Raw genomic sequence first — 122,301 nt, 5'->3', positions numbered from 1 at the left:
GTACTACTTAAGCACCTTAGGGATAAGCCTGTCTTTTCCCCCAAAGGTAGTTACAATTTCCCTCATGGAACCAAGCATAATATGATAAGGACTAATTATTTGTAGAGTCAATAATTACATTATAATTTACATGCATGATCTAATTTAATCTTTATAGAAACGTGATATAGGTAAGGAATTTTACAGTTGAGGAAACAGTCTCAGGAAAGTTAAGTGACTTCCCCAAAGTTATAGAGCTAGTAAGTGAAGACATCTACTTTTGGACCACATACTTTATCTGCTCTGGGTCTGAGCACTTAACCAAAGCCATAGTGCCTCCAAGAAAGACGATGTCATGGGGTAAACCTTGAACATGAATAGAATTGGGATAATCAGAGATGAAGGAGGACAACGTATGGATGGAGGCAGGAGTGTCAAGGAGAAATAGAAAGCTAAAAGTGTGTCATATCAGGAGTTGAAATGCATTAAAAATATGTGAAGTTTAGACCCTTTTATCGTAGTATAATGACCTTCTTTGTCTTGTTAAAATCGATTTGTCTGATATTAATACAGCCATTCAAACTCTCTTTTGTTATTTGTATGGAAGATCTTTCCCACCTTTTAATTTTCAACCTATTTGTGTCTTTGAATCTAAATTGAAACTGTTGTAGACATCATAATAGTTGTATCATGATTTTAAAATCTATTTGGCGAATCTCTGCCTTTTAATTGAAGAGTTACATTTAATATAATTACTGAAAAGGGCTTACTCCTGCCATTTTGCTATTTGTTTTCTATGTCTTTTATCTTTTTTGCTCCTCAATTCCTTCATTACTGCTTTCTTTTGTGTTAAATCCATATTTTCTAGGATAATTCTAAATCTGTATCTTTTTAAAGTATATATTATTTATTTATTTTCTTAATAATTGCCCTAGAGATTACAGTTCATATATTAATTTGTAACAACCTAGTTTAGATTAATACCAAGTTAATTTCAATAATATACAAACACTTTGTTCTTATTCAGCTCTACTCCCTTTATATTGTATTTCCACAAATTACATCTTTATACATTGTATGCCCATCAACCTAAATTTTTAAGTATTGGTTTATGCAGTTGTCTTTTAAAATTATATAGGAAAAAAGAGAGGTTAGAAAAAAATTAATACCGCCCTTTATATTTACTTAGGTAGCTACCTCTCCCCATGTTCATTATTCCTTCATGCAGATTCAAGTATTCAAGTTACTGGCTAGTGTCCTTTCATTTTAGCCTGAAAGACTCCCTTTAGCATTTTTTTTTTTTTTTTTTTTTTTTTTGAGATGGAGTCTCCTTGTTCTGTTGTCCAGGCTGGAGTGCAGTGGCACAATCTCAGCTCACTGCAACCTCTGCCTCCCAAGTTCCAGCGATTCTCGTGCCTCAGCCTCCCAAGTAGCTGGGATTACAGACATGTGCCACCAGCCTGACTAATTTTTGTATTTTTGGTAGAGGCAGAGTTTCACCATATTGACCAGGCTGGTCTCGAACTCCTAACCTCAGATGATCTGCCTGCCTTGGCCTCCCAAAGTGCTGGGATTACGGGCGTGAGCCACTGCACCCAGCCCTTTAGCATTTTTTTAAAATACTTTAAGTTCTAGGGTACATGTATACATTCTGCAGGTTTGTTACATAGGTATACATGTGCCATGTTGGTTTGCTGCACCCATCAACTTGTCGTTTACATTAGGTATTTCTCCAAATGCTACCCCTCCCTCAGCCCCCCGCTCCCTGACAGGCCCTGGTGGGGTAATGTTCCCTGCCGTGTATCCATGTGTTCTCATTGTTCAATTCCCACCTACGAGTGAGACCATGTGGTGTTTGGTTTTCTGTCCTTGTGATAGTTTGCTGAGAATGATGGTTTCCAGCTTCATCCATGTCCCTGCAAAGGACATGAACTCATCCTTTTTTATGGCTGCATAGTATTCCATGGTGTATATGTGCCACATTTTCTTAATCCAGTCTATCATTGATGAACAACTGGGTTGGTTCCAAGTCTTTGCTATTGTGAATAGTGCCACAATAAACATACGTGTGCATGTGTCTTTATAGTAGCATGATTTATAATCCTTTGGGTATATACCCAGTAATAGGATCGCTGGGTCAAATGGTATTTCTAGTTCTAGATCCTTGAGGAATTGCCACACTGTCTTCCACAATGGTTGAACTAATTTATACTCCCACCAACAGTGTAAAAGCATTCCTATTTCTCCACATCCTCTGCAGCATCTGTTGTTGCCTGACTTTTTAATAATCGCCATTCTAACTGGCATGAGATGATATCTCATTGTAATTTTGATTTGCATTTCTCTGATGACCAGTGATGATGAGCATTTTTTCATGTGTCTGTTGGTTGCATAAATGTCTTCTTTTGAGAAGTGTCTGTTCATATACTTTGCCCCTGTTTGTTTTTTTCTTGTAAATTTGTTTAAGTTCTTCATAGATTTTAGATATTAGCCCTTTTTCAGATGGGTAGATTGCAAAAATTTCCTCCCGTTCTGTAGGTTGCCTGTTCACTCTGATGGTGGTTTCTTTTGCTGTGCAGAAGCTCTTTAGTTTAATTAGATCCCATTTGTTATTTTTGGCTTTTGTTGCCATTGCTTTTGGTGTTTTATTCATGAAGTCCTTGCCCATGCCTATGTCCTGAATGGTATTGCCTAGGTTTTCTTCTAGGGTTTTTATGTTTTTTTTTTTGAGACAGTCTCACTCTGTCGCCCAGGCTAGAGTGCAGTGGTGCGATCTCAGCTCACTGCAACCTCCAACTTCTGGGTTCACACCACTCACCTGCCTCAGCCTCCCGAGTAGCTGGGACTACAGGCACCCACCACCACGCCCGGCTAATTTTTTATATTTTTAGTAGAGACAGGGTTTCACTGTATTAGCCAGGATGGTCTCGATCTCCTGACCTCGTGATCCACCTGCCTCAGCCTCCCAACGTGCTGGGGATTACAGGCGTGAGCCACTGCACCTGGTGGGTTTTCATGGTTTTAGGTCTCAACGTCTAAGTCTTTAATCCATCTTGAATTAATTTTTGTATAAGGTGTAAGGAAGGAATCCAGTTTCAGCTTTCTACATATGGCTAGCCAGTTTTCCCAGCACCATTTATTAAATAGGGATTCCTTTCCCCATTTCTTGTTATTTCTTGTTTTTGTCAGGTCTGTCAAAGATCAAATGGTTGTAGATGTGTGGTGTTATTTCTGAGGCCTCTGTTATGTTCCATTGGTCTATATATCCGTTTTGGTACCAGTACCATGCTGTTTTGGTTACTGTAGCCTTGTAGTATAGCTTGAAGTCAGACAGCGTGATGCCTCCAGCTTTGTTCTTTTGGCTTAGGATTGTCTTGGCTATGCGGGCTCTTTTTTGGTTCCATATGAACTTTAAAGTAGTTTTTTCCAATTCTGTGAAGAAAGTCATTGGTAGCTTGATGGGGTTGGCATTGAATCTGTACATTACCTTGGGCAGTATGGCCATTTTCACGATATTGAGTCTTCCTATCCATGAGCACGGAATGTTCTTCCATTTGTTTGTGTCCTCTTTTATTTCACTGAGCTGGTTTGTAGTTCTCCTTGAAGAGGTCCTTCACATCCATTGTAAGTTGGATCCCTAGATATTTTGTTCTCTTTGTAGCAATTGTGAATGGGAGTTCACTCATGATTTGGCTCTCTGTTTATCTGTTATTGGTGTATAGGAATGCTTGTGAATTTTGCACATTGATTTTCTATCCTGAGACTTTGCTGAAGTTGTTTATCAACTTAAGGAGGTTTTGGGCTGAGATGATGGGGTTTTCTAAATATACAGTCATGTCATCTGCAGACAGGGACAATTTGACTTCCTCTTTTCCTAATTGAATACGCTTTATTTCTTCCCCTTGCCTGATTGCTCTGCCCAGAACTTCCAACACTATGTTGAATAGGAGTGGTGAGAGAGGGCTTCCCTGTCTTGTGCTGGTTTTCAAAGGGAATGCTTCCAGTTTTTGCCCATTCATTATGATATTGGCTGCGGATTTGTCATAAATAGCTCTTATTATTTTGAGATACATTCGATCAATACCTAGTTTATTGAGAGTTTTTAGCATGAAGTGTTGTTGAATTTTGTCGAAGGCCTTTTCTGCATCTATTGAGATAATCATGTGTTTTTTGTCGTTGGTTCTGTTTATATGATGGATTACGTTTATCGATTTGTGTATGTTGAATCAGCCTTGCATCCCAGGGATGAAGCCAACTTGATCATGGTGGATAAGCTTTTTGATGTGCTGCTGGATTCAGTTTGCCAGTATTTTATTGAGGATTTTTGCATTGATGGTCATCAGGGATATTGGTCTAAAATTCTCTTTTTTTGTTGTGTCTCCACCAGGCTTTGGTATCAGGATGATGCTGGCCTCATAAAATGAGTTAGGGAGGATTCCCTCTTTTTCTATTGATTGGAATAGTTTCAGAAGAAATGGTACCAGCTCCTCTTTGTACCTCTGGTAGAATTTTGCTGTGAATCTGTCTGGTCCTGGCCTTTTTTTCATTGATAGGCTATTAATTATTGCCTCAATTTCAGCTCCTGTTATTAGTCTATTCAGAGATTCAGCTTTTTCCTGGTTTAGTCTAGGGAAGGTGTATGTGTCCAGGAATTTATCCATTTCTTCTAAATTTTCTAGTTTATTTCCGTAGAGGTGTTTAAAGTATTCTCTGATGGTAGTTTGTATTTCTGTGGGATTGGTGCTGATATCCCCTTTATCATTTTTTATTGTGTCTATTTGATTCTTCTCTCTTTTCTTCTTTATTAGTCTTGCTGGCGGTCTATCAATTTTGTTGATCTTTTCAAAAAACCAGCTCCTGGATTCATTGATTTTTTTTGAAGGGTTTTTTATGTCTGTATCTCCTTCAGTTCTGCTCTGATCTTAGTTATTTCTTGCCTTCTGCTAGCTTTTGAATTTGTTTGCTCTTGCTTCTCTAGTTCTTTTAATTGTGATGTTAGGGTGTTGATTTTAGATCTTTCCTGCTTTCTCTTGTGGGCATTTAGTGCTGTAAATTTCCGTCTACACACTGTTTTAAATGTGTCCCAGAGATGCTGGTGCGTTGTATCTTTGTTCTCATTGTTTTCAAAGAACATCTTTATTTCTGCCTTCATTTCGTTATGTACCCAGTAGTCATTCAGGAGCAGGTTGTTCAGTTTCCATGTAGTTGTTCGGTTTTGAGTGAGTTCCTTAATCCTGAGTTCTAATTTGATTGTACTGTGGTCTGAGAGACAGTTTGTTGTGATTTCTGTTCTTTTACATTTGCTGAGGAGTGCTTTACTTCCAATTATGTGTTCAATTTTAGAATAAGTGTGATGTGGTGCTGAGCAGAATGTATATTCTGTTGATTTGGGGTGGAGAGTTCTGTAGGTGTCTATTAGGTCCACTTGGTGCAGAGCTGAGTTCTAGTCCTGGATGTCCTTATGAACTTTCTGTCTCATTGATCTGTCTAATATTGACAGTGGGGTATTAAAGTCTGCCATTATTATTGTGTAGGAGTCTAAGTCTCTTTGTAGGTCTCTAAGGACTTGTTTTATGAATCTGGGTGCTCCTGTATTGGGTGCATATATATTTAGGATAGTTAGCATTTCTTGTTGAATTGATCCCTTTACCATTATGTAATGGCCTTCTTTGTGTCTTTTGATCTTTGTTGGTTTAAAGTCTGTTTTTATCAGAAACTAGGATTGCAACCCCTGCTTTTTTTTGTTTTCCATTTGCTTGGTAGATCTTCCTCCATCCCTTTATTTTGAGCCTATGTGTGTCTCTGCACATGAGATGGGTCTCCTGAATACAGCACACTGATGGGTCTTGACTCTTTATCCTATTTGCCAGTCTGTGTTTTTTAATTGGGGCATTTAGTCCATTTACATTTAAGGTTAATATTGTTATGTGTGAATTTGATCCTGTCATTATGATGTTAGCTGGTTGTTTTGCTCATTAGTTGATGCAGTTTCTTCCTAGCATTGATGGTCTTTACAATTTGGTGTATTTTTGCAGTGGTTGGTACCAGTCGTTCCTTTCCACGTTTAGTGCTTCCTTCAGGAGCTCTTGTAAGGCAGGCCTGGTGGTGACAAAATCTCTCAGCATTTGCTTGTCTGGAAAGGATTTTATTTCTCCTTCACTTATGAAGCTTAGTTTGGCTTGATATGAAATTCTGCGTTGAAAATTCTTTTCTTTAAGAATATTGAATATTGGCCCCCACTCTCTTCTGGCTTGTAGGGTTTCTGCAGAGAGATCCACTTAACAGTCTGATGGGCTTCCCTTTGTGGGTAACCCAACCTTTCTCTCTGGCTGCCTTTAACATTTTTTCCTTCATTTCAACCTTGGTGAATCTGACAATTATGTGTCTTGGGATTGCTCTTCTCGAAGAGTATCTTTGTGGTGTTCTCTGTATTTCCTGAATTTGAATGTTGGCCTGCCTTGCTAGGTTGGGGAAGTTCTCCTGGATAATATCTTGAAGAGTGTTTTCCAACTTGGTTCCATTCTCCCCGTCACTTTCGGGTATACCAATCAAACGTAGGTCTGGTCTTTTAACATAGTCCCATATTTCTTGGAGGCTTTGTTCGTTCCTTTTCATTCTTTTTTCTCTAATCTTGTCTTCATGCTTTATTTCATTAAGTTGATCGTCAATCTCTGATATCCTTTCTCCCGCTAGATTGATTCAGCTATTGATACTTGTGTATGCTTCACAAAGTTCTTGTGTGTGTTTTTCAGCTCCATCAGGTCGTTTATGTTCTTCTCTAAACTGGTTATTCTAGTTAGTAATTCCTCTAACCTTTTTTCAAGGGTCTTAGCTTCCTTGCACTGGGTTAGAACATGCTCCTTTAGCTCAGGGGAGTTTGTTATTACCCACCTTCTGAAGCCTACTTCTGTCATTTCGTCAAACTCATTCTCCGTCTAGTTTTGTTCCCTTGCTGACGAGGAGTTGTGGTCCTTTGGAGGAGAAGAGGCGTTCTGGTTTTTGGAATTTTCAGCCGTTTTGCACTGGTTTTTCCTCATCTTAGTGCATTTATCTATCTTTGGTCTTTGATGTTGGTGATCTTCGGATGGAGTTTTTGTGTGGACGTCCTTTTTCTTGATGTTGATGTTGATGCTGTTCCTTTCTGTTTGCTAGTTTTCCTTCTAACTGTCAGACCCCTCTGCTGCAGGACTGCTAGAATTTGCTGGAGGTCCACTCCAGACCCTGTTTGCCTGGGTGTCACCAGCAGAGGCTGCAGAACAGCAAAAATTGCTGCCTGTTCCTACCTCTGGAAGCTTCATCCCAGAGGGGCACCTGCCAGATGCCAGCCAGAGCTCTCCTGTATGAGGTGTCTATCGACCCCTGTTGGGAGGTGTTTCCCAGTTAGGAGGCTCGGGGGTCAAGGACCCACTTGAGGAGGCAGTCTGTTCCTTAGCAGAGCTCAAGTGCTGTGCTGGGAGATCTGCTGCTCTCTTCAGCGCCGGCAGGCACAACATTTAAGTCTGCTGAAGCTGCACCCACTGCTGCCCCTTCCCCCAGGTGCTCTGTCCCAAGGAGATGGGAATTTTATGTATAAGCCCCTAACTGGGGCTGCTGCCTTTCTTTCAGAGATGCCCTGCCCAGAAAGGAGGAATCTAGAGAGGCAGTCTGGCTACAGCGGCTTTGCCAGACTGCAGTCCCTGGGGGCTTTGTTTACACTGTGAGAGGAAAACTGCCTACTCAAGCCTCAGTAATGGCGGACGCCCCTCCCCCCACCAAGCTCGAGAGTCCCAGGTCGACTTCAGACAGCTGTGCTGGCAGCAAGACTTTCAAGCCAGTGGATCTTAGCTTGCTGGGCTCCGTGGGGGTGGGATCCGCTGAGCAAGACCACCTGGCTCCCTGGCTTCAGCCCCCTTTCCGGGGGAGTGAATGGTTCTGTCTCACTGGTGTTCCAGGCACCACTGGGGTGTGAAAAAAAACTCCTGCAGCTAGCTCGGTGTCTACCCGAATGGCCGCCCTGTTTTGTGTTTGAAACCCAGGGTCTGGAGGTGTAGGCACCCAAGGGAATCTCCTGGTCTGCGGGTTGCAAAGACTGTGGCAAAAGCGTAGTATCTGGGCGGGAGTGCACTGTTTCTCATGGCATAGTCCCTCATGGCTTCCCTTGGCTAGGGGAGGGAGTTCCCCGACCCCTTGCACTTCCTGGGTGAGGCGACGCCCCACCCTGCTTCGGCTTGCCCTCCGTGGGCTGCACCCACTGTCTACCTAGTCCCAACGAGATGAGCCGGGTACCTCAGTTGGATATGCAGAAATCACCCACCTTCTGCGTTGATCTCGCTGGGAGCTCCAGACCAGAGCTGTTCCTGGGGCTTTTACGTTTTTAGTGCTCGTTTGTTTGGCATGGGGTGGCGGGGGGGCGATTCTATGAGGACATTTAGAATTTTCAGAACGATTTTGCTCGTAATCAAGGGTTGCATGAGCATTAGGTTTCAAATCTCTTCAGTAGACGAACCATGCGAAATACCAATATCACTGTGTATTAGTATTTGGCAGTCTTATCCTTGATGTGGAGTGTATCCTCACACTTCCTCTATGAGAAGTCTTTTGTGAGACTTATTCCCAGGTAAAGAGCCAGTCAGGGGCCTGGCTGCTGCCCTCTGGCTGACGCAACAGAGAGATGATATCCCAGTGTCTCTGGTGGCTTCTTACAGAACCCTGTCCCTGAGGTTATGTCCCTTCTTCATGAGGTGACACCTTCAGGGGTAGGTCTGCCTGAGAGCTCCAAAACATGATTTCTGCTGAGAAACCTGTGTCTGTCATTGGTGCATCCTCTGTTAATCTCATGAGATTTTATTTTCCAAAGTGCTTTTAAAGCAATGGCATAGAACATAAGGTGTTGCCAGTGCATTGCATCAAGCCTCTATCAGCCTAAAAGCCCTTTAGGAAAAGAATTAAAAGACAAACACCCAGAAGAAAGTTCTATTGTGCTATTTACTACCTGGCAGGGAATAGGGTCTTGTGCCCACCTCATTGACCATCACTTAGACCAGGTATTAAGTAGAATAATTCTCTTTGACAAACAACAGCCTTATGGAATCCATGAGAATGTTCAGGGAACCCTGACAGAGATAAGAACTAGTTTCCAAGAATAGGAAAAGATGATATGGCAAATCTTTGCCTTTACTTTGATCTGTGGCAGGAAACTGGTTTTTAAGAAAATCTGGGTTGTCCCTCCACCTCCTTTTCTTTGTCTTTCATATTTCTGTGGGTATGCTGGTTTCTAGTTGTTATACACATTAACTGAACACCTCATCACTCACCAACTCTGCCCCTTGGCTACAGTTTGTGTATGCCTCTCTCCTGGAGCGGAGGAGATCTTTGGTCTGATAACACACTCAGTCTTCCCAAAGTCATGGCTCTAAAGGAAACAAGCCACACACGAATCCAACAGGCTTAGACAGAGGACTTGGATTTCCACATGCTTGGCTCAACCCTGGAAGTGACTTGGGCTATTGCCCCACCACATGAAGAGCTCTAAGCATTCAGGTAATTATGGTTTTTGCCCTCAGAAGGCCACAAATGACTGGAATCAGTGGCATGGAGAATACGAGAGAAAATGCAGGAACTATTCGCTCATGCTACAGGATAATGGGTAGACAGAACTGCAATTCAGATTCTAGAGCCCCTGGGAAGACAGTTAATCAGTAATCCAGCACGAACCATGTTTGAGGACAGTGGAGAAGCCAACAGTGTTCCAGAAGACGTGCTGCCTTCCTTCTCCCCCAAGTTTGATGCTGCTTGTTTTGTTATGCAACATGCCCTTGAGTTTCTATCCAACACTGGGGCTTTTTACCCAGGTCCATCCACACCTTCTAGCCCAAAGTGCCCTGTGCAAATTGTATATAGATTAAGACACCTCTTGTGCACCACACTCAACCCCTAATCCTCTCAGCCCACCACTTACTCCAGCCACTGTTGCAGTGACCAGTTTTCATGGGCTCTGGCAACCCCTACTTCAGCCCTGCAATGTATTCTCTCTTGCTTTCTACCCACAGGACAGAACTTATTTGGGACTCATTCATGTGCAGCCTGGAAATGTGCGGAGCTGACACCTGTGGGCTGCCTTTACAAATGGATGCCAACAGAGAAATGCTTCCCCCTTGGTACAGATGGTGTTGAGATGCATTTCATAAGCTTCTTCTGAAGTCCTTGCTGGATGGAGCATCCCTGCCTTTGGTGCTAGTCAACCTGAAAATGCATCCTTGTATTCAGCCTCCCTCCTTCCCTGTTCTCCTCTTCTTGTCCTTTATTCCTGCTCCCTGGAATCTTGTCCCCAAAGCATAAACTGCTTAACTGCACAGAAGCACTTGTCTCAGGCTCTACTTTCAAGGGAACCCAAGATACAACATTTGTGCAAGAAGGCTGGCTCAGCTCATAGTCAATAAAGTGAAGAATTCTAGTGCACAAGAATCAAATTTTAGTCTTAGAGATTAATCCCAGCCATTGCTAGAATTAGCCCAAGCTGATACAGAGAAAAGGCAGGTGACAGTGTGGCACAGGCTCACTAAACTCTAGAAATAAAGATTCTAGGCAGTTGCTGTTATTTAAAAAATCATTTTACTTATTAAAACTTTCTCACTTCCCAAGGCACTTCAGTAGCTTTCACAAAAACATGTTTGTTCTTTTTTAACCAGGTGAAGCATATGCTTTAGGAGTACCATGGTAACATAATCAGCAAAGAGAAGACAATTGCACTGAACACAAAATATCTCCCAATAAAGTTACAGGACTAAAGTGAGCTACTCTGAAAGACTATGAACACAATTTAAATTTCTTTTTTGTAATATCCTCCCATGACTAAGTATCAAAAAAGGAACACACACAATGACACTGTTTTTGGCACTTAGAGAAGTGCTAGAGGCTAGGGCTGGTAAGGCCTTGCACCAGTGGCAGCTGCAGACAATTGCCAGAGTGAGTCCGTGTTTAAAAAAAAAAAAAGACACAAATCAGGAGGCTAAGGAACCAGCCTTTCCCAAGTGTATTCTGAAGGGCAAATAACTTAAGGAGAAAAGGATACAACAACAAACAAATAAACAATAAAACAAAACCCACGTTACAGCTTTGAGAGAAAAGACAAGGTTACTCATCTCTCTCACCTGATAAATTTTCTTTAAACCATACGTAAGACGCTATAGTAGCAAGGAGGTTTCCACAGCAGTGGAAAACAAGAATAGTAGATTCAATGGTGCATTTATTATGAGCCTGGACAAGCCCAGTGCTTTGAACAGATGTAAACAAGTCTACTCAGTTGTCATGCTGAGTGGTCTTAAGAGCTCACACATCAATGCACTTGCTGGTGATCTGCATCTGCTCATTCTGCTCCATCTTCATTACCTTTCGCTTTCCCTAGCTCTGCGCTCTCCTGCCCTGGGGAAGCAATGATCCAGTTAATGTCCTCTGTAACTGAGAAAAGCTAAGAATCAAACTCCTTGTGCAATTACTTCCTTTTCCTCTACAGTTCACCACTAGAAGGGAGTGGGGAAAGGGGTGGGGGACTTAGACCTCTAGCCTTATTAGGGGCCTTTTCAAGTAGTCTAAAATTAAAATGTAAATTTAGCATATGCTTCTCACATTCCTCCAGATCTCACTGGTTGTAGTGAAAAATTAACTTCTTTGGAGGTGCTGAGTCCATCATTGTAATAGTTAGGACTTAGATGAAGTTGTCTGTAGGTAGCCACAGTGTCCCTAGAGGAAGGTGGTGCTCTAGGGCCATATGTAGCCTCTGAGTGTGGGTGCCCATCCAGGAGCAAGTCAGACACAGGTCAAGAGGATAAACAGCAAAGGCCTTTGTCACTGAAGGACTTGGAGTCTGCACAAGCTGGCCATTTCTGGCAAGACGGTCTTTCCTCTTCAGTTTCTCCCTTACTGGAAGCGATGTTAGAAGGCTGTGCTTTTAAGGATTGTGGGCCTTTCTTGACCATCTTTTAACATCCTTGTGCGGCTTGGAGTTTTTCTGTGTTTCATTCTATAAAAACAAGCAAAAATATGTCAGTAACACATTTTAAAAAGATGCCTCCCAGTCTCCAAAAAAACAAGAACTGAGGATATCTTCCCTGGGAAGAGAATCCTGCAGCAGATTCTGAAAGGTTTCTTCTAGCCTCTGCGCTATCCAGTGCGGCTACTGCCATGGAGATGTGTATAGTGACATGTCCACACAGTAACAGACCAGAGAGGATGGGCTATAAGTAAGCACCTTGCCATTTACAACCCTTTAATGGCTAAACTAGTTCATGGTGTCTGTGAGAGGGAGTTTGCGAGTAGCTCTATTGTGAGGGGCTCCTGAGACCTTGGCCAGACCCAGACCCAGTATGTCAACACTGATGGAGGAGGTCTTCTTACCCTTTGACTCTTAGCATCTGGTCAATGGTGTCCGGGAGTGGGGTACCGAAGCTCTCTGGGAGAAACAAGGTGAGGATGGCTGTCAGGATGGTCAGACTTCCCATGAGAATGTAGGGCAGGAAGCGGTCGTAGGCACCTATGGCAAAGCAGACAGAGCCTCAGGCCCAGGGCTGCAGTTAGACTTGGTCTCTCATCTACCCCTTTATGCTCCCAGGACTCTGGAAGGGGATCACTTTCCTTCTTGGTCTCACATCTCCCACAGTCTGAGCAGTCAGATTAGAATCTGGCACCTAGACAGGTTTCAGAACCCAGAGCTGGCACAGGCACGCCCAGATCCCAGCGGTGTTCCACCATGCAGGGGAGGAGTACAAAGGGGCGGTTGCAGGAGAAGAGCTGGGCCATGCTGATTATTCCTATTTCTGGGCCATGCTAATTATTCTTATTTCCCAAGGTTGGGTTTCCAAGGAACCCGAGGTACTTGTCCAGGGATAGAAATAACTTCCCCCTCTGCAGATGTGTCCCAGCCCATGTGATCTGCCTTCAGATTAGGCAGGGTGCTTTTGCTTGCTTTGAGATCTACATAGCATGTTCACAAAGCACTCTGAGTACTCTCAGGTGGGTGCCACCCTCCCTGAAGAGGTACTGGCTAGGGATGTGCAGGGAAACTGCAGGTGCTATGAAGACATAATTCTGAGAAGAGAAAACTGGAGACCTGCTACATAAAATGGCATAGGGTGGATCTTCACACAAGATAAAATCACTCTATAGTGCTCCAGGTTATGATAATTTTCAGTTCATCAGACCTCTTGCATGGACATCTTTCCCCTCATGTTCCTTTTAAACTCTGATTCCAAGAAATTTCTCCAACTAAGCACACTGGCTCCCTAAACCACTCTGTAGGTTCTTAGGATAAAGGAATTGTAGTCTCTGATGGAAGGCCTGGGATGGCTAAAACAGAAACAAACCCTCTAATATTCTCATCAATTTCTAGGTAATCTATAGGTTGTTTTCCATTTGAAAGTGAGGGCCAGTGCACTGGGACAAGAACCCTCCCCGGCCAAAGATCCAGTACTGGATGGAGCCCATGTGCTGTATGAACTTGTTTTCCTGTTAACACGCAACCTTCTGCTCACATTCAAGCCAGTTAGTACTTCCATCCCGTTGCTCTAGTGTGCCCTTGGCTCATGGGACTTACCGAGGTAAACGAAGTAGGGAGACAGGATGCTGCCCAGGCGGGATGCTGTGGAGCTGACTCCCACACCCATGTTTCTCACCACTGTGGGATACAGCTCGGCTGTGTACACGTAGACCATGGAAAAGGCAGCTGTGACTCCAAACTTGCCCACCATCACCAGGACTGTAGCCAAATAATACAAGTCTGGAGAAGCAAAGGAAAGAGGGTAGGAGTAGGTACCAACCCATGGCATGCAGCTATTGAGAGCAAAACAAACACTTTCTTCCCAAATTTTTTGGGGAGTCAGTTTCTATCACTTCCTATTGTGGGGGAAGGGGATATAGCCACGACTTCCCTCCAAATTGATTGCTGAAAGGAGGCTGGGGACCTGCAGCTATAAGGACATGCACTTTCCTCAGCCTGGAGACCACCAGAGTAAGCTCCTCAATAGTACAATCAACCTGCTTCCCAGTCCATAAGTCATTAAAGACATGTCTGTCAGGGATTAGCTGTCACCCCAGAACCTCACACTGCAGGCACTATGGAATTAACTCATGATGTTTAGATGAATGGAGAATTCAGTTCTAACTCATTTCATGCTTTCCTCCCACTCAGACCTCAAAAAAATCATAGGCCATCAGAATCTCGAATTGATCTTCTAATCTCTCTGTGCTGTGCTGATGGGAGAGCTATGTGTGACCTGAAGATCACTCTGAGCTCAGCTGTGAGCCTCTACATAGGTTCTGGGCTCCTCCTGCCACATCCCATGGGGAGCTGTTCCCATGGAGTGTTCCCAGCCTGATGGGCCCAAAAGTGACCATCAGAGGCTCCCAAATCTACAGGTACACTGAAGACTCTGGGCACAGTGATGGAGAGGGAGAGATGAGGGCCCATGAGCTGTTCTATAAATTATTGGAAATGGCTACCTCCCACCCATCTGTGGGATACCAAGATAGTTTCAGAAATAAAATCCTGCTAAGGGTCTGTGAGGCCCTCTCAGTGGTCTGGCCCCTCCCCTTCTCCCTCCTCCTCAAACATGCCAGGCTCATCCCCTCCTCAGGGTCACTGCCTTTGCCATTTCTTCTTCCTAAAATGTTCTCCTAGACTTCTTCAGGGCTTTCTGTCACTTTATGTACATTTCTGCTGAACTGCAGGAACACTATCCGTGACTATGTAAACTAACTCGGCATTGTCCTTCATTTGTATTCCTAGAAGGTAACACAGTCTGAACTATATTAAGCATTTTATTTACTTGTTTGTTGTCTGTCTTCTCAACTAGGATGTACGTTTCATGAGGGCCTGGGGTTCTGCTTGGCTTGTTTTCTTGTGTATCGTTATCACCGAGCACAGTGCCCAGCCCATGGTAGGCATGCCATAGCTATTTGTTGAATAAATAAAGAAGACAGGGCCAGGAAAAAAGGGGATGGGATAGCAATTTCTTCCCTCTTCTTCTGCAGTGGAAAACAGTATGAGAACATTAACTTGGGTACAGAGTAAAATTAACCAACAGCCCCAATGGCTGCTTTTTCTCACTCCCTCAACACCCAGGCCATAAGTGTTCTAGTCTCAGAAGACACTTTCTATTGATTTTTAGGCCAAGAATGTATATATGCAAAGGAGCTGTGATGGGCTTGATTTTATTCTCTTTATTAATTGAGACAGCCTGGTAGAGAGTAAGAGACTCAGTGAAGACCCCAAACCATAGATGCACATGGTCCCTACCTGGGGGTACCAGCTGCACGAAGAGAAGGACACTGCCACCCAGGAAGAGGGCAGTGGCCATGGAATAGCGCCGGGGCAAATATTGCAGCAGCAGCCAGGCCAACACATATGCTGGGACTTCAACCATCGCTGAAAGGAAGCAGTTCACATAGATGTCCCCATGCAAGTTAGGAGTATCAAGCGAAAGCCCGAAATAGCCCACTGATATGGTCATCCTGAAACAGAGTGCAGAAGAAAGCTGGAAAAGCAGTATCCACATCTTTCTCAATCTGTACAACTTTTACAACGCAATTATTTCAGTACATTCCAAACCATCTTTAAGCAGAGACTAGTAAGGCAGCAGTAACTGTAACCCTGCGTCTTACTTCATAGATCAAAAGATAATTTTCCCCAGCCCAAGTGGTACAGCGTAAACCCTACACCAGTGCACTCTCAGAGCCTTCCATATAGACAGTGTCCCAGCAAAAAAGCTTGTATAATTCAGATAGATTTACTTCATTGAAAAGAAAAATTCCAACCTGCCTTTCAGCTTTAAAAATCCTAAGCTGAACTTCCTCAAATCCAGCAACTGCAGAAGGAGCTAGAGAATGAGTCAGGAGGCAGACATCAAGTGAGGTGTGATAGGATTGGGGGGATAAGATAACAAAAGGAACAACATTAGGTCAAACACTTGGAGAGAGACCCTCACACACTACCTGTGGTGACCAGTCAGGAAGGGGCTGGTCAGAGACAGCTGACACCAGGCCCGCGGTACTTGTGGAGCAGAGAGGTGGTTCCCAATGGAGGGGCCACACTGCCTCTCATCAGGATGCCCTGCAGTGCCCCTGACCTGGGCATCCCCAGTAGGCATTCTCTCTGTTGATGACCCACACTCTTTGACAAACCAGACCTTTATGGATTAGACTGTTTTGACTCATCTGCAGGTGGAACCACAGCTGGTACAATAAAAAGAGTATGTGCATGAGTCCCCAGGAAATCCAGAGCAGGGAGGATAGCCTGGGTGAACACAAAAGTGGGTGACTCATCACAGGCTGGCATGTCTGTGGTGCAGGCTACAAGCTGCTCCTGTCTTGAGGCCAACTCAGGGAATGGTGAACTGCCTGGAGGGATCCTGGGCCATTCCTTGGAAGCGGGTGACTCATAGCACCCCCTCAGTAGGCACAGTGGCTGACTGCCTCAAAGCTGGATGAGACTAGTAATAAGGATTCTGAAATGAAGTCCGCCCTCCTCGCCCATCTTCTCACCGCTCACCCACCAGGCTCCAGAAGTCGCCTAGAATCCCAGGGTTCGGCCGCTGAGCAAAAGCTAGCGAGGTGCACTTGGACATGTTTCCTCTCCCTGGTAATTCACAAGTCCCTTTCTGACACACTTTGTGAAATGCCTCATTAGTGGCATGGTGAGGACATCTAGGCTATAGCGCTGACTCCAGGACCGTTTATGGACATCCCAGGAGGAGCACATCCCACTTCGACATTTCCAGAAAGTAACTGGCAGCCTCTGCAGCCTACAGGACATGGTGTCTTCACTCAGATTCTTCTTAAAAGCCCTACCTGGCCTCCTCAGCCACTGTCGGTGACTGGGTAGGAGACAGGAACTAAATGACCCAAATTGGGCAAGGATTCATCTTAAGATCTGGAGAGATTCCCCGCAAGAGTCCATATTTCCCAAAACAGCCTCCACAATTGTTTTCATTCCCTTTTCTGAGGTTCCATCCCATTAAGAATTGTGACACGCCCATTTTTTCCATCTAACACAAGACATATCCTTTTCACTCTCTGATGACATAGGCTTTGAATTTTGGTCCGAGGCATGTCTGTAAACAAGAGGCCCAATGGCCACTTCAAGAAGCTTTGTCTGGAAGCCTCAGGCAGGTCTCTTTTACATACCACAGCATTATGGACATGATGGTGACCATCCGGATATTCCAGGTTCGAAGCAGATCCAGAATGTTGTGGGACTGCTGCTTCTTGGAACTTAGGTCTTGTAACTGCAGGAACAACATGATAAGTGTATGGGAAGAAGAGGTGGTCAGAGACTCAGAGCACACAATAACATACTTGAATCCCTGGCATCTTAGCTGTCTGCATCTCAGAGTCGGGGTGTGTTATGTTTCTAAGAACAGTAAGTATACTGACTGTGTTTTAGGCTGTGAAAACTTCCCTAGGCCTTGTCAGTAACAAATCGGAGTGAATGAAAATGAGGAAAAGTAAGTGACCAGTCCCTCAAGCGTACAGGAAGACAGAGGCCCAGGCTGACAGCTTCCTCACTGCACCCCCACATCTTCCTGTCGGTGGCCACATTCCAAGGAGGCCTCTAAGTATTCCTCCCCAAGGCTGGCTCCCTGCCCTCTGGGTCAGAGAGAGAACCTGGTTGTGTGGTTTTTTGGTCTGATATTTTTTAAAAGTTAATGTTTTGAGTCCTTATACTATGTAGTTACTGGTGTGCTTCCAGGGAAAAAGAATTCAAATAGAAAAACAGGAAAATTGACCTGAGCTTCACCCAGAGTGACTTCCTACAAAATTCAGCACAGCCAAGGCCATTAATAAACCACACGTCTAAACACACTGATGTTGCTTTCTTAAGCAAACCCAGGTTTGGAGCTTGTTTTTCCAGAGTTAGAAGTTCAACAAAAGGTCAACTTTGGACTGAAAGGATCCCCTGAAATAGCCTCATTTCCTCAAAGATGCCAGTGGGGCTTATGCATTCACCCAGATTGACCCCTCACTTAAAAGCCCCCAAAACCACCTAACTTAAAAGCCCTCTGCCACACTCCTGCCTGACCTTTGCGCACAGGACCCCTTTCTGGTGCATGCTGACAGTGGCTGCTGGGCCACCACTCACTGGGAAGTCTGCAGGGCTGGCAGTGGCCATTGGCCTCCGTGTCTACAATAACTGTTCCCTCTTTTCCAAGCCCAACCATGCCTGCCTCTCACACTTCAGCATGGCTGCTTGTGGCTGTTCCCACAGCCAACCCCTCATCTTCCAGTCAGACCACAGACACATTCCAGAACCACACCAGGCAGCATTTACAGCTTCTAACCTCTCATAGTCACGAGACCAAGGAAAACTGCCTGCTACAGAGATGGTAGGAGAGGGAACGGGAAGGAAAAGCAAGAACCAGGAACTAGGTAGAGCCAAGAAATGAGTCATGGTGTGTGAGAACAGGGTTGATGGGAGGGGTGGGGTAGGGGGAAGAGGTGGACATCAAAAAGGACCTGACTCCAAGATGATATGCAATAATTAACCATTGGAAGGCAGAAAGAGACTAAACACTTTTTTTTTCTTTTTAATGAATAATTGCTAATACTCAAGAGATGAAATACTTCTAACTCCAAATCTATTTGTGCTTTACATTTTACGTTCGGGGTTAGCTTTGTAAGATGACAAGCCACCTTAGGTATAAGAAACAATGATTTCCCCAAATGCTGACTTTATGAAAGGCTTATTACTCAAAAAGAGTATTTATTGTTAGAAGTAATGGTTAAAATATATGATTGCCTAGAAAGGAAGTAAAAAAATGAAAATCTGAAACCCGTGGTGAAAAGAGTGAGGCAGCTGTAACCTGTTCCTCAACTTCTGAGTGTTAACAGGGCCCGTGTGGGGGTGGGGAGTGGGGGGATGGGGGGTTGGGGGGAGTGGGCAGTTGGCGCTTGGGCAGAGAGAGGGCTGGGCTGCTGTGAGCAGGGAGGACTTCAGGGCTGGGTGCTGCTGCTCTCAAATCACGGTCAGTCTGTCCCTCTCACCCGCACCCACATGGTGCTTACCTCACTTGGGTCAAAGATAGTGGAAGGCACAACAATCCCATTGGCTTTGGCAGCCTTGCGGATGATCACCTCTGCCTCTTCAAATCGTCCCTGAGAGATGAGCCATCGGGGGGACTCAGGGATGAACCTGGCAGTACAAGGTCCGATCTCAGTGAGGCCTCCCTGCCAACAGCGGACCCACAGACCAGGCAGAGCACAGCCATAGGTGGGAATGAGGTTGCAGAACCAGAGCTTGTGGAATGTTTGGTGATCACAAGCCAGAAGCAAAGAGCTGATCCACACACAGCAATAACCTGGGGTGGATGAGCTTTTGTGTACAACACACCGCACAAAAATGGGAGAGCCCTGCACCCCCTGACGGCATCCCCATGCTGGCTGGCCACCTCCATTTCCGAAGAGCAGTGGTGCCATCTGCTGGACTGAGGAGATGGGTGCAAGATGAGCTCCGGAAGCCTGGCTTCTGTGCATGTGTATGTCAGCCCAGGCCCTGCTTCACTCTCCTCCCTGTCCCCGACACCAACAGAAGCTTCTGCACTGGCCTCTTAGCTTCTCTTCTCTCCTCACCCTACCCCTGATTTATCCAACAGATTAGTCAGATACTCTACCTAAAATAGCATGTTTGGCCAGGTGCGGTGGTTCACTCCTATAATCCCAGCACTTTAGGAGGCCGAGGCAGGTGGATCATTTGAGGCTAGGAGTTCGAGACCAGCCTGGCCAACATAGTGAAACCCGTCTCTACAAAAAAATACAAAAAAATTCGCCAGGTGTGGTGGCAGGCACCTGTAGTCCCAGCTACTTGGGAGACTGAGACATGAGAATTGCTTGAACTGGGGAGGCGGAGGTTGCAGTAAGTGGAAATCACGCCACTGCACTACAGCCTGGGCAACAGAGACTTTGTCCGGCGGGGGGCGGGGGGGAAGAAAAAAAGAAAGAGAAAAGAAAAAAAGGAAAAAAATTAGCATGTTTATCAAGGCACTTGAGTGCTCTATGGATATTATTTTCCACCTTGCTGGGACCAGGTAGCCGCCCCCCACCCTCGGCCATGACTGGGCCCCATGATGTGCAGCTTACTCTCCCACTATGCCCTGAAATGCTCTCTGCTCCACTTGGGCTGGTGATCTCACCTTCTCCACCTGCAAGGGGTGATTCCCACCTTAGCTCCTCTGCTGTGTTCCCCTCTTGGTCTGGAATGGCCTCTTCTCTGCCTGTTCAACTCCTCTACCTTGGTGGTGCAGAAGGAGCCTGGCTTCCTCCATGCGGCAACCCTGAGGACTCTTGCTTTTGTTGCCAGTGCCTGTGGCATGAGGCTTCAGCAGCACACAGCCAGAACTAGGGCTTACACTGTCCTGCCCTGAGGCTTGGGAACTTCCTACAGGGCATGCTGGACCCCATCTTCTCACAGCTACTGCTACTTTTCCCCGCACTTGGGGCAACCCAGCACAGGGCTGAGAGCAAATCTGTTGCTGTCATGGGATTCTGTTTTGTTTTGGCTCTTTTGAGCGTGGAGAAAACATTCTGAAATAATTTATAAATAATCTATGCTTCCTGTCTCTGGGAGACAAAATAGGGATTCATGGGTTGTTGCTGCCCTCTAGTGAAGGCCAGACAGAAATCATCCTGCCAGTGGGCACACGGGGCACAGAGTCACACTCACCACCAGAGTGCCACGCACAGCACCCCCGGCATCGTCAGCGCCACCAGCAGCATCCGCCAGTCTCGGATGAAGTAAGCAAACAGTGGCAGCACCATGTAGCCAAATGCATAAAATATGCACACTCCTAACGTAGAGAATATTATACGAACTGACTTGCCAAGAATTTCTGTCCCTGTTCAAAACAAGGGAGGTCGAGTTAGCAGTTTCATTTGGGTCCCTTCCTTATTAATTTTTTATGGTATCTTTGTGAATACACAGACAAGAAAACAGCAAGAACTCTCTCTAAGTTCCTGGCGCTAGGGAGCGGATGGCGTTCTGAACCCCTCCTGTCTGACCGTCTCCGGGGGGTGCATCCCTGTGGCCTCTCAGGCCCCCAGGCAACAGTTCTCTCTTGAAAATTTCACCATGTTCTGAAGCCACGTGCTAAAGATGCCACACTAGGCCCCCTTTAATCCTCACATGAGAAAGAATTTATTAAAAGTGAAGTCATTACTAAGTCAGCACATGCTGACTTAAGCCTCAAGGAAAGAATATTAAATATGAAAAGAAAAAACAACCCTTTCAACAATACAACCCAAGGAACTCAAAGGCCTTATCAGTTAGAGTCAGGTTCCTCCAAACACAGGCCGGCCTGGCAGCTTCTCAGTGACAACAGGCTGGCACATTTGAGACAAAGCCCTGCAGTGTGCACTCTGAATTAAAACCCTGAAGGTGACGAAAGCCCCTTCCTATCAATTTATTCTTGTCCGTAGATATCACCAGCCACAGTGCTCTGCAGACAAGGGGTTCTCTACCTTAGCAAGCTTGCCAGTCACAGCCCCTCCTCCTCCAACCATGCCGCCCTCTTTCTGGGGCTGGCTCAGCCCTGTGCAGTAGCAGGCCCTTTTTGTAAATGGAGAATCTCTGGCGAGTCCTAGTAAATTGACCATCAAGTACTAAGATCAAGGAGCCACAGCCCAGAGGCCAGAAAAGAACTGGAAATCAGAAGTCAGGCCATTGTGCTGCTGGTCTCATGTCTGGCTCAGTTTCCCTGCCTGTAAGTAAGGTTCACCAGGAAGCTCTGGCTGGTTTTGTTAGAAACCCTGTCCCCCTTGAGGGACATCACAGCTGTCTCCAGAAAGGTAGGTGATGGGATGATGGTGAAATACAGGATCAAGTACTCAACTCCAACCTGATGGCCATACCCAGGACAAATGCTGCCACATAGTTGGAGATCTGGCCCATGCCTACAAGGACAAACAGCACGACAAACATCTCAAAATTCTTCGAGAAGATCTGCAGGAAGCTGAAGCCTGTCTGCATGCCCATGGTCACGAACAGCACATTCTTCCGGCCAAACCTGGGAAGAAAAGGAGAGTGACAGATAACCAGCTGGAAAAGGGCAGCAAGAATGGGCTCCACCAAGTGGGGCTTTCCCAAGATCCATCCAGTAAGCGGGTGTGAACAGTGTTGCCAGAATACTGGCTGCCAGGGACAGTCTCGGTCTCACAGTGCCCATGCTATTTCTCCCCCTCCCCACTCCCCATGACAAATGTACAGCCTGGGTACCAGGGTTGCCTAAAAAGCAATGCTACAATTATGATAATGATTGCAAGAGACTGAAATACATCAATTATTTAATCCATACATTCATAATGATTTTTTTTTTAAAAAAAGAATCTGCCAAATTTGGAGAATAACAGAGAAACAATTCATTATAAATGAAAACTGGCAAATAAAGAGAAAGAAGCATTTGTCCTGATTTTCCTTTGTAAACTATGTGAACAGCAACCAATAATAGATAAGAGGTAGTATCATGTATAAAAGTATTCTAACTTTTAAATGAAAAGGTAATAAAATTAGAATAATACCATTTATAGTCCCCAATGGATTAATAGATATATGCATTATATACTAATTACTGTTAACATCATAAAGAGACAGTCAGGCATTGCATGCTTCCTATGGTCTTGCCAAAAGGACTGAACCTGAATCAGAACCTGAATCTCAAGTCTCTGGATCCAACTGCCAATTTTGAGGAAATGCAGAGCATAGAGGAATGTGCTCAACTGCATCATCAGTGTGCAATCAACAAATCCAGACTGGGAAATTCTATAGATGGAACAGCTCAGGTTCTTCATAGATAATCAGTAAGGCATAGAAGGGGATAGAAGGAGAATCCATAGATTAAGTAGACTAAAAGACATCAAATATGTTAAGTGGGCAACACTAAACTTGTGTCAAGGATGCATATTTCGATAATAAAACTAAAAAAACTCACAAGGAAGTGATTATTACAGGAGTCAGGCTAGCGGTTACTTAATGGGGAGAGAGAGAGAGGATGCTGTAATTGGGATGGGGCACATGGACAGGGCTTCTCAGTGGACAGCAAAGTTCTACTGCTTGACTTGGTGGTGGTCATAAGGTTATTTCTCTGAAAAAAATTCATTAAGCTACACATTTGTTCTGTGTGGTTTTCTGTATCCGTGCTCATTTTAAAAAGTTTTTAAAGTTGGGTTTATTTTGGTTTGTTTTAAAGAGAGTGCCACAAACAGGAGGAAAAAGTCAAGCTAGTGGGAAGCAGTGGGTTCAGTTTGAGTCTGGCCAGTACTGGCTGACACCCACTTTCATTCAATGTTTATTGAGCATCTATTAGAGAGGGCACTTGGATATCAATGAATTTTAAAAGATGCTGTTTCTGCCCTTAAGGAGTGTCACAGTATAACTGGTGAAACACATATTAACCACATTTTAATCTAACAACACCCTACTGAATATACAATTACACACTGAGTCAAGTGCACTGAAGGATCGGCATGCAGGTTCATGAGAGGCACAAGGAAGGAAGCTACCCTGGACTAGGGGTAAGGGTTGGGGAACTGGACATTCAGGGAGGGTCTCCTTAATCATGGGACACTGAGATGGGAAAAAATAGTTGACAATGGGGTATTTAAGGTGTAGGGACCAAGCTCTCAATGATATTCACAGTATAGTGGGGAAGACCAACATTAATCCTATAATAACACTTTTTTCCCCCAATTTCTGGTAGACGTTATAAAGGAAAGTCATAAGGAACTAGGGATCCTGAATTAGCCAGCATGGTTAAAGGCCACAGGGGGTGGGTTGCGGTGGGTGGGGAATGCTTCAGACTCTGAGAAGACCACACATCCCCGTGGCTGGAGGGGGCATGGTGAACAGAGGAACCAGTGTGGTTGGCATCAGGCGTGCAATCCAAGAGTACAGTGGTGGCTAGGAGGCAAATTGCATAAGGTCTTGCAACTACGTGGAAAAATTTGGTGTTTTTCCTCAATATAAGAGGTTTTCTTCTGTTGTTGTTGTTGTTGTTTTTTTCCATCACTTGGGGTACACTGGCATCTAATGAGTAGAGGCCAGATATGTTGTTAAATATTCTAAAATGCCAAGGAAAATGCCCTAGAACAAAATTATTTGGCTCAAAATGTTAATAGGGTCGAGGTTGAGAAACTCTCGCCTGGTAGTAGACTCTACTTTCCCCTGCATTGTTTTTTTAACAAGCGTGTTCTATATGCCAACCAAGGGGTGGTTCCTAACCACAAGGCAGGCTGGTATAATCTCTATGCGCTTTCCCTTCCTAAGAGCTCCCTGGGATGGTAGGGAAGAGACAGATCCAGAGAACCCTTTACATAGCATCAGTCCTTGGCAGTTCAGGGTTGGGGCCAGAAATGTTTGCTTTTAAAGTCCGTCAACAAAATGGCAAACACACACATACCTGGAAACAGGACACAGCAGTCTACTTCTTCCTAGAGTTGTGCATCTCTTACAAGTCAGACGCATAAAGATAACTCAATAGTGTCACATAAAGGGCTTTGACAACCCAGGAGTACTTTAATTGCTCTTGAATTTCAGACATATTCATATGCCAGAAAGAAGGTGAAACCTTTATACTGTATAAAAAGTTACATTGATGTCCTAGACAAGTTTGGACATGAATTGATTGCTTTCAGGTAATCTATTTAGCTTAGGTTTTAGAACTGGTTTACTCAGAAGGAATGCACTCAGAAGCTGTCCATCCCACAGGGCCCTGGGCCTTCCAAGGGGGCACAGACAGGCTTGAAGCAGGGCATTGGGAATTGAAGGCAGGGGCTGCAGGCAGAACAGCCATACTTTTAGCCACTTAGGGTGTATTTCATTTACTAGACTTAAATGATCCTCCTTTAATGAAAGTTCTGCAGCCAAAATGTTTAGAAAGGTTTGAAAAACACTATATTAGCCCTTCTGTAGACTAAAGTGGTCCTAAACACACTCACAAATTTTGTTTCCAGTTTTCCTGGGAATAGACCTTTTGGAACTTAAATGCTTTCCTCAGGTAATCATTGTGTCACATGGTAAGAAGGTTCCTCTAGAAGAAAACCTAGGCATTACCATTCAGGACATAGGCATGGGCAAGGACTTCATGTCTAAAACACCAAAAGCAATGGCAACAAAAGCCAAAATTGACAAATGGGATCTAATTAAACTAAAGAGCTTCTGCACAGCAAAAGAACCTACCATCAGAGTGAACAGGCAACCTACAAAATGGGAGAAAATTTTCGCAACCTACTCATCTGACAAAGGGCTAATATCCAGAATCTACAATGAACTCAAACAAATTTACAAGAAAAAAACAAACAATCCCATCAAAAAGTGGGCAAAGGATGTGAACAGACACTTCTCAAAAGAAGACATTTATGCAGCCAAAAGACACATGAAAAAATGCTCATCATCACTGGCCATCAGAGAAATGCAAATCAAAACACAATGAGATACCATCTCACACCAGTTAGAATGGCAATCATTAAAAAGTCAGGAAACAACAGGTACTGGAGAGGATGTGGAGAAATAGGAACACTTTTACACTGTTGGTGGGACTGTAAACTAGTTCAACCATTGTGGAAGTCAGTGTGACGATTCCTCAGGGATCTAGAACTAGAAATACCATTTGACCCAGCCATCCCATTACTGGGTATATACCCGAAGGACTATAAATCATGCTGCTATAAAGACACATGAACACGTATGTTTATTGTGGCACTATTCACAATAGCAAAGACTTGGAACCAACCCAAATGTCCAACAATGATAGACTGGATTAAGAAAATGTGGCACATATATACCATGGAATACTATGCAGCCATAAAAAAGGATGAGTTCACGTCCTTTGTAGGGACATGGATGAAATTGGAAATCATCATTCTCAGTAAACTATTGCAAGGACAAAAAACCAAACACTGCATGTTCTCACTCATAGATGGGAATTGAACAATGAGAACACATGGACACAGGAAGGGGAACATCACACTCTGGGGACTGTTGTGGGGTGGGGGGAGGGGGGAGGGATAGCATTAGGAGATATACCTAATGCTAAATAACGAGTTAATGGGTGCAGCACACCAGCATGGCACATGTATACATATGTAACTAACCTGCACATTGTGTGCATGTACCCTAAAACTTAAAGTATAATAATAATTTTAAAAAAAGAAAAAAAAAAAAGAAGGATCTTAAGCTGACCCATGACACAGCTGACCCAGAAAAATACACTGCATTTCTACTCTGAACTTGGGGTATCTCCTTTTCACATCAAGGGCATTCCTCTGAGCCGCAGCTGTCACTTAAACTTAGCTCCGTGAGAAGGAATCTCCCATGTCCACTCGGGAGGCCTCTAAGCATAGCACAATCCTCCCCCAGTTCCCCACTATCCTCCCCACTCCCCTCTCCCCAGGCAACCTCATCCCCATCTGGGGCTCTGCTGAGGGTTCTATATGCTGACAAATCCTACATGTCTTTCTCCAGCCAAAACCTCTCATGCAGTACCATATCCATAGAGCCAGCTTCACACTCTACTTCTCCACTTAGGGGTCTCACAGTCATCCCAAATTTAGTACACACAAATTGAACTCAACATCCATGAACGTGGTTCTTTTCCAGCATTCTCTGTCTTAGAGAAGTGTACCTTCATTCACCCAGTTACCCAGGCCAGAAAGCTTTCTTCCCTCAATTCTGACATCCAGCCCGTCGGCAAGTCCTATTGATTTTACCTCTTACCACTTCCCTCCATTTCTACCACCGTCATGCTAGGCCATGCCACCATCATCTCTGGCATGAACTACTGTGACAACCTTTTAATTGGTCTCTCTACAACACCTTTTGCTTCCCTTCAATTCTTTCTTCACAAGGTTGTCAAAGCATCTTTAAAAAAAAAAAAAGGACAAATCTGATTGTCACACTACTGCTTTAAAAAATCTCAGTAGCCCACCGCTGCTCTGTGGCTGAAGCCCAAAGTCATAACTGTGATCCACTAAGCCCTGGTTGCTCGTCTGCCCAGGGCTCTGCCTGCCTCTCCCCTTCATCTTAACACCACTCTCCGCACCTCTACCGCACAGACTTTGAACTGCTCCAATGCCTCTTCATGAGCCCCGGCTTTAGCACTTGCTGTTCTCCTTGCCTGGATGTTCTTTCTCCTCTCTACCCCTCAGCTGGCTACTTTCGACTCATCTTCCCACTCTCAGCTCATGCTTTATCTTCTCAGGGATGCCGCCCCTGACCTCCTCTGTTAGACACTCCTGTGGCACCCTGCACTTCTCTGTATCTCTTACCATGGCCAAGGACAACAACGACTTCCTCACTTGGTTGTTTAATACATTCCACCTTGCTAGAAAGCAAGTTCCAGGACAGCAGGGACCTAGAACAGTAGTCCATACACAATAGAGGAGCAGGGCTACCTGGGTCCAAATCCTAACTCTGCCACTTGCCAGCTGTGAAACCTTGGGCAAGTTATTTAATCCCTCTGTTTCACTTTCTCCATCTGTAAACTAGGAATAATAAACAGGTTAACCTGTTTTTTTAAAAAAAATCTGGCTGGGCAGGTGCAGTGGCTCATGCCTGTAATCCCAGCACTTTGGGAGGCCAAGGTGGGTGGATCACCTGATGTCAGGAGTTCGAGACCAGCCTGACCAACATGGAGAAACCCCGTCTCTATGAAAAATACAAAATTAGCTGGGCATGGTGGTGCATGCCTGTAATCCCAGCAACTCGGGAGGCTGAGACAGGAGAATCTCTTGAACCTGGGAGGCAGAGGTTGTGGTGAGCCGAGATCGTGCCACTGCACTCCAGCCTGGGTAACAAGAGTGAAACTTCTTTTCAAAAAACAACAACAATAAAAAATATCTGGCCAGGCATGGTGTCTCATGCCTGTAATCCCAGCACTTTGGGAAGTTATGGAGGGAGGATTGCTTGAGGCCAGGAATTAAAAACCAGGGAAGATGCTGGGACTCCTTTCCACCAGGTAACCCACCGATTTGTGCGGTGTTCTCACATGTGCCATGTGGCCAAGGACTTGCTGAAGGCTGCTACTCTCTTCACAGTCTTCTTTGACAGACCCTGAAGCTCCAGGGAAAGAAGACACAACATAATGGACCCCTCTAAGAACTTCATGAAAGCTACGGACCTCTCTCCAAAAAAATGCTCACATGTAGTCTCTAACATTGTGCATATAATTTCGAGGGGTTTGGGATTCTCTAAGCCGTTAATGTTTCCTTGAGTTAAAAGCTTTAGAATTACACGAATAACCTGCTTATGAGAAATGGATCAAAACAGTATTCTCCCTCCTGTCATAAAGTAAACGCCAAAACCACAGGCCACTTAGCTAACGGGCATCAGCCTTGTGGACAAAAGAGTTCTGCTTGTCATACCATTAGTGGCTGGTGAGAGCTCCTCTCACTTTGCAGAGAGAACGCTGGTCTTCTTGGGACTACAGAGGCAGACACCGTGGCACCACTACAGATCTACAATCCAGCACATGTGCACGTGTGCATGAAGTCAACCTCTCCCATGCTCAGGGGCATGACAGAGTCACAATGACCCAGGAGAGGCAAGCCAGGCTACTGCAGAAGTGAATCATGGCATATTACCTAGTCAACCGGATCACAGATACATTCGGCTTAGATAGCTCAGGTTTCTTTACTTAGCAAGAATTACGGAGTCAGATTTGTTGGCTCTTCTTACTAGGCATGGAGTCTATATCACAGACATAGCTTCCTCTTCTTTAAAATACAGGGCCCTGGGCTGAAAGAATACTACCAACTGAAATCAATGGCCAGGCACACGCTTCTTGCTCAGTGCTGAGGTCCCCTGCTGCTGCAGGAGACAGACACCTTACCTGTCTGACAGCTGCCCTGAAATGAAGGAGCCCAACAGCACACCCACGAAGAACAAGGAGATCGTGAGTGGGGCCTTCCAGTCGTCCTCACACACCAGGTTCCACTGCAAGATGAGCAAAGGGGTGTATCATTCACTTATTTTTAAAAGGTTTTAAAGCAAAGGCATCCTGGAAAATGAAGTCAGAACATCCTGCCATCCCCGCACACTCTGAGTTGTGAACTCACTTAGTCAGGTGATGGCTCATCTGGGCAGGAAGGCAGAGAGCAGGCTTCCTTCCCATCCTGTTTTTCATAGCATTGTGGGCCCCATTGTCTTCCTTCCATTTTGAGGAGAGACAGGCAGAGAGTAAGTGTTCTGTCCACATGCTGACCCTGGAGAAAGCAAGGCCTCTTATGCTTGCTCCTAAAAATCTGAGCAGAGCCCAGGGCTGTGGAAGAGGCAGGGCACCCTTGCTCAGTGGGGTTCAGGCCATTGGCATGAACGTCACTGGAGTGGTTCTGGAAGCAGGGCTCTGGGGCTCTACAGGCCAAAGCATCCAGCAAGAAACTAAGGCCAGGGCACAGAGTGCACCATCTGGACGTGTTCTGCTCAGGTTCCCACCCTGGGCCAATGACCCCTGGGTCCTTCTTGTGACCTTTAGAGCTGGAATCCCTGATGCTGCACACCAACTATACTAGGCTCAATTACAGCTGAAAGCTCTGAGCTTGGAGGTAAGAAACTGGGTTTTAGCTCCCACTCTACTATTAACTCTTCCAACCTCAGATAAGCAACACCCCATGCTGTGCCTTGATTTCCCCATTTGTAAAACAGGGACTGGGGTAAGGAACAGGTTGCACCGCTTGAGTCTCCAGCTTCCAATGTGTGGTTCCATCTATAGTTACCATGAACAGAAAAAGAGGTCAGAAGACATGGGGAAGCAGCCAGACGCTTAGATCAGGCTGCGCCTGCCTAACCAGGAGCCAAAAGCAGGAAGAAAGCCCAAATGGGAAACTTGGTGGTTCACAGAAAAATGAAAAATGTTTTTCAGACAGAGAGATGGTGCTCAGTAGTAACCTTTGCAGACTTCTCACATGAGCAGCCACCCTCCTAGGAACTCAGAACCTTGCCTCCCTGGCGCCAGGCTGCTGGCCTGCCCTCCATGGAGCCTGCTGGCTCCTCACCAACAACGCAGGGAAGGGGACATGCGGCTCCCTAGAACAAAGCATCTCTTCCAGGCCAGTAACAGGCAAAAACAAGCCTGCTTCTCCGCACTGCTGGGCAGCGTGGGCGCACAGCCTCTGGGCACCTCTCAGAGGGGTTGGCAGGCAACCCTCAGGCTGGACACAGAGAACCCCCACAGCAGGCATACCCCTGGCCCTCCGCTTTGGAATAAGCATGGACCTGGATGGGCTGGGAGTAGGGGGCAATCCCCAACCCAGGGAAGAACTGGAGCATCCAACCCCTAATCAGGAGGCAGCCCAGACTAGCAGGAGTCAAGAACATGGGAGGACCATAGCCTGAGTGCCCAGGCTGCCACAGCTTCCAACCTCCACAGCCTCAGAAGGGCCAGCACCCACAGGCCATCTCTCTGGTAGGTAGGTGAGTATCCCTGCAGTGGCCCCCACCCACACATGGCTGCTAAATCTAGGACTGGGAGTGGAGGGGGAGAAAAAGCTGAGGGAATTGATGACAGGGTGCCAGCCTCTGTGTGTGAGGCCAAGCTTAGGGGCCAGGACCTGGCTCCTGCCACTCTTGAGTATGATGGGCTCTATTTCCCAGCTAGCATGTCTTTTATAGTAGAAAAGCTGAAAACATGAACAAAGGGTCAGCAGCAGTTTCTCACAGGACTATCATGAGGTGAGGGTTGGGGACCCATATGGCTGAGCTAGACTAGCAATCCACGTGGGCTTCTGCAGTGAGTTCTGGGGTTGTAGATCTCAGGACAGGTCTCCCAATATCAGGCTTCTAAGGACTCCTTGGCTGGCAAGGTTGGGTGTGACCTAAAACCAGGTCAGACAATCTCTGCAGGAGACAGGGTGACTGTAGTGCTTATTTTGAGATAGGCCCCAGAGCATCTCTCAGGCTCCCTTAGCCCCACCCTCTCTACTTGGTCGAGCCTGTCCTTAGTCTAGGCAGGTGTGTAACTCCTTGGTTAACTCTGCCATCCACCCACCACTGACCGCCCTTGACAACTCTCTGGGCCTGGCTTTGGGCCCTCCAAAAGCAAATATGCATTAACACTTCTTTCCTACTGGCCACAGGGGGTCTGTGAGCAGGATCAGGAAAGGTGCTAGGTCTCAAAACTGAACACAAGGGCAAACATAGATTGGGTCCCAGCCTGCCAATCCGTCCACATATCTGTCAACCACCAGATGGACTGCAGTAGGCTCCAGGACTTGGCCAGAATCCCCCTGAGAAGAGGTGGATGAGAAGCACATAGAGTCCAGGCTAAGTACCCCCTACTTAAAGTGTTTACAAAGGAGTCTAGCATTCCTTAGCTCCTGGCTCCCCAGCTATGATTAAAGCTGCTATAGACCAGCTTATTGATGCCTCCGCCTGGCACATGGGATGGGCTGTACTGGCTGATGATCACAGGTATCAATGTTAAAATGGAATGTGTGGGTTTAAGATTTGGGTCATGAGTCTAATGCTGTCACCCTTCAGCTGGCTGAGCTGTGAAAGCAGACCCAACCTGAAAACAATCTGGGAGCAACTCTGGCAAAGGGCCTAGACTTGCCCCTCTTCCTGAGGAGAAATGCACCTTTCTGGTGGTGATAGTTTCAAGGGTGTAGAGATACATGTGTGCCAAATTGCATGCTTTAGCTACATGCAGTTTTTATGTCATTTACACCTTAATAAAGCTGTTAAACATTTTTAAAAAGAGGGAGAATTGTGTCTCCTATACCTCATACATAATTGGCACTGCTTTTTCAGTTATGAGAAGTAGAGAGATGACATAGTTCCCTGGGACTAAATGTTCTTACCTGTGAATTGGCAGGAAGGGGAAAAAGATAGGGTGTGTGCCTCTAAGGCAGAAGTTCTTCCCTGAGGGGATGTACCTAGCCTGACCGTATCAACAGTCAGACATGCTGCTAGGTACCACATGTTACTGATTGCCATGTATTCCTATATTCCTACACACATTTTGTCCTGCCTCCTGCTGCAATTAATGATGAATCCTTGCCCCAGCATTGTCAGAGCAAAGAGAAAAGATATTTGCTATCTTTGCTATCACATCCTCTACAACTCCTGGCAGTGCCCCCTGTATAGAAGAGAGGCTCAGGAGCTCTTTGGTACACAGGTGAGTGAATGAATGGATAAATAAAAAGGTATCAACCTTCAACATCTTGGTATACTTTAGTTCTTGCTTGACTGCCCAAAGTTGAGATGAACCCTGAACTCCTGAAATTCAATCTCCAGAATACTCTTTTTTTTCTTTTGAAACAGAGTCTTGCTCTGTCGCCCAGGCTGGAGTGCAGTGGCACAATCTCGGCTCACTGCAACCTCCACCTCCCGGGTTCAAGTGATTCTCATGCCTCAGCCTCCTGAATGGCTGGGACTACAGGGATGCACCACCAGCCTGGCGAATTTTTGTATTTTTAGTAGAGACAGGGTTTTGCCATGTTGACCAGGCTGGTCTTGAACTCTGACCTCAGGTTATCTGCCCACCTCGGCCTCCCAAAGCCCTGGGATTACAGGCAAGAGCCACCACACCTGGCACTTTTTTTTTTTTTTTTTTTTTTTTTTGGCTCCCTGACCCCCTGCTTTGTGTCAACTGTCAGAACTTTGACCCAGGATGACAGGTCTCAGCTAGCTAGAGAGTGGCTCAATCTGACCACTCATGGCCAGATGTGTCTACTATGTACGTGCATAGTGGGCCACGGGACCCCGCAAGTGGCTTCTCTGCCTTGCCATATCCTGCAAAAGCCTGGATGAGGGTCTGTGTGTCCCCTGAGTGAGAGAAGTCAGCAAAGGCGTAACAGTGAGGTTCAAGCTCCAGGTCTCTCGGGTCTCTGCTGCCCAGAGTCAGCCCCGGCCCCAGCTCCCAGGTTGCTCTGGCTTTTCCTCCAGGCAGCTTTGGGGATAACAGTGAGGGCTCTCCCATCTTCTAAGACTATCTGTCTCTACACAAGATAAGGCTGATAGAAAAGCTAGTCCAGGACAATGGGGAGGGAGTGGGAGTCCCACCCAGGACTGGGCCAAGGGCTTCTCAGAAGCAGACAGGTGGAGAGCAAGGCGATGCAGAGCAGCTTGGAAGTTTCTTTTCTTTTTCTTTCTTTTTTTTTTTTTTTTGAGATGGAGTCTTGCTCTTGTCGCCCAGGCTGGCATGCAATGGTGCGATCTTGGCTACTGCAACCCCCGCTTCCCGGGTTCAAGCAATTCTCCTGCCTCAGCCTCCCTCCCGAGTAGCTGGGATTACGGGCACCCGCCACCACGCAGGGCTAATTTTTGTATTTTTAGTAGAGACGAGGTTTCACCATGTTGGCCAGGCTGGTCTCGAACTCCTGACCTTGTGATCCACCTGCCTCAGCCTCCCAAAGTGCTGGGTTTACAGGCATGAGCCATCACACCCAGCCGGAAGTTTCTCAAGGAACCTATCTGTCCATAGGCTGGACAGAGCTATGATGAAACCAAAGAGCGGGCAGCCCAGGCAACCTCAGAAACCACCCAGGTTTCCCGCAGGTGGGGCAGTCCATGGCCAAGAAGCACTGCATGACAGGTTGGCTAATTCCCCACTACCCCAGGGATGACTGAGGGGCCAGAGGAGAGGCCAGCCGAGAACCATGTGGACCACCAAACTATTCCTGAAACATGGGGGCATAAAACTGTTTCACCTCATAAATCATTTTTATTTATTAATATTATTATTATTCTTTTGAGATGGAGTCTCGCTTTGTCGCCCAGGCTAGAGTGCAGTGGCCCAATCTCGGTTCACTGCAAAGTCTGCCTCCCGGGTTCAAGCGATTCTCCTGCTTCAGTCTCCCAAGTAGCTGGGAATACAGGCGCGTGCCACCACACCCAGCTAATTTGTGTATTTTTAGTAGAGATGGAGTTTCACCATGTTGGCCAGACTGGTCTTGAACTCCTGACCTCAAATGACCTGCTGCCTTGGCTTCCCAAAGTGCTGGGATTACAGGCGTGAGCCACCACGCCCTGCCAATATTTATTTATTTATTAATTGCTAGCAGATTCCCTCTGCCAATCCCAACACCTCATTCCACATCCATGTGGTGTCAAAGCCCCAGTCAGTGGGCAGGGGGAGTAACATTTCCTTTAAAAAATTCCAGTCAATCCTTTTCAGCCACCCTCAAGTTTCCCTTCTAAGAACTGAACTATTTTTCTTTAGTTCTCAAACTTTAGAGATGATTTCTTAAATTATTCATTAACTCATTCAATAAAAATTTTCCTGAGAACCTCCCTCTGCATCCAGAATTGTGTCAGAAATTGAGGAAGATGCAAAGATCTAAATCCACCACAAAGTTTGGTACTACATGTATGTACTTTAACTTGAACAAATTAAAAAAAATCCAAACAGGACACCTGAGGTTTCAGTCTTCAGTGGAAAAAATATGACTAGTAATTCAATACCAGTGTACTTACAAACACCTTTATGTATGATTTGGGGCAGAGGGCAAGCTTAGAGACATTTAGCAGGCACGGGACTAGATGCAGTGGTCAGCAGGCCAGGTTTGGGTTGAAAGACAACAGGCCATAGAAAAAGCCATTAGAATGTTGATGCAGCAACTTCCAGCAGTAGCTGTTCACCTGGGAACAAGCAGCTCTGAACTTCAAGTCAAGCATTCCAGTAGCCCAAAACAAAGATCTAAGCATTAATCTGGCCTCCCTGCAAAGACTAACAACATGTAAGTAGGTGAAAGGGCACATAACTCCTTTGAAACTGCTAAGACAGCTAAATAAATAGTCTAAATATTAAAAAACAAAAGGCTGACATTGGCAGCAAGATAAGGTCAGACCCCCTGGCACAGCTGGCCTTTGGGAGCTCATCAATGCCACCACCACTCAGCCCAATGTGGGATGGAGGCAGCAAAGCAGGAACAAGTGACTAGAGTAAGCCGGGGAACCCTCAGGGGTCAATGTAAAACCCCAAGAGATGCCATGAGCTTCTTCTTGCTTCACTACTTCCCTCTTCTTTAGGCAGCCCCAAGTAGAATTTGTAGGGATTCCTGTGTCATGTTCCCCTCTGTGGCCTCTGCCTCCAACCTCAGGGACAGCCTCTGCTTTCATAGTACTCACTGGCTTCCAGGAAGGTAACACCCACCTGTGAGGCTAGGACCCAGGATTTGTGGCAACTGAAGGTTCCAATTTCCTGTGGATTCATGGGCCAGAAAGCACAGTTAGCTACCTCCAGGGAGTGCTTCTTTTGTCAAGTCATGATGCCTCTGGACATTGAAGCTACGTCACTAGCTAAGAAATCCCAGTGGGGCTCCGGTCACACTCCCACTACATATATGTGGAGAAAGCAGGTCCAGATGCTGGGGACATCAAATTTCCAAACAGAAAAAACACACACGTGCACACACACTTGAATCTCCCAGGGTACCTCTCAGACTCCCTTGAGGGGTGATGATGCCAAGAAGCAACACAGTTGGGATCTCCAGAGCCCCTGTAAGCCCCTCTGAGGCTCCAGGAGGGGAGGCTCAGCACTAACATCCAGCAGGGCTTGAAGCTGTGCCAGGGCTTGTGGCACTCTCCCTCTCTATGAACTCTCCCCTCTCTGTGAACTCCACCCTCCTGCTGGGTGGTTTCTTGCTGCTGCATTGGGGCCTTCAGCTCACTATTATGCTGAGCTGAACACCCTAGGCTCACTGAGAGGCCTCCTCCTCTGGGAAGCCTTCTCTAACCTGCGAATTCATCATCTGCACATTTAGTGAGCCTGTCTATCAATGAGGGCTATTCACTGGCTACTTACTCAATGCTGCTGAAACTTCAGGGAGCTAGAGTGCCAGTGTCTAAAAAAGACACAAAACACATATATCATTAACATCATGTTCCTACATCCAGCTCCAACAACTGCTCCAAGAGGTTCGGAGGGGACAGACAAAACCACCCAGAGGGAAAATCCAAGGGGATGAGAAATGAGAAAGGCTCCCCTACACCCTATGACCTAAGGTTGTATGTTTTAACTAAATCTGGCCAACAGCCTTGCCTCATAATACCTTAGAAAACATTCCAGGTCAACAAGTCACCCTGAACAGATCTTCAGATGAATGGATCTTAAAGAGTGACAACTGACCGCCTGGTGCAGTGCCTCACGGTTGTAATCCCAGCACTTTGGGAGGCAAAAGCAGGCAGATCACGAGGTCAAGAGATCGAGACCATCCCGGCCAACATGGTGAAACCCTGTCTCTACTAAAAACACAAAAATTAGCTGGGCATCGTGGCTCACAGCTACTCGGAGGCTGAGGCAGGAGAATCACTTAAGCCCGGAAGGCGAAGGTTGCGCACGACTGCGAAGGTTGCAGTGAGCCGAGAACACACGACTGTGCTCCAGCCTGGTGACAGAGGGAGACTCTGTCTCAAAAAAAAAAAAAAAAAAAAAAAAAAAGACTGACAACTGACCACGGGAAAAGGCAAACAATTACTTACAGGGCATGACCAGATTGTCATTTTGGGTTGTGGATGGTAGGGGAAGGAGTAACTAGAGGAAAAAGGGAAGAGGCAGTTGTATACACATGCTTTATTTAACTTTTAAAAGTTCAGGAAAGAGAAGTATTTCTTCTCTTCTAAAAAGAAACCAAGAGACTAGAGGAAAAACGGGATGGCCCCTGGCCCAAGCCCTGGCTCTGCTACTCACCACCCCCAACCCCAACTAGAGTAAGTCCTGGACACACAGGGCCATAGAGCATCGCCCAGGGACCGCCAGGACCTTCCTGGTACCCTCTTCAAAGTGGCCATCAGGATGGGAGGCCAGACTGACCACCTGTGCAGGGAGGAGCACACTGTGGATGGAGGTCACCTCGCGAAGCGTTCCCAAGCCACCTGGCTGGAGGGTCTCCATCGCTAGGGTGTTGACTGTTGGGGAAGGGGGAGTGACAGCGTTCAGCACGCATCTGGGAGAGAGGAGCTCGGGTTCAAGGACCGCGACAGGTCCTCCGCGCCCTGGTCTCAGCCCCAGCAGGGGCCGGCACCCACCTCGGTCACAATGGTGGACAGGTAGATGTCCTGACTGAACTCCCAGCCATCCAGGCAGCTCTCCTGCTCCAGCTGCCCCAGGTCCACGTCGCGCCCCGGCTCCAGCCCGAGCGCCGAGAAGTTGGCGATGGTGGCGAGCCGGTAGCGGCGGCAGCTGTGGGGCACCTCGCGGCCGTCCCGCAGCCGCAGTGGGACACTGTGGTTGAGCCAGGCGCTGCTCAGGTTCGCGGCGTCCGGCACCCGGCAGCGGTGCTCCGGGGTCGCTATCAGGAACACTGAGGACAGGCCGGTGAAGCCATTGGGGATGATGCTGGCGCTGAGCAGGAAGAAGATGAGGCGCTGGAAGGGCCCCCACTCGCCCAGGAAGGCGGTCACCTCGTCGTAGTCTCGCATGCCGCCCTCAGAGGCCCACAGAGCGCGGCCTGGGGTCGGGGAACGCGGCGGGCTTTGCGCGTGCGCGCGGGGCACCCGCCGCCGACCAGGCAAGCCAGGCAGTAGGCGACCCAAGACCGTCCGCGGAGGGTAGGATCGCGAGCTGACACCGCCGCCTTGGTCCCGCCGCGGCCGGCCTTACATAGGGCGCACGGCCGGGGAGGGTTCCGGGCCTGGGCCGCAAGGCGCGCCCCGCCGACAGGCAGAGCGGCGCCGGCGAAGGCGGAGCTGGGGCGGGACGCGAGGGCGCGGGGCGGGCCGGGAGTGCACCTGAGGCCCGGGCGGGGCTTGTCCTGGGGGCCTGGCCGGGGCCCGGCCTCCGCCAGCCAAGCCTGCTGGGGACGACCGAGGTAGCCCGGGCTCGGCTTAGGAAGGCAGCGGGACTGGCGGCCTTGGGGTCCGAGTCCGAACTCGCTCCTCTAGCGCGGGGCCGGGAGCGAGTGGGAGAGCGGCCGCGAAGCTCCAGTGTTGAAAACGCACCCCTCCCAGCTTTTTGCAAGGCCTGCTTGGGGGCGGGGGTAAGGAGAAAGTCACTGGCCCAGGGTCTCACAGATAGTTGCTCTTGACACCGCCTATCCTTATAAGAGGGACAGGGATTATTTTGAACCTGGGACTGTTAACTACCCTAGTAGAGAGGCTGGGAGCTATGACTTTTCATTCTAGTCCAGATGCCCTTTCCACGTTTTCGTCTGTAACAAGCCATTTTGTTCATGCAGATGTAAAAATTTCACTTCACGATTAACCATCCTAGCCTAGGATTAAATATTCCCCACAGATTAGTTATTTCCGTGCAGAGTTTATTCGGAAGCTAACTGGAAAAAAAAAAACAACAGCGAGGTGATTCTAAAGCAGCAATGTTCCATAGGATAAGGAGCTACATTTGTTATGTTAACTTTTCTAGTAGCCATATTAATAAAATTGCCAGATTAAGCAAATAAAAATATAGGACTCCTAGTTAAATTTGAATTTCAGATACAGAATGAATAATTTTTAAATATTATGTCCCAAGCAGGAATATATAAAATAAAAATGTAACTGGTTGTCCTGTATTTTATCTGGCAATGCTGCATATTTAAAAAGTAAAAATAAAAGATGAGATTAACTTTAATAGTATATTTAATCAAGTATATCCAGAACATGATCATTTCATCATATAATCAATATAGAAATTATTGATATTTTACATTGTTATATATAAATCATTGATCTTTTTTTCCCTCCTCATACTAAATCTTAAGAATTCAGTGTGTTTCACAGGTTCTCGGGATTTGAAAAAAAAAAAAAAAGGAATCCAGTGTGTATTTTACAGCACATTTCAATTTGGACTAGCCACACTTTTTATTTTTTAATATTTATTTATTCATTTATTTATTAGAGACACGATCCCACTGTGTCGCCCAGGCTAGAGTGCAGTGGCACAATCATAGCTCACCGCAGCCCTGAATTCCTAAGCTTAAGTGGGCCTCCTGCCTCAGCCTGCTGAGTAGCTAGGACTACAGGCACATGCCACCGTGCCCAGCTAATTTATTTATTTTTTTTTTATTTTACAGAGACAAGGCATCCCTGTGTTGCCCAGGCTGGTCTCAGACTCCTGGGTTTAAGCAATCCTCCCACCTCAGCCTCCCAAAATGCTGAATTACAGACGTGGGCCACTATGCCTGGCCAGACTCATTTTTTAAGTGCTCAGTAGCCACATGTAGCTATTGGTTATCTTATTGGACAGCACCATTCCTAAGGCCTTTAAGAATTTGGGCTGCTAAACTTAACAATGCAAGATATTCCTTTTTAAAATAGTAGTGGCTTAGTGTTAGAAACAGAACTAAGTGTATATTTTTACAATATAATGTGTTGGGGTAAAGAATATTTAATAGTCACTACATTGTGAGTTGAAAATAAAGCTACAGAAAGGGAACCTAACCTTGCCAGCAGATTTTTAACAAGGAAATCTAAACATTTGCATAAAGCATAATAGACTTAAAAAATTATGATAAAGATGTTATCACAGGACTTGTTTGTTTCTTTATACTTACTATTCACTATTCTTACTTCCTGAAGATGGATGGTTATACCTTCAGCAATATACTTGAATCCTTCTAACATCTTATGTGAAGTTATAGTTCTTATCTAGAACTAACTGAAAAAGAAAGCAAAGCTTCTTGAAAATAAACTCCTTTTTTGTGTGCTAAAATATTGTTTTAATACTTCAAAAGAAATGAAAGCTTCTATGAGAAGAATGTTGACCTGTGTCCAGACCAAACAAGATGAAGAAGTCTTATTTTAACATTTGAGAAATATCAGTTGGGCATCAGATAACATTCCTGAAAGGGACTGAAAACAATGCAGTAGACTACGAAAGAAGCTGCACATCCTTAGGAAGAAAAGAAACTATTTGTCATAGATGGCTTCTCCACATGCTCAAAGCAGAGAGCAACCTAAGATGGTGCCGTCCAGTTCCGGGTGCACTGTGATTACTATCTGAATGCCATTACTATTTAAATTGCATTTCTTTTTTTTGAGACAGGGTCTCCTTCTGTCACCCAGGCTGGAGTGCAGTGGGGCGGTCTTGGCTCACTGCAGCCTCGACCTCCCGGTTTCAAGCAATCCTCCCACCTCAGCCTTCCAAGTGGCTGGGACTACAGCCACGCACCGCTACACCCAGCTAATTTTTTTGTATTTTTGGTAGAGACAGAGTTTTGCCATTTTGGCCAAGCTGGTCTCAAACTCCTGACCTCAAGTGATCCCCCCGCCTTGGCCTCCCAAAGTGCTGGGATTATAGGTATGAGCCACCATGCCCAGCCTTAAATTTCGTCTTTTAAAAGAGAAAGAGAGCTTAGAATCTGAATCAGTTACCTGAGGCCCTTTATCCTGCAATATCCTGAATTGGGATGTTCCTATTTTACATATTAAAAAATGTAAAACTGATTTATATGGTAGATAACCCTACAGTTCAGGGCTAGAACTTTAGATTAAATGCATTCATACCCTGGCAGATGTGGTAGCTTGCCTCTAAGATGGCACCCAATGAATGATCTCTGTACCAGGATTGGTCTATGTGACCAAAAGCATACAGCATTAGTGATGATACTTATATCACTTGGGTAATTACATTATAAAAGATGTCCATCATGGGTGTTCTTTTCTCTTTCTCTTGCTCAGAGACAAGCAAGCTGCCATGTTATAAGCAGCCCTTTGAGGGGTCCATGTGATGTCAAGGAATGAAGTCTCTAGCCAACATTTAATGAGGAGCTGAGGCCCACCAACAATCTTGAGTGAGCTTGGAAGTAGCTCCTTCAGCATCAGTTGGGTGTTGAGATGACTACTGACAGCTTGACTGCAACTTCATGAGAGTCTTCTGAACCAGAACCACTCAGTTAAGTGCCTCCCAGGTTCCTGATCCTCAGAAACTCTGAGAAATATTGAATGTTTGTTGTTTTAAAATGCTAAATTTTGAGGTATTACGTTGTGTGGCAATAGATAACTAATATATAAATTATTTGAATCAAACAATATGTTAAATTAAAGCTCAGAAGAATAAACATCTGTAATTCCTTAATTTGTTTTCCCTTCTATTCTACAGAATAGAATTTTACAGATGAACCTTGTAATTACTTGTGCAATGAGAGACAGTATGTTATATTGATTAAGTGCATAGCCTCTGGATGTATGGTAGAAGAAAGACCAATATTCAATTGCTTTCTTCTTCAATTCCAAGCTTGTGAGATTGAGCAAATTTTAAAAGTGTTTTAAGCCTCAGTTTCCTGGGATGGTAGTGCTTAGCTCGAGCTCCTAGCATATATTAACTACAAACTAAATATTAGCTATAATTATTAGTTTTGATTATTGACTCTAAATAAATACCTTAAGAACTTTGTGTTCTCCACAGATTTGGATATGTCTGGATGTTATGTAGGCTGGAGTAGTCAGCAATTACTCGCCTGAGGAAGGGAAGGCCACCTCCTTTAAGAAAAGAATAGGCTGGGTGCGGTGGCTCATACTTGTAATCCCAGCATTTTGGGAGGCTGAGGAGGGCAGATCACCTGAGGTCAGGAGTTTGAGACCAGCCTAAGCAACATGGTGAAACCCTGTCTCTACTAAAAATACAAAAATTAGCCAAGTGTGGTGGCATGCTCCTGTAGTCCCAGCTACTCGGGAGGCTGAGGTGAGAGGATTGCCCGAGCCTGGGAGGTGGAGGTTGCAGTGAGCCGAGATCGCACCACTGCACTCCAGCCTGAGCAACAGAGCAAGACTCCGTCTCAAAAAAAAAAAAAAAAGAAAGAAAAGAGTAGAAGGCCCAAGCTTAGTCCAATGTTACAGCTTCAGCATTAGAGTAGAGAATGATTCGGAGCATCTGTCCAGTGTCTGCTGTAGATCCCTCAAATCCGTGTTTGGATGCTTCTGGTAAGGAGTGTATGGCAGATGCACCAGACAGATGCATTTGGCAGCAATGACTTATGCATACCTGAAGAATGACCCTATGGTCTAAGAAGAATGTGTGTTCAGAGCTCCGAGCTAAGGAATCTGGGAGTGGCCAACCCAGAGATTTCATTTCTTATCTATGACAAACTTCTGAACTGCTCCCACCCCCAGCCCATCCTGTAGAATGTAGGCCCTACTAGGCGATCAAAGCCCTTTGTTTTAGGTTAAATGAAGGTTGCCTGGTAGAGGTTGCTAGGGGAAAGGTGTTAAGTAAAAATGTTATATAAACTGCATGGTTTTTTTGTTTGTTTTTGTTTTTTTGAGACAGAGTTTTTGCTCTTGTTGCCCAGGCTGGAGTGCAATGGTGCAATCTCGGCTCACTACAACCTCCGCCTCCTGGGTTCAAGTGATTCTTCTGTCTCAGCCTCCCAAGTAGCTGGGATTACAGGTGCCTACCACCAGGCCCGGCTAATTTTTTGTATTTAGTAGAGTCAGGGTTTCACCATGTTGGTCAGCCTGGTCTCAAACTCCTTACCTCAGGTGATCCTCCCAAAGTGCTGGGATTACAGGTATGAGCCACCACGCCTGGCCAATTGCATACTTTTTACAAGGAGTTTTGCTTCTCCTGCCCAGCCCACTGCCACTGGACTGCCCTGTATTGTAAGTCCCCTCAATAAACCTTACGTCTCAGTTTCTGGTTCTAGGTCTCTTCTTCAGCCTCTTGAACATGGTGCCATCCCTACTGAAGTCAATGGGGTCTGACATGACAAGGGGAACTTGAACAAAATCTGAAATAGCTATTTTTTTCTTGCCAAAATACCTGTAAGACATCCTTTGCCTCAGCCCCAGAACATTGAATTATGACCCAAGAGTGGAGAAACGGAGAAGTCTGTCTATGTCATCAGACAACATCCCAAGTGGGATGTCATCACCCCAATGCATATTGGCATTTGGGCAGAGTAGAGCAGCATCAGCCTAGCAAGACTTGGCACAATTCTGTTGGGTTGCACGATAGAATGAGAAATCACATTTCTGCTGTTATGTGATTCTGCATTTTAACTCCAGTTTGTTTGGCCAGGACAGATAGGTAACTAGCCATGAAGACAATGGACCTTGAAACATTCTGAAGACTAGAAAAAGTATGTAATACAACACTTTGAACAACTGTTTAAGGACTTAAATGTCCAGACTGTTTCTTTAGATGAGTGTAATTTCCAGTGTGAAACCCCACAATTTGGCTTCAAGAGGTACAGAACAGTTTTTGAATTCCACAGAAAAAATTTTGCATTGCAACAAACTTGACCATCCTATTTGCAGTAGTAGAAATGTAAATTCATTCCCTTCAGAGATACCTGCAAAAATGAAATGTGAAATATTCTGCTTGCATTTTAAAGACTGGTTATTGCATTCTAGAATAGATGGAAAAGACATTAGTGAGGGCCAATATAGAAATATGAGTTTTCCCAAAAGACTTTTATGTATATATATGACATGGCAGGAAAATTGGGTCACTAGTGGTTTTTACTTCTTCATTCATTTGGCAAACATATGAATAGACTGATGTGTGCCAAACACTGTTCTGAGTTCTGGGAACTGAGGAAAGAAACAAACTATCTGTTTTCATGGAGCTCATATTTTACTTGGAGGATGGAGAGGCTGACAATAAACGTGTACAAATAAATACAAATTTCAAGTAGTGGTAATTGCCAAGGTGAAAGAAAAGAGAGTAATGGTATAGAATGACAGTCATTGGGTAGCTGCTTTAGATGAATGGTAAGTGAACATGTTTCTGAGAAAGTGATATCTGAGCTGAGAGGCAAAGGACGAGAAGGAATCTGTCATGTGAAGATCTGGGAAGCAGGTGTACTAAGCAGAAGAGCAGCAAGTACAAAGCCTGAGGTAAGGGATGTGCTCCGGGTGACTAAGTAACAGAGAGAAGACCAGCGTGACTAGAACATAGTGATCAAAGTGAGTAATGTTGAAACATAAGTCAGAGACATTGGCAGGAGGCCAGCTTTTATGGAAGCCAGATTGTCTAGTCCCTTGTAGATAGTGGCAAGGAGTTTGGATTTTATTCTAGATGCAACACTACCAGAATATTTTTTCTTTTTTTTTTTGAGACAGGGTCTCACTGTCACCCAGGCTGGAGTGCAGTGGCATGATCTTGACTCTCTGCAACTTCTGCCTCCTGGGCTCAAGCGATCCTCACACCTCCACGTCCCCAGAAGCCAGGACTACATGCACCACACCTGGCTAATTTTTGTATTTTTTGTAGAGATGGGATTTTGCCATGTTGCCCAGGCTGGTCTTCAACGCTGCCCACTTTGGCCTCCCAAAGTGCTAGGATTATAGGCATGGGCCACCGTGCCTGGCCTATCAGAGTATTTTCAGGCAGAGAAAAGCATCAGGTCTTACTTCCAGCATAAAAGGAACATTCTGGCTGCTATGTAGAGAAGGGACTGTAGAGGACAAGAATGAAAGCAGGTTGACTGATTAGAAAGCATTGCAGCATTATAGGCAAGAGCTTATGATGGCCTGAGCTAGAGTGGTAACTGTGGAAGAGATAAATGGATGAATTCAGAATATTTTTGGAAGAAAAAGGTGACATGATTTACTATTGGATGTGGGCATGAGGGAAGGAAATTAAGGATGACTCCTGGATTTTTACCCTGAGCAACTTTATCGCTTTTCATGTTTGTTTTTGAAATGGGGAGATTTGGTGGGGTGGGGGTTTGGGAAATTGAGTTTTTTATTTTTATTTTTGCTTTTTAAGAAGTGTGGTGAAATACACATAACATAAAATTTACCATTTTAACCACTCTTAAGGGCATTAAGTACATTCACATTGTGCAACCATCACCATCATCCATCTGTAAAGAACTCTTTTCATCTTGCAAAATTGAAACTCTGTACCTATTAAACAATAACTCCCCACTCCCCTCCTTACCCTAGTCCCTGAAAACCATTCTATAATATAGAAGTCTCTGTGAATTTGACCACTCTCATATAAGTGGAATCACATAGTATTTGTCCTTTTGTGACTCACTTTTATTGTCACTTAGCATAATGTCTTCAAGATTCATCCATGTTGTAGCATATGTCAGAATTTCCTTCCTTTTTAAGACTGAATAATATGCCATTATATGTGCCTACTACATTTTGTTTACCCATTCATCCACTGATGGACACTTGGGTTGCTTCCATCTTTTGCCTATTGTGACTAATGCTGCAGTGAACACGTATGTACAAGTGTCTATTTGAGTACTTGCTTTTAATTCTTTGGGTATATACCCAGAAGTGGAATTGCTGGATCATGTGGTAATTCTGTGTTTAATTTTTTTTAAGCAATCGCCATACTGTTTTCCCTGGTAGCTGTACCATTTTACATTCCCACCAACAGTGCACAAGAGTTCCAGTTTCTCCACATCCTCGCCAATACTTGTTATTTTCTGTGGTTTTGTTGTTGTTGTTGTTTTGTTTGTTTTTGTTTTTTTACAGAAGCTATCCTAATGGGTATAAAGTGGTATTTCATTGTGGTTTTATTTGCATTTCCCTAATGATTAATTATGTTGAGCATCTTTTCATGTGCTTATTGGTAATTTATATATTTTCTTTGGAGAAATGTCTACTCAACTCTTTTGCCCATTTTAAAATCAGGTTTTTTTGTTGTTGTTGTTGAATTGCAGGAGTTCTTTACATATTTGGGATATGAACCACTTATCAGATACATGATTTGCAAATATTTTCTCCCATTCCATGCCTCTTCACTATTGATTAAATCCTTTACGCACAGAAGTTTTACATTTTTGATGTAGCCCAATTTTTCTATTTTTTCTTTTGTTGCCTGTGCAAGAGTTTTATTTTAAATGCAATTTTGGGATGTCTATTAGACATCCAAGTCAAAATGTCAAATAGACAGCTGGATATATGAGTCTGAAGGTCATAAAAGAGATCAGAATGATACATAAATTAGGGAATCATCCACATATAGATGGTATTTAAGGCCATGGGTCTGGACAGAATCACCCAGGAGAGAAGTCACATAGGAACACATAGGTTTCCCTAGGGAATACAGTCATCTTAGAGTAAAATTCTATTAAGGAGATCAGGAGGTCTTGGCTGAGTTAAATTTGGATAATATAAGTTATTAACTATGTTAATGTGTTCTTCTAAGCTAGATGCCAGGTTAAGGCAGAAATTAGGAGGTCCTGGGCAAGCATCAATTTGCTCTGCTATTGTATTATTACAAGAATAATACTAACAATAGTGCATGACCTCATTTCATCCTCACAATAGCTCTACGCGATTGATATTCTTGTCTTCACTTTACAGGCAAAGAAACAGAAGTAAAGTAATTTACCCAGTTGCTATAGTTAGCATGTGGTAGGTCCATATTAGAGGCCTGGTCTGTCTGCATGATGGTTAATTTTATGAGATAGCAAATAAAACATTATTTGTGTCTGTGTCTGTGAGGATGTGTCCAGAGAGGTTCACAAGCATTTGAATCAGTAGACGGAGCAAATAAGGTCCGCCCTCACCAATGTGGGCAGGCATCATCCAATCCACTGAGGGCTCCTGCTCATATAGAACAAAAAGGCAGAGGATGTGCCTATAGTTCCAGCTTCTTGGAAGGCTGTGGCAGGAAGATGCTTGAGCCCAGGAGTTTGAGGCCAGCCAGGGAAACATAGCAAGACCTTTCTCTTTTAAAAAAATTTTTTTTGGCCGGGCGTGGTGGCTCATGCCTGTAATCCCAGCACTTTGGGAGGCCAAGGCGGGCGGATCATGAAGTCAGGAGATCGAGACCATCCTGGCTAACATGGTGAAACCCCGTCTCTACCAAAAATACAAAAAATTAGCCGGGCGTTGTGGCGGGCGCCTGTAGTCACCGCTACTCGGGAGGCTGAGGCAGGAGAATGGAGTGAACCTGGGAGGCGGAGGTTGCAGTGAGTGGAGATCACACCACTGCACTCCAGCCTGGGCGACAGATCAAGACTCTGTCTCAAAAAAAAAAAATTTTTTTTTAAGGCATAGGAGGGCAAATTCTCTCATTCTCTCTCTTCTTGAGCTGGGACATCCATTTTCTCCTGCCTTCAGGAAATCGGAGCTCCTTGTTCTTGGATCTTCCGACTCTGGGACTTACACCTTACCCTTTTCCCCTCAGTCTTTCAGACTTGGACTGAATTACACCATCACCTTTCCTGGTTCTCCAGCTTGCAGATAGCATGTCACGGGATGCTATCTATACAGAGGCTTCTTAGCCTCTGTAATCATATGAGCCAGTTCAAATAGTAAATCTCCTCCTATTGATCTATACCTATATCTGTAATCCCATTAGTTGGGTTTCTTTGGGAAACCCTAATACCCCTTTATCCACAGTTTTGTTTTCTACAGTTTCAGTTATCTACAGCCAACTGGGTAAACCAAATAGGTGAGTACAGTACAATAAAATATTTTGAGAGAGAGATGCACATTTGCATGACTTCTGTTACAGCATATTGTTATTATCATTCTATTTTATTATTAGCTATTGTTCTCTTATTCTGCATAATTTAGAAATTAAATTTTATCTTAGGTACGTATGTATGTATGTATAGGAAAAAACCTAGTATATATAGTGTTCAGTACTATCTGAGGTTTCAGGAATCCCCTGGTGTTCTTGGATTGTAGCCCCCTGCCTTCAAGCCTGCACTCTCAATTACTGATGCTACATCTCATTACCCTGAAAGATGAAATCTAGCCCTGAGCCCTTACCAACTGGCTGCATTAGATCATTTTAGATCTCCATGTCACCGCAGTCACATTTGTGTGTGTTGAATGGTCCAGGAGAGATGGTGCTATTCCTGCCACCTTCGTTAGCCTGGCTTGCATTATCTTCTGAACATTCTGGGTCTTATTAACACTGTGCCAGGTTCTCATATACCCCAAATAAAGAAAGTAGATGGATACAGTATACATACTAGGCCCAACAGAAGTTATGCTTTTACTCCCTTTCCGCTTCAATTTAAATACTACTATGGTCCTTTGCTTCAGTCTATCTCAGTTCCTTCGTTGTCTTGTCATTCCGTTCACTTCTACTGCAAGGCCCTAACTCCAACCATTTGGTCACTGTACTCCTACCCTGGGTCACTGGAGGAAATCACACAACCATGTGAGTTGGTGTCTTGGCACATTTACATTTCCAATCACAATTGGACCCTCAGCCCACTTGTTACTCTCTCAACCCATGTTTTTTCACACCCATCAACAGCCCCCTTTCTTTCTTGTGTCTTAAGTCAGCATCCTGGATTGAGAGTGAAGAGTAAAATGGTTTGACTTATTGTGAGCTTAGACTTTGAAAGACTAGTAAACAAAAGGACTGGGGTAGTGGCAAGAGTGTGAATGGGCTGGAGGGATCACAAGGTATAAACTGAAAGGTATAAACTGAAAGGTATAAACTGATATCAGGTGAGAGCTGAAGGGTTGGGAGGGAAACAAAGGTCCTAGAGTGAGTTGGAGCTGTTGTGACTGATGAGAGGCCCAGGGTGTGTCCTCAGCAGCAAGAGTGTGAAGTATAGGTGAAGGTCAAGTACTGCGAGGCTAAGGTGTAGCACTACTCATCTTCTTGAGCACAAAAGTCACCAGCACCTTGGGCTGGGTGTCAGAGAGCTCACAGAATGTGGATAACCAACCAGGCAGATGTTGGTACCAGCAACCAGGAGGGCACAGCACAAACCTGAGCAGGTCTTTTATGTATATGAAGGTGAAGGAGTTATGATTTAGAAATGGCAGTGGGAAGCAAGGAGAATGCTGAGAGCCTGCTCAGCTCTTGGCTTTCAAGATCATGGATAGTGCAAAATGAGTAGCCTTCATTTGAGAGACAGAGCCATGAGGCAACTGGTGTGCTCAGAAGGAAGCCAGATCTCTATCAAGGAAAGGAGATAGAGAGAACAACCAGGGATGTACTTGAAAGAGGAGAGTTGCTTGTCTACAATGGAATATGTGTTGCAGAGGACTCAGTCACAGGGAAGACAACTGCAGGAGGGTGAGCTGGAGGGCTCTGCAGGGACAGGAGCACAGTAGGGCATTAGAATGGGAGTTTTAGATGAGAAGGATTACATTTGCAGTGCTGGAGGAAGATCATCTCAAGGTTCACAAAATCAAGCTTTAGACTTGTCTGTGTCAACAGATGGAGGCATTGGGTGATAGTTCAAATCCCCATAATTTTTTATAATCCTTTCAGCAGTCTGTTAAATATAACCTTGGTGATAAGCTAAGTTACCTCAGCGTAGCAAGCTTGGCTTGGTCTAAATCAGGGTAGAGGTGATTGTTGCTCAAAGGAAATGAGAGAGACACCCAGCTCTGGATTGGAGAACATGACTTTGACCTGGGTTTCAGCCTCCACAGGGCTTAGCCCCAGGGGAGCACTGGGCAAGTTGCTGAGGCCACAAGCAGGAGTTTATAACCAGGCTAGACTAAGCCCACTGATGCAAGAATTTTTTTTTTTTTTTTTGAGACAGAGTCTCACTCTGTCACCCGGGCTAGAGTGCAGTGGTGTGATCTTGGCTCACTGCAACCTCCACCTCCCTGGTTAAAGTGATTCTCCTGCCTCAGCCTCTCAAGTAGCTGGGATTACAGGCATCCGCTACCATACGCGGCTACATTTTTTATTTTTTTAGTAGAGACAGGGTTTCACCGTGTTGGCCAGGCTGGTCTTGAGCTCCTGACCTCAAGTGATCCACCTGCCTTGGCCTCCCAAAGGGCTGGGATTACTGGCTTGAGCCACCATGCCCAGCCTGATGCATGAATTTGCATTCTTCATGCTCTTCATCTATGCTTCTGAAGACCTGGCACTTAGTCGACACTCAGTTTTTATTTTTTAACTGCTTTATGATTATAAAAGTAATATATGGAGCATTTGTAAAGTATGGAAATCTGGAAAAAATAAAACAGAAGTCATCTATAATCTGACCATCCAAACATACCTACTGTTAATACCTTAGCCTACTTTCTTTTTTTCCTTTTTTTGTGACGGAGTCTTGCTATGTTGCCCAGGCTGGAGTACAATGGCATGATCTCGGCTCACTGCAACCTCTGCCTCCCAGGTTCAAGCAGTTCTCCTGCCTCAGCCTCCCAAGTAGCTGGGCTTACAGTCATCCACCACCATGCCCTGCTAATTTTTGTATTTTTAGTAGAGATGGGGTTTCGCCATGTTGGCCAGGCTGGTCTCAAACTCCTGACCTCATGTGATCTGCCCGCCTAAGCCTTCCAAAGTGCTAGGATTACAGGTGTGAGCCAATGCGCCTGGCCTTTTTTTTTTTTTTTAAGACAGTTTTACTCTTTTTGCCCAGGCTGTAGTGCAGTGGTGTGATCTTGGCTCACTGCAACCAGGTTCAAGTGATTTTCCTGCCTCAGCCTTCTGAGTAGCTGGGACTACAGACAGGCGCCACCATGCCCAGCTAATTTTTTTGTATTTTTAGTAGAGATGGGGGTTTCACCATATTGGCCAGGTTGGTCTCCAACTCCTGACTTTGGGTGATCCACCCACAGCGGCCTCCAGAAGTGTTGGGATTACAAGCATGAACCACTGTGCCCAGCCAAGCCTACTTTCTTCTGGTCTTTTTCTCATGCCTCCCTGCCACCACCCCAGCCCCCCGCCATTACATACATATATATGTTTATTTTTTTTAAAGAGATGAAGTCTTGCTGTCTTGCCCAGGCTGATAGGCTGATCTCAAACTCCTGGCTTCAGGTGATCATCCTGCGTTGGCCTCCCAAAGTGCTGTTGTTACAGGCATAAGCCATCACACCTGGCTATTTTTCACGCTTTTAAAACTCAGTTTATTCATCCATTTATTCACTCATTCTTTGGTTAGTACTCATATACTGGTTTTATTATTTTATTATGTTATATTTTTAGCTACAGGGTCTCACTCTGTGCCCGAGGCTGGAGTGCAGTGGCATGATCATGACTCTGCAACCCCGAACTCCTGGGCTCAAGGGATCCTCCCAAATCAGCCTCCTGAGAAGTTAGGATTACAGGCACATGCTACCACACCCTGCTAATTTTTTTTAATTAATTTTTTTTTTTTTTTTGGTAGAACCAGTGTGTGTTAGGCCATTCTTGCATTACTATAAAGAAATACCTGAGACTGGGTAATTTATTAAGAAAAGAGGTTTAATTGAGTCATGATTTCACAGGCTGTATAGGAAGTGTGGCGCTAGGCATCTGCTCAGCTTCTAGGGAGGCTTCAGGGAGCTTTTACTCACGGTGGAGGGTGAAGGGGGAGCAGGTGTGTCACATGGTAAAGACAGGAGCAAGGTGGGGGGAGGTGCCACACCCTTAAACAACCAGATTTCTCAAGAACTCACTTATTATGGTGGGGACAGCTCCAAGCCATGAGGGATCTTCCCCCATGACCAAAACACCTCCCAGCAGGCCCCACCTCCAACATTAGAGATTACATTTCCACATGTGATTTGGACAGGGATAAATATCCAGACTATATCATTTTGCCCCTGGCCCTCCTAAATCTCATGTCCTTCTCAAGTTGCAAAATACAATCATGCCTTCCCAAGAGTTCCCCAAAGTCTTAACTCATTCCAATGTTAACTCAAAAGCACAAAATTCAAAGTCTCATCTGAGACAAGGCAAGTTTCTTCCACCTATGAGCCTATAAAATCAAAAACAAGCTATGTACTTCGAAGTTACAATGGGTGTATAGGCATTGGGTAAACATGCCCATTCCAAAAGAGAAATTGGCCAAAAGAAAGGGGCTACAAGCTCCATGCAAATTCAAAACCCAGCAGGGCAATTATTAAATTTTAAAGCTCCAAAGTAATCTTCTTTGACTCCGTGTCCCATATCCAGGGCTCACTGGTGCAAGAAGTGGGCTCCCAAGGCCTTGGGAAGCTCCGTCCCTGTAGTTTGCATAGTACAGCCTCCACAGCTGCTCTTATGGGCTGGAGTTGAGTGCCTGTGGCTTTTCCAGGCACAGGGTGCAAGCTGCCAGTGGATCTACCATTCTCAGGTCTGGAGGGTGGTGACCCCCTTCTCACAGCTCCACCAGGCAGTTCCCCAGTGGAGACTGTGTGGGGCCTCCAACCCCATATTTCCCCTCTAAACTGCCCTAGTAGAGGTTCTCTGTGAGGGTTCCACCCCTGCAGCAGGCTTCTGCCTGGGCACGCTGGCTTTCTTGTACATCCTCTGAAATCTAGGTAGAGGCTGCCAAGCCTCCTTCACTCTTAGAGTCTGCATGCCTGCATGCTTAACACCACATGGAAGCTGCCAAAGCATATGGCTTGTGCCCTTTGGAGCAGCAGCCTGAGCTGTACCTGAGGCCCCTTGAGCCACAGCTGGAGCTGGAACAGCCTGGATGCAGGGAGCACTGTCCCAAGGAGGCTGTGCAGAGCCATGGGGCCCTAGACCTAGCCCACGAAATGATTCTTTCTCTTAGGTCTCTGGGCCTGTGCCTGTGATGGCAAGGGCTGCCCCTTAGATCTCTGAAATGCCTTCAAGGCCTTTTTCCCATTGTCTTAGCTGTTAGTACCTGGCTCTCTTTTAGTTATTCAAATTTCTCCAGCAAGTGGTTGCTCCACAGCCTGCTTGAATTCCTCTACTGAAAATGCTTCTGCTTTCTCTATCACATGGGCAGGCTGCACATTTTCTAAAGTTTTACACTCTGCTTCCCCTTTAAATATAACTTCTAACTTTAAGTCATTTTTTTGCTCTCACATCTGAGTGAGGCTGTTAGATGCAGCCATGTCACTTCTTGAACACTTTGCTGCTTAGAAATTCCCTTTGCCAGATACCCTAGGTTGTCACTCTGAAGTTCAAACTTCCACAGATCCCTACAGCATGAACAAAGTGCAGCCAAGTTCTTTGCTAGGCCATAATGAGGGTGGCCTTTGTTCCATTTCTAGGTTCCTCATCCTCATTTCCATCTGAGACCTCATCAGCCACGCCTTCACTTTCCATATCACCATCAGCATTCTGGTTACAACCATTTGACCAGCCAAGTACTATTCTAACTTCTGGGAATACAGAAGTGCTTCTCATGGAACTTACAGTCTAGTGGAGGAAGAAGGACAATAAATGCAACAAAGAAGTAAATTAGTCAGGATGTCAGAGAGTGATAAGTCCCATGGAGAAAAATGAAGCAGGGATGCATAAAGTTAGTTCAGAGAGAGAACAGGATACAATTTTAAATAGTGTGGTCAGATAAGGGTTTATTAAGAAGGTGGCATTTGGGCCAAGACACAAAGGAAGTAAGAGAGCAAGCTATGTAGATAGCTGGGAAGAGCATTCCTAGGAAGAGGGAACAAGTATCTGATAGAGAAGCATGTCTAGTATGTTCAAAGAATAGCAAAGCCTTGGTAGCCTTAATGAAGAAGGCAATGGAGAGAGTAATAAGAGATGACGTCCGCGAGCTAAAGGAGGGCATGAAGATTAGAGTAGGGTCCTATAAACTGGTTGACCACTGTCAAATGAAATTAAGGCTGTTGAGGCAGAAATCATTTGATAAAAGTTTATTGGAAGCCAAATGTGAGGATGAACCCAGGAAAACACACCAACAAAGTTGAGAGTGTTCTAGAGTCTGTTACAAGTTGGAAAGTTAGAAGAAGGGAGGGGGACTCTTCATACAGGAGTTGTCCTTTTTCACTGGAGGGTACAATACAAAGGTTACAATAATTGGCTACAGATTGCAACATGCAGACTAAAATGTCTACATGAAAGACAATCAGTAAAATATTATGACTCAGAAATAAATCAGTGTCCTTTTCAGTGTCAGTAGGTGGTGCATTGATCAGTACATCAACAATTTGAGGAACTTCTAAGATTCCTTACTCAGGACAAGGTATTGCCATGAATCACAAGACCTTCCCAAGATGGGTTAATTTGGAAGCTGTTTACTTTTAAAGTAAACTGTCAAATGTGACCTGTAGGTTATTGCCATATATAATTTGTCATCCAAACTGGGAGACTTCTAGAATGAAAGGTGGAGGTGAGGGTTATTAATAATTAACACTAGGGCTGGGTGTGGTGGCTCATGCTTGTAATCCCAGTACTTTGGGAGGCTGAGGCAGGCAGATCATGAGGTCAGGGGATTGAGACCATCCTGGCCAACATGGTGAAACCCCGTCTCTACTAAAAAATTTAAAAAAAAAAAAAATTTAGCTGGGCGTGGTGGCACATGCCTGTAATCCCAGCTACTCAGGAGGCTGAGGCAGGAGAATCGCTTGAACCAGGGAGTCGGAGGTTGCAGTGAGCTGAGATCGTGCCACTGCACTCCAGCCTGGCAACAGAGCGAGACTCCGTCTCAAAAAAAAAAAAAAAAAAAAAAAAAAAAAAAAAAAAATTAACACTAGTTGAATGGAGAGAATCCAGGACTGTCCTGGACAAACTCTGACGTGTAATCATTCTACTTATAGACCATTGTAAGGACTTGGGCTTTTAAAAAATCTGACTGAGATGAGGAGCGATTGGAAGGTTTTGAGCAGAAAAGTAACATGATGTAATTGAGATAGCCCTGACTACTATGCTGAGAGTAGACTGAAGGGGCGTAGGAGCAGCCTTAATGAGGAAGGATTGGCTGGGGGCTAACAGAATACAGGCAAGAAACTGGATTCTACATATGTTAAAATTATGGCAAAAGACTTTATTGACAGATTGGATGTGGAGTACGAGAGGAAGAGCAGCCAGGAAAATAAAGTTTCCATTTACTGAGTTGGGGAGGACTTCAGGAAGAGCAGATTTGGGATGAAATTAGGAGCACATGTTAAATTTAACATGTTATGTTTGAGACACCTATTATATATCCAAGTGAGGATATCGAGTGGGCAGTTATTATGTGAGCCTGGAGTTCACTTCTCTCTATGTATTGGTGGTCATCAATGCAGAGATGATATTTAAACCATGAGACTGGATTTTTTAAAAAGGAAGAGGACTGAAGACTAAGTTCTGGGCACTCCAATTTTGGGCAGTAGCGGAGATGAAGAAAAACCAGCACACTAGATGGTAAAGGAGCAGCCAACAAGGTAAGAGGAAAACCAAGCAAGTGTCATTTTTGTTGATTTTTTTGATACAGAGTCTCACTCTGTCACCCAGGCTGGAGTACAATGACACAATCTCGGCTCACTATAACCTCTGCCTTCTGGGTTCAAGTGTTTTTCTTGCCTCAGCTTCCCAAGTACAGGTCTACAGGTGTGTGCCACCACGCCTGGCGCAAGTGTCATGTTGTAGAAAGCAGTTCAAGGGTGAAAGAGAAATGAGTCTGTCAAATGCCTTGAGAGGTCAGGTAAGACGATGACTGTGAATTGATTATCGAATTCAGAACATGCAGGTCACTGCGGCCCTTGATAGAGGTGCTCTGGTGAAAGGTGAGGGCTAAAGCTTAGTTGTAGTGGGGCCAAGTGAAAATTGGAAGAACAAAGTTGAAAGTAGCAAGTAGATATAGCAATCTTCCAAGGAGTTTCACTGCTAAGGGACAGGGAGAAATGGGGCAGGAGCTGACAGCAGAAACTGGGTCAAGAGAGAGCTTTTACAGCCTGTTTGCATACTGAATGGAAACGATCCAGTAGAGAGGGAAAAGATTTATGATGGGGGAGTCAGGAGAATTGCTAGAGCAACATGTGCTCCGAATTTCATCCCGAATCTGCTCTTCCTGAAGTCCTCCCCAACTCAGTAAGTGGAAACTTTATTTTCCTGGCTGCTCTTCCTCTTGTACTCCAAATCCAATCTGTCAATAAAGTCTTTTGCCATAATTTCAACATATGTAGCATCCAGTTTCTTGCCTGTATTCTGTTAGCCCCCAGCCAATCCTTCCTCATTAAGGCTGCTCCTACACCCCTTCAATCTACTCTCAGCATAGTAGTCAGGGCTATCTCAATTACATCATGTTACTTTTCTGCTGTTGGTAAGGGGGTAGGGGGTGGGGCGGGTAAGAAGTATATAAGGCTGGGGCCGGGAGTGGTGGCTCACACCTATAATCCCAGCACTTTGGGAGGCTGAGGCAGGCCAATCACTTGAGCCCAGGAGTTCAATACTAGCCTGGCCAACATGGCAAAACCCTGTCTGTACTAAAAATACAAAAATTAGCTGGGTATGGTGGTGCATGCCTGTAATCCTAGCTACTTGGGAGGCTGAGGCATGAGAATCATTTGAACCTGGGAGGCAGAGGTTGCAGTGAGCCACTGCACTCCAGTGGGGAGGAGAGACCATTCAGGAGAAACAGGAGAAAAGACAGAGGGTGTGGGTACAGATGGAGTTATGCTGGTGGATTATGCTGCTTGTAGAGGTTCTCTCCATTGCTTCTATTTTCTAGGTGAAATAGGAAGCCAAGGCACAGCTGAGGGTGAGCATGGGGGAGGAGGTGATGGAGTTCTGAAGAGAAAGAAGGTCTTCCAGGATAGAGAGTGAACCAGGGCAATTAGGAGCCTCTTGAAGTCACTGATGGTCAGTTTAAGTGAAACCAGTCAGATGGAATATATTTTCCATTTACATTTGGCTATGCAGGTGCTAGCAAGAAGTAGGAGGGAGGTTAGATTTAACCAGCTTTATAGTTTCCCCCAAAAGCAAGGCAGATAAGAAAGGGGCAAGGAAGATGACTATGATGATTAAGCACGGAATTTAAGCTGGCCAAGAAGGGGTGTGAGGACATGAGTAAGATGAGAGATAGCAAAAACGTGGACATCTTTGCCAGGTATGGAGCCAAACACAGTATGTACTGTCTCATGTAATCCCCACCCAAATGGAATTGTTATCATCCCTCTTTACAGATGAAGAAGCTGAGTTTTAGGGAAGACTATAGCTTGCTGAAAGTCACACAGCTGATAGAGAAGTGAAACACCCAGCATCAGATCCTGGAACACTTGTCTCCAAAGGCTATGTACTTAGCTCTATTTACTTTAACTGGAGTATTAGTGAGCATTAAAAAAATTGATGCATATGTACAAAGGATGGTAATTTTGTCCAGTATGTTTTTGTTAATACTTTTCCAACTTGTGTTAATTTTAAGATTTTCTGTTGTACAGAATTCTTTAAAAGTTTATAGTAAAATCTATTTATCTTATCTTCAATTTCCTATTCATCTTAAAATGAAATATCACCTATATTTTCTTCGAGCTTTTGATTTATTTACTCTTGGCTCTATTTTATTTACATTTATTACATTTGGCTCTTTAGTTGATCAGGAATTAATTTAGTATGTGGTTTATGGTGGGATACTATTTATTCCCCCAGTTTTTCCATTTTTACCAGTTTTTCAGCTTGTCAATTGTCCCAGCACCAGTCTTCAACAATGTATCATTTTCTCGATAATTTATAATTCACCTTTATCATATGTTACAATTTTTTCAACACTTGGGTCTGTTTCTGCGATACCTCTTCTATTTTGTTGATTATCTTTCATGTGTGTATGTCTCTGTGTGTGTGTATGTGTGTGTGTGTTTTCCAGGAAACCCAGAGTAGTCATTGTGTGTTTTTATATATGTAAGAGAACATTTCCCCTTATCACTGATCTTTTTCAAAAATTTCTTAAACATATTACATATTTGTTTTTTCAGATGCTCTTTACAATTATTTTTTAACTTCTAAAAATATCTCATTGAGGATTCCGTTCCAAGATGGCCAAATAGGAACAGCTCTGGTCTGCAGCTCCCAGTGTGATTAATGCAGAAGACAGATAATTTCTGCATTTCCAACTGAGGTACCTGGTTCATCTTACTAGGACTGGTTGGACAGTGGGTGCAGCCCACGGAGGGTGAGCCGAAGCAGGGCAGGGCATCGCCTCACCTGGGAAGCGCAAGGAGTCTGGGGATTTCCTTTTCCTAGCCAAGGGAAGCCGTGACAGATGGTACCTGGAAAAACGGGACACTCCCGCCCAAATACTGCGCTTTTCCAAGGTCTTACCAAACGGCACACCAGGAGATTATATCCTGTGCCTGGCTCGGCGGATCCTATGCCCATGGAGCCTTGCTCACTGCTAGTGCAACAGTCTGAGATTGACCTGTGAGGCAGCATCCTGGCACGGGGAGGGGCATCCGCCATTGCTGAGGCTTGAGTAGGTAAACAAAGTGGCTGTGGAAGCTCGAACTGGGTGGAGCCCACCACAGCTCAGCAAGGCTGACTGCCTCTGTAGTCTCCACCTCTGGGGCAGGGCATAGCTGAAAAAAAGCAGCAGAAACTTCTGCAGACTTAAACATCCCTGTCCGACAGCTCTGAAGAGAGCAGTGGTTCTCCCAGGATGGTGTTTCAGCTTGGAGAACAGACAGACTGCCTCCTCAAGTGGGTCCCTGACCCCCGTGTAGCCTAACTGGGAGACACCTCCCAGTAGCTGACTGACACCTCATACAGGCAGGTGCCCCTCTGGGATGAAGCTTCCAGAGGAAGGATCACTCAGCAATTTTGCTGTTCTGCAATATTTGCTGTTCTGCAGCCTCTGCTGGTGATACCCAGGCAAACAGGTCTGGAGTAGACCTCCAGCAAACTCCAACAGACCTGCAGCTGAGGGACCTCACTGTTAGAAGGAAAACTAACAAACAGAAAGGAATAGCATCAACATCAACAAAAAGGACATCCACACCAAAACCCCATCTGTAAGTTACCAACATCAAAGACCAAAGGTAGATAAAACCACAAAGATGGGGAGAAACCAGAGCAGAAAAGCTGAAAATTCTAAAAACCAGAGCACCTCTTCTCCTCCAAAGGATCACAACTCCTTGCCAGCAACGGAACAAAGCTGGGTGGAGAATGACTTTGACGAGCTGACAGAAGTAGGCTTCAGAAGATCAGTAATAACAAACTTCTCCGAGCTAAAGGAGGATGTTCTAACCCATCTCAAGGAAGCTAAAAACCTTGAAAAAAGATTAGACGAATGGCTAACTAGAATAAACAGTGTAGAGAAGAGCTTAAATGACCTGTTGGAGCTGAAAACCATGGCACGAGAACTTTGTGACGCATGCACAAGCTTCAATAGCCGATTCGATCAAGTGGAAGAAAGGGTATCAGTGATTAAAGATCAAATTAATGAAATAAAGCAAGAAGATTAGAGAAAAAAGAGTAAAAGGAAATGAACAAAGCCTCCAAGAAATATGGGACTATGTGAAAAGACCAAATCTACATTTGATTGGTGTACCTGAAAATGACAGGAAGAATGGAACCAAGTTGGAAAACACTCTTCAGGATATTATCAAGGAGAACTTCCCCAACTTAGCAAAGCAGGCCAAAATTCAAATTCAGGATATACAGAGAACGTCACAAAGATACTCCTCGAGAAGAGCAAACCCAAGACACATAATTGGCAGATTCACCAAGGTTGAAATGAAGGAAAAAATGTTAAGTGCAGCCAGACAGAAAGGTCGGGTTATGCACTAAGGGAAGCGCATCAGACTAACAGCAGATCTCTCGGCAGAAACCCTACAAGCCAGAAGAGAATGGGGGTCAATATTCAACATTCTTAAAGAAAAGAATTTCAACCCAGAATTTCATATCAAGCCAAACTAAGCTTCACAAGTGAAGAATAAAATCCTTTCCAGACAAGCAAATGCTGAGAGATTTTGTCACCACCAGGCCTCCCTTACAAGAGCTCCTGAAGGAAGCACTAAACATGGAAAGGAACAACCAGTACCAGCCACTGCAAAAACATGCCAAATTGTAAAGACCATCGATGCTATGAGGAAACTGCATGAACTGACAAGCAAAATAACCAGCTAACATCATAATGACAGGATCAAATTCACACAAAACAATATTAACCTTAAATGTAAATGGGCTAAATGCCTCAATTAAAAGACACAGACTGGCAAATTGGATAAAGAGTCAAGACCCATCAGTGTGCTGTATTCAGGAGACCCATCTCATGTGCAGAGACACACATAGGCTCAAAATAAAGGGATGGAGGAAGATCTACCAAGCAAATGGAAAGCAAAATAAAGCAGGGGTTGCAATCCTAGTCTCTGATAAAACAGACTTTAAACCAACAAAGATCAAAAGGGACAAAGAAGGCCATTACATAATGGTAAAGGGATCAATTCAACAAGAAGAGCTAACTATCCTAAATATATATGCACCCAATACAGGAGCACCCAGATTCATAAAACCAGTCCTTAGAGACCTACAAAGAAACTTAGACTCCCACACAATAATAATGGGAGACTTTAACACCCCGCTGTCAGTATTAGACAGATCAATGAGACAGAAGGTTAACAAGGATATCCGGGACTTGAACCCAGATCTGCACCAAGCAGACTTAATAGACATCTACAGACCTCTCCACCACAAATGAACAGAGTATACATTCTCCTCAGTACCACATCACACTTATTCCAAAATTGACCACATAGTTGGAAGTAAAGCACTCCTTAGCACATGTAAAAGAACAGAAATCACAACAAACTGTGTCTCAGACCACAGTGCAATCAAATTAGAACTCAGGATTAAGAAACTCACTCAAAACTGCACAACTGCATGGAAACTGAACAACCTGCTCCTGAATGACCGACCACTGGGTAAATAACGAAATGAAGGCAGAAATAAAGATGTTCTTTGAAAACAATGAGAGCAAAGACACAACCTACCAGAATCTCTGGAACACACTTAAAGCAGTGTATATAGGGAAATTTATAGCACTAAATGCCCACAAGAGAAAGCAGGAAAGATCAAAATCGACACCCTAACATCACAATTAAAAGAACTAGAGAAGCAAGAGCAAACAAATTCAAAAGCTAGCAGAAGGCAAGAAATAATGAAGATCAGAGCAGAACTGAAAGAGATAGAGACACAAAAACTCTTCAAAAAAATCAATGAATCCAGGAGCTCGTTTTTTGAAAAGATCAACAAAATTGATAGACTGTTAGCAAGACTAATAAAGAAGAAAAGAGAGAAGAATCAGATAGATGGTATAAAAAATGATAAAGGGGATATCACTACTAGTCCCACAGAAATACAAACTACCATCAGAGAATACTATAAACACCTCTACACAAATAAACTAGACAATGTAGAAGAAATGGATAAATTCCTGGACACATACAGCCTCTCAAGACTAAACCAGGAAGAAGTTGAATCTCTGATTAGACCAATAACAGGCTCTGAAATTGAGGCAGTAATTAATAGCCCACCAACCAAAAAAAGTCCAAGACCAGAGAGATTCACAGCCGAATTCTACCAGAGGTACAGAGGAGCTGGTACCATTCCTTCTGAAACTATTCCTAGCAATAGAAAAGAGGGAATCCTCCCTAATTCATTTTATGAGGCCAGCATCATCCTGATACCAAAGCCTGGCAGAGACACAACAAAAAGAATTTTAGACCAGTATCCCTGACGAACATCAACGCAAAAATCCTCAATAAAATACTGGCAAACCGAATCCAGTAGCACATCGAAAAGCTTCTCCACCATGATCAAGTGGGCTTCATCCTTGGGATGCAAGGCTGTTTCAACATATGCAAATCAATAAACATAATCCATCACAGAAACAGAACCAATGACAAAAACCACTTAATTATCTCAATAGACGCAGAAAAGGCTTTCGACAAAATTCAAAAGCCCTTCATGCTAAAAACTCTCAATAAACTAGGTATTGCTAGAATGTATCTCAAAATAATAAGAGCTATTTATGACAAACCCACAGCCAATATCATGCAGAATGGGCTAAAGCTGTTGACCTGATAGATATGGGTTCAAGAGGAAACAGCTGAATACTGTGCTTAGGAAAAGAACAGTTTCAAAGGCTTTCCAGATTGTCAGACTTGATGATATCCTCCTTGGTGCACACCTCTCTTGGCTATGGGGCACATAAACTACCTCTACCAATCTAACTGGTTTGTGCAGTTTTTCTGATTTTGTATCTACCAGCAAAATATATCTTAAGCCATTTTTAGGAAATAGGAGGTTTAGTCACGTGCTCAACAAGAGCACAACAAATGGGGAACATTTAATCGTGTAAGGGCTGTGAGGTGTAGCTGCTGAAACTGTAGCTAGGAGCTGACTTGCTGCCTTCTTGCAGGCAGATTGGCCAGATAAGCCAGGCTAAAATACAATTAATATCTACCATTGTGGTTTAATATGAGATATGGATACCTGGTCTTTGTCTCAGTTCTTGTCATAGAGTTCCCCAAACCTCTAGAACTTCCTGAGTGGTAGGAATATCTCATTAGTCATAATGAGCCCCTTTGATTCGATAACTCCTGAGTTTATGCTAATGAGGTTACTTAATGTGGGGCCCTAGATATTCTTATGATGGGGCTAGTCCCTGGAAAGACCAGGTCATTTGAGGATTAGAGGGTTGGAACTTTCAGCTCTACCCACTGACCTCTGGGCGGGGAAGGTGCTGGAGATCAAGCTCTCTAAAAACTCTTGAACAACAAGATTTGAGGAGCTTCCAGTAAATGCGTCCACAAGCTGGGAGGGCACTGCACCCCAGTTTCACTGGGACAGAAGCTCTTGCACTTGGAATCTTTCCAGACCTAGCCCTACATGCTGCTTCATCTGGCTGTTCATCTGTATCCTTTATAATAAATTGGCAAATGTAAAGGTTTAGCTGAATTTGGTGAGCCTTTCTAGAAAATTGATTGAACCCAAGAAGGGGGCTGTGGAAACCCTGGTTTGTAGTTGGTAGGTCAGAGGTGCATGTGGCTTGGATGTTCGAATGGCATCTGAAGAGGGACAGAGCACACAACCTGTGGGATCTGACACTATCTCCCCGCAGATAGGGTCAGAGCTTAATTCTGTTAGAGAACACCCCATTGGTATCTGCTGGAGAATTGTTTGGTGTGTGAGAAGCCCCCCACCACATCTGGTCACAGAAGTATTGTGGGTTGAGTGTGACAGTAGAGGGTAAAAAATGGTTTGTTTTTTCCTCTAACAGTGATCACTCCCTCTCAAAGGAGTGTGGAAGGTTTTCTGGATAGGAATACTTCATATAATCATTTGGTTCACTTCAGAAACTACTATAATTTTGAATGTGCTGGTTCACTTCCACATGTACAAACACACACACACACACACACACATTGTTGTCACCTAATATTTGCGTTAATACAATGATGTTATTTTTATTTGGATAGTATTTGTATGATTGGAAATGAGTGTTAATCTTTATATGTATTTTACCAGTCCTTGACTAACATGTTTTCAAGACATCTTACCAATCCATTTCATTGAATTAATGAGTAAGGAGACTCTCTAGAAATGGTTGGTTTGTAAAGCAAGGACATTATCTGGAAGAATCATCCAGAGTTTACTGCATGACGAGCATTTCTTAATAGCAAGGTTCATTTTGGTGTCAATCGTTACAGTCAGTCCATTTCAGTGGGAGCAACGAATTTCTCCACAGGGTCTTATTTATCTGTTTTTCACTTCACCAAATGGGGTAGATATTTTTTCAGAATGCAGTTATTAGAACCTTGGGATTTTCTTCTGTCTCCATTGAGTCTCTTGTTTTTTTCCCAGATCTGAACCTGAAAATAAAATAGATGCTAAGGAAAATTAAATATTCAAGACTTTTCTCCTCAAAATGCTCCAAACTGACATTGAAAAATATTTCTCCAATCAATGAACAAGTAACTACTTGAACTCTAATGAGAACCTCATAGTGTAGATCTAATATTTTATGCTTTTAAACATCTGAGGCCACTTTCTTAATTAAACATAGAAGCCAGAATTTAAACTCTTTCACAGTTTTCCCAAGCAAAGGATAGAGAGGGAGGAATGAAATTCTTGGCAATTAAAATTGATACTGAAGTAGTTCTATCATTAGAAGAAAACAACTTATCAAAAATGGGCACTTTTTGCTGCAAATGTTCTGTCAGGGATCAGAATTAATTCACATGCAGAGTTACCTTTATCAAGGCCAGGCACTGGGAAAACTTTATCTTTTATAACCTCAAAATAGCCGTATGAAATATCCCATATAGCAGATGGGAATACTGAGGCTTAGTGAATGTTAAGTGATATGCCCAAATTTTTGCAGTAGATTTGGGATTTAAAGCCAAATCTTTTAAATGTTTGCTGTGGTGTCATAAAAAGATATTGGTCTTTGTCCCTGGCTCCTGACATGCAGAGCCTAAATCTCTTATAATTTCCGGAGTGATAGGGGGTGATAAAAGCTTCTTTTGTTCTAATGAGGCAACCCTTGGCAGGGCCCTTAGATAGCTTCAGGGTGGGGGCTGGTCACCGGAAGACCAAGCCTGGATTAGAAGCCTGGAACCTCTGGGGAGAGGAGAGAGGCTGGGGATAGATTTAATAATCCATCATGCCAACGTGACTAAACCTCCATGAAAACCTCTAAATGATGGGGTTTGGAGAGCTTCCGCGTTGGTGACCACATCCACGTGCCAGGAGGGCAGTGCACCTTAACTCCATAGGGACAGAACCTCTGACTCAGGACCTTTCCAGACCTCTCCATATGTACCTCTTCATCTGGCTGTTCATTTGTATCCCTTGTAAGAAACTGCTAGTGGCCAGTGTTCTGAGTGCTGTGAGTCATTCTAGCAAATAATCAAACCCAAGGAGGGGATTTGTTGGAACCCCAGACTTGGTAGCAAAGTCAGAGAGAAATGTGGGTAACCTGGGGACCTGACATTTGTGAGTGGTGAGTGAAGCAAGGCAGTATTGTGGGACTGAGTCTTTACACCTGTGGAGTCTGATGCTAACTTTAGGTATTGTCAAAACTGAACTGAATTATAGGACACTCAATAGGTGTCAGAATTGGTTTGCGTCAAGAAGAAAAACCTTTGCACAATCTCATAAGCCAAAAAAATGATGTTGAATTGTTTTATTTTTGCATTTTCTTATTAATGTGGACAAATAACTTTTTTCATGTATATATTGGACACTGAAGTGACTTCTTCTGTAAACTGTCTGTTCTTTTCCTTTGTTGGTTTTCCTACTGAATTGTTTGTCTTTTTCTCACTGGTTACTCTGAGCTTTTTGTATATTAAGTATATTAGCATTATGTGTAGGTTTTGTGTAGCAAGTATTTTCTCCTGGCTTATTGACTTTTGTCTCTGTGGGTGGTTTCTTTTTGCCTTGCCAATAATTTAAAAAATGTACAATCAGATATATCAATCTGTTCCTTTATGGTTCTTTGATTTTGTGTTATGCTCAGTAAGATCTTCTCTAAGGTTATAAAAATATTTGTTTCCTCCTGGTACATTTATGATTTTACATTTTTAGGCCTAAATTTTTTAACTGTCTGGATTTTATCTTGATGCGTTTCTTTTTGGAGACGGAGTCTCGCTCTGTCACCCAGACTGGAGTGTAGTGGCGTGATCCCGGCTCACTGCAACATCCACCACCCTGGTTCAAGCGATTCTCCTGCCTCAGCCTCCCGAGAGCTGGGATTACAGGGGTGTGCCACCATGCCTGGCTAATTTTTGTATTTTTAGTAGAGATGGGGTTTCACCATGTTGGACAGGCTGTTCTCGAACTCCTGACCTCAAGCAATCTGCCTCCCTCTATCTCCCTAAGTGCTGGGATTATAGGTGTGAGCCACCGTGCCCAGCCAATGCATTTTTTAAAGAGATAACTTTTTAATTTATTCAAAATGTCTAGCTGAATGTTCTAATACCTTTTACTGAATCACTATTCCCTCTTGACTTTGCTACTTTTTATTACATACTGAATTTTTATATTTTCTTGGGTTTTATCCTGAACTCTATCCTATTCCATTGGTTTCTATTCCTATACCATTATCACATTGTTTTAATTACTATTGCTCAACAATATGCTTTATTACTATTATTATTATTATTATTATTTTTGAGACAGTCTAGCTCTGTTGCCCAGTCTGGAGTGCAGTGGCATGATCTTGGCTCACTGCAACCTCCGCCTCCTGGGTTCAAACAATTCTCCTTCCTCAGCCTCCTGAGTAGCTGGGACTACAGGTGTGTGCCACCACACCCAGCTAATTTTTGTATTTTTAGTAGAGACAGGGTTTCACCATGTTGGCCAGGATGGTCTCGATCTCTTGACCTCGTGATCCGCCTGCCTCAACTTCCCAAAATGTTGGGATTACAGGCATGTGCCACCGTGCCTGGCCTATTATTATTATTATTATTTTGAGACGGAGTTTTGCTCTTGTTGCCCAGGCTGGAGTGCAGTGGTGTGATCTCAGCTCACTGCAACCTCTGCCTCCTGGGTTCAAGCAGTTCTCCTGCCTCAGCCTCCTGAGTAGCTGGGATTACATGTGACTGCCACCACACCCGGCTAATTTTTTGTATTTTTAGTAAAGCTGGGGTTTCACTATGTTGGCCAGGCTGGTCTCAAATTCCTGACCTCAGGTGATCCACCTGCCTCAGCCTCCCAAAGTGCTGGGATTACAGGCGTGAGCCACTGTGCCCAGCCAACAATATGCTTTATTATCTGATAGAGCTAGTCTCTACTTATTACTCTTCTCTTTCAGAACCTTCCTAGCTATTCTTCCATGCTTATTCTCCCTAAGGCATTTTGGTATCATTTTGTTAAAAGTTCTACTTACCATTTCACTTTCTGCATCTGCTCTATGGTTTCTGGAAGAGTCATTCCCAAACTTTCAGGGAAAAAAAGGGTGAGGATTCCAATCAGGACAGTCAGACTACCCATGACGATGTAGGGCAGCATTCTGTTGTAAGCACCTATAAAGCCCGGGACATAAGAACATCAATCAGATACGAGGACTCTCTGGGCACTCTTGAGCATCATTTTGTGAAGTTGGTGAACAGTATAAGAGAATGGATTTAAATCTGAACATTTTCAGAGAAAAAAAAGTAAGCAAAATATCAGTTTCTTTTTGGCAGATGACATTGTGCATGTCTATAATCCTTTTGCATTATCATAAGGCTTTTCATTCTTTCCTGTCAACTGGTAATCCTCTAAGCTACTACTCAGTCATGTGTGACAGATGTTCCTTTGGTAGAGTTCTTTGCCTACCAGAGTTCTCCTCTTAAGGTGGAGGTAATTGGAAATGGGGGATGGGAGGACATCAAGGAGAAGGAGGTTAACCAGGATGTTTCAGGGATAGGTTTTGGCCATGATAAGTCTGGCATGACTCTGCTTTTGCCCAAACTAGTAGGCTGCAGTGAAAAGTTAGGTCCACAGAGCTATGAGACTCAAAAAAAACAAACAAACAAACAAAAAACTAAGTATTATGTTCACTCTAGATTAAATCAGTAAATTATAAGTATCAGGAACATTCTATAAAGGCACTGTGTGCCTGGATTTGGCTTCTTTTTGCAGCACTTACATGTCTTGGGTTAATATGTAATCTCTTTGTGAAGCTTTACTCACACAGGAGAATAACAGATTCTTATCGTGCTTTGTCCCTGTATACATACAGAGCTTACAGAGGAACAGCACACCCATGGATTTCATTTGACCCAAAACATAAGGAAAATACTGTTATTGCAGCTTCTCTGAGGCCTCTATGTCACTAACAGGAGTAGCTGTGTGGAGTAGGAGACTCTTGGACTCCCTATCTTATGTACCAGTGTCTGACCACTGGACCGTCTGAGCGTAGTTTGAAAGTACAGGGAAAGACAAAGGGAAAAATAACACCACACTGTATAATCTGCTATCTCAGGTGTGGCACAGGGCAACTGTGCAGAATATGTTTGTTAGGAAAATGTTTCTCTTTCTCTGTAAGGATTTGGATTATACCTTTCCTGAGAATTCATACATGTTTTCAGGTGTGTGTGTGTGTGTGTGTGTGTGTGTGTATGTGTACATGTGTACCAGTAGGTAACCAATTGCCCAATTGATGAGGTGTGTCTGCATTTCTCACCAGTAGAGTCCTTAATGAGGACCAGGCATGGGGTGTCAGATCCTACATCAGATTGAACATGCTGCTGAAATACCTCTGTAGTGTCATTTCAGATTGACCCTTTGAGTATATAAAAACTAAAATTGTCTTCATTACAAAGATATCATAAAGTGAAAATACAAATGGTAAACTAGAAAAAATATTTACAACATATATACAAGGGGCTAATTTCTTCCATTGCAAAGAGTTTGCACAAGTCAAAAAGAAAAAGATGAATACACCTGTTGCGGGAAGTCAGGGACCCCGAACGGAGGGACTGGCTGAAGCCATGGCAGAAGAACGTGGATTGTGAAGATTTCATGGACATTTATTAGTTCCCCAAATTAATACTTTTATAATTTCTTATGCCTGTCTTTACTGCAATCTCTGAACATAAATTGTGAAGATTTCATGGACACTTATCACTTCCCCAATCAATACCCTTGTGATTTCCTATGCCTGTCTTTACTTTAATCTCTTAATCCCGTCATCTTCATAAACTGAAGAGGATGTATGTCGCCTCAGGACTCTGTGATGATTGCGTTAACTGCACAAATTGTTTGTAGAGCATGTGTGTTTGAACAATATGAAATCTGGGCACCTTGAAAAAAGAATAGGAGGATAACAGCAATGTTCAGGGAACAAGAGAGATAACCTTAAACTCTGATCACCGGTGAGCCAGGAAGAACAGAGCCATATTTCTCTTCTTTCAAAAGCAAATGGGAGAAATATCACTGAATTCTTTTTCTCAGCAAGGAACATCCCTGAGAAAAAGAATGCATCCCTGAGGGTAGGCCTCTAAAATGGCTGCTTTGGGGGCAGCTGTCTTTTACAGTCGCAGCTGTAGGGATGAGATAAGCCTCAGTCTCCTGTAGCGCTCCCAGGCTTGTTAGGACGAGGAAATTCCTGCCTAATAAATTTTGGTCAGACTGGTTGTCTGCTCTCAAACCCTGTTTCCTGATAAGATGTTACCAATGACAATGCGTGCCCAAAACTTCATTAGCAATTTTATTTATTTATTTATTTATTTTATTTATTTATTATTATTATACTTTAAGTTTTAGGGTACATGTGCACAATGTCCAGGTTAGTTACATATGTATACATGTGCCATGCTGGTGCGCTGCACCCACTAACTCATCATCTAGCATTAGGTATATCTCCCAATGCTATCCCTCCCCCTTTTGCCCTGGTCCTGTGGTCCTGTGATCTCGCCCTGCCTCCATTTGCCTTGTGATATTCTGTTACCTTGTGAAGCACGTGATCTCTGTGACCCACACCCTATTCGTACACTCCCTCCCCTTTTGAAATCACTAATAAAAACTTGATGGTTTTACGGCTCAGGGGGCATCACAGAACCTGCCGATACGTGATGTCTCCCCTGGACACCCAGCTTTAAAATTTCTCTCTTTTGTACTCTGTCCCTTTATTTCTCAGACTGGGCGACACTTAGGGAAAATAGAAAAGAACCTATGTGAAATATCGGGGCTGAATTTCGCCCGATATACACCATTAAAGAATGGGCAAAGAAGGCCAGGCACAGTGGCTCATGATCTGTAATCCCAGCACTTTGGGAGGCCAAGGTGGGTGGATCACCTGAGGTCAGGGGTTCGAGACCAGCCTGACCAATATGATGAAACCCCATCTCTACTAAAAATACAAAAAAAAAAAAAGAAAATTAGCCAGACGTGGTGGCATGCACCTGTAGTCCCAGCTACTCAGGAGGTTGAGGCAGAAGAATTGCTTGAACCCAGGCAGTGGAGGTTGCAGTGAGTCAAAATTGCGCCACTACACTCCAGCCTGGGTGACAGAATGAGACTCCATCTCCAAAAAAAAAAAAAAAAGGGCAAAGAACATGAGCAGTCAGTTCACTGAAAAATAAATAAAATGGCCAAAAAATATACAAAAACATGCTCAACCTCATTCATAATTAATAAATAGGAATGAAAGTAACAATGATATCCATTTTTCACATAATTAAAAAATTAGGTAGGCCAGGTGCTGTGGCTCAAGCCTGTAATCCCAGCACTTTGGGAGGTTGAGGCGGGTGGATCACTTGAGCCCAGGAGTTCGAAACCAGCCTGGGCAAACTGGCAAAATCCTGTCTCTACCAGAAAAAAAAAAATTAGCTGGGCTTGATGGTGTGCATGCCTATAGTTCCAGCTAGTTGGGAGTCTGAGGTGGGAGGATCTCTTGAGCCTGGGAGATTGAGGCTGCAGTGAGCTGGGAATCTAGGATCGCACCACTACACTCCAGAGTGAGACCCTGTCTCAAAAAAAAAAAAAAAAAAAAATTAGGTAATCTTTATTGTTGGTGAGATTATTGAAAAAACCACTCTTACTTATTAATAATTAGATTATAATTGGCATAATATGCAGAGTTCAATTTGGGAATATCTATGAAATTTTTTAACGGCACTCTTTGCTCCAGGAATTTTACTTCTATGAATCTACCTGTAAATCCAAATATACATAAGTAAATTCACAAAGGGTGTAGGAGCATAGGAGAATGTTCATCGTAATGTTATTTGTAATAGCAAAAACCTGGAAATGACCTACATGTCCTCCATTCATTGGAGCCTGGTTAAATAAATTATGTGTTTCAGTATAAAAGTAAGATTTTCATTGTGAAAACTTCAAATAGCATAGAATATACTGGAAAAAAGTACAAGTTCACCTCTCCTTTCCCAGGAGGAGCCCTAGAAAACCAACATGAACTGTTTGGTGAGTAGCCCTACAGACATTTTGTTTTGCACAACATCATGTACACACACACATATATATATATATATAATTTTTTAACGGCACTCTTTGCTCCAGGAATTTTACTTCTATGAATCTATCTGTAGATTATACTTATGTATACTTATTTTAAAATGTACTTATATACATTTTTAAAAGGAGGTACCTATTTAAAAAGAAGGTAAAGGAGCAATATGTAACTATTTGGAAGGATATTCTGATACAATGTTAAGTTTAACTAGTTTTAACATATATAACGTTGTGTGTTTATTCTTTTTATTTTTTATTATTTTTATTTATTTTTGAGACAGAGTTTTGCTCTTGTTGCCCAGGTTGGAGTGCAATGGTGCAATCTTGGCTCACTGCAGCCTCTGCCTCCTGGATTCAAGCAATTCTCCTGCCTCAGCCTCCAGAATAGCTGGGATTACAGGCACCTGCCACCACACCTGGCTAATTTTTGTATTTTTAGTAGAGACGGGGTTTCACCATGCTTGCCAGGCTGGTCTTGAACTCCTGGCCTCAGGTGATCCACCCACCTTGGCCTCCCAAAGTGCTGGGATTACAGGCATGAGCCACCATGCCTGGCCTGCTTGTGTGTTTAAAAAATTATATACATACATGTGTATATGATGTTGTGCAAAACAAAATGTCTGTAGCGCTACTCACCAGTTTGTGGTTGGCTTTCTAGAGCTCCTCCTGGGAGAGGAGAGGTGAACTTGTACTTTTTTCCAGTACATTCTATGCTATTTGACATTTTCACAATGAAAATCTTACTTTTATATTGAAAACTAATTTAAAGGAAGAACAAATGCACAAGATGCAGCTCACCGAGGTAAACAAAGTAGGGGGCAATGATGCTGCCCACTCTGGAGGCCATGGATGTGACCCCCACCGCCATGTTCCTGACCAGGGTTGGGTAGAGCTCAGCAGTGAAGACATACAGCATGGAGAAAGCAGAGGTGATCCCAAATTTTCCCAGCATGACCAGACCAATGGATAAGAAGTAATAATCTGGAAAAGAGACCCAGTATAAACAAGGGTGCTTTTAGAAGTGATACTTTCTTATATCAGTTGTTTTTATTGTCCTTTTTGCTTCAGTGGTAGTACTTTTATTAACATAAATATATTCCCAAAATAGCATTTTCTCTCTTCAAATGTCCTAATGTTTGGGCATGGACAAAGATGGAGCTCATGTGAGGGGTGGCTTTGTACTTTGTTCTACTGTTATTCTAGGTCATTAATGCATTCAGTAACCTTTGTCCACTTCTCTTTTGTTTGTTACAACAGTTTCATGGGTAAGCTACTAGCATGTTAATATAGTTAAGTTTTATCTTCAAAGAGGAGGATGAATCCTTTCTATCCTGTTTCTTATTATTAAGAAATATGTATTTCTATTACTATCAATTTATTGACATTTTAATATTATGAGAACATCAGACACAAGGGGAAAATGGAAGCATATATCCTTTTGTGTGCTATTTAACTACTTAAAGATTCAGACCAGAAAACCACTGAATGTATCCTGGAACCGACATGTCCTACTCACTGTAATACTTGAATATACACCCAGGGAAAAGGTTTGAGAGTAGCCAGAAATTAGGAATCATGACTATGAGTTAAAAGGAGATGTTAGGTGAGTCTTTCTGTGAAGGGGATGACTGGGAGAGTTACTCTTCCTCTTTGGTGCTTTCTGCTTCTCTGAGGCTGTCTCTTCTGTTTGGGGTAGTTGTTTTGAACACAGGAAACAACATAAGTAGTGAGCAATCACCTGTCTAACTGACTTATGAATGGCTTATGATGTAAAAGCTGAATAAACATGGAGCAGTGACTCAGAAGCAGCCTAGTCAATATGTGGGTCTTTTCTGGTAAGCTGTTCATCTTGGTTAACTTCTTACCCACAGGTACCAGTTGAATGAAGAGAAGCACACCTCCTCCCCAGAACAGTACTGCAGCTATGATATAACGCCTGGGCAGGGTTCGCAATAGCAGCCAGGCTGTAATGTAAGCTGGAATTTCAATCAAGGCAGAGAGGAAACAGTTCAGGTAAGCATCTCCATGTAAATTAGGAGCATCCAGAGACAGCGCAAAGTAACCCACTGAGGTCAGCATCCTGAAAGAAAATGGTAAAAATGACAAAGGGATAGTGTGAATCGCTCTAAAATTGTATGATGGTCAAGAAATTCTCTATATCTTGCTGTTCTATAAGTAGCCACTACCCTCATTGGCTACTTAAATTTAAATAAATTAAAATTAGATGAAATTACAAATTCAGTTCCTTAGTTACACTAGCCACACTTCAAGTGCTCAATAGCCACGTGTAGCTAGTGGCTACTATATTGAACAACATAGATATGAAACATTTCCATCACTGCAGAAAGTTCTATTGGACATTGCTAGTCTAGATATACCAATATTCAACAATAACTTTTCTCAGCTAGTTGATTTCAAGTTTTCCTATTTCCTGAATAGTTTATACCTCCTTAATCTCTTAGAGCTATTATTTGAGGAAAAATATTAGTTACATCAGTGAACATAAAATCCAGATTTCATTCTTTAACAAAAAAGAGATACAAGGGTCATACTGTGGGATTCACTTAGAATAAATTCTGATTCTCTTTAGGGAAAAGAGTGAATGTCCCCTAATGCTTCAAAGTATCACAGACTGCAGCCTGTATATTCTGTCACTATAGTTAACTTCCATGTAGAAGCTTCTCTGTGGGCCATGCGTGGTGGCTCATGCCTGAAATCCCAGCACTTTGGGAGACCGAGGCAGGCGAATCACCTGAGGTCAGGAGTTTGAGACCAGCCTGGCCAACATGGTAAAACTCTGTCTTTACTTAAAAGACAAAAATTAGCCAGGCATGGTGGTGGCATGTGCCTATAATCCCAGCTACTTGGGAAGCTGAGACAGGAGAATTGCTTGAACCCAGGAGGCGAAGGTTGCAGTGAGCTGAGATCGCACCATTGCACTCCAGCCTGGGTGACAGAGTGAAACTCCATCTCAAAAACAAAAATAAAAACAAAAATAAAATAAAAAAAAAAAGCTTCTCTGTGGAAAAAATAACTATGTAACTGAGTACCCCCATTTTTCTAAGAGATAGTTTATTTTCTCTCTCTCTTCTTTTCTCTTTCCTCCTTTTCCGCACTTTCTACTTAGCTCTTTAGAAGTGCAATTATAGCCTTTTAACCTCCTTTTCACTGGACACTCCATGCAGGGCAAATTCATCTAATTGTGTGCTTAGAAGCTCCAGAGTGGAACTCTCACCCCCCCAGATTTCCTCAAGCAATATCAGTCAATTTCCAACCCAAAGTATGCCTGCTAGAGTTTTTGGCCACCTATACAACCTGTTTCTGCCCATGAAGGCGCCAACTCAACTGCCCAGTAGATAAGGCAGCAAGCTAGCCCTCTGATCCCTCACCTGCTCGCGTCCTCCCCTGCCTTTTAGAAGTGCCTGCTTTCTGCTTCAAAAAGAGGAGTGGTACCCTTCAGGCAGGAAGCTGATGCCTTTCTCCCTAAGCTAGCTTTGGAATAAAAAGTCACTTTCCTTACATCAGACCTTGCTCTTGTTAATTGGACGCTGCAAGCTGTGAGTGACTGCACCTGAGTTTTTGTTACAACTGCACTATGCAGACACCCCTGTGTAGAAATTTGCTTATTATTAACATGACTGAGAAGCAGAGGATATCTGAAAAATGATTTCAGGAACACTGGTGGATCTTTTTACATATACTAGACCCAGATTAGATAATACAAGGACTAATTCATAAACAAAACAAATAATTATGCTCAAGGGATCTTAGTGATTTTCCCATTTAGTAATAGGAGCAGCTTAGATAGAACTAGTGACTAATTTTTTATTAGCTTAGTAGCACCACTGCCCAAGAACATTTGCATCAGGGATATATGCTGAAATGTAAGAACTAAGAAGGCCATGTACCTAGGACACACTTGCTTAATTCAGAGGCATAAGCTCTGTCATTGATCTCTTCTAATTGCCAAGTAGGATGGCCCTTAAAAGTAAACTTAGATTAGCTGCAGCCTAAATCTACCAGTTCTGACGATCATCGTGTGTGTGTGTGTGTGTGTGTGTGTGTGTGTGTGTGTGTATGTGTGTGCTGCCATCATAGAGTAGGAATTTTTTTTCCTTTTCCTTTTTTCTTGGCAGATAAATTATTAAATCTAATCTATAAAACCAATTCAGTATTTCTGTGCCTGAAAGCCACTTGTTAGTTTGCTATTGGCACATGTAAAAAGCTGATCAAGGCTCCAATCCGGGCAATGGGGATCTAGATTATTCTAGCCTCAGTGTTCAATTGCCAGGTCAGCTTCAGGAAGCAGGAGCTGAATTAGCATCTCTGCCTCAGGCACCACGGACATGCTTAGTCTTAATCTCATAATTTTTGGTGGGGAGAGAACCGTTACCCAGGGACATCAATGATCTCAATCCCATAACTTTAGGAGGGGGAAGGGAATGCTTTCCCTTTGGGTCCCAGTACTGCAGACTTAAATACTGTACCTTGTGACTTTTTTTTTTAGATGGAGTCTTGCTCTGCTGCCCAGGCTGGAGTGCAGTAGTGCGATCTAGGCTCACTGGAACCTCCACCTCCTGGGTTCAAGTGATTCTCCTGCCTCAGCCTCCCAAGTAGCTGGGATTACAGGTATGTGCCACCATGCCCAGGTAATTTTTGTATTTTTTGTAGAGACGGGGTTTCACCATGTTGGCTAGATTTGTCTCGAACTCCTGACCTCAGGTGATCTGCCCACCTTGGCCTCCCAAAGTGCTGGGATTACAGGCATGAGCCACTGTGCCCAGTGACATTTTTCAATATCTAGTCCCATGAACTGAATAGAGGCATTTCAAAATAATTTAGAATTTTATAATCTTAATTTTTCCTCAGGAAAACCCAGGCATTGCCATAATGTTCCTCTGAGTTAAAGAAAATCAGTTGCATACTTATGTGCTGGATGTCTGCATTTCCAGGTCACTTATTACTTACCATAGCAGCAAAGACATAATGGTCATTATGGCAATATTCCGAGTCCTGAACAGGTCCAGAATGAAAGCTTTCTGCTGCTTCAGGGGATTTAGCTCCTGTAACCAAAATAATGCAAATAACCATGAAATTAAGAGGTAGTAAGGAAGTATCTTTGGCTATGATGCATGGGGAAAACTTATGCATGCAACTCTCACTTCACCTTGACTATGCTTAGAAGTCTGGGGATTGGAGGCAATAGGGCATCTACATATATGACACTTATTCTGACACTTTAAAATGTTTGTAGCCCATTTTACACAGAAGCCTTTTAAATATATAACACCCCCTTCCCTGTCTCATTATACAAAGCCTGTTGGCTAACATAGCCTTTCTCTGACTGACAGTGAGAGAATGGATGTCATTTACTACAATGATCTGTGATCCTCAGGACTGCCTATCGAAGGGTAGGGCCATGTAGTCCCTTCCTTGAGGCCATGTCTGCTTTTTACACTTCTCTGTTTATTTGTTTATTTGCTTTTTTTTAGATGGAGTCTCGCTCTGTGGCCCAGGCTGAAGTGCAGTGGTGTGATCTCAGCTTACTACAACCTCCACCTCCCAGGTTCAAGCAATTCTTCTGCCTCTCAGCCTCCTGAGTAGCTGGGATTACAGGCGAGCACCACCACATCTGGCTAATTTTTGTATTTTTTGTAGAGACGGGGTTTCACCATGTTGGCCAGGTTGGTCTCAAACTCCTGGCCTCAAGCAATCTGCCCACTTTGGCCTCCCAAAGTGCTGGGATTACCCAGCCTTGCTTTTTACACTTCTCTCGTTGTAGTCTTTTAGCATCAGAACAGAGTTCAGTCTACTGGCGGCCTTGGGCAAGTAACGATCCTCTCTGAACTTCAGCTTACTGCTCTGTAAAATGGGTGTATTAATTGGGAGTTGAGAGATTAAATGAGATCATATATATATATAGCTTGCACAGTGCTTGAACCATGGTAAATGTCCAATAAATTTAAACTATTATTATTATTATTATTACTGTATCATTGAGGAAAAGAGGCTGGCCATCAGCGGTCAGTGACAAATCCTTACTGCTATCAATGGGCTTATACTCTTTTACTTTTATTTATATTTATTTACTTGTTTGTTTTTTGAGAGGGAGTTTCACTCTTGTCGCCCAGGCTGGAGTACAGTGGCGGGATCTCAGCTCACTGCAACCTCCTCCTCCCAGGTTCAAGCAATTCTCCTGCCTCAGCCTCCTGAGTAGCTGGGATTACAGGCACCTGCCACCACACCTGGCTGATTTTTGTATTTTTAGTAGAGATGGGGTTTCGCCATATTGGCCAGGCTGGTCTCAAACTGCTGACTTCAGGTGATCCATCCACCTCAGCTTCCCAAAGTGCTGGGATTACAGGTGTGAGCCACCACGCCCGGCCTATTCTTTTGCTTTTAATTTGCTGATATTAACTTGCCATGAGTTATGAATCAAGGTAACCAAGCTGATTAGAATTGAAACTAACATAAAAGTTATTAGGCTCTGAGGTGGGGAATCTCTCAGGCATGAAGTACCAGGACTTTGTGACTTTGTGGCCCTACAGTGCATGCGCAGTAAGAGACTGATGGAGGAGTTTCTATTATGAAGAAGTGGGAGTGCCAGGCCTGCCTTCACAGCAGGTGCTCTCCAAATGTGAGTGTCCTTCTTTCTAGGAATGATCAGACACTTAAACAGCTCACAGCCACATTGCCTTTTCTCTCCTGCACTATTTGGATTGTAGAGCCCCAGAACATGCCCCCAGCAGAATAACCCTGGTATTATAACAAAGCAAAGCCACTGCATAAACTAGTGGGAACCAGACATCCTCTTGGAGGATTCTGGGGTGGTGCACACAGACAGGACCTGTGGACCAGTCCTGTGCTAACACTTGGTGGTTCCATGGGGCCCTTCTCAAATGCAGGTTGCCAGGTTCCTCCCTGGGCTTGCCTACTTCGACTCTTTTAAACAGAGGCCTGAGAATCTGTATTCTTAAAGCACTTGGGTGATTGTGATGAGCAGCCAGGATTGGAAACCTCAGAACAAGAATATCCTTGTATCCAGTGGTTGTCCCTGGCCTGGGTGGAGCCACCAAAATGTCTTTGGATCAGGTACCAGGAGCAGGTTGAAGGTGCTTCTTCTGAAGCCAAGGATGCTTGAGATTGCTAAGACAATACTCTACTCTATATCTTTTCCTGTCCAAGTTAATGCTACTGCCTCTAACATGAAGTGAAAAATCACAGTTGTTAAGAGCATGTACTTTGGTGCCTGGGAGAACTAGGTCACAAATCCCAGTTTAACATCTGTGTGATCCTGGGCAAGTTACTTAACTTCGCCGTGCCTTCGTTTCTTTTTTAAAAAAAAAAAAATGCATGAGCAATGAGCAGAACACAGTGCCTGGCATTTGGTAGGCTCTTCAATATCATTCTAAATAGGGTGCATTTGCTGGCACAGGGCTCTGCAGATCCTCCTAAAGAGGATCCTACGGGAGGTGAGCAGGGGAGGTGACCAGGCCTCAGGAAAGTGCAAGCCCCCTTTCCCTTAATGGGTTTGTCCAGTTCAGGCTAGATGTGCATCATGGCAGGAAGAAAGAAGGCACTGTCAGGCTGAGAATGATGGCTCACATCTGTAATCCTAGCACTTTGGGAGGCTGAGGCGGGAGGATTGCTTGAGCCCAGGAGTTTGAGACCAGCCTGGGCAACATACTGAAACCCTGTCTCTACAAAAAAAATACAAAAAGTTAGCTGGGTTTGGTGGCAAGTGCCTGTAGTCCCAGCTTGGGAGGTTGAGGTGGGAGGATTGCTTGAGCCCAGAAGGTCAAGGCTACATTGAGCTGTAATTGCACCACTGCACTCCAGCCTGAGCAACACAGTGAGACTCAAATTTTTTTTTAAAGTGTGTATATATATATACACACACACATACACATATATATACACATTTATGTGTGTGTGTGTGTGTGTGTGTGTGTATATATATATATATATATATATAGGCACTGCCAGAACCATGTGTTTTAACACTGAACTATATTCTTATTTGTCCATAACTATATATCTCATATCTATTTTATGATTGCTTTCATCCACGTAGGTAGATCCCTACAACTAGACTGTAAGTTTCACAGATAGGAATCAGGCCACCTAGCTGATAAATACCAATAAACACCTAGCACAGCCCTGAAGGGCAGAAGTGTTAGACACTCCCAATGTTGTTGTTGTTGTTGTTTTATCCATTTAAATTGACTGAGACTTGAAATGGACTTCTTGATTTGAAGGGCAAAGGATTAAGGGATGTTTTGTCCTGGCAGCCCTCTGAGAGCTTGAGTTCATGGCCACTCTAAGCCTCTAGCCATAGCCAGAGTATCTGCTTCTGGAAAAGGTCCTGAAGGCCAGGGATCAGGGAAGCCGTCGGGGTGAGCAGTGGCATGCCCACCGTCCTCTACAGAGTTCTTCTTTCCACACTACATGCTTTGGTGCAGGGCATGTATAATGTTACTGAAGCCACCACAGTCTTTTTTAGGTGTCCTGAGCAGACTCCTACCTATCTCCTAGACAGGAATGCCCTGCCCCATCCTCTCCACTCATTTAAGTGAGTCCTGCTGTCCCTGCCCCATCCTCTCCACTCATTTAAGTGAGTCCTGCTGTCCTCCCTGGCTTGGACCTGCCTCCAGCTGTGGGCCACCCTGCTCTCTTTCTCTGTATTGCTAGCATACAGTGTCTCTCCTTAGATGCTTACCATTTCCTCCCTTATGCCATTCTTTATCTTTTTATCTAATCCTCTTGCCCATCTTAGTTACATTCTATGTTCCTTTAGAATTGGGGCCATGTCTTATTTTTCTTATTTCCTCTAGGAGCCAGCACAGGGCATGGCACACTGCATATCCTCACGAACTGTCAGGAGGTGTGGCTGCTTCCACAGAATATCAGCTTTTCCTTGCGGCCACCAGCTTTCAAGGGTGAATCCTCAAGCCTGTGCTTTCAGGCCTTAAGGTTCTAGACGTGACACAGAGCAAGACTAAAGACTTGCATAGCTTCCTCAGCAGTCTGTGGTAAGATTCAGGGTACATGGAGAACCCAGGGTGGACTAGCCCTGAAACATATTTTTCCACTTAATCTGGACACTTAAAAATCATCAGTACATAGCTGTGTCAGTGGTTTGGAGCAATGCCAATAGAAAGTTCATGATAAACTTGCAAAATAAAGGGAACTAATATTTAATGAACGCTTGCTATTTGCTAAGCAGTTTACATATATTGTTGCATTTAATTCTTATAAACAGCCCTTTAAGGTGGATTTTATCTTAGAATTTAATCATGATTGTGTTCCTAAGGCCTAGTGCAATGCCTGGTACATAGTGGGCACTTAACAAATATTGAATTAAGTTAAATTCCATAAAATCAAGAATGCATAGCTGATCTCAAGAGGAAACATCTGCAAATGCTTACCTCCACAGAATCAAATATCACTGCTGGTACAGCTATGTTGTTCATTTTTGCAGCTTTTTGAATGATATCTTCAGCCTCTCTAAATCTTCTCTGGGATATCAGCCATCGGGGAGATTCAGGAATGAACCTATAATATTTAATAATTTTTCACAACAGCAGGGTTGGATACTATTAAATCTGAGTTTCCCCCAAATAGTTTTAATTTTGTAAAATTCTAGTTTGTCTTTTTAAAGGGAGTCCACATAAGATTTCTATTGGAGCATAGGAATAAATAAAAGCACCTTCAAGTTTCAAACTTCTGATCAAATTATAAGACCGATCATCAGTTGTGCTTGGGACCAGGACCAGACCATAAGGGGTGACATTAACTATGGACATGTTTGAGCCAGGGCTCTGGAGAAGTTCATCGAAAACTTATAGGTAGTGTGGCTCATAAAAGAAACATAGCTACTAGACTATAAGTTCCCCTAGAGAAGAGACTGTCTTTGCAGTGGGTCCATCCTAAGGAGAATTGCTGCTGTCCCAGCTGGTGATGTTCACAGTTTATTGGGAAAAGGATGGCCAGGGCACCTGTGTTCTTGATCTTTTCCTTTAGTCAAAAGAGAAAGTGAGGGCACTGACACCCGCCTGTGTGGGGTCCCCATGGCTTTCAACAGATTCCCAGATCAGCGAGTGCCCAAACCAGTTTTTGGGAGATGAGCCCCAATGTTTTGTCTTTTTATTAATGTCTAAAAGCTTATTGTTTTAAATTACATAGTCTATTCCCATTTATAGCTGATGCTCAAACACAGTTGCAAAAAATAGGACTTCTATTCTTTCTAAATTTTTATTTCTCAAAATCTTTTAGCCATCCTCCTCTCAGCTCTCATTTTCCTTACCTATTGTCAGTACAGATGGTCCCTAACTTATGACGGTTCGACTTATGATTTTTCTACTATAGGAGAAAAATGATATGCATTGAGTAGAAACCTTACTTTGAGTACTCATACATACAGCCATTCTGTTGTTCACTTTCAGTGCAGTATTTAATAAATTACATGAAATATTCAACACTTAATTATAAAATAGGTCTTGTGTTAGAAAATTTTGCCCAATTGTAGGCTAATGTAAGTGTTCTGAGCATGTTTAAGGTAGGTCAGGCTGAGCTATGATATTTGGTAGGGATGCAGGGCAGGCAAGCTCCAGAGTGGGGTTTAGCCCATGAGGGTTCTTGGCTTTGCCCAGGAAAGAATTCAAGGGAAAACTGGAGGTGGAAGAAAACAGCTTTATTGAAGAGGCAATGTTACAGCTCCGTGACTGCTCCTGCAGAGCAGGGCTGCCCCACAGGCAGAGAGTAGCAGCTCAGGACAGTTTTGCACTCATATTTATAACTACTTTTAATTACATGTAGATGAAAGGTCAGTTTATGCAGAAATTTCTAGGGAAAGGGTAGTAATTTTTGGGTCATTGGGTCATTGCCATGGAAAGGGGCAATAAAGCCTGAGTGTTGTCATGGCAACAGTAAACTGACATGGCACACGGGTGGGCGTGTCTTGTGGAAAGCGTCTTCTGCCCTGGCTCTGTTTTAGCTGGTCCTCAATTTGGTCCAGTGTCCAAGCCCTGCCTCTGGAGTTGTGTCTGGCCTCCTACCTCAGTAGGTTGGGTGTATTGACCTAGAATATTTTCAATTTACAATGGGCTTATTGGGATGTAACCCCATTATAAGTCGAAGAGCATCTGTGCTTACTTAGCCTAGAAAACAAATTATAAGTAGCAGACACAGAGTCCTCTATAGTTAATTGGCCCCAAATCCACACTGGGAATTAGCTCAGAGCAAAACAAATGACCAACCAGCAGGTCCCCTCTCCAGCTTACTAGCACATGAGTTGAAAAATGAGCCTAGTTTGCATTTTTCAGAATATGCCTTTAGTTGGTCCCTATAGGAACTACAATAATGTTAGGTTACTGACTTTCAGTAATTAGAACTGTGCTGTCTAATAGAAACTTCTGAAATGTTCCGTATCTGTGCTAAGACAGCACGCACTAACCACATGTAGCTATTGAGCTAGTGTGATTGAAGAAATGAAAATTTAATTTAATTTACTTTTAATTAATTTTAACTTAAATAGCTGCATGTGGCTGGTGGCTACTATACTAGTGCAGAATTAGAGATCTTACTACACAGCCACAATATACCTCATGGATGGATGCTTCTACTTTGGGCCAGTATCTTTCTCCAACCAGATTATGCTTAGAAATATCCTACCTTTTTTTCTACAGACCACTGGCCTCAGATTCTTAATGTTTAATCAGCTAGAAATTGCATAGCTTTCCTCACGTTGCACCTATGGCCTGCTTCCCTACCCCATCCCCACCCCCTATACACATACTCCATTCACACCTGTGGCCACTTACTGCCAAGACTTTTAAAGGAAACTTGGGACATAAAAAGTCCCCCAAACCACCAGCAGTGCCTCTATGTAGGTTTACCTCCCATTTCTAACCCACTTTACTCAGGGCCACTGGTATCTCTAGTTTTGAATTGCTTTGATTTTTTTTTTTGGTACACATAATCTCAAAACTAGCTGATCATTTCAAAAGTCAATGGAGTGCCAAATGAGGTTGCACACTGTAGATTTAATTCAGACTAAACAGGAGTGAGGTGTTGCTGGAGAGCTTGTCTCATACTGAGCAGGCAGCAGGGTCTATGTCAGCTCTAAGCATCCCTCCATACCCCAACCACTAGACTGATGAGCATCCCTTTGGGAAGCCCCACCTGCAAGGATGGGATGTTCAGAAGAAAGCTATTTTCTTTTATAGGAAAATGGTAAGACCACTGGTAAACATTCAGGGAGAGCACTCAGCTTGTCAGTGCTGGTCCCAGGCTGGCCTCTGTCTGGGGCAAGTCCTGTCCCTGGTACAGTATGCCCACAGCCAGGAGCATTCATGGACCTGCTCCTGGGGAACAGAAGAAAGCTCTCCTTAGGGCAGAGTGAGCAGGCTCCCTGTGGGATGGACCTTCTCTGCTGGAAACTCTGGAGGCTGACTCTGGAGGGCTAATGGATCAGAGCTGTTCATTCCTCGCTGTGACATATGGTCCTGAGGCAAAGATCTCATCCCTGCTAATCTCTGTACAGCCCATCAGAGGCTTTATATTGCTATTCTCTCTCTCTCTCTGTCTTTCTCTCTGATAGAATCATACATTAATAAGATTGATTATAACTTTTTTTTTGAGACAGCATCTCATTCTATGCAGGCTGGAGTGCAGTGGCATGATCATATAGCTCACTGTAATCTCGAACTCCCGGGCTCAAGGGACCCTCCCACCTCCGCCTCCTAAGTAGCTGGGACTACAGGCGCTCACCACTGCACCCAGCTAATTTTTTATTTTTAGTACAGACAGGGTTTTGCCATGTTGCCCAGGCTGGTTTCGAACTGCTGGGCTAAAGTGATCCTCCCACCTTGGCCTCCCAAAGTGCCGGGATTACAGGTGTGAACCACTATACCTGGCTAATTATAACATTTTGAAAGTACTGGTCTCTTAGGTCAAAATGACAACTAGAGCCAGAGAACATAGTTTATTAAAATCATTCAGCTGAAGAGGCAGAAAAGAACCTTTGAATAATCTTGTCTTGTGTCTTGAGAGAACCTTAGTCACTAACATCTTTTCCAATAAATTCAGCTAGCAAGGGAGTTGTGGAGAGAAGGACAGATGATGATGATGATAATTACTCTCATTCAGAAAATTGCTCTGCTCTTGTAAATCTGGGATGCTTTCCTTGGAGGCACAGCTATGTAGATAATGGCCAGCCCTTATTCACTGCTCCTCAGGCCGGGTTTCCTGGTCCTCAGACAGGGTTCCAGAGCAATGTTGCAAATCAGAATAATACCTAACCTTTAACAAACTGTCAACTCCCCCTGCACACTTCATGCCAATAATTCACACTGGTAAATCACAGCACTCTTACAGGTCATGAGAATACAGGGGCTTAGAGTGAGCCCACCTGACCTGCGCTGTCTAGTCAGACAGGTGGCCTGCCTGTCAACCTCTATGACTGCCTAACAGCTGCAGTAAGATAAAGGCCTAGACAGCTTCCCAGTCAGGAGGTGTCCAAAGGACAGGGCAACCATGAGGTCTAGTCTAAATTGTGAGTTCCAAAAAATGGTCAAAGAAGCTTGTGTTATGTGTAAGCAGGTAGAAGTTATGCAGTTCGGTGAAACCAGTCAGTGCTGGAAGATTTGACTTTGATATAATGAAATCAAACCAAGAAGAATTAATGAGAGAGAAAGAGAATGAGAGAGAGATAGAACCAGACCCATGGAAGAAATCCCCTTTTCTCTTGCTTAAATATGAAAAAGCAAAGAAACAGGAAATCTTCAAAAAGAGGCTATGTCTGACACCTTGTTCCATGATTTTTAATTTATTCTTTCACCTGAAATCCCCCAGATAGTCATATTGGGTAAGACTGAGGCCAGAATCTTCAAACTTTGTTATTCCTATAACTGTTGTGTTAAAACTGAGTTGGGAGGTTGTGGGAGGAGAGAAGAGAACATTTCTCTAACAATTTATTAAATAAAAAGTAATTTTCTCACTCTTCAAGATATAGCAGATAAATAGGCACACTATCATAGTGCTAACAAATAGGCTTCCCTTTCATAGATTCTAATCGTTATATGACAGGGAAGCTTGAAGAATTACATTAGTTGGATAGAGTGAAATTTTTCTAGAGAGAGAAAAGTGATGAAAGAGCAGGGGGCAGAGTTAAAAACAACAAAATCCAACACCACCAGCTCCACAAATAACAAGTAGCAACAGACAAGAGTGGCTGGTGTCAAGGAAGAGATTGGAATCCTGAGAATGTGCTTTTTAGGACAATGGAGACTCAAACTCCAGCACACAGGCCCACCCACATTAAGGCAAAAACTCTCCCGGCTTGGAAGCTGGCCTCCGCGAGTTCTGTGGAGGTCATGCAAGCCCAGGCTAGGTCAGCACCAGGCTCCAGGTGTGTTCCAGGTGTGCTGACCCGCAGCAGAGGGCCTGTCTGGGGACGAGTCACACTCACCACCACAGCGGGACACACAGCACTCCCGGCACCGTCAGCGCCAGCAGCAGCATCCGCCAGTCTCTGATGAAGTAAGCAAACAGTGGCAGCAGCATATAGCCAACTGCAAAAAATGTGCACACTCCTAATGTAGAGAATATAATACGAACTGACTTGCCAAGAATTTCTGTTCCTGTTCAAAACAAGGGAGGAGTATTAGCATATTAACTCACTTTAATATTTGCTTTTTATATCATTATGTGGCAGTTAGAGTTCAAACTATCACCACTTAGAAAAGGGGAAAGGCATTTGCCTCATGGCCCAGAGCAGGCATGGTCAGGGTAGAGGAAGGTGGGACGTGATCCAAGACTTGGCAACTTATAGAAGGGTTGAATTTCTATGAGATTTTAATGGAGCCATAGATTTATTTATTTATTTTTAATTAATTTATTATTATTATTATTATTATTGAGATAAAGTCTCCCTCTGTTGCCCGGGCTGCAGTGCAGTGGCGTGATCTCAGCTCACTGCAACCTCCACCTCCCGAGCTCAAGTGACCTTCCCACTTCAGCCTTCCGAATAGCTAGGACTACAGGCGTACACCACCATGCCTGGCTAATTTTTGTATTTTTAGTAGAGACAGAGTTTCACTATGTTGGCCAGGCTGGTCTTGAACTCCTGACCTCAAGTGATCCACCTGCCTTGGCCTCCCAAAATGTTGGGATTACAGGCATGAGCCACTGCACCTGGCCAACTTATTTTAAGGCCATTCCATGTCATAAAAATATCATGCCCAGCTCCAAGAGCTAATCCCTTCTGAGAATGCCACATTTCCAAAATAAGAGTCCCAACATGAGAAGCAGAGAGAGCATTTCAGGAGAAAAGCAGTGGCTCTTCTGAGGGGCCATGTGGGGTCACGGTGTGTGTAGCCTTTCCAACAGTTCTGAACTGTAAATAAACAGACATTGGCCCATCAGGAAGCAGTGGAGAGTTCACCATTTCCAAGACCTCAGGGCACACTTACCCATGCCTGAACCCTGAGAAATCAGTTGGAGTGAGCTGGCTCTGGAGGTGCACAGACAGGCCTTCAGCACTCAGGACTGAACTCCCTGCAGCCATGCTGTGCCCAGAGATCAGCCCAGGCAGACACAGTCCATTTGGACCAAGGAAAAAAAAGCAGGCGCTGTTCTGCTGCCCCTGCAAGCAGCAGCCCTAGACCTGGCCACACACCCATTGAACTCCACAGTGCTTTCCCTGAACAGCAGAAAGGCCCATGACTGCTTGGTGCGGGCATTGCTTTTTGGGAAAGGACATGCAGGCGATTATCGGCCTCTGCTCTGCTCAGTGCCACAGTGGATCACTCGGCATCAGATGGGAGTCCAAGAACAAAGCTCCTTCTCTTGTCACGGTGCTCCGGGCCCTTTCCACAGAGTCTGCCCTTGGTTCTCTACACCTGGGGCCTCCGCCATTTGACCAATGGCAACGGCTCTGCCTTTTGTTGGGGATCTGCCCACGCTACAGAGAAGTGGCCCGGAAGATACAAAACAGACAATTCAAAGGTCATTCATGCTTGCCTTTTAAGAGAGATTTTCTCAGTCATGTTTATTTGCTCTAGGCACAGGCTAAGGGATTAAGAGCTAATTCCAGAGACGCAGCAAAATTACTATGTTGGCTGGTTTCTCATTTTACCACCTACCTGTTCCCATCCCACCCCACTCATTCACCTTCACTGTTCATAACTGAGAGATCTGCCTCAGTGGGTCCCTCTCGAGAGGCCACTTAAAAACCCAGACTGATAGAAACAGCCAGCACTTTGTGCCTCCTGCATCCCATGTTGGAGACAATTGCCCTAACCACCCAGAGCATTGCTCAGCCTATAAACCCATTTCCAAGGATAGGGCCTGACTTCTTTGAGGATCATGAGTATGATTTCCAGGTCTTTTCTGACCTCATTAATGACCTTCCTGCTATGCACTGGTTTCTAAACCCTTTGGCTGTGATTATGATGTGGAAATAAATAGAAGGTGCTTTATTCCTAAGCAGAGATTCAGCAGCAGAGGGTTTGATTCTGGAAAAGAGAAAGTGCGCAGGATCAAGTGAGAATCTTGTAGAATTGTGAGGCCAGAGGAGCTTTCTCCTACCTTCATGACCTTGCTAAGAAAAGAGAAGTTACACACTGGGTTCCCGGATAATCTCCCTCTCTAAGCGTGGGTCTCAGACCAGAACAGTTATATAACTTTGCAGAGTGCATGTTGGGGACAGAGACTTTGTAGGTCTCTCTCTTTGCCTTCCTGCGGACAGCATGGATGGTACAAATCGAAATAATTCCTTTTTAGCCCTACTTTCTGCTCTCTTTTAGGCAGTCACCCTTCCTTAAACAGGATCACCGTCTTCACAGCTAGCATTTTTTTGAGTAGGTACTTTGAGACAGGTTCCAGGCTAAGTGTTTATATATATTATCTCTTTGACCCTTCACACCAGTTATATAAAAACTAATATTCCAGGCCAGGCACGGTGGCTTATGCCTGTAATTCCAGCACTTGGGAGGCCGAGGCAGGCAGATCACCTGAGGTCAGGAGTTTGAGACCAGCCTGACCAATATGATGAAACCCGTCTCTACTGAGAATACAAAAATTAGCCAGGCATGGTGGCATGCACCTGTAATCCCAGCTACTCGGAAGGCTGAGACAGGATAATTGCTTGAACCCAGGAGGCAGAGGTTGCAGTGAGCCGAGATCATGCCACTGCACTCCAGACTGGGCAACAAGAGCGAAATCCATCTCAAACAAAAACAAAAACTAAAACAAAAACTAATATTCCTCCTACTTTACACATAATTAGCTGAGACTTCAGAGTTAAAGCCAATTGCCTAAATTCATGCACATAATAAGTGGTGCACCAGGATTTAAGCCTTATTTGCTCTATGGATACTGGTCTACCTTCCGAGAAAAAAATTACTGGGGGCATGACTTGGCCTTATAAAGCAGTTCTTCAACTGAGATTCCAGTAGAGACATGAGGGGAGATGGGTGAGGCCATATCCTGCTATCATTTTTACAGTTTTCTTTTTCTTTTCTTTTCTTTTTTTTTTTTTGAGACAGACTTGTGCTTTGTTGCCTAGGCCAGAGTGCAGTGGTGCAATCTCAGCTCACTGTAACCTCTGCCTCCTGGGTTCAAGCGATTTTCCTGCCTCAGCCTCCCAAGTAGCTGGGACTACAGGCGCTTGCCACCATGCCCGGCTAATTTTTGTATTTTTAGTAGAGACGGGGTTTTGCCATGTTGGCCAGGCTGGTCTTGAACTCCTGACCTCAGGTGATCCACCCACCTTATCCCCCTTTCAGAAGTGGATTTGCATTTTCCCTTCCTTGGCTTGTCACTGGAAGCCAGCCAGCCCCCTCTGAGTAATGCTAGGAGAGAAGCCTGATTACACAGATCTTTTATGGCCTGCAGCTGCCATGAGCTTTCCATGTGGCAGTGAAACAGATGACAGTGGTGACTCCTGCTGTGCTGACTGGGGATCCCTGTCTTGGTCCCCTATGCTCTATCTGCCTCTTCTGCCTGCTTTGCTTCTAGGGCAAAGCCTGGTTGGTCTTGGTCTGGCTGGGCCTCTGAGTTTCTCCTGGGAGTGAAACTTTGACATCTAAGCCAAAAGGACATGACCTGGCTAGGATGAGGGCCAGCATAGCCCTAGGAGTATTGCCCACCACCTGTCACACCCATCTGAATCTGAGCACTCTCTCCAAGAAGGAGTGACTCAGAGAGGGCCAGGCTGCCTTCCATGTAGAGCAGTACCTGCCCCAGGAACCGCTGGGCCCATTCCACACAGAGGCAGGACATGCACCTTCATAAATGACTAACATAGGCTCTCAGTAGACCCCAGCTCAAGAAACGAGACTGTAGTGCAGCTGCCAGGATATGAGGTGAGACCCAGGAACCATGGGCTAGGAGTGTCCTCCATCTGGCACGGGGAGAACCTGGGTTCCTTGAGGCTGAGTTGCTACTAGAGTGACGGTGATAAGCCCTCCTTCATGGAGATATTATTATGAAGACTGAGATCATGTATGTAAAGTGCCTAGGAGGGTGTCTGGCATGTGGCAGGTGCTCAGTAATAGTTATTCTTTATCCTGATCAAGCAGTTGACATGTGCTACATGTCAGGGGAATGATGGAAAGTACAATGCCTTTGATCCAAAAAGGCCCAGTGGAAGACAGCAGAACTCCTCTTCAGGGCTTAACAGATGTTCCCCTGCTCAGGGCTTCCCTTCTCTCTGCACCGATCACTCCAGTCAAAAGTAACATTTCCTATCTCTGTGTATACCCAGCAATCTGTGCCCCACTCCCTTGACCCATGTCCCCATGTCCACAGTGACTGCAGAGGCACAACCAGGCAGTGAGCTCCTTGTGAACAGACAGGAGTAAGTTCTTGCTCTTCCCTGGGTCCCCCCAGTTCTTCCCTCTCATGGTGCAATGCAAATAAGGTATGCCAGCAAATTTCTGCATCATGTTTACGTATTTATATGCCAGCTCATCCCTTTGAGATTTTGAGGCAACTTCAAATTTAAATACAATAAAATAATGGTAACATTAAAGTAAGATATAAAGAAAAGTAAAAAGTTGTGTCTTGGTGAAAAGAACAAAAATATGCAGCTGACTATTTTGAAAACAGTTTGGCAGTTCCTCAAAAGGTTAAATATAGAATCACCATAGGACCCAGCAGAGGTCCTACCTTATACCCAAGAGAATTAAAAACATATATCCACAAAAATACTTATTCTCCAATGTTCATAGCATTATTCATAACAGCCCCAAAGTAGAAACACCCAGATGTTCAATGACTGATGAATGGATAACTGAAATGTGTTGTCTTCATCCAGTGGAATACTAATTCATTTTACAACATGGATCAACCTTGAAAACAAGTGAAGTCAGTCACAAAGGCCACATGATATATGATTCTGTTCATATCAAATGTGCGGAATAGGGAAATCCATTAAAGGCAGAAAGTAAATTAGTGGTTGCCGGGGCGAAGGGAAGAGGGAAATGACTGCTAATTCATATAGGGTTTCTTTTCAGGGTGATGAGGAGTTAGATAGTGTTGATGGCTGTACAACTTTGTGAATATACTAAAAACCACGGAATTATACACTTTAAAATTGTGAATATCATGGTATGCAAATCTGTCATGGACTGAATGTTTGTGTCCCTCTATTATTCATACATTGATCCCCTGAACTGATAGGGTATAGGATTAGTGTCCTTACAAGAAGAGACACCAGAAAGTGAGCTCTCTATGGCTCGCTCTCTCTTTCTTGCTCTCCCTCTTTCTGAGCACTTGTGCAGAGGAAAGACCATGTGAGGACTTAGGGAGAAGGCAGCCATCTGCAACCCAACGGGAGAACCCTCACCAGACACCAACCCTGCTGGCACTTTGATCTTGGACTTCTACCCTCCACAACTGTGGAAAATAAATTTTGGTTGTTTAAACCACCCAGCCTACAGGATTTTGTTATGGCATCCCAAACAGGCGAAGACAAAATTATATTTCAACTTTTCAACTTAAAAACAGTAAAAAAAAAAAAAAAAAAAAAATATATATATATATATATATATGTGGCTGGTAAAAGCTGCATCATTGATGTAGTTAAATTTCAAATTTGCCTGAGCTTCCTGGTAGCCAGAGTTGTAAAGGAAGATGCCATCACTTACACACCTATCAAAAGGAGGAACCTCTAGACATCAGAGGAAACAAAGCTTTAAATGGTTCAGCATGCCCAAAGAAATGTCACATGGGAGGCTGATGTTAGAAGTACTGAAAAACACTGAATTAATGAATCAGTCAAGAGTTTTTTTGTGTTTTTAAACACAAAAACACTTTTTGTGTTTAAGCAGCTACTTATGGGGGATCAGAGAGGATACTGATGGCATTCTACCCAGAAGGCTGTTGACAGGTGGAGGGCATTATTTCTGGGCAACAGTAGGAGATTGTGAGGGGAGCTGGAGCTTGGGTAGGGTTAGTGTCCTTGGTCCCGAGTGGTCATTTCCTCCTAAACCAGCATCATTCCGGCAACACCATCACTTCCAGGCATGTCTGCTTTATGCTGTGTTGGGTAGCACTGTTCTTTCTTTCTCTTTTCTAGTCTGCTATGACTGTGGCAGCCTTGATCATTTTTAAAAAGCAGCACAAAACAAAGACTCATTTCTGCACTGCTTTGACAGTGGGAGTAATTTGGCTTCCCAAGTTAATGTGAAATTATCATGCAGAGCTTTGCCAACCCTTCCTTAGGGCCAGAGGGTGGAAGCAAAGGCGCCTACCAAACTCCTCAGCCCAGACCACACCCTTTGGTTTATTTTAGTCAAATACAACCTGGAATTCGGCTATTTTATCCCAGAAACACCAGAGAGCGCTGCTGCACTGTAGGGAAGCTAGCAGCCACCTTGCCTTTGTACTGTGTCCCCCAACCCCAGGTGCTGAATGGGGCGTCCAGCCATTCCAGAGCAAGCTGGTTTTCAGGGACACTTAAACTTTCAGACCTGAGAACCTAACACAACGAGTCTCATACCAGGACACAAAAGCCAGCAATCTCCTGCAGAGCACAATGGAGTAAACTACCACGGAGAGGCTCCCAGAGCACCCTATAACAGGCCTGGCCCCAGGCTGATAGTAAGCCCTGAGAGGCCTGGATCCCGGCTGATAGCAAGGCTGCTGCACCCAGGGTCTTACCTACTGACTGCTGGCTTGACTGATCTTCTGTGGCCTTACTTTCCCCTTGGCCCTCTTACCCTTCTTCACCCTGCATGTGGGACCACACGCTGCATGGGAGCTGGGAGGAGAGTAGATGATAGTGTCAGAGCCAGGGGGCAGCCCTTTCTTATAGGAAGCCTGGGGTATGCTCTCCCTGCCTCACCCACTCACATAGGGGAGGCTTGGAGACCCCAGAATCACCCTGTGCCACTGAAAAGGCAGATCTCAATGCTGCCCATTCTATAGAACCAGGGATGCCACCAACTGGCACAAGTCCCACCTTGTTCCCATTCCCACGGAGAGAGCTTCTCTGGCTTCACCGTGACTCTCTGCCCTTCTGTTCCAGATGGCCCTTCAGGTCCTCCTGGGATATGGGCCTGCTGGTCAGAGTCCTCCGTTTTGTGGAGGCCTGTTTGGCTTTTGGTATGTGTCTGGCCCAAGCAGAGCCACATGTTGGGTTTTTCAGGCTTAGGGAGGATCATCACACGGAAGATGGATTCTGAGGACTTTGAACATGAAGACAATAGGCTTTGCCTTGTGTTCTTGGAGCCACTGGGGACTAGGAGATTGCAATTTCTATCCTAAGATCCTCCAACCTCCAGTTTCCAACAACACTGGCCTGAAGCTCCCTGTGTCCTCTACACAAATGATCTTCAAGAAAATCTTGCCCCGCTCCTTCCCCCTGCAGGAAGGGGAGCAGCCTCCTCCCGCTGGGGCCTGCTGAAGAGTGTGCTATCTGCTGGGACCATGTGGCTCCAGCATGTTCTTCCTACCTTCTCTCCTCCCTCCTCCCCTCTGCAGACACTGAGGCTGAGCCCATGGCACGGGGCTCTTCGCAAATAATTAAAGGAGTAGAGTTGGAATATTTCCATCCTGGCAACTTGACAGAAGGTGTACACATCATCAATTAAGACAGTGCAGCATCTCCAAAGCCAACGAGTCCTTCAGACTCTTATAAAGCAATCAGAGTCACCTAACCAGATTCGGACTTTCGAAGCAAGAAGAATCATTAGACTTCTATTAAAGGAGTATTATTAATAAGGACACTGTGACAATAGGGACAAATTGGGATGGTATTGAGCCACCTAGAATATATTATCACCCTAGAGATGATGGGAACTGGTGTCTACTGTCCCAGGGATACCCCTCACCTCTGCTTCTCTCATTTGCCCATTTGCTGGGCTCAGAGAACACACTCTCTCATTCCTGTGGATGACCCTCATCAACTTGCCTGGAGCTCACCTAACTCCCTCCCAGGAAAAGCTGCTGAGGGCCCCAGGGACCTCCTCATGACCTTGTAGCTGATGAGTCTTCCTCATGCCACCTGACAGGAGATGGGGCTACTATCAGTGCAGGGAGGCTTGTCCTGTGCTTAGCTGATAGGCTCTGGGGTGGGCTCTGACTCAGGGTGAGGCCAGATAGGCCCAGTGATGGCGGGCTGGCACTGAACTCCCCCTGTCTGGCATGAGCCTCCCCACCTGTGTACTGGGCACAGTGACTGCCCTAAGTCTCTTCACAGGCAACCAGGAAGAAGTCTCAAGCCTACACAACTCAGATCAAAGACATCCTCAGGCTGCCCTTCCCCTAAACTGTCCTCCTCTGTGCCTCTCTTAAGCCCTGTGCTCCTGAGAATGTGTCTCAGCTGTTGTGCAGCTGGTTCTTAATGGCTCCTGCTCTCCTTCTCCACCATATTTCAGGGCTCAGCACAGAGGTGGCTCCCTGTGAGTGCCTGCCCTGCCCCTGACTTGCTCCAAGAGCTGTGGCTACAGCTCCCTCCCAACACACATATATCCAAAGGCTTTGGAAGCACAGCCCAATGGCCCGATGATTTCCTCTTTCTGGGCCTTTCAGAGAGTTAGAGGGAAGTACCCCATGTCCCAGAAGCCATTCCTACCTAGTATGAAGGCTACCACATAGTTGGAGATCTGGCCCATGCCCACGATGACAAATAACACAGTGAACATCTCCCAGCTGATGGAGAAAATCTGCAGGAAGCTGAAGCCAGTCTGTACAGCCATGGTTGCGAAGAGAACGTTCTTCCTGCCAAACCTAGAGAATGCAGTGTAACACAAAACATGAGTTGTGTAGGTTGCCAAGGCTGCAAGCCCTGAGTCAGGCATCAATGCAGACTTCGTGTTTTTTCAGGGCTCTGGCAGACTTTTTTCCCTGTCACATCCTCCCATCTTCCTCCTTGGTGAGGTCTCAGGCATCCGTCTGCTCAGGAGATAGCTTTTGAGATTCTCAGCTTCCTGTGGAGACGCCATGTCTCAAAAGCACGGAGCAGCATGTGCAAAGACCACGTGGAAATATGCTCTTTAGAAGGAGCCACAGATAGATGCTACCAGCACATTTCCGGAAAGTGGGTACAGCACAGATTGCAGATATTTCTTGAATCAGCAACATGAAAATTCTGTAAATCCAGAACTAAGAGTCACTCTGCAAGTGGTTTTTAACCTTGGCTGCACTTGGAATCACCTGGAGAGCTTGGAAAAAATACTGATGCCAGCACCCCACCTCCCAAGATTTTGGGATACAGTTTGGGTATTAAGATTTTGGAAAGTTTCCCAAATGAGTAGCATGCAACCAAAATTACAAACCACTGCTCTGTGGGAAGGTGTAGCTTTCAGCAATGTCTGTTGGTGATACTGAAGTTGGTTTAAGTGTTACCTTCGCATTCTGGTAGTGACCAGTGGATAGAATGGAGCACAGGTGTGAGCAGAACAGCCTTTCCTGCCCCATTTTCCAAACTCAGGTCTCTGGCTGTTGGCTTGGGCTGGGAAGCTTTCCCCAGCACTGCCATTTAGCACCCCCACCTTCCTGCACTTGTCACCCAGCACATACAGGGGCCTGTGGAATACTGTTTCCCGGTGCTGTGATGCTGCCTCCTCAGGCCTGTAAGCTCTATGAGGCCCAGAGCCAGCATCAGCTCTGTGGCCCCAGTGCCCAGCCCAGGGTCCAAGCCACAGCACCAGTGTGTGCACAGTTTGGGCTCACTGTCTGGCTGCTGGCTGTTTGCAGACAGATCCTGTGCCATCCACCCCTACCCGAGGTGGTGGTGGAGCAGGGAGGGCAGTGGTGATGGCAACGTCATGTTTTGTCAAGGAGTCTGTGGTATGAGGACCCCACTTTCCAGTGGGGTCAGTGGCCCCTCCCCACCACTGGCCAAAGCCCTGGGAGCATGAGGCTGGCAGAATGGAACAAAAGTGTGTCCAGGTGAAGGGGACTGAGGGCAGGGTGAATAGGAGACATCAGGGCTCCTCCTATCACTGAATCAGTGGCCTGAGGGTCCTCCCTTTCTCTGGGTAGAAATACCCTGAATTCAGTCCAGCCCCAAGATAGGCAGTGATTGACAAGGGGCACCATCCCACCTTCCTCCCCTCCCATGTCCTTACCTGTCTGACAGCTGCCCGGACACGAAGGAGCCGAGAAGCACGCCTACGAAGAACAGGGAGGTGGTGAGGGGCACCTTCCAGTTGTCCTCACACACCAGATTCCACTGCCAAGGAAGACAGCATGAAGCGTGAGCCCAACCCCGAGGCAGACCTCAACCCCAGCCCAGCTCCGAGGGAATATTAGCAAGGCTGGTGGGCAGACTCTCCTCCCCTGTGCCAGGATATTGCCTTTGTACAAAGGGCATAGGCCTTGCAGCCCTGGGTTTGACTGGCCTGTGCCGGGACTGGGGCAAGTAACCTGGGGCAGGTCACTGCCCTCCCTGAAACTCAGGATCCTCTTTGGAAAGGGAGGGTGATGCTCCTACTCTGCTCGCATTACACATAGCAAGAAGTGAGCCGAGGCCATGGCTGTGACTGGTGACCCCTCAGCTGTGAGGCAGTCCAAAGTAAAGGTGGCACTGCATCTTCAGAAGCCAGCCTGGTGCAGAGGGGAGGTGTTTGAAAATCCCAAAGGGCAGGGCAGAGGGCATGGCCACTTGGTCCAGGGGTAAAATTTCTTTTCCCTTGTTGAAAAGTGCAAGTGGTTCCAGGAGCTCTGTGACTTTATTTTCTGAGCAGGCCCCTCTGAAAAATCATGTGGTCCCTGGTCCACTCACGCCTAGGCCAAGCTTGTGGCCTGATTCAGGGCCCCATCATTCTAGGGCCTACTTACTCCTCTCCAGGGCTCCCTAGCTCCCCTCCTACATCTCTACACCCTCCTTCCCATCCAGTCTTTCCAGAAGTGTGGTCCCTCCCATTCCCTAGGGACTGTGGGATGCTGCTGCCCTAACAAGTCCCTGCCAGTGCATCTACAAAATGAGTTTCAGCCAGTTTCAGTTTGACTTAAGTCAATTAAACAACATCTCAAGGGAGGTGACAAAAATTTCAAAGTGTGTTTAGTGACCTTTCATTTATTAAAAACAAATAAATAAATAAACAGATGCCAATGAGCACTTTGGGCTTGGGTTTTGGGGGCTGCTGTCTGTGGTGAGATGATCCGGTCTGGAGGAAAGACCCCTATCTCTCACTCAGCCCTAGCTCTATCTTGGGTGGGGCTGCTTTTACTGCATTCGCCAAACAATTCCTTCTGAATCCTCACAACTCCCTTGAAAGTGTGGTGGATTTAAGCACAAACTTACGTATTTATATCACACCTCATTCTGCAGCAGACAGAGGTGTTTATAAAGACACATACAAGAGAAAAATGTAAAACAAAAAGCTAAGGGAATTGGGGCAAATGGAAAATAAAGAGGAGGGAAGCTGCAAAGACCAAGCCTGGGGTAAGACTGACCCTAGACTATCCTGTCCATGGGCCTGCCTGCTTGCCAGATGGGACTCCAAAACTGGCTCTGCATATCCCAGCAGCTCAGCTCTCAGAAGGGTTACAGTATCCGAAGTAGTCTGCTTATTCGCAGAAGCACAGTTGTTCTGAATACTGAGATCCGAAAGAAGTGTCTCCTATGTACTTCTTCCACAAAGGAGCCACTCTGTTATGCTGAGGATAATGTCCTCGAGAATAGCCCTGTCCTAGAGACAATAGCAAGATTCATGAGGCCGCCTGCCACAGTGCTCACAATGCTGGCCACAGGCAACGCCCAACACCGCTCTGCAGAAGAAAAACAACTCGGGCCAGGAACTCAGTGCTCTGCTGCTCAGGCACAATCCAAGGATAAATCTCAGACTGTACCCAGAGTAGCACTGCCTCACCTGGGGCTCCTGCATGGGCTTCAGGACAAAGGAAATGAATCCTCTAAAACTGTATGGCCAAATTAATGTGTTCTGCCAGTCCATAGACCGGAAGTGGTAAACAGGACGTGTGCCTGCATTCATGGCCATCTACCTCCAAAAATAACTGTCCAAAGCTTCAGATAAAAGCTTGGAATCTGCTTCTAACTTAGAGAGATGAGCAATTGAGGCCCCAAAGCCTCATGATGTGGTGTGACCCATTTTGTAGAAGATTAAACTGAGACTGTGAGAATGGGATTTGTCTGAAGTCATAGCAAGTAAATGAGCATGATAGATACCTACTTGGGCCTCAGAACCCAATCTTGTACCAGTGTCCTGCTTTGGACCTATATTCCCTAAGGCAGGACAAAATGAGCTTATTAAATATGATGCCCTACACTTCTTCAAGGAATGTGATACCAGGAGACAATTACCCAGGACTAGGAGTAGAAGGCCTCCATCACAGCCTTTAGCCTTAGACAGAGCCAAGAAGAACTCAAGATTGGTAGAGGCGTTAACATGCCAACTATCGTCATTCCATCTGCAGTTGAGCAGAAAAGCTCTTTCAAATATAATGTGCTCTCCTTTGTAGTCTGTCAAATATTTTTCTGTCTGGACTTTGCCTTAGGGCAGGATAGATAGGATTTAGAGATAGAAAGGAAAGGAAGGCTGTTAGATGTGGAGCCAGGCATTGCATGAGCAAAGGGTAGGACTGGGAACTGGCTACTTAATTTGCAAGGTCCAGGGCAAACTGAAAATGCAGAACTCCTTGGTCAAAAATTATTAAGAATTTCAATACAGCAGTGGCAAAGCATTGAAACCAAGTGTGGCACTCTGTGTGACTGCACAGTTGCATGCCCATGAAGCTGGCCCTGGTAGGGGGTCAAACCTGGTCTCCAGGAAATGAAGCAGATGCAGGAGTTCTGAATGGGGACACTGGGAAGGGGGGTGAGGTGAGGGCCAGCTCCCATCATTCTCCTTCCTGTAGGCTCTGCATCGATGGCTTTCGGTCCCATTCCCTCCCTGAAGAGGGGCCCAAGAAGCCCTGTCAGCATCATGCAGCACAGGAAGAGCAATGCACACGCAGTGGCCATTTGCCCCAAGCCCGTGAGGGGTGCTATCTGCCTTTGGAGACCCTGCTTTCAACCAGCAGGTGAAGGCAGCTAGACTGCATGGCTACCCATGGTTGACTCTAGGGCTGGGCTCTCCTTTGGGGAGTTATGGTGCCAAAAGTGTCTTTTTGGAAAGCTGTGAGGGACCTGGTATTAGGACACAGGATTGGCAGACGAAGTTCTACCTGGAGTGAAGGGCTAGAGTCCAGTAAATCAGCTGCCAGTCCTAAGAGGGGCCCTTTAGAAAGGACTTTTCTTAGGAAACCAGGCCGTGCCTGCCCCTGGGCCCTTCAGGTTTGAGGGATATGTCTTGGGTCTCCACTAGTCAGGGCCACAGAACCTCCCTGTGGTTAACAGTGACATGGCGGGCCCAGTGGGAGACAGTGCTTTCCTTGATGGGACAGACCTGTCCCTGTGGGTCCCTGCACATGTCTGCACATACATGCACACACACATACATACACATGACCAGCTCAGAGGCTAATGGCGGATGTCCTGGTGAGGAGCTGGCTGGCATTGCTTTGGGGCTGTGCTTTCAAGTCAAACCCTAACATTTCTGAAACACAGCTTACCTCCCCTCTCCCTGCCCCTCTGATGGGGCCTCCCGGGGTTACTATGTCTGTCCCATCAGCAGGGTCCCAGACCAAGGTTCTCACAACAGAGCAGAGTGAGCTCCATTTAGCTGGGCCACATGGCCTTCAGCTCTAATTTAAGAAACAAAAATCCAGGTGACAAGGTAATAGGGGATGGGAGGTCACTCTTGGCATAGAAGGATGTGCCGCCTCCCATGCCTCCCTATAGTAAAGGGAGTAATGGGAAAGGCAGTAACAGTGTGTGGAGTGCTCACTGAGTGCCATGTATTATCTCAGGGGATCTCAGGGTTGCCATGTGAGATGGGTGCTCTTTTTATCCTCGTTTTACAAATGAGGAAATGAAAGCACACAGCAATAAAGCAACCAGCCCAAGTTCTCCTAGTGAATTGGTAAAAAAAAAAAAAAAAAAAAAAATTGCTTAATCACTGATTCAACTGACATTGAGTACCTACCTGCTCCAGGCCAGTCTCTGTGTGGGGCACAAGAAAGACACGGTCCCTGCCCTCACAAAGCTCAAGGTCAAGCATACTTTACAGGACAGATGTGCACATGTGCATGCATGAGGCCAGCAGCCCTGGGTGGGGTGGGCCCTGTTCTGGGTCACTTCACCCTTGCTCTTTGGCTAGAGAGGAAAGAGGCACCCCCTCCTCACGATCCTCCAGCAGAAGGACAGTTCTAAAGCCTGAATAATCCGTATAATCATATTTTAGATGACTAGTGTTTGCACAGTGCTAGGCACACAGTAAGTGCTTAGCAAATTGTTGAATGAATATTGAACAATTAATTAGGAGTCATAGAAAATCAGCCTGGAAAATGTGGTTCTTGGGCTGAGGAGTATCACACATTGCACTTGGAAAATCACCCTCAGCCTTGAACTAATTCTCCAAGTAGCCAAAGTCTGGCAGTTTTAGTTTTTACCAGAGCCATAAAGGACCATAAAGATAAGTGAACCCCGTCTGACCTGCACGGAACTGAGAATGCTGGAAGGTAGCCTGGTGTTCAGCAAAGAACACAGGCTTTCTCGGGGTCTGCAACTTTGGACTGTGTGATGTTGGGCAATCCATTCGCCTCTATTAGCCTGCTTCTTCACCTTCAAAAAGATGACAATAATACCTGCCCCGGGGTTTGTTGTGTGCATTGGATGGGAAATGTCAGTGGAACATCTGACACATTACAGGCCTCATTAAATGGTAGTTCCCTTTCTACCAGGCTCATACTAGTAGAGCATTTGTCCTGAGCAAAATCATGACTTAGAACACATGGATGAATAAGCAAAGCAGGTTACACTTAAATCTGACTAAGAGAAAGAAATTCTAAGAAACAAAAATTATTCCAGCCCATTACTAAAAGCTAGAAAAGCTCTTATAAAAGGGATTTGATAAATGGAATTCAATCCCAGAGATGACTGTGAGTGAAAAATTAGCAATGGTCCTTTTAAGAATAAAAGATTGATTTCTATAGTATCCTCTCATAGTTATCCTTTATTCTAGAGAAAAGTAAGAAGTAGTAGTTAATAATGGACTATACATCCACCCCAGTTCTATCTTTGTCACTTGATTGTGACTTAAAGCTGGGAATTCCTTGACCATCTGAAAAAACAAAACAAAAACAAAAACAAACCTGGCTAGTTAATTACTTTTTTGTAACAACTTTATTGAGATATAATTTATACACCATAACATTTACTCTTTTAAAGTACACAATTCAGTCATTTTTAGTATATTCACAGACTTGTGCAACCATCAGCAATGATCTGATTTTAGAATTTTCATCACCCTTGAAAGAAAACCCGTACCTGTTAGCAGTCACTCCTCATTCTCTACTTCCTCTAGCCCCTGGAAACCACTAATCTACTTCCTGTCTCTATGAATTTGCCTATTCTGGACATTTCATATAAATGGAATCATACAATATATAGTCTTTTGTGACTGGCTTCTTATACTTAGCTCCTTTTCTAAGTTCATCCATGTCATTGTGCAGTGTATCAGCACTTCAATACTTTTTATGGTTTAATAATATTCCATGGTTTGGGCTGGGTGCAGTGGGTCACACCTGTAATCCCAGCACTTTGGGAGGCCGAGGCGGGTGGGTCACCTGAGGTCAGGAGTTCAAGACCAGCCGAAATTCTTGGGTCATATACATAGTAGTGAAATTGTTGGGTCATATGGTAAGTATATACTTAACCTTTTGCAGAACTCCTAATCTGCTTTCCAAAGTGGCTACACCATTTTACAATCCCAACAGCAATGAATGAGGGTTTCAATTTCTCCACATTCCTACCAGTATGTGTTATTGTGTGTCTTTAATTTTAGTCATCGTAGTGGGTGTAAAGAGGTATCTCATTGTGGTTTTGATTGCATTTCTCTAATAACTAATGTTGAACATCTTTTGCATTGAATCTATTGATCAATTTGGAGAGCACTGCCATACTAACAAGTCTTCTGCTCCATGAACAGAACATGGGAAGCTTTTCCACTTTTTAAGGGCTTCTGGAATTTCTTTCAATGACATTTTATAGTTTTTAAAGTATACATTTCGCAAATTTTTGGTTCAATTTATTTCTGAAGTGCCTCCTTTAATATTTCTTGTAAGACATCACTGCTAGAAACAATCCTCTCAAGTTTTGTGTATTTTTGAATTTCTTTATCTCATTTTTGAAAGACAGTTTTGTTGGATGCATGATTCTTGGTTGACAGTTTCTTTTTCCTTCAGCACTTAGAATATGCCACTCCACTGCCTTCTGTCCTTTATGGTTTCTGATGAGAAGTCAAACGTTGATCTTATTGGAGTTCTCTTGTATGTACCTAGTCATATATTTGCTGCTTTCAAAATTTTCCCTTCGTTTTTGTCTTTTTTTTTTGTTTAAGCAGTTTTACCATGATGTATTAGGGTGTGGATCTCTTTGTGATTATTCTATTTGGAGTTTGTCGAGCTTCTGAAATGTGTAGATTAATGTTTTCCACCAAATTTGGGAAGTTTTCAGTCATTATTTCTTTGAGCATTTTTTCTGCCCTTTTCTCTCTCTCTCCTCTGCTAGTATTTCCATTATGCATATATTGCTATGTTTAATGGTGTTCCCCATTTCTCTAAGACTCTATACATTTTCTTTATTCCCTTTTTCCTTCTGTTCTTTGGATTGCATAATTTCCAATCCTCTGTCTTCAAGTTTGCTGATTCTTTCTTTTGCCTGTTCAAATCTTCTGTTAAGGCCCTTGAATTACTTTTAAATTTCAATTATTGTATATTTTTACTCCAGAATTTCTATTTAGTTGTTTTGTTTGTTTGTTTGTTTAAGAGACAAGGTCTCTTTCTGTTGCCCAGGCTGGGGTTGAACTCCTGGGCTTAAGCAATCCTCCTACTTCAGCCTCCTGAGTAACTGGGACTATAGGCACATGCCATCATGTCTGGCTCAGCTTTTAAAAATATAAATGTAATTTTTCTCTCTTTATTGCTATTCTCTATTTGATGCAATATTGTCATCATACTTTCAAAAGCATGACTTCCTTTCATTCTTTGAACATATTTATAATGGCTGCTTTAAAGTCTGTTAAAATTTGACATGTGGGCCCTCTCGGGCAGTTACTGTTGCCCACATTTTCCCCCCATGTATAGGTCATATTTTTCTGTTTCTCTGCATATCTCGTAATTTTTTGTTAAAAACTGGACATTTTAGATAATATATTGTAGAAATTAGGTACTGTCACATTCTTCCACCCCCATTTCCCTGATCTTTCTTCTTCTTCTTTTTTTCTGAGATGAAGTCTCACTCTGTTGCCCAAGCTGGAGTACAGTGGCATGATCTCGGCTCACTGCAACCTCCGCCTCCTGGATTCCAGCAATTCTCCTGCCTTGGCCTCCTGAGTAGCTGGGATTACAGGGATCTGCCACCACGGCCAGCTAATTTTTGTATTTTTAGTAGAGATGGGGTTTCCCCACATTAGCCAGGCTGGTCTCGAACTCCCGGCCTCAGGTGATCCACCCGCCTTGGCCTCCCAAAGTGCTAGGATTACAGGCATGAGCCACCACGCCAGCCTGATCTTTCTATTAAGCTGTCTGTCTCTGCTGGTATCTCACCCAGCTGTTAGCCTCACTAATTGCTAGCCAGTTGCCTTACTCATTTCAATAATGCCCTGGGGGCATATATTGTCCCACAGTCTAATCCAATTGACGTCAAGCCCCTTTGCAGTGGTAGTTTTTGAGGCAAATCTATAAGGTTTGTTTTGATTCCAGAAGGGCTGCTCTTAGCTGTCTCTTTCTTGTTTTGTTTGTTTGTTTTCTGTTTTTTCCTGGTAAACTAGCTGCATTATGGGTTCATTTGTTGCTCTAATGGAGTCACCAGAATCCTTTTAGTTGCTTACCACTAAATTCTCCATTGTTCTTGAGAGCAATCTTAGGCTGTCCTTTCATACACTCTATTTCAAATAAAGTTCGTTCCTGTGGGGACAGCTTTAGAACTCTGTTCTTTTGGATCATCTCTTCCCCCTGGGCAAAATATCTGAACTCCTGTTGTAGAGAGGTAGGCAGGGAAAGTGGCCCATTTATCTCAGAATGACACCCCTACTTTATGAGTCAGACACTGAGTGGAAGTGGGAGCTTGGTGTGGAACCTCTGCCGTATGAATGAGCTGGGATAAGGGCAATCAAGGCTCTAATATTCTCAACTTGTGGCACCTGGAGTAGAGTCTCTACTATATGAATAGGCAGTGGGTAGAGGATGAGAACCTATGACCCCCTGGTTGCACTCATGAGGATTTTAGCTTCTGTGGTTTGGAGCTAAGAGAATACAGGGATGGGTGGGGGATAGGCATTGGTTGTCCCTCTTGGTGGGCTGCTGTAGCCCTTCCTTGGAAGCTGATGGGAGAGAGAACTCTATTTTCTTGGCCATACCCACCTAGAGTGGAACTTCCATTTTTCTTGTGCTGGAAGGAAGGGGAAAGGGAGGGCTGAAGGAGTTATGACTCAAATATCATAGACTTCCACTGTTCTTGCCAAGATATAGTCGACTTTCTTGAATAAATATATGCCCTTAGGACAACTTCCAGAGACTCTAAATGTGTGTGTGTGTGTGTGTGTGTGTGTGTGTGTGTATTTTCACCAGTTATGGCTGTTTCACTGAGGAGCTGGTCTATGGCGCTGGCGCTCCTCACACTGCTATCTTCGAAGTCTGAGAATCTTTTCATGTGCTAATTGATTTGTATTTCTTTAGCAAAATGTCTATTCTCCAAAATGGGCAAATGATTTTATCCATTTTTAAATCAGGTTGTCTTTTTATTGCTGAGTTATAAGAGTTCTTTTTATATTCTAGATACAAATCCTTTATCAGATATATGATTTGCCAATATTTTCTCCCATTTTGTGGGTTATCTTTTTGGCTGTTTAATTCTTCTACTCATATTTTCATTTACAAATAACTAAGCCAGAAGGCTGCTAAACCTTAAAATGTTCTCAGTATCTTTCTTTCTTTATATTAGAAAAGCTACCACAGATGGAAAAGCCTCATTGACGAGTTCTGTGATCATTGGAGGCTAAACCAAAGCAGAAGAACCAGCGAGTGTGAGTGGGAGGATAGGGATGGGAGTGGAGGGGCTGTGGGAAGGAGAAGGGTCACTCAGGGACCTGGCTGTGCCCCTTGCATCCTGACAGTGGATCCACCACAGCTCTACCAGTCTGTATTAGGGGAACATGAGCAAATGGCATCGTGTCTGTGCCAGTCACCAAGCACTGAGGGGAAGCTCTGGAAGTTGCCGCCTGAACCTGCCCTCCAGTCTTGCAAACACTGAGCAGGAGCCACCAGCCTTGGACTGTCTGTGCTTCTTGCTAGAGCACGTGGGTCATTCCAGCCTTTCCCCAGAACGTCCATTCTCTCCACACCTTCTTCATTCCAAATGGGGATCCTTGCCTTTCTTTTGGACTCCAGAGACATGCATAAAACCACAACACAGCTTTAGAAAACAAGGCACACCTGTGTTAGCCTTACACCTAAATTGAATGCAGCCTCCCATAAGGGAGGAATTACAGTCCTTCTAGAGGCCCAAGGTACCTGCAGCTCCCCCTGACCAGTCTTGTCAAAGTCTTGTTTTTGTCAAAATGCCACCTTGGACTCTGTCTGAGAGTTCTGCTGCCCACCAAGAGGGATGGACAAAGTCTGTTTATCCAGAAACCTGGCAGGAGGTGCAGGTGAGGCAGCCTCTGAACAAAAGCATATTCTGAGATCCTGGTGGCTGTTGTCAGAGGAACACAGCACAGAGGCAAACAGTTTGGGGTGAGGCAGCTGATAAACAAACAGGGAAGCACATTCAGGCCAGAGCAAGGGGAAGCCCCTGAGTCTCCTCTATCTGCTCTCTGGCAAGATCTACTTTCTGAAGCATTGACTGGAAACAGAAGTCTCGCCGGGCTGGCTGGAGCCAGAGGCCCCCACACCTTATCCCCTTTGGAATCTGCCAGAGGGCAGGTCCGAGTATGGACTTGGATGATCAACTTGGTTAATATTCAGGCTATCTTGACAGTCTCCACACCCGCGAGCAATGTCCCAGGGCAGCCTGCAGGCCTGATAGAAAGAAACTCCACAAACCTGCCTATCACGGAAGGTTTTCCCCTTTTGTCGGGGCCTACCCAGACCCCAGGGGAGGTGGTGCATCCTTGAGAGCCGCTATGTGAAGTCCCACATAGTGGCAGCCGCACGTGAGGGTTAGTCTGTTTCATTATTCCCTTGCTTGCTGCTCTCAATGCCTCCCAGAAGTTCCCTGTTAGCAGGGGAAGAGGCCCTAGCCTTCACCACATAACCTGGCTCGCCTCTGGGTTATGGGTGGGGAATCAGTAAGTCCTACTGCTGTTCAGGCCCTGACCCCAGTTCCCAGGAAAGCACAAGGATAGTGCCACCAGAGGTCCAGGCCCTTTGATGGAGACTCCATCAGCTCCACTACCAGTGGGCTACCAGCAGCTCCACTCATGGGTTCCTAGAGGAGGCAGCCCAGCTGCAAAAGAGGACAGGAGGATCTACGGTGTGGCAGCAGCCCTGTCTTAGATCACTGGTGGCCTGCAAAGAAGGCTGGTCCTTAATATACAAGGTTCCCCCAGGGCCTCTGGAGCACAAGACCTGGCAGAAGTGGTATCCAGCTTAGAGGTGACTGCCTCAGTTTTCCCAGCCCATGGACTGATGGGAAGGTCAAGACCCTAATGATGCTCCATGGGAGAAGAGGACATGCTTGAGGCAAAGGCCAGCCCATGCTTAGCCCCTGGCCATGAGCCAGGATTGTCTCTGCTGCTGCCCTGTGGCCCTGGAGATGAACTTAGGCCCTCTCCAGAGCAGGGCATTTGTTGCCCTTCCTGTTCCTTTAGCCTCAGGGCAGGAGGCCGCTGGGTTTCCTCACACACAGGGCCTCTTCTCTCTGAGGTCGTGGCCCTGAGGGCTATATATGAAGGGCCATGCCCATGGAGACTGAGATCTGACCCCTGCAGTATGTCTCAGGGATGAGGACCCCAGCATCAGACACTCTGGGTTGCTTGGGGCCCTTCCTTCCCCAACAGAAGCTTCAGTCCCAACCCAGGTCCCATCAGTCCCTGCTCGTGTTCCTGCTCAACTGCTGCCTGATGGAAAACTTAGCAACAAGCTGTGACTGGCACTCCTCCTGCAGGGGTAAACACAGACTCCTCTAGCCCTGACTGCAGAGACAGATAAAGGCCCTTACCCTGGATATCTACGTTCTCTATCCTTAAAGTGAAAAATAACTTGGTTTGAGCTAGAATAACTGGAGCAACAAAATAAAGATGGATAGCATTAGTTTATAACTGATGAAATAAAATAAGTATGTATGAACCTGTACTGATATAAGTTAACAATTGCATACATTAATAAATAGATGTGGAGGGGAAGCTCTTCTTCTCAGAAGAATTCCAATTAATAAATGTTGAAGGAATCAGAAAATGCAAAACCATCACTAGGCAAACTGCAGTAATAGTTGTTTCAGTCAAGGCCTAGTGATGAATGCTAAAATCAGTGAATAGAAATTTGAGGAGACACAGGATTTTGTATAATCTCGAAGAACCTCCCTTAAGATATTTATTAGTGACAGAGGAAAAAATAGTACCTTTACAGCAGAGAAAGTCCGCAGACACCAACTTGACAAATGATCAAGGTTAACATCACCAGTAATAAGACACATCAACATCATGTACCCACTGGTATGATGCCCAGAGAATGCATCACTTCTAAGGTATCATTACCAAAAAGTGCATAACGCAATCTAATTGTGAGAAAAATCATGCCAACCCAAACTGAGGAGCATTCATCAAAATACTCATAAAAATGTCAAGATCATGAAAGATAAGGAAAGACTAAGGAACAGTCACAGATTGGAGACTGAGACATGACAACTAAATACAACATGGGATTTTGGATGGGATCCTACGATAGAAAAAGGGCAGTAGTAGAAAAACTGGTGAAATTCAAACAAAGCCTATAGTTCAGTGATTACTATTGTGACCAATGTTAATTTCCTGGTTTGGATAAACGCATAATGCGTATTTAAATTGTTAACATCAGAGAAAGCTAGATGAAGGGTATATGTGAAATCTCTGTACTATTTTCAAACTTCTCTCTAAATCAAAAGTTATTTCAAAATAAAGTTAAAAAATAATGGCCAGGCGCGGTGGCTCACACCTGTAATCCCAACACTTTGGGAGGCCGAGGCGGGTGGATCACCTTAGGTCAGGAGTTCGAGACCAGCCTGGCCAACATGGTGAAACCCTGTCTCTACTAAAAATACAAAAAACAAACAAACAAACAAAAAAGTAGCCAGGCGTGGTAGCAGGCCCCTTTAATCCCAGCTACTCAGGAGGCTGAAGCAGGAGAATCGCTTGAACCTGGGAGGCAGAGGTTGCAGTGAGCCGAGATGGTGCCATTGCACTCCTCCACCCTGGGCAACAAGAACGAAGAATGAAACTCCATCTCAAAAAAAAAAAAAAAAAAAAAAAAAGAAAAATAATTTGATTCTTAGTAACTGCACAGGATGAAAAACTTGGACCTCACAATCAACCCCTGAAGAAGGAAACTACCTTATACACATGCACACACACAGACGAATGTACTCATGCAAACCCCAACTCAGACACCTTATTGCTACCTCCTGGCATACTATGAAAGGCATTTCTACAGCACAGCATGCCATCCTTGGTTCCTGGCTAACCCTGTCCTCCTGTGAAGAGGTGTTGGGGGGCAGTTCAGGCAGACTTGTCTGTCCCCAAGGATATGCCCATTGGGAGATCCTGGCATGGCAGTGTAAGGCAAAGACACAATCTGAGGACAGTTCCACTACCTGTGTTGTGCCAATTGGGATGCAGAGAACCTGCTCAGGGGCCCTGGGCTTGGCCCTGTCCACCGGCACTGGCCAAGTCAGTATGGGTTTGGACTTGTGTTCTATTCTCTGAGCCTTGGAACTGCCACTGTGGGGAGAGGGGCTCAGCCTCCAGCAAGTCCCATCACCTATTACACAGGCCACAACCTAGACTTTAGAACAGCTCCCACCATGCCCACTGTGCCCAGCCAGTGGAGAAGGCAAAGAAGGTGCTGAAGTCCTGCCTTTACCACTCCTCACCACCCACCTAGGAAGCCCATTTGCTGGTGCCACACTCCTTGCTGGTGCCACACTCTGTGCTGGCCACCACCGGATGGGGCATGGGGCATTATCTCACTGAGTCCTCCCAACAACTCAGATAAGGTGGCTTCTCTTATTATCCCCATTTTGAAAACTGAGATAAAGTACACATAATATACAGGTTACCATCTTAGCCATTTTTAAGTATACAGTTCAGAAGCATTCACACTGTTGTGCAATCAATCTCCAACACTATTTTCATCTTACAAAACTGAAACTCTATACCCATGAAACAACGACTCCCTACTCCTTCCTTCTTCCAGTCCCTGGCAAACACCATTTACTTTCTGTTTCTGTGAGTGTGACTACTCTTGAAGTGAAATCAGACAATAATTTGTCTTGTGACTGGCTTATTTCACTAAGCGTAGTCTCCTCAAGGTTCATCCACATTGTAGCATGTGTCAGAATTTTCTTCCTTTTTAAAGCTGAATAATCGTCCATTGTACGCATATACCACATTATGTTTATCCATGTGTCTGTGGAAGGACACTTGGGTTGCTTTCACCTTTTGACTACTGTGAATAATGCTACCATAGACGTGGTGTACAATATCTCTTTGAAACCCTGTTTCAATTATTTTGGACATATATCCAGAATTGGTATTGCTGGATCATATGGTGATTCTATTTTTAATTTTTTTAGGGACCACCATATTATTTTCCGTAGTGGCTGCACCATTTTACACTCCCACTAGGAATGAACAAGGGTTCCAATTTCTCTACATCCTCACTGACACTTGTTATTTTCTGTGTTTAAAAAAAACAACAACACTTTTTTAGAGGTGGGGTCTTGCCCTGTCACTCAGGCTGGAGTGCAGAGATATGGTCATAGCTCACTGCAACCTCAAACTCTTGGGCTCAAGTGATCCTCCTGCCCCAGCCTCCTGAGAAGCTGGAACTACAGTCACATGCCCTCATGCCTGGCTAATTTTTTTTTTTTTTTTGTAGAGATGAGGTCTTACTATGTTGCCCAGTGCTGTCTTGAACTCCTGGCCTCCAGCAATCCTCCTTCCTTGGCCTCCCAAGGTGGATTTCTGGGGTTTTTTTTGTTTTTTTTTTTTTGTAGTAGCTATTTTTAAGGGTACAAAGTGGTATCTCCTTATGGTTTTCATTTGCATTTCCCTAGCGATTAGTAATGTTGAGCCTCTTTTCATCTGCTTGTACCTCTGATTTATAGACAAGGAAACTGAGGCTTTCATCAGTGATGTAACCTGCCTGGAGTCAGCCAGGTGGTTGGCAGTGGAGTCAAAACTGGCCTTCTACTGAGTCGGACTCCAGAATTCTGTGTGCCACCGCTCCTCTGGGGAGAGCCATCCATCCATCCTGCTCACCCTGGTACTTGCTTCCTTCCCTCCTCCTCTCAACCACCAGAGCCCAGTTTTTTGTTTGTTTGTTTGTTTTTTGAGACAGAGTCTGGCTCTGTCACCCAGGCTGGAGTGCTGTGGTGCGATCTCAGCTAACTGCAACCTCCGCCTCCCAGGTTCAAGTGATTCTCCTGCCTCAGCCTCCCGAGTAGCTGGGACTACAGGGGTGCACCACCACTCTCAGCTAATTTTTGTATTTTTAGTAGAGACGGGGTTTCACCATGTTGGCCAGGCTGGTCTCAAACTCCCGACCTCAAGTAATCTGCCTGCCTCAGCCTCCCAAAGTACTGGGATTACAGGCATGAGCCACTGCGCCCAGCCCCTAGTTGCTTTTTATTTTACTCCCACCACTCAAAAAGGAAGCCAGGAAGGGAAAAGCTGCCAAAAAATGCAAATCCTGGTGCATGTGTGTGAATGTGTGATGATGTACATCCTTAGAGGTCCCTGTGAACAGCACACAACATGAGTAGCTATGGACTTGGAGGCCAGCAGCTACCCACTCCTCACACCCTACAGTGAACAAAACCAGTGAGCAATGGAAAAGCAGACAGGTCAGCCCAGCTGCCAGGGAACGCTGCGGCTCGTGGGTCCAGTTTCCATAACAGGCACTGATAACGCTTCCAGGAATCGACGCGGGATGAGCTGGCCCCCAGTCTTAGCTGCTCCCAGGCCATGCTGTGGGCAGGGAGTGGGCAAGCGCTACGGCCCCTGCTGGGGAAGCAAAGCCAGAGAAGCATGGCCACCTTAGGGCCCAGGGTAGGTATGGTGCCAATGCTGGGGGATCCAAAGGCAGTCCCTGGGCTGAGCCCACTTCCCACAGGTGCCACAGATTCCACAGCCACCACGCCTGGCTGGCCACCATTCTCTTGCAGAGGAGAGTTTCAAAACTTCCTCACTGGTCTTCTTGTTTATCATAGCAGCTAGAGTGAGCTCTTTCCAAAAGCACAAACCTGGCCTTAGAATGCTTACTATTTTCTCACTGTCCTCCGAATAAAGTCAGCTCCTCAGTATACATAGAAGGCCACTATGAACTAGCCCTTGTGGCCATTTCTAGTCTCATTTGTCATATCTGTCATCCTTTGAGTTCCAGCCACTCTGATATATGAGAATTCCATTCCCGGAATTTCCCATATTCTTGCCTAGACAGGTCTTGCTCACATTTTCAGATTCAGCTAAAATCATATCACCTTCTTGGAGTATTTCCTCCACTTATTGTCCCACAGAGAGGGCGATTTATTTATCCCAGGTCACATAGCAAGCAAGGCAGGACTTGCATTTGGGTTCCAGAAACCTATTGCTAACCAGGGTTAATGTTAGCCTTCTCAGTAACACAGCCAGTGTGCCCCATGGGCATCTGAGGGCAGGCTCCGCACCCCAGATATCCACACCTTAGTGCTCAGCACAAGGCCAGACACAATGTCTGATGACCACTATACTGTGCTGAGGGAAAGGGATAAGGGACTAGCAGAGGCCACTCAGGTTTTTCTTGGGAGGAGCACAAGGCAGAGGAGGGACTAGCAGCAGGGAAATCCTACCTGCCTGACCAATAGCAGGCAACGGCTCCATGAGGATGCTCTCCTCAGAAGAAAGGTGTATCCTGACCCAGGTCCTTACCAGATGTGAAGCAGCAAAAACGGGAGAAGTGTGTGTGCATCCTCATTCCTGGAACTTAGAAAACCTGCCACTAACCACGCAGGGTGCTGAGGGGCTACAGCCCCTGCCTGCCAACTGACCCTGTGCTCAGAGAGGTCCCTGAGGGCCAGGGCTTCCAGCTGGGGTTTCGCCTTCTGTGCTTCCTTGCAACCAATGAGCCTCAGGAGGCCATCTGCTGTCTTAGAGAAACTGGGGCCTCTGGAAAGGACCCCAAACCTCACAAGTATGTGGTACAGCAGTACACCTCCTGATGCCTCCAGAAGTCTGTGGCCAGGGAACAGACAAGATTTGGCCCCGCCCTGCCCAGTAACAAGGTCCCTCACACCCCTCCTCCCATGCCTGGCAGGAAGGTGACTCAGGCAGTGCGTCTGGGTAGCCTGGGGCTGCGCTTCCCCCAGGGCAACATCTAGGTTCTTAGGAAACTTCATTTGTTGTGAAAATCGGAAATGAAAAACAGTTGGTGACAAACTCCCTTCTCCATCACCTCCTTATTGGACAGAAACGACCCAGGAATGCGCCTCGAGTGAGTCCTATTCTTTCTTGGGGTGCACACCCGCTGCTGGAAGTATGAACAGCAGGTTTGAGGGGGAGGGGAGCGCTGACCCGGGCAGTGCGCAGGGAGTCTCAAGGGGGGCTGACGCAGAGGGAGGGACAGGCACTCCCGGGTCCCCGGTCTCGGCCTGGCACCCACCTCGGTCACGACGGTGGACAGGTAGACGTCCTGGCTGAACTCCCAGCCATCCAGGCAGCTCTCCTGCTCCAGCTGCCCCAGGTCCACGTCGCGCCCCGGCTCCAGCCCGAGCGCCGAGAAGTTGGCGATGATGGCGAGCCGGTAGCGGCGGCAGCTGTGGGGCACCTCGCGGCCGTCCCGCAGCCGCAGCGGGACACTGTTGTTGCGCCAGGCGCTGCTCAGGTTCGCGGCGTCCGGCACTCGACAGCGGTGCTCCGGGGTCCCCGCCAGGAACACGACTGACATACCATTGAAGCCATTGGGGATGATGCTGGCGCTGAGCAGGAAGAAGATGAGGCGCTGGAAGGGCCCCCACTCGCCCAGGAAGGCGATCACCTCGTCGTAGTCCCGCATGCTTCCCACTGCCGCTCCGAAACTTGCAACTACGGGTGATGACAGCGTTCTCAGGACAGTGTCGTGTAGCTGGGGCGCTCCCCAAGGATGTCAGAAAGTTCCCGGGGGACAGGCAGGCTGTTGGAAATTGGGGCGCGCAGCCGGGGACCGGTCCTGGGAAACAGGCTGAGGGCGTTGGAGCGTTCCCGGGAGCTCCGCGCTGAGCTTGATGCCACTGTACACTTGGGACCACACCCCCATCCCCGGCCCGGCGCGGGGAAGGGGAGGGCGGCCCAGCCCGGGGGGCTGGGCTCCCGGCTGTCTCCGCCCTGTGCTTCGCGCGCCCGCCCGCCCCCAAGGACCTGACGGGGGCTTCCAGGCTGGGCTCAGCCATTCCGCCCGCGTGCCGGGCAAGAAGCTCGTTCTCGGTTGTCCCCAGCCACCCCTGAGCGCTGATTCCCAGACCTGGGCCCCACGTGGGAGGGCGGGCGCAAGGGAGGAGGCAAGGCCGAAGAGCAAGGTCTCGGAGGGGTCGGCCCTCGATCTGCTCCGGCCGCCTCGCCCCGGGCCCAGACCCCAGCAGGCTTCCCTCCGCGGTCTCCTCCAATCTGGAGGCTGAGCTTAGGCGGCCACGCGTGGGGCGCGGAGGGGCGAGTCAGTGGAGTCGGTTCCCGGGAAACTTCTGCGGGCGGCAGAGCGACAGGAGCGCGCCCTCTCCTGTGGCGCCTCGCGCAGGCGGCTGGCACACGCCAACAGGGAGCTCATTTCCCACCAGTCCTAGCAGAGCTGAATTCGGTCACCCCTGGCGGCGCCCGGCAGCGTCCTCAGGACAGCCAGGACCCTCATCTTGCACAGGGTCCTTCCAGGCCCACCGCCTGGAAGGGATGAGCAAGGTCACACTACGTCAGAGATGGGCCCGGATCGGAGGGAGGGGCGGGGGCAGGAGACAACCGAGTGCCCGGGAGGCGAGTTTCCTCCCCTGCACGCCGGCGTAATGGCTGAGCCCAGCCTGGAAGCCCCCGCCGGGTCCATGGGCGGGCGGGCGCCAGAATGTGGAGCCTGCGCATTGCGGGAGCAGTCATGGAGGCACTGTCTTCACGCTGGGTTGTGATTTTGAGGCCCTTGCTCTCCTCACGCCCCCAGGGCCCTTTATCGCGGCAGGCTGCCAGAGCTTTCTCCGACTGGAAGGCTTTCTGTTTGCAGAAGGGCCTGCCCCCAGTCCAGGAACAGAGGGAGAGAGGGAGAGAGAACGAGGAGATCCGATTTGGCGCTCAGACCCGGCAGGGTAACCAAAGCAGGGACCACAGCCTCCCTTTTTTTGGCTCAGTGCCCAGCCCTAAGGCCCCTCTGCTGTTGTGTGAGCTAGCCCGGGCCTGGAGCCTGAGCCCTGGGGTTCACGAGGCAGATAAAATTGACAGGGTGAAGAGCTCACCTCTTTGGAGATTTTGCACAAGTGTGTTTGTTTCCCCAGGCCCCGATTAAGAGGCGGAGGGACATTTCTGCCTCTTTTTGTGTAGCTTCCAGTCTGACCCCTCCTCTTAGGAGGGCTTCCCACCCCCTTGGAACCTCAGTTTCCTACCTGTAATAAGACTATACATCCTGATGTGCTAGGACAGCTCTGATTTATGCCTATTAATCCAGTGAAATTATTAATAGAGCCTCCCTTTACTTTCACAAGTATCCTTCTTCGAATGATATATTATGGTCATTACCTTACTTAGCTTGGGTTTCATCTCCCTACTCCACCCCAAATAATAGAGCAAAGTTGGAGACAAGAACATATATAAGGTCGTTTATTTTGAGTAGTGATACCATAAAACAGAAGTGAGGGACTAGGGAGGAGAGTGAACAGAGAGGGAGGTAAAGCCAACATAGACTGTGAAATTGAGATGGTTATTGGCGATGACCAAGATCAGTAACAGTGTTGTGTGGAGCCCTAGTGGAGCCTAAGAATAAAGGGAAAATTAGCAATACTGAGCCTGTCTTTATTTAAAATTTTGATATTGTGTTCATCATGGGTATTTGCATTAATTTATATTTTTAAAAAATTGCATTAAAATATAATTAATCTTGGTTACTGAATTTCTTGGTGCCTCCTTATATTTGCACCAGAAACAAGTGCTTTGCTCTTTTTCTTCGCCTCAGCCTTGTCTCAATCCCCATTGCTATGGGTTACTGAGGTTTAATCCCACTGGGGGCTTCTAAAGAGCCATATAGAATGAGGAGGTGTTTGTTTCCTAGTTCTGTCTCCATTGGTCAACTGCTTGCACTTCCAGATTTCACATAAGTGAGGGCTGAACAGGTACCACTCGACTATTTGCCATTGCTCACAAGTGTATGTAAACCTCTATCTGGAATTGTTTTGTCCTCCATACAAAATGAATGAACAAGTGTACTGCTTACAGCTTAGCCCCTGGGGGAATTTCCCTTCAAAGTTGTTTAGGGATACCCCCTTAAATGGAGCTATGTTACAGGAACAATTTTTTTTTTTAAAAGTAGTATCAATGTCTAAGGCTAATCCATCTGTGAGTCAGGGCTATTTTCCCCTCCATCAGTTGGTTGCAGAGAACTACCCACTAAGGCTGTAGGTCTGAGCTAAGACAGAAGGGTTGGTATAGCTGATAGCCGAGGTAGGTGTCATAGGAGTCTGAGCCACCTTTTGTTGACTTACATGCACCCTATTGACCTGCTTAGTCCTGATCCTGAATTTACCATTCTTGTTCTATTATTACATGATGGATTGCTGATAAGTCTGCCTTTTTTTTTTTTTTTTTTTTTTTTTTTTTTTTTTTTGAGACAGAGTCTCACTCTGTCACCCAGGCTGGAGTGCAGTGGCACAATCACAGCTCACTGCAGCCTCAACCTCCCTAGGCTCAAGCAATCCTTCTACTTCAGCCTCCCAGGTTGCTGGGACTACAGGCAAACACCACCACACCCAGCTAATTTTTTTTTCTGTATTTTTTAGAGATGGGGTTTTGCCATGTTGCCTCCTGGGCTCCTGGGCTCAAGTAATTCTCTGGCCTCAGCTTCCTCCCAAAGTGCCGGGATTACAGGTGTGAGCCACCATGCCTGGCTTAAACCTGCCTAATCTTATGACTTGGTAGATTCTGACAATACCTGGCTTACAATGGGTATCTCTGTTTGCATAGACCCTTGATGTCCCATTGCTAGGCTCTTGCTTTTTATTGGGCCAAACAGCTGCTTTTCAAAAGTCGAATATCTCTCTGCTGCATGGCCTTGCTCCAGAACTTTAGAGATCTGTGCTGAAACTCTTTTATTAGGGCATGTCAGAGACTCTGCCCTGCAGCCTTATTCATCATGTATGCCTCTAGCCCTGTTGTATCTGCTGGATAATATGAACCAAATGGTAGAGAAGCTTGTACTCCAGTTGGACACACTGTACAGCTCTCTCCTGTTCTGGGTTTCACCCGAAACTGAAAGCCTTCAGGGGCACCCAATAGATGGGTCAGAGGAATACTCCACCAAGCACTATGCCTTAGTGTTGGAGGATACAGAGCTCAACAACTTGTCTTTACTTTACAGGGGATAACCTGGCATGACTACTGATCCCTGATAACTTTACCCATTTGTTTCAAAATAATATGGGATAGAAGAAGTTGGTGGGGATATAGATGAAATAATATGGGCTGTGAATAGTGGTTCTAGGGATTCGTTTTACTAGTTTATCTACTTTTACATCCATTTAACTTATTCTAGAACAAAAAGGTAAGAAAAAAGTTGAACAATATGAATGCCCTGAATCTTCATATTTTTATCTGCTATCCTTTGGCATGCATGTGTCTTTACTAGGACATCTAGAGTTCTTGCTTCTTCTTGCTTACTAGGTCAAATTAGCATTAGGTCATCAACACAGTGGACTACCATGATGTTCAATGGAATATTGAGACAATCGAAGTCACTAGATACTGTGTTGTGCAGAGAGGAGAACTAACATAGCCCAGAGGCAAGAGAGTGAATATGTACTGCTATTATTCCCACATAAAAGCAAACAGTTTTTCCTCCTCCTCACTGAAGGATATTGAGAAGAAAATATTTGATGTTGAAATTAACCTCTGCAATACCACCCAGGATGTGGTTTTACTTCTCATTTAATAAATCAGTAAGAAAGGTGAGGGTGAGTGTCAGGGGCTTTCATTTGGCCCTTCCTACCTTAACGGCTCTTAATAAAATAGGGAGTAAATGTTAGGGTACTGCCAGTTGCTAGAACATCTGTCCTAGTTATTTACTTAGGGATAAGGAAATTAGTACAGTGTGGATCTTCAGACTTCTGGATCTGTTTGCAAGAGTACTCCATTTACCTGGCTTTCATGAGCCTCTGTTATGGGGGGATCATGATAGTGTTTCCCCCCAGCATTGATGCCAGCTCATACTCTGTACCCAACAGCCTTTGAAAGTCTGGTTCTTTTTCTTCCCCCTGACCAGAGTTACTATGATAAAAGGCCACAGATCCCTCATGTGGAAAGACTGGGGAAATAATTATCTTGTATACCTTTGGCAGCATTGGAGGGCTCTTCTATAAAAAGACTTGGCCTTTCCTTAAATCAATAGGCTCTGAGCCTGAGAACTGGCCTAGATCAAGGAAATTTATGAGGAAATACTATTTTCCATTATGGCGGCTGTCATCTGCCTTCTGCTCATGAGCTTTTGATTTTGGGGATTGCTGTTGTTACAGTCAAGTAACACCCAGTCATCTGCGAATTTAGTTAACTCCTAGGGACACTATGGTCTATTAGCCATTGCCATAGATAGACCCTATGGGTCAAAGCACTTAGCTGCCACTTTGGTTTAGTGGTAATTATTATTATTATTATTATTTTTAGACGGAGTCTCACTCTGTTGCCCAGGTTGGAGTGCAGTGGTGCGATCTCAGCTCACTGCAAGCTCCGCCTCCTGGGTTCACGCGATTCTCTTGCCTCAGCCTCCCAAGTAGCTGGGACTACAGGCACCTGCGACCATGTCCGGCTAATTTTTTGTATTTTTAGTAGAGATGGGGTTTCACCATGTTAGCCAGGATGGTCTCGATCTCCTGACCTCGTGATCTGACCGCCTTGGCCTCCCAAAGTGCTGGGATTAAATCAATCCCAGCATGAGCCACCGCGCCTGGCCATTTTGTGATAATTTTTATATCTACCCTGCCTCTGTTGATTGTTACCCATCTGGTCTCTGCAATTCCAGAGTCCTGCCATCCCCACTGACACTAAGAATTCCTCACCTTTACATGTTGTGTTGCCTTGGTGAAAAGAGTGGCCTCTGGACTTCCCATGGGAATGTAGTCTTCTAGTAGGTTCTCTGGTCTTGCATAATAACTACAATCTAACATGCTAATCCCTCTGAGCCTTCTGACTCCTTCAGTATTCTGCCAAGGAAGTTCTGGCATCTCTACTTCATTTCCGAAGGTCGTAATTGTGTCCAAGTTTCAAAGAAGCATCTCAGAAGCATGTGAAAATGGTTTTATGTATCCTTGATTAGATGTTAATCCCTGAATAATGAGAGTGCTCCCAGATTGATACATTCTTACAACCCTCTCCTCACACCCCTGTTATCCTTGTTCCTGCCGCAACATAGGTCCTGTAATTTTTTCAATGTGCATGCTATTTGCTTATAAATCAGATACTGTATTTCTCCACTTAGGCTGTGCTGAGACCTAACCCTAGTTATTGGTCTGCAGGCAATGATGGGAGGTAGGGGATATTGAGGAGAATAAGCATCATCTTTGGGGCCACTTGCCTTAGGAGGAGTCTTGGCAGGATTCCAGGCAAGGAGAGGCTTGTCTCCTATAGCAGGAGAAAGATAGCTGCTTCTGCTGGCCTTGAAGGTTTAGGAGAATCCAGGAATTCAAAATTCTCACATTAATCTATTCAGATGTTCCCATTCTTTGTTCCAGGGTTCCATATGTTTCCTATCAGGGCCATGACTCCATTGTAGAAAGTAGAGCCATCACGGCTGTGAATCCCTTCCTTGCAGGTCTGCCTTCTAGGACCACTCTTATGTTGACTGTCTTAGCCCAGGTTTCCTCCTGAAAGCAAAGCCTGAGTGAAGAGTTTGTGTGTAGGTGATTTATTTGGGAATGGATCCAAAGGAACAGGAATAAGTGACTGGGGAGAGTAAAACAGGAAAGAAGGGAAGCCAATGTAAGAGTGCAGAGGCCAGATGTGGTGGCTCACACCTGTAATCCTAGCACTTTGGGAGGCCGAGGTGGGTGGATCATGAAGTGAGGAGTTCAAGACCAGCCTGGCCAAGACTGTGAAACCCCGTCTCTACTAAAATTACAAAAATTAGCCAGGTGTGGTGGCACACACCTGTAATCCCAGCTACTTGGGAGGCTGAGACAGAGAATTGCTTAAACCCAGGAGGCAGAGGTTGCAATGAGCCAAGATCGCGCCACTGCACTCCAGCCTGGGTGACCGAGCGAGACTCCGTCTCAAAAAAAAAAAAAAAAAAAAAAAGTGCAGAGTCTCAGACCAGCCCAAAGAGCTGCAGCCGCCTCTTGCGCCCTCCCTGCCTTCCCCATCCTCCCTGCCGACATCATGCTCCAGTTCCTGCTTGAATTTACTTTGGCAATGTGATTGGAATGTATCTGGCTCAGAACTATGCCACACCAAACCTGGATAAAACACTTGACGAAATGAAAAAGGGCAATGCCGAGAAAAAACCCCCTAGTTCATGAGGCCAACTCCAGCACTGCCTTCTGGATACACTGATTCCACCACTCTTGAGGGCCTCCTTTACCATCTCAACCAAAGGCTTTTGTTTTCATCTCCAACCTCAGCGATTTTCGTCTTGGCTAGACCCGGTGCTGCCTTAGGGCAAGAATGGGGCCACAAGTTAAGAACTACCTATGTAGTGTGACAGATCCCCTTCCAGGTTATTTAAGGGTACATGTCCACTGCCTGAACCCTGAAGGCCAGGCAGTGAGCCACGGCCATTGGTGTATAGCTGAGGAATAGGTGTCCCTGAGAACCCAAACATCCTGGAGAATAGCTGAGAACCTATCAAGGGAAACAGTCCCATCACACACACATAGTAGGTAAAGAGACAGAAAATTAGCTTAGAGATGGGAGGTGGCACAGATCTCGAAAGCTGTCCCTCTGCCATTCAGGAGTGCCTCATGCCTGAGTCCTAATAAACTCATCTACTAGCCAAGCTGAACTTGTCCCAGACATGCTTGGTCTCTTTGCTCTCTCCCAGTTTGGGGTAAGGTTTTTTTAAAATACAATTCCAGGTTTTTCTCATTACAATTGCTGTCATGAGCAGGATCTGAGAAACCAATGGATGAATTAGGAAGGCGCATCTGTGGGGAGAATCCTAGGGTGGTTGGCAACAGGCATGTGGCGTGGAGTTGCCCGACTGCTCCATCTTCACAGGCCACCGTGGACTCTGGGAAAACATTGGCAGAAACTGAATCACCTATTGTAAGAAGTTAAGATATTAAAATATGATAAAGATAATAAATGTGCTGTTGTTGCAATAAGGGTAGCTACTGAGAAATCATGAGAGCAGGAAAGGGAGAAAGGGTAAAAACTCCTGCAGAAGGTCAAAGGCATGCCAGGTTTTCTAGGACACCAGCAGGTTACACATTATGGCCTATTCTTGTGCACGTTCTAAAACTGATGGGCAAATAACAACAACAACAACAAAAATTCAGAGCTCAAATGGTTAAGCTGCAACTATAGAGTTAAATACTATCTTCAGATGCTCTCTGTTTCTGTCTTTCCTTTTCCACATGCTTTGAATCTGCTGTTATTAAGCCACCGTGTTCAGATAAAACTCACTGTTTATGGTAACACTAATTCAAGGTTATTTGGAGATTTTGTTTTTCTTATACAATTAAGCCAGTTCTAGTTAAAAGGTAAACAATAAAACTCATTTGAAACTGAAAAGGAAAAAAGACGTTTTTAAAAATCAAACTGCCATGGAAACTGCTTTCCCCCAAATTTCGATCCACAGCTTTCCTTGGATTACCTATCGGGGAAAATAGAGCTTAGCCGTAACAGGTCCCAATTTTGTCAAAAGTAATTTGGGTCCAACTGTCTTTTGTAAAAATAACAAATTTATTATATTGTCTCATGGCTAGAGTTCTGAAGTAAAATTATCAGATCTTTGTGTATGTATGTATATACATGTTTAAATATATATGTGCATGTATTACATGTTCTAACATGCTACCAAATAAAATTATAAATAAATGGGTATAAAGTCCAAATGCTTTTCAAGTTCACAGGAATTCAATAATCTTTGCTAAATAAGTTGGCTTTTAAATTATTAGTAAATAAAAATAAAGATATCTTCAAAAGTGTCAGCATACATTTTTGTCTGAGTCTTCTGATAAAATACATTTTATATTTGCCTCTGCTAGATACTTTAAGGTGTCAGGGTTTTACATGAAAGTTAGAAGACTGTAAACCCAGCCAAAAATAAAATGATCTTTGTCTGTATGATTTTTTTGACAAGCAAGACTAATTTGATATTGTTGGTTTAATGAAAACAACTGAATTTTCTGAGTTATCAGCAAGAATCCCCATGTGTTTAACTTTAAGGCGCTTGCTTAGATGAACACCTGATATTCACAAGCTATGAAAATGGTTAACAGGGAAATAACTTGCAATGATGATTAGCTTTGTTGGCTGTCTTGGTTCTCACAAGTAATCTAGATAAACTGCTAAAAATGAATAAACTGAGTACATGTAAATGAGATAAACATGTGTAGGTTTAACTTCTGTATAGTTTAAAATCTTAAAATTATTTTAGGTACTTATTGAATGTCTAGGTCATTTCCAGCTTAAAAAGGGTTATGATATGGGGGAGGTACTTGTGGACCTTAATGAGCTAGATAAAAACAAGGACCGGGCCGGGCGCGGTGGCTCACGCCTGTAATCCCAGCACTTTGGGAGGCCGAGGCAGGCGGATCACGAGGTCAAGAGATCGAGACCATCCTGGCCAACATGGTGAACCCCCGTCTCTACTAAAAATACAGAAATTAGCTGAGCGTGGTGGTGCGTGCCTATAGTCCCAGCTACTTGGGATGCTGAGGCAAGAGAACCTCTTGAACTTGGGAGGCAGAGGTTGCAGTGAGCCGAGATCATGCCACTGCACTCCAGCCTGGCGACAAAGTGAGACTCTGTTTCAAAAAAAACAAAGCAAAACGAGGACCAGGTCCGGGAAATAATCAAAGAACAAAAAGGGGATGAGGGGATGGGCCAATTGAATGCTTGTACACTTGCCCTGGTATAGGCAGGCAATTAACATGAAACAATACCACCTGACAGGGGCATGCTTTGAAATCACCTGAACAATCCAGGAATTACACAAGGCACAAATAGTCCAGAGCACCTATAACAGCCCTATGTGGCCTGCAAAGAAGCCATATGATACCTAGAAAATGACAGTAAACTGCTGTGAGCTAAACAGAGTGATGCCCCCTGTACCTGCAGCTGTACCCAGTATTGCTCAACTGCTAGAGCAAATGGTCCTTAAGCTGGGAAATGTCCATGCTGTGATTAATTTGGCTAATGCCTTTTAAAGTATTTCTTTAGCAGACGATTCACAGAAGTAGTTTTCCTTCATTTGGGAGGGCAAACAATGGACTTTCCAGGTGCTACCACAAGAATATCTGTGCAGCCTCACCGTCTTTCATGATATGATTGCACAGGACCTGTCTAGACTCTTTTGCCTACCTCAGTCTTCCTGTTTTACCATACTGATAATATAATGTTAACCTCAGAATCTTTTACAAATCTGGAGACTGCCCTGCACACCATCTTAGACAGCCTGAAGGACAGGGAATGGGAAGTCAACCCCCAAAAGATATAAGGGCCCAGTGTAGCCATCAAATTCCTAGGAATTACCTGGCTGGGTAAGACACGAAACATACCCGGAGCTGTTATTGGTAAGATAGCACAGTAGCCTATTCCTCAGACAATAAAGCAACTTCGTGTTTTCCTAGGTTTATTAGGCTACTGGAAAATATTCATCTCTCATTTGACACAAACCCTCCGGCCTTTACACACCCTAGTAAAAAGTGATGCAAAATGGGACTGGACACATATAGAGCAACAGGCATTTGACAAAGCAAAAATATTGGTAAAACAAGCCCGAGCATTGGGTGCCCCACAGCCACAGCACCCTTTTGTATTAGAAGTCACTAGAGCTACCACAGGGATGTAATGGTGTT

The 122,301-nt window shown here is 44.9% G+C and overlaps 2 protein-coding genes, 1 long non-coding RNA gene and 1 pseudogene across 3 annotated transcripts; 2 read left to right on the top strand and 2 right to left on the bottom strand.

Annotated features, from left to right (window-relative positions):
• Window positions 1-10,550: 10,550 nt before the first annotated feature.
• Window positions 10,551-37,795, bottom strand: SLC22A5 (solute carrier family 22 member 5). Its single transcript, XM_054488306.2, has 10 exons — window positions 36,956-37,795; window positions 28,821-28,924; window positions 21,850-22,004; window positions 20,666-20,837; window positions 19,012-19,138; window positions 17,134-17,234; window positions 15,248-15,462; window positions 13,547-13,729; window positions 12,352-12,487; window positions 10,551-11,977 (listed from the first exon to the last, which is right to left on the bottom strand). Exons 1-10 carry the CDS (start codon window positions 37,346-37,348, stop codon window positions 11,890-11,892), a joined length of 1,674 nt encoding a protein of 557 aa, XP_054344281.1. The 5' UTR covers window positions 37,349-37,795; the 3' UTR covers window positions 10,551-11,889.
• On the top strand, window positions 37,366-95,898 carry LOC129036753 (uncharacterized). Its single transcript, XR_008502641.1, has 8 exons — window positions 37,366-37,477; window positions 40,544-40,757; window positions 42,293-42,372; window positions 47,195-47,231; window positions 57,344-57,486; window positions 72,200-72,341; window positions 74,836-74,957; window positions 94,921-95,898. It is a non-coding gene; the product is annotated as an uncharacterized LOC129036753 (long non-coding RNA).
• Window positions 62,808-112,907, bottom strand: SLC22A4 (solute carrier family 22 member 4). Its single transcript, XM_054488307.2, has 10 exons — window positions 111,738-112,907; window positions 94,910-95,013; window positions 93,412-93,566; window positions 84,799-84,970; window positions 79,757-79,883; window positions 75,297-75,391; window positions 72,194-72,408; window positions 71,127-71,309; window positions 66,259-66,394; window positions 62,808-63,238 (listed from the first exon to the last, which is right to left on the bottom strand). Exons 1-10 carry the CDS (start codon window positions 112,128-112,130, stop codon window positions 63,163-63,165), a joined length of 1,656 nt encoding a protein of 551 aa, XP_054344282.1. The 5' UTR covers window positions 112,131-112,907; the 3' UTR covers window positions 62,808-63,162.
• Window positions 112,908-118,657: 5,750 nt separating this feature from the next.
• LOC129036043 (short transmembrane mitochondrial protein 1-like) lies at window positions 118,658-119,126 on the top strand (annotated as a pseudogene).
• The last annotated feature ends 3,175 nt before the right edge of the window (window positions 119,127-122,301 follow it).

Source organism: Pongo pygmaeus, chromosome 4 (assembly GCF_028885625.2).
Source record: "Pongo pygmaeus isolate AG05252 chromosome 4, NHGRI_mPonPyg2-v2.0_pri, whole genome shotgun sequence".
NCBI lineage: Eukaryota > Metazoa > Chordata > Mammalia > Primates > Hominidae > Pongo > Pongo pygmaeus.
The sequence above is the reverse complement of the archived record's forward strand: the minus strand, read 5'-3'. Positions and strand labels throughout refer to the sequence as shown.

Coding starts and splice junctions, on each gene's coding strand:
- SLC22A5 (XM_054488306.2), bottom strand. CDS start 37,348: ATGCGAGACTACGACGAGGTGACCGCCTTCCTGGGCGAGTGGGGGCCC. Junction 13,730..15,247: donor CGTGCAGCTGGTACCCCCAG/GTAGGGACCATG, acceptor TTGCTTCTCCAG/ACTTGTATTATTTGGCTACA. Junction 12,488..13,546: donor TCCCTACTTCGTTTACCTCG/GTAAGTCCCATG, acceptor GCTTTGCCATAG/GTGCCTACGACCGCTTCCTG.
- SLC22A4 (XM_054488307.2), bottom strand. CDS start 112,130: ATGCGGGACTACGACGAGGTGATCGCCTTCCTGGGCGAGTGGGGGCCC. Junction 79,884..84,798: donor CTGTGTGTCCCGCTGTGGTG/GTGAGTGTGACT, acceptor TAAATATTATAG/GTTCATTCCTGAATCTCCCC. Junction 71,310..72,193: donor CATTCAACTGGTACCTGTGG/GTAAGAAGTTAA, acceptor TCTCTTTTCCAG/ATTATTACTTCTTATCCATT.